We start from the raw sequence: 108,109 nt of genomic DNA on the forward strand, positions 1-108,109 counted from the left end.
TAAAAACGAAATGGCTGTACCCGGATCCTACTATTAACGTAGTCAAAGTCAGTAAAGGCGTTCAGTTGTATAAACCAGATTTCCAATTAGTTCTTAAAGCTAACAGCTTTCTTCCAATTCACGAGATTCTAACTATCTTAAGCAACGGATCAAAATGATCAGCACTGCTTTGGTTAAAACTATTCAAATGTAATTCCTATCGTGGGAATGAAATCTTAATGCAAAAAGCAGCAGTACTATCTTAGCTTGATTAACTAGTTTTGCTACTTCTTCTTTTAGTCCTTCCTATTCCTCGTCTTTTCCTTTTTTGTCCAAATGGTCTTTTATTTTTGTTATACACTTTGGAATACACCTTTTCAAGGGCCAACCCCCCTTAAACAGATATTTATAAAGCTCCTTTCTTAAATCTACCCTTCTGGACAAAGGAGCTAACTTTAGGGGTGCAAAAGCCATTACCCTTTCCTGGGCACAGAGTTTGCTCAACATTGGCTCCTATGCTTCTGGATTTTCTGTCATAATTACACATCACAGGCTAGATTCTATACTTGGAATGCCCTCCCACAGGAGATGGTGGAGATGAAAATGGTAATGGAATTCAAAGATGCGTGGGATAAACATAAAGGAATCCTGTTCAGAAGGAATGGATCCTCAGAAGCTTAGCCAGATTGGGTGGCAGAGCCAGTGGGGGGAGGTGGGGCTGATGGTTGGGAGGCGGGGCTAGTGCTGGGCAAGACTTCTATCTGTGCCCTGAAAATGGCAGATACAAATCAAGGTAAGGTATACACAAAAAGTAGCACATATCAGTTTATCTTGTTGGGCAGACTGGATGGACCATGCAGGTCTTTTGCTGCTGTCATCTACTATGTTATGTTACTATATATGGAGCCTGAAAATTCAGCATGGAAAAAAAATATGCCTAGGCGTATTCTCTAAAATACACCTATATTTTATAGAATAGGCTTAAATTTCCACACAGTATATAGAATACGCAGAGCGCCTCTCCATCTAACCACATTTAGTCATGGCCATTTACACCAATTTTTACTTAGCATAAATCCCAATGCCTAAATTAGGCGCACAGCGGGTGTATTCTATAACAATGTGTATAAATTTGGCCATGCCCCCTTTTCAACTATGCAACTTAAGCGCACCATGTTACAGAATACGCTTAGCAAGATGTACACATAAATCTTGATTATGCCAATTAGTTTTTATAATTGGTGTTAACATTCAGTTGACAGCGCTGATTGGATAGTTAACCAAATTAAGTTATATGCATTGTTATAGAATACGCTTCAATTTCCACGCAGAAATTAAGGCGCCATATTTAGAATTCAGGGGCACATACCTAAGTGCTATGTTCACATGTGGTTTTGATTATGGTCCCAGTACAATGAGCTGATTTATTTAGTTTCATAATTGGTGGGTATAATTACTAAGGAGGATATGTCAAGAACTTAAACAATTCTCAGGAATTAAATTATTTTTGTCTGTTTAAAGAAGTGCTCTTTCAAACATTTGGATTATGCCAGTCTTTTAAAAGTTATTACTAGGTAGCAGAGGCACAATAAAACTCACCATTTTAACAAGGCTGTCACATAAACAGCTGAAACAGTGTACAAAGCTTTCTAAATTGTCAACCTCTGCCCTCTGGCACTTCTTATGAACAAGAAATAGAAAGATTTTATTCTAACTGTATTCCACTGGATAAATGAAAAACATTTTCTACTAAGAGAGATATAAATTTATGTTTAAAATCTTTTTTTTTTTTTTTAAAGATTCTACAATATACCTTTTTCATAGTTTACATTTTGCAAAATGTATTAGATGGTGGTGTAATAAAAAAACTTGCTAGTTAGAATGGCATCTACCATATAAGATTTGAGCAAAATTATATGAGCACATTTTTATGGCATAGTTTCCTGAATTGATCTGAATGTCTTTTACAGAATAAGAAATATTACTCTGGCCCTAATAACTTGTTAGTTGCATTGCACAGGAATACTGCAGAATATTAAATATCATTTTCTTCTAATGAAAACAAAAGACAGAAACAGACTAACCCAGATTAACACAATTAGGGCTGGATTCAGAAAATTGCACCCAAAGTTAGGCACCATCAAGATCCGCACGAAGCGCCAATTCTATAAATGCCATTTAACGCTAAGCAACCTTCATAGAATAGCGCTTAGCAGAGATTCCCACACCCAACTTTGGGTGCAATGACTTACACCTCCTGCAACCTGGTATAAATGCTGGTGTGCAACTAGTGGCACCTAAGCACATAAATGACCCTATTCTATAAACACAGCGCTTGAATTTTGGGAATGCCCTTAACCCACTCATGCCTTTCCCCTGATAATGCCTTCTTCGAGCTGAATGCAATGTTATGCAAGGATCTGCCTATGCACTATAAGTCCTAATTAGTGCCATTAACAGTGATAATTGATAACAGCTCATTAAGTAGTTTGCATGCAGATCTAAGATCATTGCTCACATTTGGGCAACCTTTATAGAATGGGGGGAGTAGCGAAGGGTTGTTGCAGGATCTGAATTCCACCAGTTGGATTCGTTCCCCGGCTCTTCCTCTTCAGCCGGCCAAATGGAGTCACAGTGGAGGAGGTCCCTGGCTTGGAGAGCTCCAACGGTTGGGGCTGCGGAGGATGACCGTTTGGTCCGCCATCTTGTTTCCTGCTCTGTTGACTCCATCGCAGTGGATGCCTGCCTCCAGCTTCATCCAGCCTCTGCATGCTGTTGCTGGTTCTTCAGTGCTTCATTTGTTCCACCTGGGCCCTGTTGCAGTCCCCGAGTGGGGATCACCTTGCTGGACCTATTCGTGTCAGCCTGGATTTCCGTCATCCCTCTTGGCCCGCCTGGACTTCCGCCGTTCATCTTTGCCTCCCTTACCTTTCCCTTTTTACCTTGTTTCCCGGCCTAAACTACTGAAATGTAACTGTAATGTATTTATTTTAATTAGTTCATTGTAAGCCGCTTTGGGGCTGCAAAACTGCGGCAAAAGGCGGGGGGGGGGGGTATAAATGACCTGAAATAAATAAATAAATATGAAAATATGTTACACAAATGCAGTTTATGTAACAGTTGTTCTCCAAGGACAGCAGGATAGTGTTTCTTACATATGGCTGATGTTATCTTAAAAAGTGTTAGTTGGAGCAGGGACTAAGAACCAAAATCCTCAGAGTATTATGGACAGTGGCATAACTTCCAGTTATGGGTCCACAGAGCAGGGGGATCTATGGGAGCAGCTATAAGTGGGCCCCCTCCTTCCCTGTGCTGCTGCCCCCACCACTCCTCCCCTCACCCCCACTGCACACTACAGGGGCTGCCTGGGTGACAATTTACTCTACTGATGTTGTAATAAAATTCCCACGCTCTTCTGGAGAAATGGATTCATCTGTTGTGATCACTTAGAGCAGGGGTTCTCAACCCAGTTTTCAGAACACACCTAGCCAGATAGGTTTTCAGGATACTCACAACAATTTACATACAATGGAGGTAGTACATGCAAATTTCTCTCGTGCATATTCAGTGTGGATGTCCTGAAACCCTAACTGGCTAGGTGTGTCCTGACTGGGTTGAGAACCCTTGTCTTGGAGAAGAGTTCTTTCAGTAGAAGTTCCTGCTACTTAGAAGAGGCCCATGAGCCTCTCAGTAGGCTATGTGGTGCCATTTTCTAATAGGTGACTTCTGTATCTGTTTTATATTATACTGAGAACCCATGTGTCAGAGCTTGTGTTAATTGAGGAGAGTATTGAAAAGGCATAAACTAGTGTCTAATGGACAATTAACAAAGCTCTATAAAATAAGACTCTAAATGGTACATTTTCAAATCACAAACAACTATATGTACATATACACACCATATTTATTATTTTACTAAAAATAAACTTTCTTCAATGGATAAGTTTAACAATAACACAGAAAAATAAAAAGTATATTCATATTTATTTATTCCCAGCACTTAATATACCACAACCAATCCCTTAGGCGACTATGCAGTTTACAGAAACAGTATTAACATAATTATCATAAAGTTAGTTTATGGTAGGGTTGCTTACCAAAACACACTTAAATCATGTAAAGCCTTTATGTTACAAAAAATAAATCAAGGCAATTTAAGGCACATGGAGGCATATTTTCAAAGTACGTAAGTCCTGATAAACAGTTTCCCCACGCTGTTCTGAACATCACTGTAAAATTAGTGCCAGAACAGTACAGGGAAATAGCAACCAGATCAAAACTAATAGTGTGCAAATTTATGCACACTATTAATTTTGATCATTAGGCTAAAATTGCAGGGTCCTGGGTGGCTAATAAATCTCGAGACGTGATGGCTTGCTTTCATAAATATCTGGACAAAGAAAAAGTTATTTGAGAGAAACGCCACAGTGGTGGGTCCATCATGTGGGAAGACGCTGAAATTGAAATCTACCCGGACATTGCACCTTGGTATGATGAAGGGAGTACCGCGATTGGACTCAACTGTTATGTGACAGGCAGATCCGATATCGATGGCTGTTTCCCATTGGTCTTTCCTTTACCAAGGGAGGTAAAACCTATTCAGCAACTTCCATCTCTGCAGTGAAGGATAACTTGTCAGCAGCGGGGCTTTTGGAACGAGAAGCTTCGGTGGAGGATTGCCTGAATGTGTCACCAAAGAAGGCCCAGCAGGGACCCAGATGGCAGCGAGTATCTAAATCTGGACGTGTAAAATGAAGTATACAGTTTGCAATCCCAGTTTCTACTTCAAATGTAGCCATAGGAGCCAACATTTCAAAATTATTGGGGTGTTAAGCCCAATGAAAATAACCCCTCCACGGACACATACAAGGAATTTTCTCAATATTGGGGGTGCTCAAGCACCCACAGAGTTGGCTCCAATGAATGTAGCCAATCTAGGATTGATTTGGGATTAATATCTTTGGTATTTAGAGTTGCGCTTATGGCACCAACGACAGGCTCTGTTAGAAGTTAAACCTGTCCTTCCTCTGTAATGAGCCCTCTTATTCTTGTTGTAGGCTTCTTTACCATGGAAAGTAAGGGGGGAGGGTGGGTTGGGGGTGTATAAAAAAAAGGGTTACAAAGGTTTGTGAGTGGGAGAATGTTGTTTTTTCCTTTTGTTTTTTGATTTCAGTTACATGTTGTTTTTAAACAGAAGCAAGAGTGTTTGGAGAATGGTTGCTACAGCCTACTGGAAATTGTTGAACAATTATTAGCCTGCTTATTTTCGAATGAGAAGGCAGGCCATTTTCCCGACACAAATCGGGAGATGGACGGCCAACTCCTAAACCTGGCCAAATCGGTATAATCGAAAGCCGATTTTGGCCGGCTTCAACTGCTTTCTGTCGCAGGGCCGGCCAAACTTCAAGGGGGCGTTTCGGCAGGGTACGGAAGGCGGGACGGGGCGTGGTTACGAGATGGCCGGCTTCGACCAATAATGGAAAAAAGAAGGCCGGCTCTGATGAGCACTTCGCCGGCTTCACTTGGTCCATTTATTTTTAGGACCAAGCCTCCAAAAAGTGCCCCAACTGAGCAGATGACCACCGGAGGGAATCGGGGATGACCTCCCCTTACTCCCCCAGTGGTCACTAACCCCCTCCCACCCAAAAAAAATAAAAAATAATTTTTTTGACAGCCTCTATGCCAGCCTGAAATGTCATACCCAGGCTCCATGACAGCAGTATGCCGGTCCCTGGAGCTGTTTTTAGTAGGTGCAGGGCACTTCAGACAGGTGGACCCAGGCCCATCCCCCCCCTACCTGTTACACTTATGGTGGTAAATGTGAGCCCTCCATCCCCCCTCCAAAACCCACTGTACCCACATTAGGTGCCCCCCTTCACCCCTTAGGGCTATGGTAGTGGTGTACAGTTGTGGGGAGTGGGTTTGGGGGGGGGGGGTTTGGGGGGGCTCAGCACACAAGATAAGGGAGGTATGCACCTGGGAGCAATTTTTGAAGTCCACTGCAGTGCCCCCTAGGGTGCCTGGTTGGTGTCCTGGGATGTGAGGGGGACCAGTGCAGTACAAATGCTGGCTCCTCCCATGACCAAATGCCTTGGATTTGGCCGGGTTTCAGATGGCCGCCATTAGTTTCCATTATCGCTGAAAACCAATGCCAGCCATCTCTAAAGCCGGCCCAAATGTTGAGATTTGGTCAGCTCTGACCGTATTATCAAAACAAAAGATGGCCGGCCATCTTGTTTCGATAATACGGTCGGGATGCCGCTTTACGGGGCCGGCCTTGAAGATGGCCGGCCCCGTTCGATTATGCCCCTCTATATGTATGAATAGTGGGTAGAGATACATGCCTGGCCCCTACTACAGTTTGAATATCATGGCTAAGAAATTTTTTGATCTATAATGTGAATGGCCTAAATTCCCCGCGAAAGAGGCAGTTATTATTTAGGGAGGTTTGCGGGACAAAAATGGATGTGGGATTTGTCCAGGAAACTCATTTAATGCCCAAGCATGCTTCTCTTATCTCATCCGCAGTATCCGGCGGTCTATCAGGCAACAAATAGGGTTCACAAAAAAACTAATGGGGTGGCTATCATGATACATAAAAATGATAAGTGGGCCTTTCGGGAAATGCTGGCTGACCTGGAAGATATCTTTTGGTGAAGGTGGAGATAGATGGTCAACTGTATACTTTGGTTAATATTTATGCCCCTAATACTGAGCAAAGAACTTATTTTGCTACATGGGAATCTAAAATTCTGGCTTTTAGGGAGGGCACCTTGATGGTGGGAGGAGATTTTAATCTAACCATTCAACCACAGCTTGATAATTCTTCTGGCAAGATTAGATACACCAAGAGTGCAACTGTGCCAGTTTATAGCCAGGATGGTCTTAGAAGAGATAAGGAGATTGTATCACCCAGGAGAACGAGATTACTCTTTTTACTCTGCACTTCATGCTTCCTATACGAGGATTAATTTATGGTTAGTTGAGCGGGGCCAATACCCAAGGGTACTGAAGGTGACTATAGAGCCTAGGGTGTGGTCTGATCATGCTCCAGTACTGTTGGTTCTCCGACAGTCCCTACCAAAGTCAGGCAGGCGCTATTGGCGTATAGATGAGCGTGTGTTATTGGATGTCGGTTTACAGGAGCAATTGAGCAAAGATTTCCAAGAATATTTTGAATTCAATGATAATGGTACAGTTAGTCCAGTTGTTCTCTGGGAAGGGTTTAAGGCCTTCGCTAGGGGACATTGCATTTCTCGCAGTGCTCATAATGTCCGAACATGTAATGCTCGGAGAACGCAGCTGCTATCACAACTGAGCAGGTTGGAGCGACTCCATTGCGATCGGCTGTCCCATGCTGCCACAACTAGGCAACTGGCGGATTACTGGAGAGAGATACGGGAGTTAGATCTGGAGGACATAGCGAATTCATTGCATCAAATGAGACAGGAGTATTTTGAAAAAGGTAACAAGACAGGTCGCTTGCTGACAGCAAATCTTCGCAAGAGGCGGGATCAGAATATGATAATGCAGATCAAGGCTCCGGGTAGAGAGGTAGTATCAGGGGACTCTAGAATTGGCTTGACTTTTGTGAGATACTATTCTCAGCTCTATGGGGTGGGGGTTGGGATTTCTGATCGGGAGGTAGAGACATACCTGGTATCTGTCACATAAGTACATAAGTAATGCCATACTGGGAAAAGACCAAGGGTCCATCGAGCCCAGCATCCTGTCCACGACAGCGGCCAATCCAGGCCAAGGGCACCTGGCAAGCTTCCCAAACGTACAAACATTCTATACATGTTATTCCTGGAATTTTGGATTTTTCCAAGTCCATTTAGTAGCGGTTTATGGACTTGTCCTTTAGGAAACCGTCCAACCACTTTTTAAACTCTGCTAAGCTAACCGCCTTCACCACTTTCTCCGGCAACGAATTCCAGAGTTTAATTACACGTTGGGTGAAGAAAGATTTTCTCCGATTTGTTTTAAATTTACTACACTGTAGTTTCATCGCATGCCCCCTAGTCCTAGTATTTTTGGAAAGCGTGAACAGAAGCTTCACATCCACCTGTTCCACTCCACTCATTATTTTATATACCTCTATCATGTCTCCCCTCAGCCGTCTCTTCTCCAAGCTGTATAGCCCTAGCCTCCTTAGTCTTTCTTCATAGGGAAGTCGTCCCATCCCCGCTATCATTTTAGTCGCCCTTCGCTGCACCTTTTCCAATTCTACTATATCTTTCTTGAGATGCGGCGACCAGAATTGAACACAATACTCAAGGTGCGGTCGCACCATGGAGCGATACAACGGCATTATAACATCTTCACACCTGTTTTCCATACCTTTCCTAATAATACCCAACATTCTATTCGCTTTCTTAGCCGCAGCAGCACACTGAGCAGAAGGTTTCAGTGTGTTATCGACGACGACACCCAGATCCCTTTCTTGGTCCGTAACTCCTAACGTGGAACCTTGCATGACGTAGCTATAATTCGGGTTCTTTTTTCCCACATGCATCACCTTGCACTTGCTCACATTAAACATCATCTGCCATTTAGCCGCCCAGTCTCCCAGTCTCGTAATGTCCTCTTGTAATTTTTCACAATCCTGTCGTGATTTAACGACTTTGAATAACTTTGTGTCATCAGCAAATTTAATTACCTCGCTAGTTACTCCCATCTCTAAATCATTTATAAATATATTAAAAAGCAGCGGTCCTAGCACGGACCCCTGAGGAACCCCACTAACTACCCTTCTCCATTGTGAATACTGCCCATTTAACCCCACTCTCTGTTTCCTATCCTTCAACCAGTTTTTAATCCACAATAGGACATTTCCTCCTATCCCATGACCCTCCAATTTCCTCTGTAGCCTTTCATGAGGTACCTTGTCAAACGCCTTTTGAAAATCCAGATACACAATATCAACCGACTCCCCTTTGTCCACATGTTTGTTCACTCCTTCAAAGAATTGAAGTAAATTGGTCAGGCAAGATTTCCCCACACAAAAGCCATGCTGACTTGGTCTCAGTAATCCATGTCCTTGGATGTGCTCTGTAATTTTGTTTTTAATAATAGCCTCTACCATTTTCCCAGGCACCGACGTCAGACTCACCGGTCTATAATTTCCCGGATCTCCCCTGGAGCCTTTTTTAAAAATGGGCGTTACATTGGCCACCCTCCAATCTTCCGGTACCACGCTCGATTTTAAGGATACTTCTGCAGTTACCTGAATTAGCCGCACAAGAACTATCAGCTCCATTTGCCAGTGAGGAGGTATATATGGTGATAGACCAGCTCCTTTTGGGAAAGGCCCTGGGCTTAGACGGCTTCCCGAACTTGTTTTATAAGAAATTTGCCTCCCTGTTAGCCGACCCACTAGCCTCTTATTCTAATTCTCTATTAATGGAATCACAGGCTGGGGTGGCATTGCTTCTGAAGCCAGGGAAAGATCCCCTTAACTGTAGCTCTTATCATTCTATTTCACTGTTAGGACTCGACTATAAGATCCTCACTAAGATTTTGGCACTAAAACTGCAACGATATCTTCCGGTTCTGATCCATGGTGATCAGTCTGGCTTCATTCAAGGCTGGCAGCCTAAGGATAATATAAGACGCTTGTTGGATTTGGTTTGCTTGGCTAGACGGGATAAGATACAGGCGGTAGTTTTGAGTATTGATGTGGAGAAGGCGTTTGATCAAGTGTTGTGGCCATTTATGATGGAGACGTTACGTCGATGGCTTCTCAGGCAATTTCATGAAGTGGTTAGCCCTTATTTATGATTCTCCAGTGGCAAGTCTTCTTGTCAAAGGGACATATACAGAATTTTTTTCTCAAAATCAAAGAGCACTAGGCAGGGATGTCCATTGTCCCCACTGATTTTTGCGTTAACAATACAGCCATTGGCCCAAGTGGTAAGGGATTGTGATGACATCGAGGGGATTCGAGTAGGTGGTCAGGAACACAAAATTATGCTCTATGCAGATGATATACTTTTTATCCTGAGCCTCTTCAATCTCTCGTAGCTGTTCAAGATACATTGAGGCAGTATGGACATGTATCAGGATTTACTGTTAATGTTTCAAAATCGGAGCTGCTTAATCTCACAGTGGTTGAACCTCAGTTGTCAGAATTGCGCACCCGCTTTCATTATAAATGGGCACACTAATCTATTCGTTACCTAGGGGTTCATATTCCATCTGAGTTGGATCAGCTATATGAATTAAACTATCCACCTTTGCTCTCTAAAGTAATGGATGACCTCAACCACTGGGAGGGTCAGGGAGTATCGTGGTTGGGCCGCATTAGTGCTGTGAAAATGAACGTCCTCCTGAGATTTTTATATCCTTTTGCTTGCCTCCCACTGCGCACTCCTAAAGGATTCTTACTTAAGCTTCAGTGTAAGGTATTTCATTATATCTGGCAACATAAACCCCCGTGAGTATGTAGGGCCCGCATGCATGCTAGCAGTGGCGTAGCAAGGGCGGGGCGGTGAGGGCGGTCCGCCCCGGGTGTCAGCAAGTGGGGGATGCTCCGCTCCCGCTGCTCCCACCCTCCTTTAAAAATATTTTGTGAAGCGGAGTTGCAGGCAGCGCCTCACATCTGCCCTGCTTGTGAAAGAAGTAAATCTCTTCTCCTCCTCGTCATCGGGCTTCACTGTATCCCGCCCTCCCTCTGAGGTAACTTCCTATTTCCGCGAGGGTGGGACACAGTGAGGCCCGACAACGAGGAGGAGAAGAGATTTACTTCTTTTACAAGCAGGGCAGACGCGAGGTGCTGCCTGCAACTCCGCTTCACAAAATTTTTTTTAAAGGTAGGGTGGTGGTGGCAAGGTTGGAAAGGGAGGCGCAAGACCGGGAGGGGAGGGAGGGAGGGGAGGGAGAGGGGAGACAGGTTCGTTTTTAGTGATGATCGAAGTATCTAATCTACAAGACGGGGGGGAAAGGATGGGGGAGATAAAACTTAACATGCAGTTGATGTTGAAGGGCATTGTTGGAAGTTTAGAGGGAGGGGGGAAGGGGGGATAAGGGGAGGGGGGGAATTATTTTTCAAAAAGTTATTAAGATGTTATGTATGATGTTTGCATACAGCATGGTATGTTTGTGGAACTTTGCAGTGTATTGTTGACATAGTTGTAACGTGCTGAAGTTGTAATAAAAACCGCTTAAACATAAAGGTAGGGTGTTGGCAGGAGAAGAGGGCTGTCATTGGGGTGGGGAGGGGGTTCTCAGATGGGAGAGGGGTGTTGAGGGGGTTGTCAGATGGGGAGGGGGAATTCTCATATGGGAGAAGGGGGTGGGGAGGGGGCCATGAGGGAAAATGGGGCATGCCTGGGTCAGGTGGGAGAATAGGTCGGGCTGAAAAGAGGGGCCCTAATGCAAGGCATGTGGATGAAGGGGGCTGGAACTGGGGGCTGAAAAGGAGAGTAGGTGGGATAAGGGGGCTACTGAAACCTGGATCCACGACCTTAAAGATCCCATAATCTTAGATTTATGCCCACCAGGATACAAAATTACCCACTGGGCAAGAAACGGGAAAAGAGGAGGTGTAATAGCCATAATATACAAATCCGAGTTCACTATCACAACCACAGCTGAATCCATCCTACCTACAGGAACAACTTAACGCAACCCTACTTTACAGGCCGCCAGGCAACTGGCAGGACTCCCAAACAAACCTCATGGACTTCATCTCGAACACATGTGTGTCTACTTCAAACCTTATCATAATAGGCGATATTAACCTGCACCTGGAAGATCTTACCTTAACAAGCACCCAAGAATGCGAAGAATTCCCACAATTATGGGATCTTCACGTACCAAACGCACAACCAACACACACTAAAGGACACACACTAGACATTATCACATATAAATTCGATCCAGACTTAAACCTTATACTAGCAGACACAAAATGGATACCCACACCGTGGTCAGACCACTACAAAGCATACATCTCCCTCCAATGGCGAACGAAAACCACAATTAAAAAACAAGAACAAACAACCTACACCATGAGAGGAAAAATAGACCCGGTAATATTCTGGCAACAAATCTACTATAACGGATGGACAACAAAGGCAGACAACCCAATTCCTCCTAGACTGGGACGATAGATGCAGAACAATATTAGACAACATTGCCCCAACTCAAACCAGAACCTCGCACAGAAAGAACTCAATACCGTGGTTCAACAAGGAATTGAAAAAACTCAAAACACAAGTTAGGAAATTAGAACGTGCATGGAATAAAAAGAAAGACGATCCCACACTTAACGCTTGGAAACAACTCCAAAGAAAATATAAATACACCATAAGACAATACTACAAAATTGAAATTGGACCAAACTACAAGGACATACACAAACTTTTCCAACTTGTGAATAAACTACTAGACACCACACCAGTCACGAACAACAGCAAAGACACACCAGGAGCTGACAACCTCGCAAAGTACTTCAAAGAGAAAAATCGTACAACTGCGACTTAAAATACCTGTCAGCCCCATCGAATACGCTACACTCCTAGACTGTCTAGACCCAGACCCTGGAGTATACTCACCAGATAGTATCTGGACTGAATTCGAGATACTATCGGAAGATCTCATCTCCCAAACACTTAAAAGATTCGCCAAATCTCATTGCAAACTAGATATATGCCCGAATAACCTTATGAAATCGGCCCCTCAACAATTTATAACAGACCTAACGATACACGTGAATTTTATGCTACAACATGGACTCTTCCCAAAGGAGAAAGGAAACATTCTACTCACCCCATACCCAAAGATGCAAAGGAAAATGCGAGTGAATTAACCAACTACAGACCAGTAGCATCCATTCCCTTAATAACCAAAATAACAGAAGGGATGGTGACCAAACAACTCACAATCTAAACAAGTTCTCACTACTACACGACTCCCAGTCAGGATTTCGTTCTAATCACAGTACTGAAACAGTACTAGTTACGCTCATGACTAAATTCAAACAAATGATTGCAACCGGCAAGAACATACTACTTCTACAATTTGACATGTCAAGCGCTTTCGACATGGTTGATCATGGAATTCTACTACACATCCTTGAATACTTTGGTATCGGAGGCAACATTCTTAATTGGTTTAAGGGATTCCTAACCACACGCTCATATCAAGTGACATCAAATTCGATTACATCAGCCACATGGACACCTGAATGTGGAGTTCCACAGGGATCCCCCCTCTCACCGATCATATTCAACCTAATGATGATACCCTTGGCCAAACTACTATCAAACCAAAACCTCAACCCATACATATACACTGATGATGTAACGATCTACATCCCATTCAAACAAGACCGAAAAGAATTTTCCAATGACATCAACCAAAGTCTACATATCATGCACTCCTGGGCAGATGCATTTCAGTTGAAACTTAATGCAGAAAAAACCCAATGCCTAATACTCACCTCTCAACACAATACGAACAAATTTACCACCATCAACACACCAAAACTAAATCTACCAATTTCGGAAACCATAAAAATTCTTGGAGTTACCATTGATCGGCACCTAACACTTGAGAATCACGCGAAAAACACAACCAAAAAGATGTTCCACTCAATGTGGAAATTAAAAAGAGTAAGACCATTCTTCCCAAGGACCGTCTTCTGTAATCTAGTACAATCATTAGTACTCAGTCATCTAGACTACTGCAACTCACTCTACACTGGCTGCAAAGAGCAAATACTCAAAAAACTCCAAACAGCCCAGAACACAACAGCCAGACTCATGTTCGGAAAATCAAAATATGAAAGTGCAAAACCCCTACGAGAGAAGCTACACTGGCTCCCACTCAAATAACGCATCACGTTCAAAGTATGTACCCTAGTTCACAAAATCATCCATGGTGATGCCCCAGTCTACATAATAGACCTGATAGACCTACCACCAAGGAATGCTAAAAAATCATCTCGCACATTCCTTAATCTTCATTTCCCCAACTGTAAAGGTCTAAAATACAAATTAATGCATGCATCAACCTTTTCTTATATGAGCACGCAATTCTGGAACGCGCTGCCACGCAACCTAAAAGCGATCTATGAACTGACCAACTTCTGCAAACTACTGAAGACCCATCTCTTTGACAAGATATACTACAAAGATCAACACATGTGAAACTCCCCACATATATCCAGAAATGTTTAATAATGCCTTCTGTTATATTACTATCATGTATTCCATTACCATGCAACCCAAAATCCTTCTGTAATACCAAATGTCTATTCCCTTATTATTTCCACTATCCATGATGTATTGTAAGCCACACTGAGCCTGCAAAGAGGTGGGAAAATGTGGGATACAAATGCAATAAATAAATAAATAAATAAAAATAAACAAATACTACTGGGACTGGGGGCTGAAAAGGAGACAGAGAGAAGTGGCTGGGGCTGAATCTCGGGACTGGTGAGAGAAAAGGGCTGGGGTTGAAACTGGGGGTGAAAAGGGGACAGGGAGAAGTGGCTGGGGGCTGAAGCTCGGGACTGGTGGGAGAAAAGGGCTGGGGCTGAAACTGGGGGCTGAAAAAAAGGGGCAGAGAGAGGGGACAGATCCTGGATGGAAGGGGGAGTGAGAGGATGGGACAGGGAGGGCAAATGGTGGATTGAAGGGGCAGAGAGAAAGGGCAGACAGTGGATGGAAAGGATAGAAAGGGCAGACAGTGAATGGAAGGGGGAGAGAGGGCCGACAGGGGCAGATGGTGGATGGAAGGGGCAGAGATAGAGGGCAGACATTGGATGGAGGGGACAGCAGAGAGGGCAGACACTGAATGGCAGAGAGAGAACAAAGACAGGTGCTGGATGGAAGGAAGACAGTGAAAAGAAGATGAGGAAAGCAGAAACCAGAGACAAACTGTAAATAAAATATATATTTTTATTTTTTTTACTTTAGGATAAAGGGTAGATCACGTGATGTGCTGAGGAGAGCAGAGGCAGGAAAGCTCACCTCTTAGGCCGAATCCCCCATCCCGCCGACAAAATAGCAGCCTAGCACTCCATTAAACCAACATTCGCTGAGGTAGGGGTCACGCAAGTGAATGGACCCTTTTATTAAGCGAATGGAATAAAAAATGCCTCAGAAATCGATAAAAAAAGAAGCGGAAAGGCCCCGTGCCGCAGATCCCAAAATGGCGATGAGCCCACAGCCTGAGGCGCCGACCTCGATGTTCTCCCCGCCACAGCTTCAACAAATCACCGACGCAGTAAAGCTAGCTCTGGAACCGCAATTATAACAGCTTTCTAGGCAGATGAAAGCGGTGGAAAGTTTGCTGGCTGATACGACCCGACGAACGGGAGAATTAGAACAGAGAGTATCATCTGCTGAGGACGAGCGGGCTGACATGACAACGGAACTTGAAGATCTAAGGCAAACGGTGAAAAAACAATCGCAGCAACTTGACGATCTTGAGAATAGATCTAGAAGGGGAAACCTTCAAATTATAGGAATACCAGAAACAGTCTCGGATCGTTCCCTGCCCTCTGTACTAGAAAAATGGCTCCAAACGGAGTTCGCCCTGTCTGACAGTATTGGCACGCTTTGCCTCGAACGAGCACACCGTATGGGCCACAAGACAGACAGCAACCAAAGATCTAGAATGGTAATGATAAAATACATAATTTTATCCACAAAGCAGAAATTCTTAGAGGAGCACGAGAGAAACACAGCACACTGGCTTTTGAGGGTTCACCAGTTAAAATCTTTCAAGATTATTCTCCTGCGTTACAAGAGCGACGGCGAGCTTATGGGCCTATTTGCCAAACCCTTGTGGATGCTAATCAAAAATTCATGTTAATATATCCTGCCCCACTGCGAATCAATTTCCAAGGCACCTGGCGAACATTCTTAACCCCAAAAGATGCGCAGGAATGGCTGGCAGCGAACCTCAATGTCAAAGAAAGTAAGATTCACCTTACATGAAGCATGGAGCCAGACAGGTCTGGAGAATGCAACTGTAAAACAAGAGAGCGATCCTGTAAATTATGGAGGTACTGGGCAAGATTGCAAATCAAAAGAAAAAAAGCAGATCAAAAAAGACAAAAAAATAGAACAGGAGGGTAACAGAAGAAGTGGTTTATTACAAGTTACCCGATGTGGCCACGTTTCGCCCTCAGGCTGCGTCAGGGGTAAAAAAAACTACAAAATAAAAATACATAATGAGTAAAACATAAATGTCACAATTGTATATTTGATAATAAAACATATCTAAAAACACTATCACATCATATAAAATAAAAACAGATCAAATCTAAAAACATAATACAATAAAATATAATATCAAATCAATATCAGTTAAAAACATTCAGATTAAATATGCATGCAATAAAATAATAATTTTAATACAAGACATGATATCAACACAAAATATAATAATATCAACACTAAATGTATATCAATAGAACTGCATAGGACAGATAGGTGGAGATATACAACACTAAAATAACTGAATGACCATACATACTAAATATCACCTACCTAATAGGGGTAAAAAGCAAAGTGAACCCCTAAAAGTAGTCATACAACCACCTAAAAATACAAAATAAAATAAATAAATAAAATCTCACAATGCTTGGCCTCAATTGCCGTCTTTTATGCACATTCAATGATCTAAAAATATTGAAATTAATATTCACTTTGTTAAAAAGTGAGAATCAGTGGGTTTCCATGTTCTAATAGATAGCAACTCAAATCAATAGAAATTGATACAAAGTACCTAAAAACATCATACTGTTCTATGACAATCACATGTATCCTGATGATGATATCATTCAAAAAAACTCCACAGTGGCCATGAAAAAAACGGATTACAACTCACAGGCAATCCAGCACTCATTGCTGTTGTTTGAATGTACAAACATCAATTGAAATTGTGCTGTTGCAACGCACCAAACGTACTTACCCTGATACTTGTGTCATTAGAAAAAAACTTTGTAATGGATGTAGCAATACTGATTCAGAGGCGCTCAGCCAAACTCACAGGCAATCCAGTGCTTTATGCTGCTATTTAAATGGGTGGATATTCGTACATAAACCCTAATGATTTTATCATTAGAAAGAATTTAGCAATCCCACTCAGCACAACTGGCATGTAAAATGCAGTGCTCTTTACTGATACTTGAATAGGTAGATATACAATCATCTGTTTCAATCATAACTGTGGCAACATCCTAAACCCCCTCTAAGTATTGAAGCTAACAGCACTAAGCTGATCAGATTACACAAACTTCAATCAAACAGACATGGAGCAACAAGCAACTGGCTTAGAAAAAATAACTGACTTAGAATTTGCACTGACAAAACATATTTAAAGCAAGCCAAGCTGTTTAAACAATACACACCACCATCTAAATTCCATATGGAGTATCTTATATCTTACCTTACATAAGTGCTTCCCAAGCTTACTCAGCAAACTTCACAATGCTATGTTGACTGGCAGCATTATAAGAAACACTAATTAGTCCTTTAAATATCCCCTTTGAGAGTTCAAAGGTCAAAGAAAATTCTAGAACAAGAACCCACTAATCCAAATAAAAGTGTATATAAGAACCCACTCTCTCTGTAAATGGACAGCATGACAATGATAGCAAAAATGAAGATAAAGATACAAATGATGACTTAGACAGCATTACTTCTAATGCAGATGATAATGATGATAAAGTATGTTCAGCTGCTGGATTGACCTTTTTTACCCTTTCCCCCGTGCATTTTACCCTTCCCTAAGCCCCCCCTTTCTCCCTCCTTTGTAAAGTCTGCTCTTTACGTGCCATAATTTTCTTTTCTTTCAACCATTGTAGTTATTTTCATTACTCTAGAATCACTGTAAATTGTTTTTAGACTGTGCACTGCCTTGGTCTACCAGTTGGCAAAGGCTGTATTGCAAATAAATGAAATTAATTCTTTGCTACAAAGAAGTGTTAGGGGAGGAGCTTGGCTAGCATCCCATGAACACGCATGACGTGAGTGCTCCTCTTTTTGGGAGGAAATTTAGCCTGTAAATCAGTTCTACTTCTACCAGACACAAAGTGACTGTATATTGAAGTTTCATCTTCTCATCTATGGTGACTGCTAAAAATGTTAAAGCTGACCAGCTAGCCCTATCATCTCTGAGTAGCAAAAGGCCTAAACTGGAGTCGAGCATGCCAGAGAAGATGGCGTCAAAGTCTGATGCTCGGCTAGATCTCCTTGTTGAAGAAATTAGGTCCTTCAAAATTATCATGACAAAGCAAGTGGAAGCCACAAAAGCTGTGCGGTCTGAGATTAAAGCCTTCAGTACTCAAATTGCTGAAATACATAAGCGTATTTGAAATGATGGAAATATCATGCTCTTTTGCTGATAAGCTTTCGCTATTAGAGAAACACAACAGAGACATTCGCACTTTGCAAAAAGACTTATCTAAATCGGAATCGACACTGTAACATCAGGATTCTGGGCCTCGCTGAAATGACTGAAGGCCCCAACGTCATTGCTTTTGATCCCGAAACTGCTACAATTTAAATTGTCAACCCCGCTGGAATCTGAAAGAGCACACAGAGTTCCATAGAGGCCTGTAACCTCAGCAAAGTATCCTAGGCCAGTAATTGCCAAACTCCTCAGATACCAACGGCTAAATTTCACCCTCAGCTACTTTATCAAGGTAACAAAAAAAAAAAGACTTCATAATGTTCCAGATTTGGCCGAAACCACATAGTGACCAAAGAAAATAATTTCTACAGCTTCATCAATCATTAAAAGATATTGGAGTAAAAATTGGTCTTCTGTACACTGCCAGGATGCGTGTAACCTATAAAAAAATTGCATGCATACTTACTTAGAACCCATGGAACTTAAACTGTTTTTGGAATCTATACATATGCAATGAAAGGTGGTTCCTTCTCCAATTTGACTCTAATGCAGCTCAAGAGAAGCAGAATATTCTCACTGAAATACTTGAAGCTCAAGAGAAGCAGAATATTGTCACTCTTCATCTATATTGCATCTCTGCTTTGGAAGTAATTTCTCATATTGTTGTCAATTTATGTCCTGACAGATGACACTCCTTCACAGTGATCTCTCAGATCTTAAACCATTCTCACCCTTGACAATCCTACAGTTTACCTCTTACGTTAGTTTTTTCTATTATTAAGCACACTTTTTACAGATTTATAGAGAGCATGGTAATTTACTATCCTGCTTATAATCGAACGAAAAAAACGCCCAAGAGTCGACCTAAATCGGGAGATGGACGTTAATCTCACAAAAACGAGTAAATCCATATAATTGAAAGCAATGTTTCAGTGCGTCCGTGTCGCTCGTACGTGGACGTAAAAACGTCCAAATAAGAGGCGTGTTGGGGGCGTGTTAGGGGCGGTGATACGACGTGGACGGGTACAACGTATAACGAATAGCGAAAGGGCTCTGGTTGGGCGGGAAGATGGGCGTAATATGATGGACCCGAAATAAAAGCGACCAGAGCAAGGAGGAAATCGTCTTTAGACCCATTAGCGATTGTGTGTAGTTGGAGAGTGGCGATATTGTTGGTGGAAGAGCTGAAGTGGTGGTTGCAGAGAGAAAGCCGAGCATGTTGAGTACCTGTGACGGTCGTCTGTGTGCCCTGCCTCTTTTTGTGTCTTACCCTTTCACCGTTCCTTACTCCTACTCCTTTGCTCCATCGCCCCCTTCCCCTCCCCCTATCCCTCCCCATTCACTCTTCCCACGTGTATACTCTATTCCCTGACCTCCGTTTGTCTCTGTGTGCCTGTACTGTTTGGCGAGTGAGTGGCCAGAGGGCGTGGTGGCTGGAAGTGACAGATCTGTGTGTGTTGCTGTTTGTTTGACTACTAGTCCTAATACTTGCACTGGTGGTGGGGATATGGATGCACTTAATGCACTTGTGGCATGCATGCTACACGAAGAGGCCACCCACCGCAGGAGGTATTCACGGCCCCGAGTGTTTAGGCCCCGCACCACCTTCCTACAACTCACTGACCAGCAGTGTCTAACAAGGTTCAGGTTTGATAGGGCCACCATTCGTCAGCTGTGTGAGCAGCTGAACCCCCTCCTTCAGCCCCAGACACGTAGGAGTAACCCCATCCCTGCCCACCTCAAAATCACTTCCGCTCTCTCTGTCCTGGCCACTGGCAGTTTTCAATCCGTATTAGCTGCTAACACAGGCCTCACCCAGGCTTCTATTTCACACTGTCTCACCCAGTTCCTGGATGCCTTCATAACTCACACCTCACACTACATCACTTTCCCCACCACCCCCCAGGCCCTGCACAACAACATGGCCGCCTTCTATGCTGTTGCTAGATTCCCCTCGGTCATCGGTGTGATAGACTGCACACACGTAGCCCTCAGACCCCCCCGGGCACACGAAGCCACCTACAGAAATAGGAAGGCATTTCATTCTATGAACATGCAAGTTGTATGTGATGCCCAGGGGGAGATATTAGACGTGTGTGCCAGGTACCCCGGCTCCAGCCACGATGCCTACATCCTACAGCACTCGGGCATCTTCCGCAGGTTCCAGCGAGGGGAGTTCATTGGTGGATGGCTACTAGGTAAGTGCAACATGCATGTACCACCCATACTAGACCTCCTCCACTGGGCAACCCTCCGCCCTGGCTTCCTCCACCACAACCCACTATCCAAATCCCCCCGCCCCCCCCCCTGTACCTGCTCCAAGCGATACACACTCATCTATCTCATTCTGCTTTTCCGCAAAGGTGACCGAGGCTACCCGCAGAGGACATGGCTTATGACCCCCCTGATCCACCCACAACCAGGGCCAGAAGAAACCTACAACAGGAAACATCGCAGCACCCGGGGGATCATTGAGCGCACCTTTGGTTTATTGAAAAACCGCTTCCGCTGTCTGGACCGGTCTGGAGGAGAGCTGCTCTACAGTCCAGAAAAGGTGGCCAAGATCTTTGTGGCGTGCTGTATGTTACACAATTTGGCCCAGCGCAGAGGACAGCCTCTCCCAGAGGAGCCACAGCCACCACCAGAAGAGGCCCCAGATGAGCTGGAAGAGGAGCCCCCTCCACCCCCAGCCCACAGAGCAGAGCTCAATGCCTACCAGCTTGGCGTAAGAGCAAGACAAAGACTCATTGAAACAAGTTTTAGGTGAATGTAAGTGAACATTTATTTTGTACATACAGTGCATATGTGTTTGGTCAACCCCACCACCACCACCACCACCACCACCCCCCTCCCACACCCACCCCCCTTCCACCAACCCTCACCCTACAGCATGTCCCATCATTTTCCCCTTCCCTTCCCCCGTCCCCTCCTACCCCTCCCACGCCCTTCCTTTGCAGCTGGTGCTGCATGGGAAGTCTCTTCTGAGCTGCTGCTCCCAGTGTCCTCCTCCGTATCCCCACGGCAGCCTGCGGCTTCGGCTGCACCGTGGAAATCGGGCCACCTTCTTGCTTCTAGTGGTCTGGCCACAGGACCCAGAATGGGAGCAGATTTCGCGGGTGCTGCAGGAGTGGGTGCGGAGGCTGAGGAGCGCAATGCCCACCTCTTAGCTGGTGGTTGCTGGTGGTCAGTGGAGGAGGATGTTGATGGCAGGGGCTGCTCCAGCAGCACGGGGGCTGGAGTAGGCGCGGTGCCCTGAGGGCGCAGGTGTTGGATGCTCTGCTCCAGCCGTCTCAGTTGCTGGAGCACCTCCTGGTGGCCTTCACGGTGCGCCTGGAGGAGTTCCTGGTGTGCTCGCTGCTGTGCCTCCAGTGCTTGGCGCTGCAGCTCCAGTTTCTGCTGCCGGTACTCCTCCAAGCGCACGTTGTGGCGGAGTAGCTCCGTGGCCAGCCGCAGGAGTTGCCTCCTTTGGCCAGATGGCCTCTGGCGGGGAGCTGGGCCCTCCTCCTCCTCCTCAACAAAGTCCTCTGGTGCTGGAGGTGCGGCCTCTGCTGGTGCAGGTGGTGGTGGTGGTGGCAGAGGCTGGACAGCTGGTGCAGGTGGTGGTGGTGGCTGGACAGCTGGTGCAGGTGGTGGTGGTGGTGGCAGAGGCTGGACAGCTGGTGCAGGTGGTGGTGGTGGCTGGACAGCTGGTGCAGGTGGTGGTGGTGGTGGCAGAGGCTGGACAGCTGGTGCAGGTGGTGGTGGCAGAGGCTGGACAGCTGGTGCAGGTGGTGGTGGACGCAGAGGATGCATAGCTGGTGCAGGTGGTGGAGGCTGGACTGCTGGTGCTGCAGGCTGTGGAGGTTGAGGCTGGACGGATGGTGTAGGGCGTTGGCCTTGCAGGCCACTAGGGCCGGCCTCCTCCGAGTCTTCACCTGTATAGCACAAGAGTGAGGAATAGTGTTGGTGCAAATAACCCACTTTTGTCTTTCAGCATTCATATACATTGGTATGTCCCCCAACCTGATGACCCAGCAAAGAGATGGTGAGGAGGAATGGAATTGACACGGGTACGAAAGAGAGAGCCCCGCAGGCAGCTGGGTAGAGGTGGTGGATGAGCAGCCAAGAGAAGGACACCACTCACAACGTTGTGCTCAAGCTGTTAGTTGTATAAATGTTAAATTGAACAACATTGCAGCATGTGTTGTGTTACTACTGACTTGCTAAACTGCATAGAACTGCTTTATGACCCCCATTACAGGCTCCTTCAGTTGAATGCATGTGGCCCACACTCAGTAGAGCACAGAGGTCACAGGAGGAACTAGGCACAGGTTGGTAATGGGAAAATAGAGGAGTAGTAGGGAAGGACGGCCCCCAAAGTTCTGCCACAGTAGTAACCTACACACACCCATAGGAGCCAACTGGAAAGTAGTATTGGGGGTGCTAAGCCCAGTGACCAACCCTCCTCCCTGCACAGCTACATGATCTTTCCTCATTATTGGGGGTGCTCACACACACACACACAGCACCCACCCTGTCCACCCTGTCTGCTTGCTCCTATAACACACATGACCACTACCACTACTCAAATAGAGCTTACAATTAATTCAATAAATATGGGCACACAGGACAGGTAAGAGGAAACCCAATGACAACGGTTGGGATAGGGAGTAAGGGTAGAGAGCTAGGGAGTAGGGGTTACCAGGTCACAACAGCATCATAAAGGTGGGCTGTTAATATACATAAAGACAGCCAGAGATACTCCCCACCCCCCCCCCCACACCTACCTCCCTCCTCCTGCCCCCCACTCCTCACCTCCCTCCCCCTGACCCCAACACAAGTGTAGTGCAGCACAACAGATACCCCAACTGCATAATGAAACACCTACCTGAGTCCTCAGCCTGGCCCGAGGTGTCCATGGAGCCAATCCCGTGGATGCCCTCCTGGGGTAGGAGGGAGTACACCATCAGCTCCATTGGTGTAAGGTTGGCAGTGTCATTGCCTGGGGGATTGGCCCCCGCCTTCCTCCGAACATCCCTCCTCAGCTTCCGCCACTTCCTCTTGCAGTCCTCCACGTCTCTCCCAGCATGGAAGACAGCATTCAGGCTGTCCCGTACTGCCTCCCATTCCCGCTGCTTTACTGTTGCTGCCAGCCTCTGCCCTGTGGGAGCAAACAGACTCCGGTGCCGCTGTACAATTTCTTGCACCAGGAGCTCCACCTCTGCCTCGAGAAAATTACCCTTCCGGGTCGGCGGCATGCGTGGTGGCATTGTACCAATGGGGTTTTCGAAAATACGGAGTGGGCGTTTATATAGGCGCCAAGAACGCCCATTGAGACGGGGGAATAGGCGTTTCTGATTTGGGCGCTACTTTTTCAATTATACACATAATTCCTAAGCGTGCCCAGCTGAGATAGCGATTAGGAACACATGCTTTCGATTATGAGTAGATAAGTATGGGCGTCTCCACCTGCCTTCCCTTTCTTCATTGCCATTTTACCTGCCATTTCCTGCACTTAGACCTTGCCCGATGTTCGTAATAATCAGTTACAGGGTTTTACCTTTACTTATATGAAGGTATGTGTTTAGCAATGTATGCTTGGGTACACCTGTGTATTTAGGGGGGGGGGGGGGGAAATTATTGTTGGCCCTCAGCCACCACGCCTTCCGTTTCCTGTCTTCCACATCCCCTGATGCTCCCTTTCTTTCTCCCATTCTCTCTGCCTAGTTGTAGCAGGCAGTGTGTGGGGGCCACGAATTTAGTACAGTCGGCCCAAATCAAACACCCCTCGGTGAGGGTCATTTCAATCAGGGAGATGTGCAGCTAATGTTCCAGAAGATAAAAGGCGCACTACACAGTCTTGAAACAGACGTTCATGGTAAGCTGTCATTTGTCTGCCACCTCTTCTCTTTGTGCTCATAGTCAAGGAGTGTGCATTCACTGTATGTATGTAGTCTGGAGTCAGATGTTAGGTAGCTCTCTTTTCACCAGGTTCCTGTGCACTGTACTGTGGGGTTGGCAGGTCCTCAGTGGTGTGGGCCAGCTGTTGGAGGTGCTGTATTGGTTCCCGGTAGCTTCCATCTTCCTTGTTTATGTGGTGTACCCCAGTCCCCATTTATGAAGTGGCCACCCATTCTCAAGGTCCATAGGCGGGGGAGGGGAGAATGATTAATGCAATGGATGTGTATAGCACATTATGGAACACCTTCCTAAATTGCTCCATAGGTAGTAGGGTAGGGAACATGCACATTACATTGTTTTTAATCAGTAGCCTGGACAAAATGATCGAGGTGGCTACAGGTAGTGCCACTGAGGCCTATGACGTGGTGGTGAGGGAGAGGGGTGTGTGTACAGGTACCAACCCAAAGTAACTGGTGGTGGCTAAAACCTGGTGGCTGCTGTGGCCTAGTGGTTAGAGCACCAGCCTTATAATCATAAGGTTGCTGGTTCAAATCCCACCTAAGGCAAGTCACTTCAGAGACAAAGTTTGACACAAACCCAGAATACTTGAATGTAACACACCTTGATCGACTACTGGAGAAAGTGTCATCACAGCTGCAAATAATGAGCACCATTTTTTTGTGCCCTTCCCTAACACAAGTATTACATTGCAACTGTGATGAAGTAACCATCCATCTATTGGGTTTCCCATTGTTTCCCTTTTGCTCCTCAGCATTATATACCATAGCTGATGTATTCAATGTGAAAATATGAGCCAGCTGTTTGTAGGTCCTTCTTGGGCCCCCCCCCCCACCAATGTGGCTTGTGGGTACGGATATGTGTCCATCAGACAGCAAACACTGTGTATGTGGTACCTGGAGTTATGTGGAAGTGTGTACCTGGCAGATCACACCTGGTACACTATTAATCTCTTATTGATGGCACTCTGTATTGTGGGTCAGTATGGTGGAGGGGAGGGAGGAAGGGAGAGAGAGATGCTGGCTGGCCATTTTTATTCATGAACACAAATATCCATCCAGCCTCCCTGGCCCAACCCCCCTGCACATATGGCCATGCAGGTTGGAATGAACAGGTGGCGTTCTGTCTGGCCAACATTCTCAGACATACATCACCTTCTCATTCACACAGCACATTTAATGCTATGCATATTGCTGCCTCCTTCCTCTCAACTCAACAGCACCATTTGGTGATATGTAATGCACAAGGGAGACAAACACACACACACACCCTGATAGTTATATTATAACAGAAACATTTATTTCCCCCCCACCCCCACCCCTACAAAATAAGCCCCAACAATGCCCTCCTCCCCCCCACAACTCCCCACACACCCCAACAATTCCCTCCCCCACCCCCCACAGAACCCCCAACATTTCCCTCCCCCCACACACACAACCCCAACATTTCCCTCCCCCCACACACACAACCCCAACATTTCCCTCCCCCCACACACACAACCCCAACATTTCCCTCCCCCCACACGCACAACCCCAACAATTCCCTCCCCCCACACGCACAACCCCAACAGGCCCCCCCCTATTTAAATTAAGGGCGGCCACGCCCTCTTAGTAAGGCCCTCTGTAGCAGGGCAATGAGCAGCCCCAGCAGTACCCTTAGTGGGCCCTGGAGCTGCTCATTGCCCTGCCGTAGGGCTGTCACCTCCTGCAGCAGCTGGTGCTGGCCAACTAGAAGTTGCTGCTGGCCATCTACCAGCTGCTGCAGGAGGCGCACCACAGTGGCAGGCCCAAAGGCTGGAGGTGGGCCAGGGGACACGGAAGAAGATGGCCCAGGGGATGGAGGTGGGCCAGGGGACACGGAAGCTGGCCCAGGAGATGGAGGTGGGCCAGGGGACACGGAAGCTGGCCCAGGGGATGGAGGTGGGCCAGGCGATGGCGCTGCAGGTGGGGAGGGGTCCTCATGAATGTCCTCCTCATCTATGATGAGGACTCCCTCCTCCGAGTCCTCCGAGTCCTCCTGGTGGGCCGCCTCCTGGCCTGGCTGCTGCTGCTCCTCCTCCTCCTCCTGGTGCCCCTTCTCCTGCTCCTCCTCCTCCTGCTCCTCCTGCTCCTCCTCCTCCTCCTCCTGGAGGTGGTGGCCCTCCTCATCCTCCCGCTCAGCTTCCTGCTGGTGGAGCCCTGTGTATGTAAAAGGAGTGTGATTGAGATCAGTGCATACACCATGGCTTGCATAGTGCAGTAGCTGGGTGGCGTGAGGCAGGGGATGGGGCAGGGTGTGGTAAGGCGTAGCCTATGCCCATGGGGAATGAGCTGCATCAGATGACATGAAACAGAACCCTGGACCCTCCTCTGACACACACCACGCAGGACATGTTGCCATACCAAATTCATTGCTGACCAGCATGTTTGCATTGTGAGATGCAACGAGGGGTTGATGGGCAGTTGTTGTAGGAGTTATTGGGGGGGGGGCAGTGGGAAGGGTGTTGAGCACAATTCTTTTATGTGATTTAGGCCATAACATGCAGTAAAAGTAGGGCCTCAGGCAGCTGTACCAGGACACAGTAATCAGCCACCACAATAAGGGGAATAGTAAAGTGTGGCATATCATCTCATTCATCTCGGGGGGGATGGTCGGACGTTGCAAGCACGCTCATGGGAGAACCCCTGCAACCTGCATCCTTGATCTGGGACAGATATGGTATTACTAGGTGGCTATTAGGCACATGGGAAGTGATATTGTACAACACATTTGCTTTATTCATGAAATGTATGTAGTAATCTGTATACAGGTGTCCTGTTTTTGAATACTTACGGCGAGCCCTGAGGTGCCTTCGCACCGCCCGGATGACGTCGGGCCTCTCCCGCCTCACCCTGCGGAACCGCCTCCGCAGGGACTCGAGGTCCCGGTGGACTCCAAAGCGTCTGTAAGATATAAGTTTGGAGAGCAGGGGTCAGGGGTGTTGGTCCTTTTTGTCCTCTGCACACATTCATTTGCTATTCACATACCAGAGAGAGAGGGTCTACAGTGTTGGGGGGGGGGGGGGCACCTCCATTGGTAGTGAATCATAGGAGCCACCTTTTTTCCATTTTGGGGGGTGGAACCCCCAGTGGAGATGGCCCCTCCCTCCATATTTGATATTGGGGGTGGGGTGGTGAAGCACCCACAGCAGCCACCGAGTTGGTTCCTATGCAGATGATGCCAGAGAGGTGGGCATGAGGCCAGACAGTACCGTTTGTATACATTATAATGTATGCTTGTTAAACTACTTTATATGTGTTATCATGACCATGTTATAAAGTATGGTATAGGTTTCATTGGTCTCATGCTTCCACTATTCGGAGGCTCCAAAGAGGGGTTGGAAAATGTGGCCTTCACACAACACTAATAGCAAATGTCACATACCTAACCTAACGAAATACATTCTTGTAGGGATGTGGGAATGGTGGTCGTTTCAATAACATACAGATTATTAGTGATTGTGCATGTTCCTATATTACTCATGATCCTTGCATGGACACTCCAGTTACTGCTGGTAACATTGATGACGGAGCTGTTATATGTGTAGGTACAGGAGGGGAGGGGGGTTGGGCCATAACCTTACCTCTCTAACCTTTCGCGGATGCGGGACCAGGCTCGCATGGCCTGCAGCCTGGGGGGCAGGTGATGGTGCTGAATGAAGAGCCTGTGCCGGTGCCTTACACACAGCCGCACCAGCATCAGGCTCTCCTCCTGCCCGAAGTTGGGTTCCCTTCGTTGTGCCATTTTTCCACGTGTTGGAAAAGAAGTGCCTTATATAGACGACCTTGCGTGAGGGACGTCGTTTCACGCACAGCTCCATATATGGATGACCATTCCATATATGGCCCCTATCAGCACGTGGACGCCCTCGTAAGCATAGACGTCTTTGACGTGCACATGCCTGCAGGAGTGTGAAACGTGGCTTCTATAGATGAGTATGACGCACCCCACCCGACCCTTTTCACATATACACAATATACATTTACTGCATGTTCAGTAGGTGTACAGTGCATGCAGATCCGCACATTCAGATGGGCACATATGATGAATGTATGGGTGGAGCAGCATGATATGTCTGTAGTTGACACATATATGCGTTCGTCATATATTTCCGTACCTGGATGGCCTGAACAACATGTACTGTACTTGCGATACACCTATGTACATTATTTTACACACCACGTGATTTGGTCGTTTGCACCTGCAATAGTCGACCGTGTTAGGGCGCCCAATTTAGTCACGCTTATGCGCTCGTCATTTGATTGTTTTCTTACAGGGATAATCGATTATCGAAAAACGACCACACTATTTTTCCATTATACAGATCTATTTTTGGACGTTATCGTAAGAACGCCCTAATTCGTACTTGGACGATCTTTCCATTTTGCCCCTCTATGTGTATTTTTTAATAATCCTACTTATTTCATATATTCACTACTATCTAGAAGTTGGTCATGGGGCTCGCTGTTATTATACTTTAAAGCTATATGACTAGTTTGCACATTATTACATACAATGTCAACGGATTAAATCACCCGGTTAAAAAGAAGAAAATTTCAAACTACCTCAAATCTTTACACCCTGATATTATCTTCTTGCAGAAGACTCATTTGAACATTTCCGAATGTAATATATTTTCTCTTCCAGGTTACTCACATACCTTTCATTCCCCTGCTCTTAACAAAAAATGAGTTTTAAACAACTTTATTTCATTCTACACTTAATACCCAGATTATACAATCGCTTTCTGACTCTGAAGGCAGATGGTCCATTTGTGCTAGTATCAACTCACAATCATATATGTTTCTGAATCTTTATGTACCTTGTATCTGACCTGAATTTATCTATTTACCTAACTCTACTTCAGTACCAATTGGGATCTTTAATAATTGCATGAGATTTTAACCAACCTTTAGATTATTGTTTAGACAGAACCTCAACGTGTAGACCTGCTCAGTCTAGAATGTTACCCGAGTTGAAAAATTTGATTCATAATACCAATTTAATAAATGCATGGAGAATACTACATCCCACCAATAAGGATTACTCTCATTTCTCTCCTCCACATAACACCTATGCCAGATTAGACTATTTTCTTATTTCAGATAATGTATCCTCTTCATTAGCAAAATCTGTCATACATCCCATACACTTATCTGATCATGCTGCTGTATCACTCCATTTAAATGTACAATCATTTAATAAACCAAAAAATTCCCAGAGATGTAATAATTCTATCTTGCATAAAGAAAATCTTATTAAAAAACTTGCCCAATTCCACACAGAGCTTTTTGATAGTAATTCATCATCTGATATATCCCCACCCACTTTGAGAGAGGACTTCAAAGTTACCCTTATAACTCAGTATGATGGCATGGCACAGAAAACAAACTACATTATTAGAAAGTAAACTTGAACAAGATATTAAAACATTGGAATCTACATTTTTTATTTTTATTTACTGCATTTGTATCCCACATTTTCCCACCTATTTGCAGGCTCAATGTGGCTTACATTATATTACAACGACAATCACATTAATGGAATAAGAATTTCAGAATATTGCTACAGATAATATGCATAAGAATACCATGGCAATCATATTAACATAAATACCTCTGATCCAAAAACACTACATGACCTTCTTAAAGAAAAATATTAGTATAATGCTATTCTATCTGCCATAGCAAGATCTGACCTGTTCATCCAATCTTCTGGTCATTATTCAGGAGATAATAAAATAGGTAGGCTTCTTGCTCAATATCTAAAAGGCAAAAAAAAAAATAAACGCTAGAGAACATACTGTGTCTTTACATACTGATCAGGGTCAAATATTAATAGAGACTAATTTGAAAAATTCTACTTAAACATTTTTAAATCAGAATCAAAAGGATCTGTTCAGGATACGGATAATTTCTGAGCTTCCATCTCTCACCCATCCTTATCTCTAGATACTAAAGATGTTATAGATTATCCAATTACTCTTAAAGAAATATTTGATGCTATCACATCTCTCGCCTCTAATAAGGCTCCAGGGACCTGATTGTCTCACAGCTGAATTCTATAAAACGTTTAATGTTATTCTCTAGCACCTCATATCCTAGAATACTTTACATTAGAACATCCAGAACAACAACAACAATGTAGATTCACAGAACAACAATTATACTTATTCCAAAGCCTGATAGAGATCCTTGTAAGGTCCAGAACTATAGGCCCATCTCCCTACTAAACATCGGTTACAAAATCTTGGCTAAAATTATAACTGAATGTCCAAATAAATCTATCACATATCTAGTCCATAGTGATCAAGTGGGATTCATGAAAAATAAATACTTTGGTGATAATTTGAGATTATTCCATATCATCAATTTTATGGCCAAAAAAGCTATGGAACCAGTGATTGGTACTGCATTAGATAGCGAGAAGGCTTTCGACCGCATCGAATAGCCTTTTCTCCTGCAGGTCTTGAAATGGTATGGCTTTGGTGAGATCTTCATCTCCTGCATCCAGGCTGTCTATTAGAATCCTATTTCTAGAGTATCTGTGAATGGCACCCTCTCTAATGACATACCTTTAAAGCGTGGCACTCAACAAAGTTGCCCACTATCCCCACTTCTCTTCAATTTGGCCCTTGAACCATTACTATCTGCTGTTCATCAATCACATTCCATTCATGGTATTACAACCAAAAAACGCCAAATTAAATAAGCCGCATATGCTGATAATGTTTTACTCTTCTTTACCAAACCTCATGAACTTGTACCAGAATTCACTAAGTTAGTTTCTATTTACTCCCAATTTTCAGGATATAAAGTTAAATGGTACAAATATGAAATTATCCCACTTAATCATTTGTCCTCCCCTTTAGATTTTCACCATACACAATTTGTTTGGGCACACAAAGCTACTAAATACTTAGGCATTCTTATTCATAAAGATCCTGAACAGATTCTTACTCTACATTGTGCTAAAATTAAAGAAAATTGTCAATAAGGCTATTTTTTCCTTGTCACCTTTTAATTTATCTTGGTTAGGAAGTATATCCTCTATCAAAATGACCTGGGCACCAAAATTTACTTATATCCTCTCTATGCTTCTGTCCACAATCCTTTTATTAATTGCTTGATCGTAATTGTAATACCTTTATTTGGATGATGAATTAAAAAAAAAAACTCACAAATTGCCCTCAGAAAACTGAAAGCTTCCAAACCTTTTGGTGGCATGAATATTCCAGATTTTTAAAAATATCATGTAACTTCATTAGCAAAATATGGAGCACACTAGTTACTCTAGTTTTAGCTCATCTATTCTACCCTGGTTGGAAGCTGAAGAAATATGTTACCCATTTCCATTGAATATATTTGGCGCTATGCGATTACCTTCTTCTCTCAAGAAATTTGGTTTACTATCAGTCACCCAAACTGCAATACAATTATTGGACAAAATTTCTGATATTTCCTTATTTTCTGAAAAACGTATGTCCATTTGGAATAATCCTAAAATTATGCATACAAAAGAGACACCTTTTTTGGAAATTCTAGCAAAAGCAAAATATATGATCTTTTGATCAGCTTTGTGATAATAGTAGACTGCTTACCTTTCCAGAATTGTTAAATATACTTCACTAGCTTCTCATAAAAATCAATGATTATGTATATCTAATGCCATTATATCAGATACATCTTCTATTTGCACTTGGTGTGATTTAATCCAAACTGAAGGCAAAGCTGTCTCCACCTTCTATCAAATATTTAAGATACAAATCCTTTGATGAACCAATACTTGCTAATAACTGTTTTTTCAACTTGAAGACTCTTCTCTTAAGCCTAATTACCGCTCTTTTTTGGTCAAAAGTTAACAGACCGTTATCTGCTAGAATGATGCAATTTTTATTTTTTCATAAATAATGCTTAGTGGACTCCTAGGAAAATATGAAGAGCCAAGCTTAATCAAGATGGATCTTTGCTGGCAGTGCCAGATATCTCCTGGCTCAATGAGACATATGTTATTCGATTGCACACTAATCTATACCTTTTGGTCTCAAATGTGTCAAACAAACTTATTACTCAATGTACAGTTAATTTTACATTTAACGTTGAGATACTCAGATCCTTACATCCTTATTTTCATTCTACTACCCGTAAACTTAAGTTGATTAATATTCTTATAGTAACTGGTATTCAACATATTTGATAAGATGCTAATTTCTTAAATCATACTTTTTGGTGGAATTCAGTTTGCCTATATAAACAATACAAGCTTAAAGTCTCTGAAAAACGTTCTTCTACAACAGCTGTTTGTCAGCTCTGGTCCCCAGTTGACAGTTATTTACAACCAATCTGATTGATATGCTCTTGTCTATTAAGCTTGTCTGTATCATGCTTATTTTATATCTGAACCCATCGCCTCTACTGTACTGTAATTGAAAGTATATAATGTCTAATATTTTTCTATTTCATTATGTTTTTATTTTCATTTGCTTTTGTATAATGGATAACAGCTTAAGATTGTCCATATATTATTTCAACCTCCCTTCCTAATTTTCCTTTCTCTATTGTATTTTTGTTACATTTAAAATTTTCAATAAAAATATTTAACTTAAAAAAAAAAGGAAGTCAAGTGTTTCAGACAGAGATTCCTTGATTAATACCTACAGATTCCGTCAAAAGACATCAGTAATATTTCAGCCTGGCCTGATTTGAAGGAACTCTTTAATCAGATTGAACACTTATTGCTACTGCAGTTGTTGAGCACCTTTTTAGTTACGGGAATTAATGACTCACAAGCGCACTTGCACGAGTGTCAGTCATTTTCAAAATTTAGTTTTACTAAAAGCAAGGTGGATTAATTGTAGAACAACAAAAGCTGTTGGGATAAAAAAAAATAGTTGCATCCATTGCATTTGCACTACTTTTACTTTTTACTCAAAAAGTATTATATTAGGCAATAACTTTTTTACTCTCACTTAAATACAATTTTTAATGTGTAATATTTTCACTGTACTTTTAAGTATTAAAATATACATTTATTTTACTTTTACCTACAGTGGGGGAAATAAGTATTTGATCCCTTGCTGATTTTGTAAGTTTGCCCACTGACAAAGACATGAGCAGCCCATAATTGAAGGGTAGGTTATTGGTAACAGTGAGAGATAGCACATCACAAATTAAATCCAGAAAATCACATTGTGGAAAGTATATGAATTTATTTGCATTCTGCAGAGGGAAATAAGTATTTGATCCCCCACCAACCAGTAAGAGATCTGGCCCCTACAGACCAGGTAGATGCTCCAAATCAACTCGTTACCTGCATGACAGACAGCTGTCGGCAATGGTCACCTGTATGAAAGACACCTGTCCACAGACTCAGTGAATCAGTCAGACTCTAACCTCTACAAAATGGCCAAGAGCAAGGAGCTGTCTAAGGATGTCAGGGACAAGATCATACACCTGCACAAGGCTGGAATGGGCTACAAAACCATCAGTAAAACGCTGGGCGAGAAGGAGACAACTGTTGGTGCCATAGTAAGAAAATGGAAGAAGTACAAAATGACTGTCAATCGACAAAGATCTGGGGCTCCACGCAAAATCTCACCTCGTGGGGTATCCTTGATCATGAGGAAGGTTAGAAATCAGCCTACAACTACAAGGGGGGAACTTGTCAATGATCTCAAGGCAGCTGGGACCACTGTCACCACGAAAACCATTGGTAACACATTACGACATAACGGATTGCAATCCTGCAGTGCCCGCAAGGTCCCCCTGCTCCGGAAGGCACATGTGACGGCCCGTCTGAAGTTTGCCAGTGAACACCTGGATGATGCCGAGAGTGATTGGGAGAAGGTGCTGTGGTCAGATGAGACAAAAATTGAGCTCTTTGGCATGAACTCAACTCGCCGTGTTTGGAGGAAGAGAAATGCTGTCTATGACCCAAAGAACACCGTCCCCACTGTCAAGCATGGAGGTGGAAATGTTATGTTTTGGGGGTGTTTCTCTGCTAAGGGCACAGGACTACTTCACCGCATCAATGGGAGAATGGATGGGGCCATGTACCGTACAATTCTGAGTGACAACCTCCTTCCCTCCGCCAGGGCCTTAAAAATGGGTCGTGGCTGGGTCTTCCAGCACGACAATGACCCAAAACATACAGCCAAGGCAACAAAGGAGTGGCTCAGGAAGAAGCACATTAGGGTCATGGAGTGGCCTAGCCAGTCACCAGACCTTAATCCCATTGAAAACTTATGGAGGGAGCTGAAGCTGCGAGTTGCCAAGCGACAGCCCAGAACTCTTAATGATTTAGAGATGATCTGCAAAAAGGGGTGGACCAAAATTCCTCCTGACATGTGTGCAAACCTCATCATCAACTACAGAAGACGTCTGACCGCTGTGCTTGCCAACAAGGGTTTTGCCACCAAGTATTAGGTCTTGTTTGCCAGAGGGATCAAATACTTATTTCCCTCTGCAGAATGCAAATAAATTCATATACTTTCCACAATGTGATTTTCCGGATTTAATTTGTGATGTGCTATCTCTCACTGTTACCAATAACCTACCCTTCAATTATGGGCTGCTCATGTCTTTGTCAGTGGGCAAACTTACAAAATCAGCAAGGGATCAAATACTTATTTCCCCCACTGTATGTACTTTGTCCTAGTACTTTAAACAACATTAGCTGGAATCTGCAGAGCCTCACTGACAGAGTCAGTGAGATGGGCAAGCTCCTCCTGGCAAAACCTTATGTCCGGGAAATCATCATCCTCTTCCACTCTATGGAGGTGCTGGGCAAAATGGCTGAGTATTATAAAGAACAAAATTACAGAGCATATACATAAGCATGGATTAACGAAATAAAGCCAACATGGATTTAGTCAAGGGAAATCTTGCCTCACCAATCTAGTATATTTCTTTGAAGGGGTGAATAAACATGTGGATAAAGGCAAGCAAGTCTATATTGTATATCTGGATTTTGAAAAAGTATTTGACAAAGTACCTCATGAAAGACTCCTGAAGAAATTGGGATAGGAACTAATATCCTATTGAGGATTAAAAGCTGGTCAAAAAAATAAAACAGATAGTATGGTTAAATTGTCAGTATTCTTATTGGATAGTGGGGTTCCCCAGGGGTCTGTGCTGGGATTACTGCTTTTTAACATATTTATATATGATCTAGAAATGGGAATTAAATTTGCTGCTGACACAAAGTTATTAAAAGTTGTTAAATCTCAAGAGGATTGTGAAAAATTGCAAGAGGAATTTACGAGACTGGGAATCCAAATGGCAGATGACGTTTAATGTGAGCAGGTGCATCCAAATGGCAGATGACATTTAATGTGAGCAAGTGAAAAAGTGATGCATATGGGAAAGAGGAACCCAAACTATAGCTACATGTTGCAAGGTTCCATAATAGGAGTCACCACCAAGGAAAAAGGATCTAAGGTGTCATCGTTAATGATATGTTGAAACTCTGCTCAGTGTGCAGTGGTGGCTAAGAAAGCAAATAGAATGTTAGGAATATAAGGAAAGGAAATAAAAAATTAGAGAATGTTATAATGCCTTTGTATCACTCCATGGTGCAACCACACCTTGAATACTGTGTGCAATTCTGGTCACAGCATCTCAAAAAGGATATAGTGCAATTAGAAAAGTTACAAAGAAGGGCAACGAAAATGATAAAAGGGATGGAATTACTTCCCTATGAGGAAAGGCTAAAGAGGCTAGGGCTATTCACCTTGGAGAATAGACAGCTGCGGGGGGGGGGGGGGGGGTGGAGAGATGACGACAGATGTTTATAAAATACTAAATGGATTACAATAAGTGAATCACTTGTTTACTCTTTCCAAAAATACTAGGACTAGGGGGCATGAAATGAAGCTACTATGTAGCACTGTAAATTTAAAACCAGAGAAAATATGTCTCCACTCAACATGTAGTTAAACTCTGGAATTCATTGCCAGGTAATGTGGTAAAAGCAGATAGCTTAGCAGGGTTTTAAAAAGGTTTGGATAATTTCCTAAAAGAAAAGTCCATAAGCCATTATTAAAATGGACTTGGGAAAATCCAATGCTTATTTATAGGTTAGCAAAAATATGCAGGAGAATATCTTAAGCAACACTTGTGAATTATAAATGAGGTAAAGTCTCATATCATTAGACACAATTACTATTCACATCACTCCCGTGGTGAATATATGTTTATTTGTCAAGATATAATCGTTGACTTATGCCGCCTCCATTCTTTAATTTCTTAATTAACTACGTATAAAAGACACTCCTGCATATTTTTGCTATTCATATGGCGAACTAAGGAAGAAATAGAAGCCACATAGAAGTTTTTGACAAGTATTTATAGGTTAAGCAGCATAAAATCTGTTTTATTGTTCTGGGATCTTGCTAGGGACCTGTGACCTGGTTGGCTACAGTTAGAAAGAGGATACTGGGCTTGATGGTCTGTCCCAGTATGGCAATGCTTATGTTCAAGCCTTTTCCCTCCCATGGAAGAGACTTTGTCATCTCCCACTATTTGCTCTTCTGACTCCATGAAGGGAAGGGGGAATTTCAGACAGGAGATCCCCATATCTCCTACACATATCTAAGGATGTAGCCCTGATGTCCCCTGCATGTGTAGGCCCTGCACATAGTCCCCAAGCCCCTGCAGGAGTTGTCAGCTCACCAGACAGGTGCTCCCTCAGATACTTGACCAGGGCTTGGAGCTATTCCTACACCAGGGATCTGGCCACTCCTGGGTACATGACCACAGGGTTAGCAGGTTCTGTCAAGCCCCTCGCCCCCAAAACAAATGGGTGGAAAAGATGGCTTCTCTTGTGAGGGAAATGGAGGAACAGCAGCAAGATGGCTTCTGTTCCCACCAAACCAATGGGTACTGCGAGTGTCAGAGCAATAACAGGATCTGGATCAGGAACACATGCACAGCCCCCTCCCTCCCCAGATTCACCTCCAGGGACTCCCCATGTTCTACTCCCCGGACTATGAATGTGGCTGCAGGTAAGCCCAAGAAACCATACCATGAGGGGGCAAGAGAAAATATCCTTAGTCCCCACTGGTAAGGGTCTCACAGGGACCTGACTTGGAGCAATACCAAGCTAAAGCCCATGGGATATAGCCTGGGGCTACAGAGGGATGAAGCACTTCCTGGCTTGATGCAAAGTCCATAGACCAGGCCCCAGGAGATGGGGCCTTAGGCTCAACCACAGGAGTGCAGCCCATGGGCTGCACTCTGGGGAGCTAGACTGAGGACCTACTGCACTAGCCCAGACAACCTTACCACCTGCTGGAGGTAAACACTGGAGAATTCCAGGGTGAAGCAACCCTTATACTAGTGATGCCACTGAAAGAATTCAGAATCCCTACCTCCTTCTACTACATAAGAACATAAGAATAGCCATACTGGGTCAGACCAATGGTCTATCTAGCCTAGTATCCTGTTTCCAACAGTGTCCAATCCACGTCACAAACTCCTGGCAGAATCCCAATTAGTAGGAACAATCAGTGCTAAAGCAGTGGCTGCCTCCACGTCCTTCTCAATAAGAAACTAGTAGGAATGAGTCACAACCCACTTGTATAGGCTGATCTAGCAGGTATAGTAAAGAATTTACTATTATTAGGAAGGGGGGCCCAAAGAGATCACGTGATGCACTGAGGGGAAGAGACGTGTTCTCTGCTTCTCTGGAGTCCCCATGATTTCTCTGCCCTCGTACACCGTCATAATTACTTTGTTTTAATGCAGCTGTGCGCCCCACTCGTTTCTTCTTGGCTTATAGACAAAATATATCATGAAATTGGGTGGTTAAAAAGATCTACCTTGGCCTAGTGATCTCAAGGTGATGATATAGCCTTTGCCGGATATAGCTGTCTTCACTGATGTGCAGCTCCAACAACTTACTATGGCAGTGGAACGGGCACAGGGACAGATGGAGCAACTGGATCAGCTTCAGTCTTATAACAGATACTACTAACTGCTTGGGCGAGATCATGACTCAGCTTGCAAAGGAGTTTGCTTTGTCCAACAACAAGGGGCCTTTCATTATCAAGAGAGTGCATCGGCTTGGCCGTGTCCAGGAGGGCAGGTGGTGGCCTCACGATGTAATCATTAAAGTGCACCATTATCTTCATGTGGTTCAACATAAAATCATGTTTTCTGGAATTTCAAAATAACAGGACACTGGAAAAGTGGAGATGTGTGTGTAAGAACATCGGAGTACATCTCAGTGCACTCTCACCCTACTGGAAGTTTGACAACTAATAAAGATGATAGAGACATTGAAGAGTAGTAAGATTTGGTGAACATCAAATGATGCTTTGCCGATTAGTTAAGTACCAAGTATAAATGGAAAATATTGCTTAAGCACAGAACATTTCCTTGCTGCCTCTAAGGAGTCCTCAATTGGACATGGCAGGTCCAAGAAGGCAAAATGGAGTTGAACGGGTAGAAGTAAAGCATCTGTTCACACTTTCCAAAAATACTAGGACTAGGGGGCATGCGATGAAGCTACAAGGTAGTAAATTTAAAACAAATCGGAGAAAACTTTTTCTTCACTCAACGTGTAATTAAACTCTGGAATTCGTTGCCAGAGAATGCGGTAAAGGCGGTTAGTTTAGCGGAGTTTTAAAAAGGTTTGGACGGCTTCCTAAAGGAAAAGTCCATAGACCGTTATTAAATGGACTTGGGGGAAATCCACTATTTCTGGGATAAGCAGTATACAATATTTTGCACATTTTGGGGATCTTGCCAGGTATTTGTAACCTGGATTGGCCACTGTTGGAAACAGGATGCTGGGCTCAATGGACCTTTGGTCTTTCCCAGTATGGCAATACTTATGTACTTATGCTTCACTTCCATATCATAAGAGCCAGGGACTTGAAATGAAACAAAAAAGGGCACCACATCCTTTATTATTAAGGCTGGAAAGAATTGGAGCCTGCACAGCAGAAGAATTTATGGTATTTTAAGAAAAGAAAACAAGTTCTGTCAAGGCCAGTATAGTGCTACGAGAATCAGTGTGCTTTGGAAGTTGTGCACTATTTTGGCTTTTTCATAAGGATAGGTGGACAAGCATAGAGGAGGGTCCAGTTCCAGCCTGTGGCTAGAACATCCTGTGCTGGCTGAGTTGAAGATATGTAAACTGAACAGTAGAGTAGCAGCTTTGTATTTTTTTTCTGCTCACATGTCTATGTGAGGAATACTATCCCAGTTTCAAAATATGCTTCAAAGAGTTTCAGGATCCTGATACTGAAGTTTTGATTCTCCAGTATTTAAGCATCTTGAACAGCTACACTACTGTAGATTACTATTGCAGATTGCAAAGTCCCAAATTTATGCTGCCTCTCAGCATAGTGGAAGGAAAAGGCATTCCTTGTTAACTTGATTGTCCATCTGAATTACATCTGATTGATCCTTGAGAAGATGGGTTAAGATACAAGGATGTAAAATACTGCTCTTAATTCAAGTAAACTAATGAAGAGCAACTTCTCAGCTTTTGACCAGGCATCTTGACTGAAACAAGTGCAGATAAAAGCATCTGTTGTAAGCTTGCAAGGATGTACCTGGGAAGCAAAGGGAAATCCTTAAAGTTTGGTTTCTATAGTTTAGCAGTGTAATACAGCTTTTAGTGAGGTGGACAGATGAATTCTGTAATGTAAAGACTGGGTTTGTCAATTACACTAAAACTAGAAGCCGCAATGGGACCTTCTCATTCAAAGACAAGAAATCATGTGCCCTAAAGATGTTTGGTCACATATGAGGCATATTTTCAAAGCACTTAGACTTACAAAGTTCCATAGTAACCTATGGAGCTTTATAAGTCTAAGTGCTTTGAAAATGAACCCCATGGCATCTTCAAATAGAGGGTGACAAGGACTATTTATCTATCTAAACTGACTACATTAACTTTTGCAGTCTGTCCTGTATAAAGTAATCTTTTGCTTGTTCTGGGCCTAGAAGTCTCCCTTTAAGGAAGACCTTCTTTGTAAGCTGATGGGTTGATTTGTTAAAACTGAAGGGCTATTTTCCAGCTAACAGCAGATTGTTGGACCAGAGAATATTTTGGAAGAGCAAGAGAAACATGCTACGCTGGCCCTAGAAAAAAAACTAATACAATTTTAGCAAAGATCCTGTCACAGAAATACTAATATTTATGTAGTATCAAAGAATAAAGCTCAAATGGTTATAGTGCCCCTGCTTTCAAATGCCTACGATATGAGCCACACAGGAAAATTAAGTGACTTAGTCCCCAAGGTGCCTATTAAATGTTTGCTTCCATATTTTGTCCATGGGAAAATGCTTAATAAGCACTGCATTAAAAAAAAAACATATGTTGAACTGACACAAGGGATCCAGACTTCACCTTCAGTGCTTTAATCCACATATCGTGCTACTAGGGCCAGCCAAGCCATGATCAGACAACTTACACAGTCACTTAGGGCAGCAGCCAGAAGTCTCCTAAGGCAACAGTCAGAAGCTACCATCAAAACAAAACAGGTCCCGGAAATCATACTAACTCAAAGAAACATCAGTATGTACTTTTACCCACAAATGGATGAGCAGTTTTCAAATTGTTCTTTCGCTTGGTTAAATAGGTATTTATATAGATAAGTGGAATTTGAAAATAAATGGTATATATAAATATACATAAAACAAAAACGTTGTTGAATATTCAAAAGTAAGATATTCTAATTATGAATATTTAGAGTACAGGTATAAGAACGGTATTGAGGTAATAATGATCGTGGAACTTAATTAAAGCAGGGCCGTGCACAAGGAGCCTGAAAGTTGACCGAGAGGAAGCTCAAGGCAGAAGGTTCGCCTAGGGGGGTTTAGTACTCTTGTCTTTGCTCAAGTGCCACAGGCTACCAGACAAAACTGGCCATATTCAGGTATTTAGTCAATTGCTGAGATTGCTACATTGCATTTTTTTTTACGCCCGACCTTCCTTGAGTGTTAGAACAGCCAGCCCCTTAGTAAGCTTGCTAGTTCGATGGTGTCTTTTTCAATGAGCAGAAGACGAAGCATTTTTTTTTTTTTAAATTTGACAACAAAATAAGAAAAAACCTTTAGTACATGCTAGGTACTATGAGAGCCGTTTCATAGCACAAAGGGAAAATGTCACAACGTCAAGTAACTATATCTTTTTGACATGGACACAAAGCTCATATAACACAACGTACAACAATGAAAGTAGCAAATGCTGGCAATATATCCTTTTCCTTATCCCTACAACATTCAAATGCAGCTATCACCCCTTACCATTTCTTCATAGGGTACTCATGAAAACTAACACTCCTTACTGTTCCTACCCCAGGACTGCCTCACCACCCACTCCAAAGACTTATTCACGTCTTTAACTCCTCTTACCTGCCCGAACCCAGTGATATGATAGCAAACTAGTGTTGTGGTTCTTTAAAAAAAAAAAAAGAGCAGGCAGCTATCATCCCTGGTCTGAAGAAGCGCCTCACCCCAAAATGAAACGCTAGTACTTAGAAAAAAAAAAAAAAAAAGAAGAAGAAACAGCTCCAGTTAAATAATAAAATACTCCACTTTTATCTGTGAACTCCGTTTACGAAACCTGACAATCAGAAAACGCCCACGACTCTTCTTCCCTCCCTCCAAATGAAAAAAGCGTGATAAAGCATAAACTCCTGTTTCACGTTGCTTCGAAGTTTCTCGTTTACCTGTTTCCAGCCCGTCTCCACTAGGGACGTGAAGTCCCGTTGGAGGGTTGGATGACAGCGTTTGTTGTGTCTGAGTTGCCCGGACTACATGTCCCATGCGCCCCGCGACGCTTCTGATAGTGCGTCAAGACGTCCCGTGCGTCTCACCCTGTCTCCTGACCTGTGGATCGCCCAGCAGCGAGCCTAGGTCTAGACTAGACGAGCGGTGACTGTAGTAAGGTGACGCGGTACGCAAGCGAAAAGCGACCATCTGGTTTACTCAGGCACGCAGTCAGCAATAGCAGTGGAGCTCATGGGGAATAGTCCTGGTAACGACTGTAGACCTAGTTCCTCCCCACGACTCTCGACTCCGGCAGAGGCTTAGAGGTGTGAGGATACTTGAGCTTTTTATCTCGTTCTTTCTGAGAACAAGCAGCTTGATGGCTGAAGCCTGTCAGCCTGAGACGCGCTTAAGGCCTGCATTCTTGTGAGCTATACAGGCCTCTCCTTCCACCTGCAGATCGTCTTGGTTTATTTTATTTTTTTTGTTTAGTCATTTTGGGATTGTTAGTTTTTTTTCAGTCGCCATGTCGGATCAGAGTGGCACGTCAGCCCAGCAGGTGCAAGACAGGTGAGTGGGTGTGCTAAAAGATTGTATGCTGAAGTGATCTGTCATCTGTGTACGGTATGCTTCCACGCCGCTTTATGGGAAGGGAAGGAGGTACGGTGGGCGGCGGGAAAGACTTGCAAAGGCAGGCAAAACACTGCTGTTAAGGTGGTAGTTAAAAGATCCGTACAATCTGTGTTTTACCTGGGCCCTCCCGGGTGCTTTCCTGATACAGGTCTGTGAACCAGATGTTCCTGTTACACCAAAGTTGCTTTTGTGTATCGAACGTTTTGGGAAGACGGCTTATTCCTCTGGTTCTAGATTGTGTTCGAATTGTAGGACCTAATATAAGCTTTTGAGACGTGTATTCTATTTTATTCCGATAACAATAGATCTAAGTAACGCAAATAGTTGTTGTGCCATAGATACATAGATGTAGTATGGTCTCAAAGATAGAAGCGTTTGGATTGCAATTAATAAATTGCACACTAGTGGTTAGGCAGTGGTCAAAACAAGATGATGATCTTGCGCTTTTGAAAAAGTTTTCTGAACAAGGGATCACTTCAGTCTGAAAAAAAAAATCATATATAGCAATATCTTTAAATAACTTCTAAATTGGTCTTGTGAAAAATGGCACAGCTACAGAGAATCTAGGCATTTTATTCCAAATATGCTTGAACTGTTAAACATAGTTGGACAAAATGGGAAAGAGGCCTCTGAATGAAAATCAAGAGTGCTTAAACACCATTTCTCAATCATGTTGGTTTTGGTAAGTAAAAAACACAAAGGGCAAAACAAATTGGAATAATTTCTGCCTTTAGAGAGCCAGCATAAATTTAGAGTAGTGCAGTTGAGTGAGGGTTGGTATTGTGTCATACAGAAGTCCAAATAAGTTTGTAGTAACATGAGCGAAAGCTGGAGCCATTGAAGTTTTCATTGTTGAGGGCTTTCTCATTCAGTGTCAACAGGAAAAAAAAATAAGAGGGGCGGTTCTTATGGTGGTAAAAGTAAACTTTGAAACCTTTATGGTTGGCGCTGGGCGTACAAATAGTTTAAAAAGGGCTGTGATCTTTGTAAGATGTCCTTTTCCTTTACAACTTCAAATGAATTGGATTACAGTTATGACGAACAGCTGAGTGAAAACAAAATGTAGATTCAATAGAGATCAGGCTTTTATTTTAAGTTCTAGCCCACTTAGTAAATTATATAAAGTAAGATAATTGAGAGAGATCTTGATATATTTGAAGGGAGTTCCCTCCTGTGGTGGTCACCATTGTAGACAGAACATTTTTAGTAGACCTATAAGTGATTTCAGATTTTTTTTAAACATTTTTTTCCATTGATGCTTTTAACTGAATAAGCTGTATGACTACACTGAAATGGGCTATTGGGAAGAGGAAGCATATGCATGTTTGTTTTAGAAACATTCTGGAAAATAGATGGACTATCCTAGTCAACTGGATAGAATTTGATGAAAAATATAGGCTAACTGTTTTGTAGCAGTGTAAACAGTGGTTTTGGAACTGAGTGGAGGACCAGCATAGAGTGAGCTACAGTATTCTAAGTGGGTGATGACCAAGGCCAGTAGAAGAGTACGAATCAGGCATGGAGACAAAAAAGTGGACAGAATGGATTTGGTGCATTGCAGAGAAAGCACAGTGGACAATTTTGTCGATTTGAGTCGTGAAAGTCAATGTTGTGTCAAAGATAACTCCTCAGATCCTCACTGTGTTGGTGAGTGGAAGCGATTGACCGTAGATTGAGGGGCAGGAAGGGATGGGAGCACAAGGATTAGGAAATGTAATGGATTCACATTTGGTGAAGTTGAGAATCAGTAGATTGTCCTTTAATCAATTAGCAGCTAATTAAGCAATTGTTTCACATGTAACTGACACTATTAACTTGCACACGCAACTTTGTGTACTAAAGATAAAATTACACGTGCAAGATTATAAAGTTAGGGGGTTACTGTTTTGGATGAGTATATAAGGTAGCGAAATGGATAGAAACCATTTTTCAGCGTTACATGTTTATCATTTGCCCGATGGTGCACATGCACTTTTTTTTCTCTAAAATATTCTCAAAACCTAATGGTGATATAAAACAGCTTCAAGCAATTATTAAAAAGAAATGTTGACACTCTTGACATTTTATAATGTTAAAAAGAAGAAGCGTCATGTTTTGTATGCTGTTCAAAGAAAAAATCCAGAAAATTTTTAATAGCATATGAATGGGTTCTGAAGTGTTCTTCACTCTTTAAGCATAGCAGTAAGCTAGTTGTTGATCATTGAAAGAATAAAATTTTGCTTCAAACTGAGTGGAGAGCTAGCTTAATGATTATTTACTTATTTATTAGGATTTGTTTACCAAGCCTTTCTGAAAAAGTGACAGTCAAAGCCAGCAGGATGCACATGAGGTCAGAGAGATGGTTAAATATTATCTCAGCTAGGGTAGAAGTGGATAAACATGTCCTGCTGCAGTATGTGCACAGGTGTCACTCCTTGTGTACAAGTATGTGAGTGAGACTAGCAAGTTAGTTACTTCTTCCATTAAAGGCCTGCTTGAAGAGCCAAGCTTTCACCTGCTTCCTGAAGTAGAGATAGTCTTATGTTAAGCGGAGCCTTTCAGGAAGTGCATTACAGAGTGTGGGGGCTCCAACAGAGAAGGCTCGCTTACGGTTATCACATCGTGTAATGTCTTTTGCAGAGGGTGTGGTTAGTGATAGTCCTTCAGAGGACCTTAGTGTCCTTGACGGTGTGTAGAGGATCATCCTATTCTTGGCCATTTCCTTTGAGGACCTTGCTGATCAGACATAGTTTTAAATTTAGCCCTGTATTGTATTGGTAGCCAATGAAGTTTTTGCAAAAACGGTGTGATGTGGACATGTCACTTGCAACCTTTTATGAATCTTGCTGCTGCATTCTGAATCAACTGGAGCTGGTGCAGGCCCTTTGTAGTCAGACCATTATATAGTGCATTGCAGTAATCCAGTCTTGATGATATTATGGCATGCACAACTGGGATAAGATTTACCTTCTCAATGTAAGGAGAGAGGCAGCGTAGCTGTCGCAAATAGTAGAAGCAGCGTTTGAGGGTTTCTTGGATTTGGGGAATCAGAGTAAGTGTTGAATCTAACTGCATTCCAAGGGTCCTGACTTGTGATTTGAGGGGGAGTTCATACTTCCCAAAAGAGATTTTGATGTCAGGTATGTATCCACTTGTGTTAGGGGCCAAGAGAATTTTGGTTTTACTTGGGTTCAGGCAAAGTTTGTTGTGTTTAGCCCATTCTTGAATTGATGTTAGACAGGTAATCAGTTTATTCAAGGCTGTAGGTAAGTCAGGTTCAGTGGGTATGAATAGTTGCACTGAGTGTCCATTGACCGAATCAGCTCAGCTAGTAGCTTGAGGTAGATATTGAACAGAATAGGTGACAGTATCGATCCTTGTGGTACCCCACAGGACAGTGCCCATGGTGGTCATGGGTTGCTGCCAAACATTATGGATTGTTGCCTGTCTGATAGGATTTGTATTTTTTGTTACATTTGTACCCCGCGCTTTCCCACTCATAGCAGGCTCAATGCGGCTTACATGGGGCAATGGAGGGTTAAGTGACTTGCCCAGAGTCACAAGGAGCTGCTTGTGCCTGAAGTGGGAATCAAACTCAGTTCTTCAGTTCCCCAGGACCAAAGTCCACCATCCTAACCACTAGGCCACTCCTCCACTCCAGGCAAGCACTGTTCCACTGATACCTGTTTGTCAGTTGTGCTAACATGATATCATGCTTACCAAGGCGAATCCCCTTTCTCAGTTTCTGTGAAGATCAACTGGTTGGGATACGAGGACTGTTACTATTCCATAGCTGGGTCTGAATCCAGGTTGACATGGATCTAGCCAGTTTCTCTCTTCTAGCCAGTCATTAAGTTGAACACAGATTGTTCTATGTTTCCCTAGAAATGTTATGTTGGATACTGGATGGTAACTTTCAAGTTCACAATTTATATACTACTAGTAAAAAAGGCCCGTTTCTGACACAAATGAAACGGGCGCTAGCAAGGTTTTCCTCGGAGTGTGTATGTTTGGGAGAGTGTATGTGAGAGTGACTGTGTGAGAGACAGAGTGAAAGTGTGAGTGTGTGTGTGTGAGAGAGAGAGTGAGTCTGGGTATGAGTGTGTTTGTGAGAGAGTGTGTGTGTGAGAATGAGAGTGTGTGCAAGTGTGTATGTGAGACACAGTGTGAGAGAGAGTGTGTGTGTGAGTGAGAGAGAGAGTGTGTGTGTGAGTGAGAGAGAGAGTGTGTGTGAGACACAGATTCTCTGTGAGAGTGAGTGTATGAGACCAAGCGAGTGTGTGAGTGACTGTGGGGCTCATTTTCAAAGCACTTAGCCTTCCAAAGTTCCATAGAAACCTATGGAACTTTGGGAGGCTAAGTGCTTTGAAAATATGCCTCTGTGTGGCACATAGAGAGTGAATGTGATACAGTGTGAGACATAGTGTGTGAGAGTGAGAGTCAGAAAGACATTGTATATGAGAGAGAGAGTGTGAGCCCTGCCCTCCCAATCCATGCCCATCTGTCCCCTGCCCCCTCCATTCATCCTTTTCCAGCAATTCCCCTCTCTCCCTGAGCCCTGCCCTGCAATCCATATCCATCCATGCCCATCTGTCCCCTCCATTCATCCCTTTCCAGCAATTCCCCTCTCTCCCTGAGCCCTACCCTCCCAATCCATGCCCATCCATGCTCCTCTGTCACCTGCCCCCTCCATTCATCCCTATCCAGCAATTCCCCTCTCTCCCTGAGCCCTGCCCTGCAATCCATATCCATCCATGCCCATCTGTCCCCTCCATTCATCCCTATCCAGCAATTCCCCTCTCTCCCTGAGCCCTGCCCTCCCAATCCATGCCCATCCATGCTCCTCTGTCCCCTGCCCCCTCCATTCATCCCTTTCCAGCAATTCCCCTCTCTCCCTGAGCCCTGCCCTCCCAATCCATGCCCATCCATGCTCCTCTGCCCCCTGCCCCCTCCATTCATCCCTTTCCAGCAATTCCCCTCTCTCCCTGAGCCCTGCCCTCCCAATCCATGCCCATCCATGCTCCTCTGTCCCCTGCCCCCTCCATTCATCCTTTTCCAGCAATTCCCCTCTCTCCCTTCCATGACCCCCCCTCGCATCCATGCTCCACTCTCTCCCATGTCCCAGCCTGGCCCGCCCTCTTCTCCCCCCCCCCTTCGCATCCATGCCCCCCCCTTCGCATCCATGCTGTCGTTTCTCCCCTGCCCTCCTGCTCCCATTGTTCAACTTTACTGCCCACCCTCTTCTCTCCCCCCAACATCCCTTTTCTTTTGTTTTTCTTTTTAAATTTACCTCCGTGGTGGCGGTTCCGGCAGCGTCAGGGAAGGAGGCGGCGCTCCCAACGTCTAGCCTTCCCTTCGCTTTGTTCCGCCTTCTTCTGACGTCATCCTTGACGTCAGAAGAAGGCGGAACACTGCGAAGGGAAGGCTAGAGACGTCGGGAGCGCCGCCTCCTTCCTGACGCGCTGCCGGAACCGCCACCACGGAGGTAAATCTAATATAATAAAACGTACCGTGCGTGGGTGCGATCCATTTGTTTTTTTTTTTTCCCGCCCTCGACGTCATGACGTTTGACGCGAGGGCGTGGCAGAGACGGCTGGCTGGCTTCACACCATGAATCCACGAACCCTTCAGGGGAGTGTTTGAGTGACTTCAGAACGTTGTCTTCAGAACGTTCACGGTGCGTTTTATTATATTATATAAACTAAACATTCTGGAAAGCTGGCATCTCTTTGGGTACCCTTCAGATCATGAATTCTAGATGGGGCTTTTTCATTTCACTTGCTCATAAGCCATTCGTCAAGTTCTGGTGTTCTTTGCCTCTATGGTTTTGAGATGAAGAATTTATCAGCATGGGGGGGGGGTCTCAGCTGACGGTGTTTGTAGAATATGCACCGCGTCGGAGAAGGAGCTTTCAGCGGTTTCAGTGACTTTGGGGGTGAGCAGTCTTGATGGTGCCTCCAGTTTGGCGGTTTCATCTGTGCTGATAAACAGATCCAGCTGGCAACTGTTAGGAGTGCAGGGAGGGCCCCCGGAGGGGAGTTCCCCCCCCCCCCCCCCCCAGACTTCATTTTGGCAATATATAAAGCATATTTATTGTGCCAGTCTTCTCAATCATCTTTGCAGGCCAAACCCTGTTAGGGGCTCAGTTTCTGGCACTAAAAGATCTTGTGTTTCCTGGGAAGACCAGGAGATTGAGGAAGGTATGGATTTGTAATCCCTAGGTGCTTGATTCACAAGATTATGAGAAAGGAAGAAGATCCCTTCTCAGGGGCAGAAGCTCTGCCACTGAGGAGGATCCCTTAGTGACCTGGATTTTTCATAAAGAAGACTTGCAAGAATTGATTTCTCTGGTGGCAAGTACCTTAAAGTTTGAAGAGGATCAAGAACTGGGTGCATGGCGCATGGTGGACCCTATGTATCAAGATATCAGGGACATAGAGCAAGCACAGTGGGATGTCCCTGATGCTCCCTTTAGGCTGGCTCGGTCTATGGTTCGCCTATACCCAGTTCCTGAACAAGATAAGGATTGGCTCAAACCTCCAGTAGTGGATGCAGTGGTATCTGCAATGACTAAGAAGAACACGGTCCTGGTGGATGGGGGTACGGACCTGCAGGATAGAAACACTTTTTGAAGCATGCCTTTGATGTTTCAGCCTTGGCAGTTCTCGGGAGCTCTCGTGGCTTGGGCGTCTTTCCGGTGGTCGGAAAGGGTGTTTGATAGAGAGGCGAATGATTTCTGTCTTATTGATCAGGAGGTTTTGAAGATTGAAATGGGCTCAGCCGTTCTGTCTGATGCCCTCTATGATTTGCTTCTGGCGTTGGCAAAATCCATGGCTTTAGGCGTTTCGGCTCACAGAACTCAAAAGTCTAAACTGAGTAGGTTTCCCTTTGGCAGTCTCTTCTGTTTGGAGAAGATTTGGATAAGCTAGTCAAACATTTAGGAGCTACTAAGGTGCTTCAACTTCTGGAGCACTGTCCTGGGGTGGTTGGCTGGGGGTTTTCTTCGTTATGAGGCTGGGGACTTGAGGTTAGGCATTTTCATGCTGGCAGAGGGGGACCCTTTTTCAAAGGTCCTGTTCAGCGCAATCAGTCCATTCGAAGTGGTTGGCGGGAGGCAGGGACAGTCTCCTTCCTTCCCAGGCTTCCGGTCATGCGGCACAATGAAGGTTTGCAGGTCCAGACTCCAGTACCGGTAGGTGGTCGTTGGGGGGAGCTTGAGCTAGGCCCAAGTTACTTCATATCAATGGGTTCTCAGAATTATTCGAGACAGTTACACTCTCAAGTTCGCTAAATAATTGTGGGATGTTTCTCTGGAATCTCTTTGTTGTCGGGTGAAGGCTGTAGCAGTAAGAGACACTCTGGCTAGATTGATCACGTTACGGGCAGTTTATCTGGTGCTGGTTCAGGAGCAATGCAGGGGCAGATATTTCACCTGTTTTGTGGTCCCGAAGAAGGAAGGTTCGTTTCGTCCTATTCTGGATCTCAAAAGAGTAAAAATGGCTCTTCGAGTGGCACTGTTTCAAATGGAGACCCTCAGGTCAGTCATTTTGGCCATTCACTTGGGAGAGTTCCTCATGGAAGCTTATTTCCACATTCCAGTTCGCCAGTCACATCAGCAAGTCCTCCAATTCGCTGTGTTAGGCTGCTGTTTTCAAGTTTCTGCAATACTGTTTGGTCTAGCCACTCACTGCTCCTTGGTTTTTCTCCAAGGTGATGGTGGTAGTTGCGGCGGCTCTGCGCCAGAAATGCATTTTGGTACATCCCTACCTGTAGGTTTGGTTGATCCGGGCAAAATTGTTTCAGGAAAGTTGTCGGGTTACAGTGCAGGTAGTCCAATTCCGAGAATCTCTAGGTTGGGTGATCAATCCACTCAAGAGCTGTTTGGTGCCATCACAGACTTTGGATTATCTAGGAGTGACATTCGACACGCTTCAGGGAAACGTGTTTCTTCCGGAGATGTGCATTCTCAAGATACAGCAGCAGGTGTCAGATCTCCACAGTCAGCAGAGTCCTCTGGCTCTGCTTTATCTTCAGGTTTTAGGGTCTATCGAAGCGGTACAGTGGACCAGAGCTCACATGAGGAGTCTTCAGAATTCACTGCTGTCCAGGTGGTCTCCCCAGAGAGATTCGTTGGAGGTCAGATTGCCTTTACCATGGGCGGTTTGGCTTGATCTCCACTGATGGCTGTGGTCGTCCAATTTGGCAGCGGGATGGCTGCTGGACTCTCCCCAATGGATAGAGGCTGGGGAGCTCTGTGCTTAGGTCAGCCAACACAAGGGATGTGGTCAGAAGAGGAAACCAGTTGCTCCATCAATCTATTGGAGACGGGGTGATTCGACTTGCACTGGTGCACTTTCAGGAGCTCATCAAGGGCAAGTCAGTGCGAGTATTGTCAGACAAAGCAACGGCAGTGGCATACCTCAACCTGCAAGCAAGTACGAGGAGTCCCAGACTAGTGCAGGAGACCTGGGGAAATTATGCAGTGGGCAGAAAAGCATCTCCTGGATCTGTCAGCCTCTCATGTGGTGGGAGTCCTCAATGTGCAGGCGGATTTCCTCAGCAATCTCTACATCTGGGGAATGGTATCTCAGTGCAGAGGCGTTCGACTCAGAAGTTCAGAGGTGGGGCTGCCTGGTGATAAACTTGATGGTGACTCGACAGAATGCCAAGGTTCCACATTTCTTCAGTCGCAGAAAGAAACAGACCTCTGAGGGATTAGACATGTTACTTCGTCGATGACGGCCAGGTCTTCTGTATGTGTTTCCACCCTGGCTGTTACTCAGCAGAGTCATTTAAAGGGTAGAAAGACATACAGGCCTGGTGATTTTGGTAGCTCCCAATTGATCGAGACGGCCTTGATATGCCGATCTAAAGCAACTTGTCATAGAGTCCGGGCTTCGGTTTCCAGAGATGGCCAGACTGTTGTCCCAAGGGTTGGTATTCTTGCCAAATCCGGCAAGATTTTGTCTTATGGATTGACTCTTGAAAGGGCTAGGTTGTGGAAGTGCAGCAAGTTGCAAGCTTAGACCAATATATGTGGGAAATACATGGTTAGAGTAATGTTGCGTTGGTTGCAACAGCTACCAAATTCCCTGGAGTGGCTTGGCTGACTGGAAATCCTCTCAGTCTCCTGGAGCTTCCAGTGCCGCCAGAGCTTCACAGTGATGTGAGGCTGGTCCACTCTTCTCTTCCTCTGGTGGGAGGACGTCTTCAGGAGTTTTGGGAGGAGTCAGCCAAAATCACGTTAGACCAATGGGTTCTGGATATTCTTACAAGGTTACAAGGAATTCATCGGCCTAGTTGCTCCTGCGTTCTTACAGTCTCTTTTTTGAAAGGGAACCAAGGCAGTCGAGAATCAGGCCACTGAAGATTCCTCGCTAGTGCTCCTAGCCATTGTTCAGTTCCCCAGGCCAAACTGAAGCAAGACAGATAGATACTCCATCTACTTCATTGTTCCAAAGAAGGAAGGCATCTTTCTTCCGATCTTAGATCTCAAAAGTCTAAACTGCTACCTCCAAGTGTCCCGTTTTCACATGGAAAATAACAGCACTCATTGCCTCAGTTCAAGAGGGAGAATTTCTCACTTCCCTCAATCTCAAGGAGGCATATTTGCATATGACCATATGGCTGCCGCATCAGAGGTTTCTACATTTTCCAGTGCTGGGCCATCACTTCCAGTTCAATGCTTTGCCCTTCGGTCTAACCATGGCTCAGAGAACGTTTACCAAGGTTATGGTGATGGTGGCATCCTTCCTTCAGCACCAGGGATTCAGAGTTCACTGGTTTCTCAACAACTGGCTCATTCGTGCTTCATCCAATTCGGTTGAGTTATCAATTTTGAGAAGAGTAGACTAACTCCATTGCAGATGCTGGATTATGTGGGCATTGTATTCAACACAGCACTGGAGAGGATCTTCCTCACGGAGCACAGGAGATCAAAGCTGGTTCAACAAGTTTTCCTTGTTAAGGCAGGCCCAGAGTCTAGAACTATGTCCAGGTTCTGTGGTCAGTGACACTGGTTGCCAGATGGAGTATGCAGTGGTGATTGTTGCCCAGGAATTTGACTATCAGAGTTCCCTTTCCAATAACAGTGGAATGTGGTGTCAACGGATGCCAGCAATTCAGGTTGAAGAGTGCATTACATGTGGCACAGGGCACCTGGACAGAACAGGAGTCTTAATGGTCAATAAATCACTTGGAGCTCAGGGCAGTGTGAAATGCCTTACATGACTTCGCTCCCTTTCTGGCAGGGGCCCTGGTCTGACAATGCAACAGCAGTGACTTATATCAACAAACAAGGTGGGACCTGCAGTCGTCTGATGGTGGCGGAGGCAGCCTCCTTCGTGATTTGGGTGGAGAAAAATCTTTTCTGCTTGTCGGCAGCTTATATCGCAGGATCTTTGAATGTGAAGGCTGTCTTTCTGTGTAGCAACTCCTTGGACCCGGGAGAATGGGAACTATCCAGCCTAGGGGTTTCAGCTGTTAGTGGACTGATGGGATTCTCCGCTTCTGGTCTTGATGATGAAAAGAGATGCCAAAGTGCCCTAGTTCTTCAGTTGTCTGAAAGAACCCGGCTCGATGGGGATTGATGTGTGTCTGGCCAGGGATGCAGTGAAGCATCCACTGTATGTCTTTCCTCCTCAGCCCTTGGTGGGTCGTGTGTTTGAAAAGGATCGCATTGCAATGGGGTCAAATATTTCTCGTAGCCCCGGATTGGCCTCGGGGGCCATGGTATGTGGGCCTGATTCGACTGCTGGGCTTGGGTTCTTTTCATCTTCCACAGGTACGTGGCCTACAGAAACAAGGTCCGGTGCTCATGGAGGATCCATACCCCTTTGGTCTTATGGCTTGGCCGTTGAAAGGGCTTGGTTGAGATGAAAAGGTTATTCTGATTCAGTTATTACTGCCTTGCTTCAGGCTCGGAAATGTTGTACATCCATGGCGTACGTGAGGGTATGGAGGACTTTCAGATGGCTGGTCTTATGAATGCGGACTTCCCTCCTTCTCTGCTCAGATCGCACACATCCTAGCATTTCTCCTAGGTGAGTTCTCCTTTCTGTATGAATTAGGAAGTCTGTCTGCCCTCTGTTTTGAATTGGGATACATACTTGAGAACCAAGAAACTCCATAAATTGAATGTCCACAGAGTTCTGCTGTAATTTGCAGGAGATGATTGCCTTCCATATCTCTAATCATTTGTTCGTTGTTTTCTGTGGCTACATAAGGACCAAGCTGTGTCAAAGGTTTCCATTGCATCTTGGATGAAGGCAGCCATTGAAACCATCTATATTTGCAAGAACAAGCAGGTCGTTTCAGGCCTAAGAGCACACTCAACTCATGCCCAATATGCATCTTGAGCAGAGGCTAGATCTGTCCCACCTGAGGATATCCACAGTGGCAATCTGGTCATTGCTCCATTCTTTTGTGAAACATTAGAAGGTGGCTATGCTGTCCAGAGCAGTCATTCAGGGGGCCTTGTCTTCCCCCACCCAGTGAGATTCTGCTTGTGTACATCACATTTGTGCAGACTGGTGCAGCTGAATACTAAGGAAGGTGAAATTTAGTCATACCTGTTAATTTCTTTTCCTGTAGTCCTGCTGCACCAGTTTGCATCCCACTCCGGAAGACCAGTTCAAGACTCTATTTCTCTGCTTCTCTCATGTTCTTTTAATTTTTTGTTTGAAAAAAAAAAGAACAAATAAAAATGTAGTGCTGCAGTGGTTAGATGGGGCATGGGAGTGGCATTTGGTAACTTCCGCTGCATTGGCAGAGACATACGGGAGTTTTCCAGAGAGGACCAGCCTTTATACCAGTGAGGTCACTAGAAGAAATCCGTTTGTCTACCACCATCTTCTCGTAGGAAGGGGATACAACCCAATTGTGCAAAATGCTGCAGCAGGATTAAAAAAGAAAATGAACAGGTATGACTAAATTTAACCTTACCTCGCTCGCTCATATCCATCTGTGCACTCATTCGGGTTTTCTGATGCTCATAATACTCCCATGCACTCATTCACTCATGGCCCGATGATCAAAACTTCACCGCACAGAACAGTGCCAGAGTTTACTGCCACAGTGGCGCCCTAAACTAACTCCCTCTTGATCGAAGCTAATGGTATGCAAAAGATATGCACTCTATTAGCTTTCATCATGAAGGAGTAAGTGGACAGATGGCACCTAGAACATGCAATCGAAAGTTGTGTGTTAAGCACAACTTTTGAACGTATGCCCAGGACGCGGGCTGTCTGTTTCAGCTCTGGGAGTCCAATAGACCCTCGGAACCCCGCACACAAGTACAAAAATCTAACCTGGTGGTCCAGTGAGACCACTGTCCTCAGTCCCCTCCCCCTGGCTGCTGCCATGGGTCCAATGTGATCTGCAATACAAGGTTCGACCTGACCCTCCCTCCCTCCCTGAAAGCTTTCCCTAGTGAGCTAGTGGTGGAGGGGTCCCCCCCAACCCCCTCTCCATTACCTTGTAAGGTGAAGGAGCAGGGGCAGGCGCCACCTCAAAATGGCAGCACCCTGCCCTCCCCAGTGCATCCTGAGATGCATGGGGTGGAGTTTAACTTCACGGGCTGCCTTGTTAGGGTTAAGGGGAGAGCCCCCCCCCCCTGCTCTAACACCAGCATTGAGCTGCATAGGGTTAAGGCAGTAGGAGAGCAGGAGCAGTTCTCTTTTCATGAGGGGTGAATACCAATTAGCTCATTTAAATGAGCTCTGCAGTATTCCCTGGTGCGATCATTTTTTTGCACGCCATAGTCCTCTGATCACTGTGTGCAGGTAAATTTGGGTGCTAGTGGCCTCTAGCTCCTACATTTACCTTTTAATCATCTCCCTGTCAGTCCTCTGATGATTACAGCTCCCATCCACTCAGCTGTCAATTAACAGGTCCCCTCCTCCCCTAAATCCACACAGAAACTCAAAAATACAGTACCACAGTTATGCAGTTATGCAGGCATGCCTTTGTGCCATGGGTAGAGCATGCAGTTTTCAGCTCATTTAATCTCACTTAAAGTTTGTTGGCTTTAGTTGTGTGTAGTTCAGCTTTGTTCTGTAAGCTTTCAAAATGCTGGTTCAGCTGCCACGTGTATGTATGAAACAAGATGCCATTCATGTTAGCAAATGAAATGTGGTCTTATTGTCTGAAACAAAAATGTTTATGGTTTATTGCTTTGTGCCGCATTTTATAAAATTGAACTCTAGCAGCTTGTAGGGCTAATAAAACGTTTTGGCTGAAAATTCCAGAATTGTCATTACTTGATTTATTTTTTTATTTTTTGTTACATTTGTACCCCGCGCTTTCCCACTCATGGCAGGCTCAATGCGGCTTACATATTGTATACAGGTACTTATTTGTACCTGGGGCAATGAAGGGTTAAGTGACTTGCCCAGAGTCACAAGGAGCTGCCTGTGCCTGAAGTGGGAATCGAACTCAGTTCCTCAGTTCCCCAGGACCAAAGTCCACCACCCTAACCACTAGGCCACTTAATTCTTCATATGGTCAGGATTTCATTGTGTCACCTAGCCAGCCTTCACTATTATGTGAGTACTGGCCTCATTCTGTACTGCGTTCAAGCTCATGTTTCATTTAGTGGAAGAAAATGGAAAGTCTGGCATGAACTAGGATACTTACGTTGAAATGGTTTTATTTAGCTCTTCCTGCTACATTCCCTGTCCCCTGCTATTGAAAGAGAAGAGTGATGGTTGAATACAAGAGATTTGCTATTCATTATTCATAACTTTCTAGAGCTTTAATTATACAAAAGGTATCATATGATTCTTTGTGTAGGTCTTCCACGGTTTGGAACAGTATACTTGTAATATATGGGTCAAAATACTTATAACCAGAAGGAATGAGGATTTGTGAAACCAATAAGATAGGAAGGTGGGTTATGATCTTAAAAATATTGAAAATTATTCTTAAAAGTTTCAGTATAATGCTTGGATGGAACATATAGAAAAGCATTTAGGTAACTAAATGCTGCAAATTTTAGATCATGAATAACAGGGCATCAGTAGTACACTGCTGAAGCAGCAATTCAGTCACAGAGAAATATCAGACAAACTTTGTATGTATGCCTGTGCTTTTTAGTGAAAGTATTTTAGTCCACTTATATGACATCTGACTCTTCATATTCCACCGAGGTATAACCTTCATTGAATACAGTCTTAGATTAAAAATATAGGGCTCTCATTTCATGCCTGGCAGTTTGGACTCCCACTTGATGATCAGTGGCCAAATGTCTAGTTTACCTCCTGTTGTAAAAGGAGATAATCAGATGTTGTTTTGCTGTTGTGAAATACTCAGCTCAGAGATTTATTTAAAATAATCAGAAAAGAAATTTAGAGAATGCTGGAAACAGAATCCACATATACTGTTCATGATCAGGCTTTTTTTTTTTACTTCAGGCCCCACCCCGAAGGGTTATTTATTTAACTTAGATTCATGATTTTTATCTGCTGCACTGCTCAGACCAGGAATAAGTTTGGGTGGCTTCTTGGGCTTATTCTTTCAGGTTGGAATAAACATGTATTCTCTTTTAAAATGTGTTTTTCCTTATAATGAAAAATGAAATTTTAGAAAGAACAGTAGCCAGATTTTGTGCTCTTTCTGATTCTGCTGGCTTGGAATTGGAAAGTCTCTGTAAAGAGCTGAAGAAAATCTTATTTTAAAGAGACCTGTCATAATTAGTTCAACACCTCCAGGCATGTCTGTTGGGGATGTCAAAGCTGCTTTCTTACGTGCTTGGCAAACATCCCATCACATATATATCCCCTTTCACCCGCAGCTCATATGTCATTTTCATGTACATATTTACATACTTACAGAGCAAGTATTTATCAAACCTATACAGTAATGCATAGGATGCACAGACAAGGTTGTATAATGTTTTCTACTGATTTTTTTGATTTCTAGGAAGAGAGGCAGTTGAATGGATTAGCCTTTGGCACAGAACATCTGGGTTTAGATAATGCAGTGCTACAAAATTAAATATTTACTTCAGAAAATGCCTCAATAAGGTTTTTTTGTTTGTTTGTTTGTTTTTTGTTTGTTTTGTTTAACTAGTGAATTTTTTTTTGTTTAATTTGTAGGAGTTGCTGGGTATGTTTTGCTACTGATGAAGATGATCGGACAGCAGAATGGGTGAGGCCTTGCAGATGCAGAGGTTCTACGAAATGGGTTCACCAGGCTTGTCTACAGCGTTGGGTGGACGAGAAACAGAGGGGAAACAGTACAGCTAGAGTTGCATGTCCCCAGTGCAATGCAGAATATTTAATAGTGTTTCCAAAGTTGGGTAAGATGACAAATAGTACAGTTTTTGTCAAATTTGTTGAAATAGAATCCCATGAAATAAATGAAGGTGTTTTTCTAAAATGTCATACATCCCTATTTTTGATATAAGTGCGAGCCTTGTTAATCAGATTTGAAAGCTCGCATTGTTTATAACAAAGGTCTTTATCAAGACCAATGTACTGATTCAATTGAAAAAGCTTCACATCTGGAGATTTTGAGATCCTTTTGTCGATAGGATTTCTGATGCAAGCCGTTAGGCCGAAACACAGCATTGTGTTGAGTCTTTGATCAATAAATCTTCTCAAGCATTAAGATTGTCCTCCTTGTGTCTGGAGTCCGTGGTCTGTTTCCCACTTTCTTCCCTTCTATTTGTTCACTCCCGTGGGACCATAGAGTTCTCCACCCAGGTGGATTTCTGCTGGAACATCTTTCCCAACCTGTACACCATGGCATACTGTTGTTCTTTCAGGTCTGATCAGATTTTTTTGTAATCATTCCATTAATAAATGAAATGCCCTAATTTCATACTTCTCTTGTTTGTTTGTTTGTCTGTCTGTCTTGAAGATTGTAAGCACTGGCGAGTAGGAACGCAGCACAGCATACATGTAGTAGCACTACAGAAATAAATAGTAGTAGATATGTCATGGAAAAAAGTCACCTCTGCCTGATGCTTGGATCCAGGACAGCACATGGGCTGTGCTCTCAGCACCTTGCAGCAACCAGAGACAACATTAGTGGTTCTTAAACGAGTAGCTGCTTCTTTCTGAGCACACATACAGTCACACATGCCTGTCTCTGTCCTAGACACAGCAAGAGTCCTGGAAAGTGAGATGTAAAGGCAGCATGTGGGGCATGGATAGCAGGAACCTGCTGTGGGCAGCATGCATTTTACATGCAACATCTCCTCATCTTCCTTCTCCTAAGTTGCATTTTTTTAGTTCTTATAGTCTCTACTAGGACTGTCAGGGCATCCCCTATCTTGTCTTTTGGCATCCTCTCCCAAGGTTGGTCTGCTGCACAACATATTGGAACATGTAGGGGTGCCTTAAGCTTTCAAAACACTGATCTATATAATAGCTGAACAATGTAATATGTTTTATGACTTAACAGTGAATCATTCTTTCTTTCTGTCTGTCTTTGTGTCTTCCTTTCCTTCCTTCATTCCTTCCTTCTGTCAAGTTTGAACATGACATAATTGTTTAAAAAATCCAAAATAATTGTAACATCAGAGGTATCAAGTGCATGTTATTTTACATTTGTGGATACATGTTTAATCTGTGCAAATTGAAGAAAAATGAGCTTGGAATTGAAGTACCTATTGCTAGAATTACTTGTATCTACAAGGCTAAAAATTCAGGGGTTTTCAATATTCAGTCATAGCAAAATGTCACTGTGCAAAGCCAATATAGATTAATTTACCAACGGTATTTCTCCATCAGCAAGCGAGTGTTGAATCGGGATCGCACTGAGACAGAATAATGCTTCTAGAGCTCAGACCAAAGATCTGGGATTTTGTCATAATCACATCCAAACACAAGCAACTTTTCCCCACCACTACTAGTTCTGGTTGGTACAAATTCAGAGGCCATGAACCACTCCCTCCTTTCCACAGAAAATTAGTCCTGTACAGTTGGTTTGACGGGGTAGACCCCATATTGTTGCAAGCTGCTATGTTCTGGCTGTACTCCTTCACAGCAGCACTTGGGAGTCTTTTCAGTACAGTGCTGCATATGTTTAGTAGAGCTATAGATATTATAAGTAGTAATAGTTGAACAATACTCAAGGGAACTTCCATTTGCCCTGAGTGTAGATTTCAGGGGCAGTGTTAGGTGTTGTTATGGTGAGCCGTGGGATTTTGGGCTCAAGTGCTGTGAATCTGCCTGTTCTTGAGGTCTCAGATCCTATATAGATACACAGAAGGGGCTGTCACCAGATATTTCTCATATTTGCAATCATGGATATCTCACTGACGGCTTCCGGTTCTCTTCTCACGACTCCATTTTCCTCTCTGGTAAAGGGTAGTAAATTGAGTCCGCACAGAAAAAATTGGCTGTAATAGGATACTGCAGATGTGTATCCCCTGTGCTGTTGATTATCCTGAAGAATAAATAAATATCCTTATTTATACCTCCACTTACACCTAAGCAGATTACAAATATATATAAAATTCAACACAACTACTTACACTAATACAGACTTTCAGGTAGTCGGCCTAAAAAAAATCACATAATCAGATCTCGGCAAAGGCTTAATTTCTGAAGCATGAGGGAACTCTTTTTTTAAGAACAATGGTCTTGTTGCTTTTGACTTCAAGAGTTCAAGACTTCACTACCAGTGTTCAGATCTGTCTGTTCTTCCTTTTCCCCGAGGATAAGCTTTTCTGCAGGCTCTAGGCTTCAAGGCAGTGGATCTATATGTTGTACCTTGGGCTCAGTCCCACATGTGCTTCTCCCAGTTCAGACTCCTTTCAGGGAAACTTCCGTTAGCTTAGTGTCATAAGATTTCTGTCTCTCAGGAGGCTGAAAGGGATCAGTTGTTGCTGGCAGTAAATTAATTGAGAGTCTTTTTCATGGTTATTTTGCACCATGTAGATGAGTCTGCTAAGCTCAGCAGTGAATTGTGGTCTTGGGCACCTGACATGGTTGACAGTGGTCCTGATGGAGAGTTAGCAGGTCCAAATCTAGGCCAAGGGCCAGAGCCAACCATCTAACATTCCAGCAATCTCGTCCTCTATCTTGGGAGAAGACAGTACAGTTAATGGCAGGCAAAATAGTGTTATTCACTAATAGAAACAAGCTGAGGGTAACTAGTAGCCTTCATGCGTCCTGGTAAGGTGCTTAGATTTGGTCTAGGATGGAGTTAACCTGCAGGACTTTGCAGCAGCTCAGATGACTGACACCGTTATCATTCAGAAGAATTGTTTGAACCGACAACTTTTGGACTGTAAAGCATAAGGGCTGGAAGAAGCAGCTGTGGCTCCACTAGGGGTCAGATGGGACACCTCTATTAGTTGACCTCATATCAGCTGGGTGAAACTGCAAAACAAGCAAGTTCTTCAGCCAGAGAAAGAAAAACAGGGGGCTTGATATACTTTTAGAGCTAGGACTGACACCCAGTCTCCTACACTTTATTTTATTTTTTGCTGGAAGCCTGCCACCCATATGCATGTGTTGTGTGTATATGGGTGACAGACAGATTGCAGGGTGGTGGGGCAGTTGTGGGAGGGATAATTTTTTAGAGGTGAGGATAATTTGTGAGGTAGTGGAGAGTTGCAGGGTGCAGCTTTTGGGGTGGGTTAGTTTGAGAGGGTGGTGGGCTAATTGCAGGCGTTAGGTGTTTTTTTTAGGTAGAAGCAGTATACAAGGTGATGGGGCACTTGCAATAGTTTTTTTGAGAGGGGGCAGTTTGTAGGATGGTGGTGCAGTTGCAAGGGCTAGTTGTTCAGGGAGTGATATTTTTAGGTATTGAGGGCAGTTTCTTGGGGGGGGGGGGGTGGAGCATTAGTGGAAGGTATCTTTAGAGGTGTGGCAATTGTGGGGGGTTATTTTTGGTGTTGCTTCATGTTTCTCACAGTACTGTTTTCTACTCTTGCACATAATTCTTAGATTTTATTTTGTACAGAATTCCCCCAGGAGTAAATTTCAGCCTCCAGTGTTACAGCAGAATCCGGTTTTCATTTCAGCTCCTACTGGGACACCAGCTCTAGCTATTTTAAAGAGTTAAGATCTAATTTCTACAAGACAGGACTGACCCATAATATTTGTATTATTTGTATTTATCAATAAATTATTCACTGCCAGCCACTACTGCAAACTTCAAACGTCTTTGACCAATTGATAGAATACTTTGGCTAAATTTTTTTTGTAGGCTAGAAAAGGCTGATCATCATGCCCTTTTATTAATGCAAGGTTCCACGTTAGGAGTTACGGACCAAGAAAGGGATCTGGGTGTCGTCGTCGATAACACACTGAAACCTTCTGCTCAGTGTGCTGCTGCGGCTAAGAAAGCAAATAGAATGTTGGGTATTATTAGGAAAGGTATGGAAAACAGGTGTGAGGATGTTATAATGCCGTTGTATCGCTCCATGGTGCGACCGCACCTTGAGTATTGTGTTCAATTCTGGTCGCCGCATCTCAAGAAAGATATAGTAGAATTGGAAAAGGTGCAGCGAAGGGCGACTAAAATGATAGCGGGGATGGGACGACTTCCCTATGAAGAAAGACTAAGGAGGCTAGGGCTATACAGCTTGGAGAAGAGAAGGCTGAGGGGAGACATGATAGAGGTATATAAAATAATGAGTGGAGTGGAACAGGTGGATGTGAAGCGTCTGTTCACGCTTTCCAAAAATACTAGGACTAGGGGGCATGCGTTGAAACTACAGTGTAGTAAATTTAAAACAAATCGGAGAAAATTTTTCTTCACCCAACGTGTATTTAAACTCTGGAATTCGTTGCCGGAGAAAGTGGTGAAGGCGGTTAGCTTAGCAGAGTTTAAAAAGGGGTTGGACGGATTCCTAAAGGACAAGTCCATAAACCGCTACTAAACGGACTTGGAAAAATCCAAAATTCCAGGAATAACATGTATAGAATGTTTGTACGTTTGGGAAGCTTGCCAGGTGCCCTTGGCCTGGATTGGCCGCTGTCGTGGACAGGATGCTGGGCTCGATGGACCCTTGGTCTTTTCCCAGTATGGCATTACTTATGTACTTATAAACCCACAGCACTTGCTGTTCATCACTGACTGCATGTCCACATTAAAAACTGGTGATGATTGGGACACTTGCAGCACTTACCATAGGAGCTTCTAAATATCTGTCTGCCGTTCATGTTGTGTGACTATATCCATCAAAAGAATGGAAACCATGCCTGCGCTGAATCCCTGCACTCTGGAGCAAATCCCTGCACTCTGGAGCAAATCCAGTAGCAACTTATGATAATAATGGAAGATGAAAGGTCCAGCAGAATCAGAAAATCTGATGATCTGTGATCCGTTGCCCTCTTCATCTCATCCAACAATGCTGTCAATACTGAATCCAGCACAGAAACTAGGTTGTTAGGGATCAAGGCTCTCCTGCTTCAGATACACCCATAACTGAGGTGTGTCACAAGATTAAATAAACATAGTTAGTTCTGGCAGCTTGAAAAAGTGGTTGTTCATTTCCTGTTTGTTCTGGCTACTAGATATCTCTCTTCTAGAGTGTTTTGTTTTGTTTTTTACTTTATCATTTTTCTTTTATTAATGAATGCACAAGTTGAACAGTTTCATACCAATCAGTACACCTCTGATAAAATCAATTCAAACCTGTACTAATACAACTGAACGTCATCAACATTTTGTTTTTTTTTCCTTATTTCCCCCCCCCCCCCATTCTCCCTTCCCCTCACCCCCCTTCTCTCCCCCTACCTTCTTACTACTATGTTTCGTAACATTGTCATGTATATAGAGAAGTTCCGTACATAACCATTGTCAAGAAACCTATATATGAACTTCTAAAATGTATCAAATAGCAACCTATGTACTGTGCAACAAAATTTGAAATAAAATCTAAATTACTGACAACAGTCTGTGGTCATTATTTGCTGTTGCATTGCGTTACTGATCTTCATGTCTTCCCCGCCCTATACTGTTCAACAATATTCGCCCACAAAGCAGGAGAAACACATCGCATCTTTGTAGTGCCATTATCCCTTTTCTACCCCACAGTCTCCCCCCCCCATGCTGTACCCACCCTCTCTTCCCTCCCCTCCCTGCCAACCCCCACTAAGGTATCTTCCAGAGATGAACCCACCTGCAGTCTATGCCCACCTCCCTCAAAATCAAAGGGAATTTAATAGACTTCTACCTCTTGTATGAAGTGATTGGATGTATGGGCCCCAAATGTCTATGAAAGTCTTCCTCCTCCTAGAGGAGCCTCTTATTCCCGATGCTCACAAAGCATCAGCTCATGAAATCTATTTCTCCAGTGCCAGAAATCCGGGAGAGTACTGCCCACCCACTGACAGAGTAGCAACCTTTTACCAACCAAACAGACCTTGCAGACCAGGTGCCTCCCGGATGTGCTCTGTAAGACAAAGATCTCATGTTTATCTAGCAGTACACCCATCAGAGAGCAGACAATTTTAGAGCCCAGCAAAAAGGACAAATACTGCAAGACAGCAGTCCAAAAATGCTGTACCTGGAAACACTCTCACAAACAGTGGAATAGAGATCCTGGCAATCTCCCACATTTTTCACATAAAGGGTCTTCCACCCCTCCCATCTGAAAAAGCTGGGTTTTTGTGAGGTATGCTCTGTGAAGAATTCGGTATAGACATTACCGGTTATCTCCGGAATCCGAGAAGTCAATATATCAAAGTCCAATGACAGTCCCGGCCTAGCTAAGTCTCAAGCCCAACGCATTCCTATTAACTCTCTGTCCTTCATAAGTGGCAGTTTCCCCAATAACTTATACAACTTCGAGACTGAAAGCCGATCCATTCCCTCTCCTTCCAAAAATTGTCTCATCCGATGACAATGTCTGGATCTCAAAGCCTCCGAAACTAAGGACCTCACATAGTGTGTTATTTGATGATAGGCAAAAATGTTGTTCATATCATAACCAATACCTAAAGCTCCCAAATTTAACAGCATCCCTTGCTTATTTAAAAGATGCTCCAGACGACTAATGCCTAAGTGCCCCCAAACCTGAAATGTCCTATTATCCATCCCAGGCTTAAAAAGTAAGTTTCCGCAAATGGGTAACATATCCGACGTGTTTTTTGGTAAGCCCCAAATGCCCATCAGATCTTTCCAAAGAGACTGCAAAGATGTCAGCAACAAGCTATTCCGCAGATGTTCCGGAATGCTGGCTCTAGGCGCCTGTAGTAGAAAATAAAAATGGCAAGGGGCAAAGAACTGACCCTCTATTCTTCGGGGTGTATAGTCTTCACGGTCAAAAAACCAGTCACCAAAGTGCCTCAATAGACATGCCCTATTATACCGTTTCAAGTCTGGTAAGCCCAGTCCTCCCTCCATCCAGTGGCCCATCAACAGAGGTAATGGTAGTTTGGCCCCCCCCCCCCCCCCAACAATACCGTCTAAGCAGGCGATATAACACTTCAAAATCTCGGTGATATATAAGGACGGGCAATAACCTTAAACAATAAAGCCACCTGGGGAATTTCACCATCCGAAACAACTGAATGCGCCCATGGAGCGGGAGGGGCAAGGTCACCCAGCTCTTCACCCGTGTCTCCGTAGCACTTAGGAGTCTATTCACATTCAATCGATATATATCAACTGAGTTCGTGGACAGCCAAACACCCAGATAATAAAACGACCCCTGCGCCCACCAGAGCGGAAAAATCTGCCCCCACTCCCCCTTCTGCACCTCTGAGGAGGCCAGTGCCAAAGATTTCATGTAGTTAAGCTTGAACCCTGCATAATCGCCAAATTCTTGAAAGAGTTCTAACAAAGCCGGGAGTGACTGGGAAGGTTGTGTCAAGTGCACCAGTAAGTCATCCGCAAAGGCCAACAGCAAGAACTGCGAGACACCTATCGGCACTCCTTTAATCTCTGGATGGGTTTGTATCGCTCTAACCAGTGGATCTAAGGACAACACAAACAGTAGAGGAGAGAGCGGGCACCCCTGCACCTCGAAAGATGTTAAATGAGCGGAAGTGGGCCCCTTTTACCCAGACATATGCCAAAGGCTCCAGATACAACACCTGAATCGCGTCTAGAAAAAACCCCTGGATACCATATTGCTCCAAAGTGTCATACAAATAGGGCCATCTCACCCTGTCAAAAGCTTTCTCTGCATCAAAACTGATTAACAGAGAAGCCAGACGCTTATGTTTCACCGTCTCTAAGGATGCCAGTATAGCACAGAGGTTCCGAACTGCTGTCCTCCCTTTCATGAACCCCACTTGAGCCTCTTCTACCAAATCTGGGAGTACCCGAGCTAACCGATTTGCTAATATCTTAGCGTACAATTTGGCATCCACGTTGAGAAGGGAAATTGGTCTATACGATCCGGGGTCTGCTATATCCGTACCAGCCTTCGGGATGACTACAATCTGAGCTACCTTCATCGTTTCCGGCACAGTCCGCTCCTCTACCATGGAATTAAACAAAGCCAAAAGCGGTCTCTTAAGATTTTCATAGAACTGCTTGTAAAACTCCATACGATAGCCATCCGGACCCAGCGTTTTATGAGAAGCACTTTGCTGCAATGCCAGCATAAGGTCTCCCTCCACAATGGGGCTATTTAACCTCTGCAACTGTCGAGGGGACAGTTTGGGTAATTCTACAGAATCTAAAAACATGTCAGCACTCAGCCCCTCATCTTCCAGTCTAGCGTATAGGGCCTCGTAAAACTGGCCAAAACGGTCTGCGATACTCTGATCTGTTCTCAATAACTGCCCATTTAAAGCCTTCAGTTGTAGAACTCTGGAGGCTCCACTTTTACTCCGCACCATGTTCGCCAACAATTTCCCTGCCTTGTTGCCATATTGGAATAGTTTATATTTATAATAAAACTGGGACTTTACAGCTCTCTGATGCAGCAATTTGTTGAGTTCTTTCTGCGTGACCAAAAGCAGTGACTTATTCTCAGCAGTAGCATTCCGACCATGTAGCTTCCTATATTTGCGAACCTGCAACTCTAAACGCAAAATCTCCTTGTCTCGAAGCCTCCGAGTTCTAGCACAATAAGAAATAATATCCCCTCACAATACAGCTTTCTCTGCTTCCCAAAAAAGGGTTGGCTGTTGTCTGTGAATATCATTATGAAATTCATAATCCACCATCCTCTCTGTTAGAAATGTCTGAAATTTCTGATCTACTACTAACTCTAAGGGATATCTCCAAAGGTGCATTCCACCCCACTTCATGGGTCCCATCCATCTCAGCCATATCAAGACATGGTCTGAGACCGCATAAGGACCAATCTCTGCCTGCACCATCTGCGAGAAGAGAGGGCTCGAAACAAACAAGTAATCTATGTGAGATTGGGACGCATGGGCTCTGGAGAGATGAGTAAAATCTCTATCCGATGGGTGTAAAATACGCCACACATCCACAAGATCCAATGCATCACAAAGCAGGGATAAGGCCCGAGCACCCTCTCCCGAACTCCCAGCACCAGAGCCAGATCTATCAAGCAGGGGGTCGACCACTAAGTTGAAATCTCCTCCCATGATAATATTCCCCCCTTTAAACTTGGTTAATTTGGAAATCAACCCCTGAAAAAACTTATTGAACACATTTGGGGCATATATATTACAGAGCACCAGTTTCTGGCCCCCCGATTTCCATCTGTGCCACAATATATCGTCCCTCCAAACTCATTATTGTGGAAGTGATCTTATCCACATTTGTAAACCTTTTCTAAAGAGAATTAGTACCCCAGCCTTCCTCCCCACCGCTGGGGCCTCTAACAAAGATCCTACCCAGCCTGTCTTAAACTTTAAATGCTCTTTTGATGACAGATACGTCTCCTGCAAAAGGGCTATATCCGCTTGTTGTCGTTTCAGTGCCTGGAGCACTTTTGTCTGCTTTATGGGGGACGAAACTCTCCCAATATTCCAAGAGATAATTTTAAGTGACCCCAGTGTACTAGAAATCGAATATTAACACAAGAAAGATTAGACATTTGAACAAAATGAGAGAAATCCCCCCAGCCCATGGGGCTCCCTTCTCCAATCCCCTTTGTCTTTGTCCCTGAAATCGAGTTGGACTCCACCCTGTCGGATACCTCCTACCCACCCCTATCCCCCCTCCTCCTTGCCTCCCCCTAGAAACTCCCCACAGTATTACCGTGGTCTCGGATCACGTGAACTCCCTGCCCCCCCTGAACCCCCCTCCACCCTCCTCCAATTATGTTACACTCTCTCCTACAGCCCAATATAACCTGGAACATATCCAACTGTTGGTCTTGTACTCCCAATAGAGCCAACACTTCCAGGGCAAGCTCCCACAGGAATATTTAACACAAGCCATCTCCACCTCGTAACCTTAAACCAGTCCAATCCATCCGGACACAAAATTGTATAGTAAATCTAAACCCTTGTCAATGGGGTGCATATGTGCATAACATAATATAAACAGTTTAAATAGTGTTAACAAGCAAATTTTGAACCCTCTCACCAATTCCCCCAGTTCCTTAGGATGCTACAGCTCTCCGAGCCATTGGTTATACAAGTCTCTGTCCAAAAAAACCTCCTAGTGGCCTCGCTCCACTGCAGCCCCCAGGAACAGCCATACTCAGCGCTCCGCCATCAGCCCATCATACGCCAACTCACGCTGGTCCTTCAGCCGCCAAATTTCGATTCACGAATTGCAGTGCCTCTGCCGCCGAGGAGAACATGGTCTGCTTCCCATCGTGCCACATCTTTAAACGGGCCGGGTATAACAAAGCAAATTGTATTTTTCCTGGCAAATAACAGTTGACACACCTCTCGAAAAGCTTGCCGCTGCATGGATACCCCAGCCGAAAAGTCCTGGAAGCAACGCACCGTAGCGTACTCATATTGTACAGTCCCAGCTTTCCGAAAGGCTCTGAAAATTTCTTGCTTGTGAGCAAAATTGAGAACTTTAAAAATAACAACTCTGGGGCACGGGTCTTTCGGGTTCCCAGGCCCCAGCTGTTGAGCGCGCTCCACCCTTTAAGGGCCCAGCCAGCGATTGCAGCTTTAAAGTTTTAGGGAGCCAGCTTTCCAAAAAGTCTCTCAATTCTGCATCTTTAATCTTTTCAAGCAGACCTACCATTCTGATGTTACTTCTGCAGGCCCTATTTTCCAGGTCTTCTAATTTGCTCTCCAATCTTTCCACTTTGCCGTTCAAGTCCTGTTGTGTGGTCTCATGCTGCTGGACTCGGTCCTCCACATCAGAGAGCCGCTGTTTACATTGGGAGAACTCCGATTGTATGTTCTCCAGCTTGGCATCGATGCCTCCTAATTGCTCCGTGATCTTCTGCAGCTTGGTGTCCACTGAAGATCCCAGCACAACCAAGACCTCCGTCGCCACCTCCGCCGCCCACGCGGAGCTCACCGATTTCGGGCTCTCTCCCTCTCCATCCGCCATCTTTGTTTCCACAGCGCAACTCAGTGTCCCATCTTTCCTCGCCGGTTTAGTGGCCATCGCTTGCACCTCGGGCTCCGCTATTTCCCCCAGCGATTCACCACGCTATCCGATCTCCCTGGGTTTGCTTTCCGCTTACCAAAGCGGCGAAGGCAAGGTTTTTCGGGCGAAAAAGGGCACGAAGGAGGCTGGAGCTCAGCACGATACCCGCTATCTAGCCGTGCATCACGTGATCTCTCTTCTAGAGTGTTTTAACTTGTTCTATTTTCAGAGATGATGGAAAGACCCACAAACAAAATGAAGAGTGTATTATTTCTAAATAGCCAAGCTGGTTAAAATTACCTCTGCAAAAACAAGATTCATTTATTCATTTCACTATTTATATACCGCTTAGACCTAAGCGGTTTACAGTTTCATTTTATAGGTACTAGGTCTGTTCGTAGTGGGCTCACAATCTTAAGTAGTACATTGTACTACTGTTGTACCTGGGGCAACGGAGGGTTAAGTGACTTTCCTAAGGTCACATGGGGCTGCAGAGGGAATCGAACCTGGTTCCCTAGGATCTCAACCCACTGCTGACCATCAGGCAGCAGTGGGAATCAAATTCAGATCCCCAGGTACGCAACCATTAGGCCACTCCACTTCCTCACCTCTTCTACAGGAAACATATCGGACTTGCCAAGAAATTGATGATATCCCCTTTCCAAGAAAATGCATTCAAATGAGTGAGGTGAAGTCTCTTAACAATTCACCCAACTCATTCCAGAATAGCATTTTCTTAAGGGAACCTGCTCATTCTTAGCAGTCAGGTTGAAGCTGCCCAGATGATATACTAGTTTTGGCAGTGTTCATAAACTCCCAAACAAAAAAAAAAAGCCAATTCCTTTTCCAGAGTTGTTGAATTGCAAAATTCTGTTTATAAAATGTTTGATTCTCCAGCCTAATTTGAATTCATCAGTCCCATATTTCTTCCAATTATGCTCCAGCTGGCGCATCATCCTTTTTCTTAGCTGTATTTTCCTGTGAACTAGATTCATGGTATTGCTTCTTCTTAATCATCTTTTATGTAAGAGAGATTCTAATATAGTGCGCTCCAATATAGCATTCCATACGTCCAGTGTTTGTTAGGACGTTCCATCAGGTGTAGAACCTTGGTATCCAAAACATGTAGAAAGTTTGCTGAATCAATACAGTTTCTTAAGAGAGTAATCTGTTCCTTTTTCTCCTATTCTTTTGGGAAATGATCCTTCTTCCTTCTCAGAAAAGTTACCATATAATCTCAGCAATTTACAGCCACATTATAAAACAGCTTTGTCCCCTCAGAAACTTCAGAGACAAGTAATAAATCAAGAATCAGCCACTTCATATTAGTAGGAAAAGCTATTAGAAGGGTCGGCCCCAAGAGTCATGAATGGATCTAAAGGCTGCTCCTATGGAACTACTTGTATCATCCAAAAGCAGATTATTCTGAGTGTGTCTGTGTATGTAGTGAATACCTTTTTCATATATATATATTTTTTTTAACTGCCTTTTTTTTTTTTTTGTCATTGCAGGTCCGGTAGTTTATGTCTTTGACCTTGCAGACAGGTTGATCTCCAAAGCGTGTCCATTTGCAGCAGCAGGGATTATGGTGGGCTCCATCTACTGGACTGCTGTTACGTATGGAGCTGTAACAGTGATGCAGGTAATCTGTTTTATTGTGTGTGGGGTTTTTGTCTTTTAAATTTGTGCATCAAAAATCATAGTGTTCATTCACTCGGCAAACATTCATGGAAAAAGCAGCAGTTAACTTAAAACATTTTTAAATATAGCTCAACGGCTTCTTTCCGAAGATGGCCACTATTTTACAGCTGTCGACCTCGCTGCTGCATCAGGAGAATATGAAAACCTCTGGAACAAAAACATAATTAATGCAGTGCTTAAAAAAAACCATAGCAACAACAACTTAGAGTGCATACTTTATGTGACATGAACTCTTTGCAGTGATTCACAATGAAAAAACATGGTGATCCAATTTAAAAGCTTTTCTTCAAACCAAGTAGTCGGAGAACACTGACAGCATAATTACTTTAAACTTTCCAATCAGAATCACACTCTCGTCTGAACGACATAAACAAAATATTAAATGTAATATAGAAACTTGTAGAAGAAATTTTAAATCATCAAGTCTTCTAAAGAAAACATTGCCACTTCAAAGCCGTATTTAAACCTGCTAGTGCTTCTGTTCCTAAAGTATATATCCAGTATTGCTCCCACTATTGCTGTCTCTTTACGATCACCTCCCCATTTATTGGGTGGAACCTGATCTATCACAGAGCAGCTTAGCTCTTTAAAAAAGTGCTGAAATTCCACACAATGTTTGACTAAAGGGGCATCTAAATGTTTGTTTTTCACACAGCTCTGAAGTTCATTTATCCACAACCGTAACTGTCTTGACATTTGACAAATATACAGTTTCTTGCAGGGGCAGACAATGCAATATGCCACATGATCAGATTCATATGTGGTATGAAATCTCAATTTGTATTCTTTCCTAGTCTTTGGATCTTGAAACACTTGGAATTCAGATGTTTGTTTTTCATGTTTCACTTCTTAAAATTGTATTTGTTTGCATTTTATTTATGAAAAAAATTAGAGTGCTCAAAATTTTATGTGGCAAATTTTGTTTTTGTTTCTTTTGGGATCCCATATTTTTCTTTTATTTTTGTAATTTCTGTACAATAAAGCAGAAAGATGTGTACAGAAATGGAGCTCCATATTTCAAGAAAATCTAATACATTATGAAAACTAAATTTAAAAAAAACCCTTTCAACTGCTCACTAAGGTCCACAATAAGGATTTCAAGACTGAAGAAAAGAAAAGTAAAACAACCCCTCCCCCCCCCCCCCCAAAAAAAAAAAACATGGCAAAAGGCCATAGCAAACCTACCCTAAAGGCTCAGATCTCAATATAAATTAAAGACTTATTGAGTAGAAACAGGAGTTGACAAATTGGGTGCACATGCTGTTTAAGAAACAGAAACCTAGTATAACACGCCCACTTGCTATATGCATGAAAATACCCTTCATCCTTGAAATTGTCCCGCTTGGGCAGGTGGTAGAGGCCGCCTTATGGGCTTCCCCCCCTCTCTGAAGTCTTTCGAGCGCCAGGGTTTCCTCCTCACCTTGACTGCCTTCCTGCTGTCTGCTGTCCTGTCCGTCCTCTCCCCGCAGCCCTTCTTGTTTTAGTAATCGTTCTAGCGGGCACTCTTACAAGCAACCTTGTGTGTCATCAGGGGCCTTTCATTCTGTGATGCATATGCAGGAAGTTGCATCAGAGAAGGAAAGGCCCCCCCTCCCCCATGACACGCAAGGTTGCCTTTGAGAGTGCCCACTAGAATGGATTACTAAAACAAGAAGGGCTGTGGGGAGAGAAAAGAGAGCAGACTTCAGGAAGGCAGCCAAGGGAAGGAGGAGACACTGGTGCTCAGAGGACTTCGAGGAGGGGGGAGCCTGAAGGCAGTAGTTGTGTGTTTAAAAAAACAGAAAACACCTTTTGTGTATCACGCCTCATGTGCGCAGGGGGAGTGTCACAGTTGGTAAAAACTTACATAAGGTGCACATTATCCCCTGGATTCTATATAGCATGACTTAAGTTGTGCGTACAAATCCAGTCGTATCCTGGATTTGTGTGCGCAGCTTAATTAGTTAAGCCAGTGCTGATAATTGGCAATTAACACTAATTGGCATTAATTATAATTTACACACACTGTCTAAGCGTATTCTTTAACATGATACTCGTAAATTCTGAGTCACATAGTTGAAAAAGGGGCGTGGAATGGGCTGGTCGGAGGCATTTCTAAAATCTATGTGAGCTGTTATTGAATACACCCAGTCTGTGCCTAATTTAGGCGTTTGCATTTACACAAAGATTTATTTGCGTAACTTTCCACGACTAAATTTAGTCATGCAGATAGGCTCTTGGCGTATTCTATAAACCGTGTGGAAATTTAGGCGTATTCTATAAAGTATGCCTAAATTTAAGCATACTTTATAGAATATGTCTAGGTGTATTTTTTTTTTTTGCACCAATATTTTAGGCATTTTATATAGAATATGTCTAGGTGTATTTTTTTTTTTTTTTTGCACCAATATTTTAGGCATTTTATATAGAATCTAGCCCTATATGTGTAAAAGTATGGTAATTTAAAGAAAAGTGCATGAGTATAATCTTAGCTAGGGTAAGAATAGATAAGCAAGTCCTGCTACAGTAAGTGCTAAAGGCGAGTGCTAAATAAATCCACAGTAGCAGACATGGCCCAAAATACCTGTGAGCCCTCTTCAGCCAGCTTGTGTTTTCCACTGTCCACCACTGCCATTCATGATCTTTTTACCATCTTCGGGCACTTTCTTCTATTCAGCTGGCTCAGTTATAATCTCTCACCATCGCGTTCCTTACCTTCCTTTGAGGAGACACTACTTTGCATATGGGGTTGCAGCAGAGGATCTCTGGAATCCAGGCTGAGAGTGACATGAAGCTTCAAAGCAGCATTGGGGGTCTCCTACGTGTCAAACAGTTCCGAATGGGGCATCATCAGATCCAGCTACTTGAGCCCTCGCACAAACAACAAATGTATCAATTGAGTCTGAGGGAGCTGGCATCCCAGTCTGGGAGAAGTATGTCAGGTGTCTACCCTTCTTTTTAACCATACCCAAGATAATCAGACCATGCCATACCAGGTCAGCTTGTGGCCACCATATTGAAATCTGCCTGGATCTGATTTTGTAAAATTATTTTTGCCTTTGTGTTTCTTACTTGTAAATATGCCAAGTTAAAATGTGCTCAAAAATTGTCTTTTAGTTTTAAGTACACATCAGTTCTGTCAGATTTTATATGCATGCCTTTAATTATCTGGCTTCTAGCTCAGAAAAATGTTTTGTTAATTAAAAAAAACTTTTCAAGCTACTAATGAATAATCAGAATAAGAAAAGAAAATGGTATGCTTAAATATCAATGTTAATTAACATCTTTACTAATAGTCACTGATGACTAATTCTCTCTGTTTTCATAGGACTCTGAGCTGTTTCCATACTATAATTAATATAGATGATGGAAAATAAAAGACTAATAAGCCCATCAAGTATACCTAGTAGATATGGACCATATTAAAATCTAGGTTTTAGAAATACTGGGCAAAATTATTCTGAATGAAGATACCCACCATGGATATGGGAGTGTGTCTCTTTGCACCAAAGCGCATACAGTATTTAAGTCTTCATCTGATTTTCTCAGAGGACAAGCAGGATATACAGCCCTCAAATATGGATGTTGTCATCCGACAACCTAGATCAGAGCTATTTATCAACTCAGAACTCTCTGACAGTGTTCCACTGAGTATGAGAGTGGCATTTTCTGTGTTACAGTATGCCGTGGGGCCCCTCACAGTTCTGTTCTTTACCATAGAACCCAATGGTCAATATCTGATGAGTTCTCACCCTTTTTTCCTTAACTTCATTTGAGAGTGTTTTTCTTTAAAAAAAAAATGGTTTTCTGCTGCTTGCAGTCCAGTTTTATTCATCCCTTTCTCTTCAGTCTATTTTTAAGTTTCCTTTATGACTACTGTGTGGTTCCAGTCATCGAGAGCATTAGGTTGCATTTTGATTTTTTATGAAAATTACTTGTTTTCACTACAGCTGTTCCTCATTGAGTGCTCCAAAATATAAGGCCAACGTCTTTAACAAGTGCTTCGCAATGCAGCCACATTTGGCCATTATAGACTCCATGATGTATGTGGAATCTGCCTGGGTGTAAATGCTGCTTCTATGGATGGCAGCACCTGGATATTGAATCTGGCTAGAGCTGATGTAATGATCATTGAGTCAGATAAGTCCAGTTCAGTACCATTGGCATAACATGGAAGGACATAGAAGCTGCACAAGCAGTCAGCATTAGACTTCATTGAAGCTGAGTACTGATAAGGGGCTAAGGCGATAGACCATCCTCTTCCTCTATTCACCTCTGTTCATGCAATTTAGCTGTAACAGCTTTTGCCAACAAAGTTATTCCACTTCAGAAAGACTTGCCAGTTGATGCTCTTGTTGCTATGATTGAGGGAAATGGGGGAACTCTTGAAACCAGGATTCTGACCATGATTCTGCCTGCTATAACCTTTTCTCCCACTCCCTTTCAAAGGCTTCTCTTACTAGCCTGCAGCCCTCTTTTTCCTTCCTTTCTTCCATGACACTCTCCGTACCAATGTTCTATCATTCTTTTCCCTGCTCCAACAGCCCTCAGCATTCTAAAACTATGGGATATTATTATTAGCATTTGTATAGCGCTACTAGATGCACACAGCGCTGGGATATCAGGATGTAGTGTGCGGCAAGAGGTTTTGTACTGTTATATCTTCTAAGCCCACAGGGAACAGATTCTCCTTTCTCCAAGCTTCTGTTCCTCCTCCATCTATAGAGGGGAAGAGATTCCCCAGGCACTGTATTAACTGATTCTACTTGTCTTCCTGATCATGGGGAAAGGATGCCTTAAGCCCCAGTTTCATGCTAGCTTCTCTTTGGGCCCTGTTTACTAAGGCGCGTTAGGGTCATTCCATATCAAGTGGTCTGATTTCAGAGAAGTGCCCTGCTCGACCATTACGGATTTCGATGAAATTTTCTGTGAACGTTCATACATGTCCCCAATGAACACTGGTAAAGTTTTACGTTCGCTGATGCAATACTTGCTGAGATATAGTAATCTGTTTGACCCCATACTGCAGCCTTCTATGGTATGACTCCGAGATTTTGGCAACTTCGAGACACTGTATCTCCGGCAATATTTTGTTGAAACAAAACTTGGCCATCTTGTACAACTTTTTGCGCTCTATTAAACAAAATAATAAAAAAAATCTTCATGAGCGATTTCCATGAAGAAAACTTGGAGCAAACTTGGTCCGAAAAATTTGCGGCACGAAAGAATTGTAACGTTTGGCTTTTTATATCTCTGGAATTAAAGGAAAGCACAGGTTTGCTGTGTATAACAAAAAATTTTTTACACACCTTCCACCTGTTGGGGACACACCTATGTGTCCCAACACACTGGTTGAGAACCACTGCTCTAGATCCTCTTCCCTGCTACTAGTCTATTCCCTATAGTTTTATCCATTATTAACCTTAGCCTCAAGACAGCACTATACCTTCTATCTGGAAAGAGGCAATGCCCATCCTCTTCTAAAGAAACCCTTTCTGGATACAGCCTTACCCTCTAATTATTGTCCCATTTTTAAATCTGTTTTCTTGCAAAGCTAACTGAAAAGGTAGTTTTTTCTCGAGTACTCCCACATTGAACATTGACCTATTCTTCACACCCAACATGCTGAATTTAGACAACATAATAGAACTGAGATTGCGGTTACTTCCCTCGTCAGCGACTTGCACTTCTTGATTGGATCGGAATTTGTTTAGTAGTCTCTCTTGACCTTTCTACAGCCTTTGACTTAGTTGATCACTTTCTTCTTTTATACTGGCTGGTATCTATTGGTTTATCTGGTTTTCTTCTTTTCTACAAAGTCATTCCTTTATAGTCAAATTTTCTGTTGGTAGTTCTGCTTCCCACTCTGTCATGTGTGGTTTTCCACAAGGCTCTATCTATTCACTCTTGTTTAATATTTTCCTTAGCTCTCTAGCAACCCTCATTCAATATTAAATTTTACTTCTATGCTGATGACATCCTAATATGTCCCCGCTCATAATCAATCTTCATAAATTATGGATCTGTCTCAAGACATTCGCCAATTGGGTGTCAGTCGCTTATTGGATAATTGGATCTTTACCACCGCCAAATTCATCACTCTGTATTTGACATTGCCATTCCTTCTTTCCAATGATTTTGCTACTTAGGTGTTAGGATTGACTCTCATCATTTCATGAACATATTTCAGATGTACAAAAATAGGGCTATACTTCCCTACACTGAATAAGGTATCTGTGTAGCATTCTTGATTTTTCATCTCTACATGCCCTTGTTTTTTCCAGACTGGATTATTGTAATTCTGTTTATGCAGGTCTATCATCCTTACAGTTGAAAAGACTCCGAATGTTGCGTAACTCTGCAGCCAGACTACTTTTTAGAGCATATAAGTTTGAGCATGTTAAACACCTGTTGATAGGATTGCATTAGCTCTCCGTTTCATTTCATATTGCTTTCAGAATTCTTGGTCTTGCGCATAAGGTGTACTATTTAGGCTTTCCACCATAGTTGTCATTATTAACCATTCCATATTCACCTACACATTCCTTAAGATCGTTGGACTTGCATCATCTGGTTCTCCCAAGTCCAGAACAGGCTCACTATGAATCTACTTGACAATCTGCTTTCTTTTTCCTAGCTCCAAAGTTGTGGAACAATCTTCCACTCTCCATCCACAGTCAACTGTTGTATAAAATTGAAAACCCTTATGAAAACACTTTTGCTATTGCTTATGGTGAGCTGGCAGGACGCTAGGTGTCCTGTGGGTTGCTGGATTTTTCAGTATGCAGTGTATGGCTCTCCTCAAGCTATGTATGGGTCTCTCCTTTAATCCATCGTACTTCCTTTCTATTTTTTTTCCACTATGTGCACCTCTGTAATCTGTTTGTCAGCCCAGGCTTGTATATTAAGGTTTTAAATAAACATAAACATCCCCCCCCTCTTTGTCTCTCTCACCCATCCCTTTGACTTTGTTCCCTCACAGACTTTCCACCCTCGCCTTTACTCTCCACGTATCCTCCATTTTATCTCTTCTGTCCATCTGACTGTCAGGAAGAGGAGTTAGAGCAGTGGTGCCTTGGACCACATTCTGTTGGTGTGCTGCTCTAGACCAGCCTTTCATTTGAATTATATGGGACCCCTTACTCAGGCTCATTTTCGAAAGAGATGGACGTCCATCTTTTGACATAAATCGGAATATTAACATCCATCTCCCAGGGACGTCCAAATGGGTATAATCGAAACCCGATTTTTGATGTTCCCAACTGCAGTCCATCAGAAGGACGTCCAAATCTCAAGGGGGCGTGCTAGGGGCGTGTTCAAGGCGGGACTTGGGCGTTCCTAAGACATGGACATCTTTCAGCAATAATGGAACAAAACAAAGACGTCCAAGACTAAAACTTAGACATTTTGAGCTAGACCTGTTTTTATAACGAATAGCTGCAGTGGGAATTGAACCCACTTCCCCAGGATCAAAGTCTGCTGCGCTAACCATTAGGCTACTCCTCTACTCCACACAAGAGGTGCCCCAAATGACCAGATGACCACTGGAGGGACTCAAGGATCAACTCCCCTTCCTCCCCGAAATCACCAACATTTTTCCAAACAGCACTTTCAAAAGGAAAAGAAACTTTTTTTTTTTTTCTGTAGAAAATTACCTTTCCTGTTCTGATTTTGGACATTTTACAAAAAACGTCCAAATTCAGGCTTAGATGTCATATTCAAAAATGCCCCTTGTGCATTTGACTTGCCCAAAGTCACAAGGAGCAGCAGTGGGAATTGAACCCATGTTGCCAGGATCAAAGCTCGCTGCACTAACCATTAAACCGACGTCTTGCATTTGGATGTCTTTGCCTTCGAAAATGGACGAAAATCAAAGACGTCCTAATCCAAAGATGTCCATGGTATTTTCGAAAACAAGGATGGACGTCCATTTTTTTTTTTTAATTACCTTTTCCCTGCCTCCAAATTTGAACATTTTACAAAGACATCCAAATCCCAACTTAGACATTTCTTTCGAAAATGCCCCTCACTGTCACGTAGTTGAAAACAAGAGTCTGGCTCTGGTAGGCCGAAGAAGATGATGTGGCCTGAAGCACTGCTGCTAATGCTTCCCCAGCCTGCCCAGTAGTGGCAATTAGGTGTTTGAGGGATAGATAGGGTGGGGAACCTATAGTAGGAGAAAGGAAGTGCCCACCTGGTTCCTATGAGTTTATCGAGACTTGGAGATTCCTTGGTGTCATGGACTTTGCTGCCTTTGCTATGAAATATCATGAAGTGAGATTGACCTATAATTTCTTGGACTCAAGACACTTGAATAGGAGTGGAGGAGTGGCCTAATGATTAGCGCAACAGGTTGTGGCCTAATGATTAGCGCAGCAGGTTGTAGGCTTGGGGAACTGAGTTTGATTCCCACTGCTCCCTGATGGTTGGCAGTGGGTTGAACCAGGTTCAATTCCCTCTGCAGCTCTGTGTTTCCCTGGGCAAGTCACTTAACCCTACATTGGCCCAGATACAGCAGTAGTACAATGTACTACTTTGATTGTGAGCCCACTAGGGACAGACCTAGTACCTGTAAAATGAAACTAAACCTCTTAGGTCTAAGCAGTATATAAATACTGAAATGAATGAATAGTGATTCCATAATATTTATTTATTTATTCACGACACTTACCTACATATATCTTATACATTAACCCGAAATAGACTCAAGTTCAATGTGGCTTACAAACAATAAAGTGAGTAAAACATAATGTACAGAATAGAATACAAATTACAATAACTTCAAGAAGCAAATTAATACATTTGCAGTAAGTAACCAGGGATTTAGACTATCTCAAGGACAAACAAGTAGTTACGGGTGGATAGGTGAGAGCAAAATTAGGCAGGACTAGAAGGGAAATGAGATTAAGAAAAGGGTGTGGCTAAAATTCAAATAATAATCTTATCAGTGTGGTAAGCCTAGCTGGTATGTAATGCCAGGCTCCCTCATACTCTCCCTGTTTACCTGTCTTCAGTCCTTTGAATAATTGGTGACATAAAATAAAACAGTGCAGAAAAGCAAATGATACCCTGTTTGTGACCATTTTCTTAACGTAGTGCTGTGTTCTGAAAAATAGTTTTTATTTGTATTCTGTTGTATAGGTTGTTGGTCATAAAGAAGGTCTTGATGTTATGGAGAGAGCTGATCCTTTATTCCTCTTGATCGGATTGCCTACCATCCCAGTTATGCTGATTCTAGGCAAGATGATTCGCTGGGAGGATTATGTGCTAAGGTTATGGCGCAAATATTCAAACAAGTTACAGATTTTGAATAGTATATTTCCAGGTAATGCAATACATTTTCTTCTCCCATAGGCAGTTTTGTACGTTTAAGAGAAAGTGTGATCTGCTTATTTTTTTGTACAAGTAGACAAAAAGATATATGTAGACCTAACCCATACAAACAACCACCAATTTCCACAAACAGTATTTATATTAATTTATAAATATAAATAGGACAGTACACACTGTCAAATAGGGGATCAATCTCTTGCTTGACAGTACAGGGAATAAACTAAGTGCCAGTAAGCTCTAGTAGCTAGAAGGAGGAGGAAAGTCGCAATTATCCTTCCAAATGGTTTGGGACATTCAGGGGTAGATTTATTTTGCAATTCTATTGAGTTGAGAGAACTTAGCAGCCCCACATTTCTTTTTGAGATGGGTAGAAGAGGAATTACGTTGAGCACTGGTTGCCAGTACCTGGGATCTAAGTTTAGGCACCCTCATGCTAGATTAAACTTTGACTGCTTGGACAAGCTTGGACAGAAGCAGATATGCAATTTGCAAGCAGTTCCGAATGCTGCAGCAAAATTGGTTGTAAGCAGGAGACCCCTATCTGATCCGGTTGTATTGGTTACCTGTAAGGGCTAGACTTGAGCTTAAGATTTTGATTTTTGTTTTAAAAATTCTTTTTTTGTATTTAACCCTAGCTATCTGAGTTTAAGTTTTATTCCCCTTCATGAACTCTGCATTCTGTGGCAGAAATAAGATACCAATCCAATGTTCTTTGTAAATTGAAAACCACAGAACAACGAACATTGGTAGTTAAAGGAACAAAACTTTGGACTCTTCTTCTATCTTCTATTTGTAATATTAGGAATGATATATTAGTACTTATTTCTATAGCGCTACTAGACATACGCAGCACTGTGCACGTGAACATGTAAGAGACATTCCCTGCTTGACAGAACTTACAATCTAATCAGGACAGACAAACTGGATAAATAAGGGAATTACTTAAGGTGGGAATGATACAACAGACATGGGTACTAAAAAAGTGATTAGGGGTTAGGAGTTAAAAGCAGCTTTAAAAAAATGGACTTTTAGACTGGATTTGAAGATGGCCAGAGATAGGGCTTGATTTACTGACTCAGGAAGTCTATTCCAGGCGTATGGCGCAGCAAGATAAAAGGAACGAAGTCTGGAGTTGGCAGTGGAGGAGAAGGGTACAGTTGAGAGAGATTTACCCAATGAACGGAGTTTTCGGGCAGGAGTGTAGGAAGAGATACGAGTGGAGAGGTACTGAGGAGCTGCAGAGTAAATTAAGTCAGTAAGAAGAGTTCAATCTGTATGCAGAAACAGATAGGGAGCCAATGAAGTGACTTGAGGAGACAGCAAATATGAGCATAGTAACACTGGCAAAATATAAGTGGTGCAGCAGACGTTTGAACAGACTGAAGGGGAGAGAGATGGCTTAGTAGGAGACCAGTGAGAAGCAAGTTGCAGTACTCAAAGTGAGAGGTGATAAGGGTTTTGGTAATATTCTCAGAAAGGAAGGGATGAATTTTGGTGGTATTATAGAGAAAAAAAATGACAGGTTTTAGCAGTCTGTTGGATATGTGTAGAGAAAGACAGAGAGGAGTCAAAGGTTATGGAGCTGATGAGACAAGGAGGATGAGAGTGCTATCTACAGAGATAGAGAATAGGGGAAGGGGAGAGGTGGGTTTAGGGGGAAAGATAAGAAGCTCAGTCTTGGTCATGTTTAGTTTCAGATGGCGGCAGTGGTGTGCTGGAGCCCCGGTTGTTGCTGTAATCAGCTGGGGCAGGAGCGATCCTCATATGCTCCTACCCATGCAGTTCCATTCTCCTCCATACTGAAAGTTACTGCTGACATTTTCAATAGTATGGACTATGGAGGAGAGTGGAGACTGCATGGGCAGGAGCATATGAGGATCACTTCTGCCCCTGCTGACTACTGGACCACCAGGGCTGTGAAAGGTGGGAGCAGGTTTGAAAAACATGCTGCATGAGGGAGAGGACCAGCAGCGTGGATGAGAGGGAGAGAGAAGAGGACAAGCTGCGTGGATGAGAGGGAGGGAAGAGGACAAGCTGCGTGGATGAGAGGGAGGGAAGAGGACAAGCTGTGTGGATGAGAGGGAGGGAGGGATGAGGACAAGCTGTGTGGATGAGAGGGAGCGCGGGAAGAGGACAAGCTGCGTGGATGAGAGGGAGGGAGGGAAGAGGACAAGCTGCGTGGATGAGAGGGAGGGAGGGAAGAGGACAAGCTGCGTGGATGAGAGGGAGCGAGGGAAGAGGATAAGCTGCGTGGATGAGAGGGAGGGAGGGAAGAGGACAAGCTGCGTGGATGAGAAGGAGGGAGGGAAGAGGACAAGCTGCATGGATGAGAAGGAGGAAGGGAAGAGGACAAGCTGTGTGGATGAGAGGGAGAGAAAAGAAGACAAGCTGCGTGGATGAGAGGGAGAGAAAAGAGGACAAGTTTTGTGGATGAGATGCAGAGAGAAGAGGACAAGCTGCATGAAGAGAATAGTATTATAGGAAGAGAAAGCCTTATTAACAGTCTTGGATAACATAATGGTTGAGAAGAAGATTGAAACACTGGTGGAGAGAGTGCAAGAGTCATTAGCCTGAAGATTCCGAAATGTATTGGTCGGGACTGGGGAGGATGTTTAAGTGTGAAAGTTATCAGATGATGATCAGAGAATGGACGAACTGAGTTGCAGAAACTGGAGAGTGAGCAGTTGGAAAAGAAGACAAGATCAAGTCAGTAGTCATTCTGGTGAGTAGGGGTAGTGGAGCACAGTTGAAGATTGAAAGAGGACGTTAAAGTAAGAAACTGAAAAGCATGAGTCAGAGGGATCATTAGCATGAATGTTAAAATCTCCCAAAATGATGGAAAGAGATGAAGGTTCAAGAAAGAAGGAAAGCCGGGAGTCAAAGTTGGTGAGAAAGGAAGAAAGGGACTTATTAGGGTGTTGATAAATAACTGCTACTCGAAGAATAGACGGATGGAGTGGATTTCGAAGGAAGAAAAGCAGTGAGACTGAGGTGGAAGAAGAGGTTGAAATCTACAAGAGGACGAGAGTAGTAGTCCAACACCACCTCTGTGGCCAACCGGGCGAGGAGCATGGGAGAAAAGGTAACCTCCATGACACAGGACAGCAACTGGAGCAGTGTCTTCAGGGCAAAGCCAAGTCTCAGGTAGGGCAAGCAAATGGAGATTACGAGAGATAGAGGTCATGGATATAAGAAAGTTTGTTGGAGACAGAGCTGGTATTCCACAGAGCACATGAGAAAGGTAGAGAAGAAGGGGAGAGGAGAGAAATTAGATTGGAGCCATCATGGTGTGACCTGCACAAATAGGATGAGAGCTGATGTGGAGAACCAAGATTAGGTTGATATCCCCAGTGGAGAGCAGGAAAAGGAGCAAGAGAGTACAGAGAAGAGTAGGAGTGGCATGGCAACAGCGACGAAGATGAGATGCACTCAGACAGAATGGAGCTGGTTGAATGAAAGGAAAAAAATGTTGAAGCCTGAGAGCTGAGAAGAAGGGAGAAGACAAAAGAGATGGTGAGATGATGAAAGCAGAAGATGGGCAATGTGTTTCTGAGGTATATACTGGTTTCAGATGGAGAAAGAGATTAGGAAGGGACAGTACCAAGAAGAGAAATTGTACTGGAGTCATTGAGAATATCAGAGAGAAAATACAAACTGAAGAGAGAAATATTTTGCACGCCGTTAGGCATGTGGCACCTGGGTCAGAGGCCCTGGGAGTCACCTCGGAAAAAACTTTGAACACATGCAGATGGGCTGCAAGTCCTCCACTGCATCTGGAAGGCAGCTGGTAGGAATGCTGGGCACCTGGAGTGGAGGCCCTGGGTGGATTGCAGTGGTCCTGGGAGTCATCCTAGAGAAGGGTGTGAGGATTTGCAGCTGTGATATTCCGGCATAATTTGGTGTTCTGGTTATTTAACAAATATTTGTTTGGCTCCATCTAACCATTAGTTTTTATTTGTTGAAAATGCTATCCTATATAATAATTCTCATCTTCAACATTCTGAGGCTGCCTGGAACCGTGGTTTCCGGCCAGAGTTAGATGGAATAATAAGTGACGTTAGGGAGAGGGGAAGAGCCGTGAAGCAGGGAGCAGCGAATCGGCTGCAGCGAGTGTACAATGGCAGGGGGAGGAGTAGGGAAACACGTGTGTTTCCCTACTCCTCCCCCTGCCTAGGAATCGCTCGACACTGCCTGCTAACCACCCGCGCTGTGACCCTCCCCTCCCCCTGCCCCCTTCCAGCCACCCATGTCCAGCGACACTCCCCTCCCCTCCTGCCCCCCCCCCCCCCCACACATCACCCAAGGCCCTCTGTAACGACGGATCACCAAGCCCCTAACCCCCACCTCGGCATATCACCCTCCCTCCTCCCACATCACCAAGCCCCTCCCCCCTGCCCACATCAACCCCCTCAGCCCCCTTAGCCGCAAATATTAACTCTGTCCGGCCGCTGCTGCTGCTCCTGTTGAGCAGCAGCAGCCCGTTCATAACGAAAAAAAAAAAAAAAAAATCTTACAACTAAAACGCACCTCTGTAGACAGCCATCTCACATTGGCTGACGTCTCTGCAGCCGCTCCTCCTCTCCCCTCTGATGTCGCTGCGCTCCTCCCCAGGGGCAGTGACGTAGAGGGGAGAGGAGGAGCAGCTGCAGAGACGTCAGCCAATGTGAGATGGCTGTCTACGGAGGTGCATTTTAGTTGTAAGATTTTTTTTTCCTTTTTTTCGTTATGTACAGGCTGCTGCTGCTCAACAGGAGCAGCAGCAGCGGCCGGACAGAGTTAGTATTTGCGGCTAAGGGGGCTGAGGGGGTTGATGTGGGCGGGGGGGAGGGGCTTGGTGATGCGCCAGGGGGCGGGTGATACGCCGAGGGGGGGGTAGGGGCTTGGTGATGCGCCGTTACAACATACCCAAACAATGCCCTCTTGCCACCTATGGGGTTCCACACTCCTCCTCTCCCTGTGAAAGCCGGAAGCACCTGGTTCCTGGGAGTATTCCATGTGAAAAACAAACCATCCACACTGTCACTGTTTGCCGACCAAGGCCCCCCACCCAACTAACAAGATTCCTCCACCTCTCATAAAAACACACTGCAGCAAACCCCTCCAAGTTCACCAGACAACCCCCTCCCTGTTATATTGTTACACACACACAATATAAACTCCACACACACACACAATTCCTCAACCCCACACACCAACTTTGACACACTCTATCACTTCCACACACACAAACACCGCCACCCCCCCTGAAAACCCCAGCAAAAAACACTCAAACACTGATGCAGAACATGGAGAGATGCACAATTTTTTTTTTATTTTTGTTACATTTGTACCCCGTGCTTTCCCACTCATGGCAGGCTCAATGCGGCTTACATATTGTATACAGGTACTTATCACCCCTGCAACAATAACCATCCTCAAAGACCCCCTCCACTTTGCCAGCATGGCACACCCCCCCCCACCCGAACCAAAAAAAACACACACAAGAAAGCACCACACTAATACCAGACAGCAACAACACAGCCAACCCCCCCTCCAAGCCCCCTGCCACACCCTCTCAGTTCACCACCACACACTCACTCACTCTGTCTCTCACATACACTCTCCCTGACACACTCACTGTCTATCACACTCTCTCTGTCACACAAACACAGTCTCTATCTCTTTGTCCCTCTCTCTCACACAGAGTCTCACTCACACACACACTCTCTCTGTCACACAAACACACTCTCTCTCTCTCACATTCTCTCTCTGACAGACACACTCCATCTCTCACACACACTCTTTCTGAAACATACACTCTGAGGAAAACCTTGCTAGCGCCCGTTTCATTTCAAACAGAAACAGGCCTTTTTTACTAGTATTTCATAATAGTCTCTGAAAGGGTTTTATTTGCTCCTCATGTCTAATGTTGGTTGTATATTGTATTTTATGGATTTTTTTTTTCCTTTTTATTTATATTGAAACCTTTCTTTTCTGTAATTTGCTCTTAACTGGTTGGTTGGGTGGAATATAAATGCATTAAATTACCTTTTTAGCCTGAAATCTAGGTGGCTAGATTCAGATGAAAATCAGCTTTACTTAGGTGGCCAAAATGTTAGATCTTGTTTCTTCCATTACCTCTCTATGCAACCATATTACTGCAAGCAATTCACTATCTCATACTTCCTCATGTATGCTCACTGTCTAATCTCTTTGGGACAAAGACTTGCACCTATATCTAGAAATGACTACCAATGATTAGGAAAGATATTTTTCTCAATGTAAAATTCTTCCTCTATTACAGGAAGCTGAAGTGATATTTGTCCTGTTTCTCTAGGCATTGGGTGCCCTGTTCCACGTATTCCAGCAGAAGCCAATCCTCTAGCAGATCACGTGTCTGCTACCCGCATATTATGTGGAGCTCTTGTCTTCCCCACTATTGCCACTATAGTTGGTAAATTGATGTTCAGCAGTGTTAATTCAAACCTACAAAGGACTATTTTGGTAAGATCATATTCATTTTTTACATCTTTACACACACGAGCCTACAGTTAAAAATATATTTTTCCCTACATTTTTTAAAATCTATAATGAGACAAGGCCTTGATGGAAATAATTGATACAGTACAATACGCTTAGTTTTAGCAGCAGAGTGTACAGATGATAATAAATCCAAGTTGTGGGCTTTTAGACTTTGTTCTTAGGCATATAATGTTGGAGGGAACATCTGTTATAAAATCCATATTGTCATTTTAACTGATCACAAAACTTGTCTACATTTGCAATATATATATGAATCATTTGGAATCTCATTTGCCTCATATATTGGTAATTTTCAATATTTGAGACATTAAATTTGACATTAATACACCATTTCTTTTGTTGTGTACAGAGGCATAGCTACTATTTAATGAGCCCATCAAAAAGCCTAGGGCCACTCACTGGTAGGAGTTGCCACCTGCTGCACTGAAATGCCCTATTCCATCCATTAGCACCTGACTCCCTGCTCTTCATGATCTGGTATTTCTCTCCCTCCTCTCCACCCTACCCTCACTCCCGTTTGGCATCTATACATACACCACCATATCTCCTACCCCCAGTTCTTCAAACTTACAGTGGGTCACCAGCAACAGAAACACTGAAGACAGGCCCCCTTGGACTGGCTCCGGGACCTTCCCTCCTGTGTCCCACCAACAAGAAGTTGCATCAAGATGTGGCAGAGGGATGGCCCTGGGGTCTGCCTTCAGTTCTACCTCTACCTCTGTGAGAAACCCAGCACTTCCACTGCTACTGAACCTAAAGTGAAGGACTGTAGAAGGCAGGATGGAAGAAACACCAGCCCCATGGTGGAGAGGGGGGAGGGGAGAGAGATGCTGGCCCTGCGGTGGGGAGGGGGGAAGGGAAGAGAGAGATGCTGGTGTGGGGGGGAGGGAAAAGAGAGATGCCAGCCCTGCAGTGTTTGGGGGGGGGGGGAGGGAAGAGAGAGATGCCAGCCCTGCAGTGTTTGGGGGGGGGGGAGGGAAGAGAGAGATGCTGGCCCTGCGGTGTGGGGGGGAGGGAAGAAAAAGATGCCCTGCAGTGGGGGAGGGGGGAAGAGAGAGATGCTGGCCCTGCAGTGGGGGGGGGGGGGAGAAAGGAAGAGAGAGATGCTGGCCCTGGGGTGTGGGGGGAAGAGAGAGATGCTGGCCCTGGGGTGTGGGGGGGGGGGAGGGAAGAGAGACGCTGACCCTGCAGTGGGGGGTGGGGTAGGGAGAAGAAACATGAGAAACAATGTGAAAGGGACAGGGACACAGGTCAGTTGCTGGACATAGGGGGAGGGGGGGTAAAACACAGTGAAGGCATTATGTAGCACAGAGGAAGCTCTCTTCCACTGTTGCTACCTTTGGCTTTCCTGTTCAGCGCTATTGAAATCTGCTAAATCATAAAAGCATTGCAGGGGTATATTTTTTGAATTAAGTGGCAGAACACTCATTTATTTATGGGGAAACATGATTCCAAAAATGGGGGGAGAGCATTTTTTAAATACATACTGACTTGCCATGCCAGCAGTTCTTAATATTTTGTACCTTGCTAAGCCATTTCAATTCTTTTTATTTGCTTCATGCTCTTTAACAAGTCATTTTACATGTGTACTGATTATTCCTTCAGCAGATCTCGGGCCATGTAGTGGCCCAGTTTTACCTGCAGGTTTATAACGGGATTTCTCTCCCCCCCCCCCCCCCCCCCCCCCAAAAAAAAAGAAAACTAACATTGAGGAGGAAGAAAGGGGATGGGACGTGATATACCACCTTTCCTTTCTGTGGGTTACAATTAAAGCGGTTTACATGTTATATACAGGCACTTATGTACCTGGGGCAGTGGAGGGTTAAAGACTTGCCCAGATTAACAAGGAGCTACAGTGGGAACCAAGCCCGGTTCCCCAGGTTATCAGGCCACTGTACTAACCACTAGGTGGCTACTCCACTCCAAGAGATGGAGATGCAGTGGGCCTTAAGGTGCACGGTGATGAAGGGCCACCACCACCTCAAAGCTGATGGCACTTTCCTGAGCAGCAAGAGCTAAAATGCAGCCATGTAACACAATATTGCTGAACATCAGTAAATGCTGTATGAACCTCTGAAGAAGCTATAATGAAACAGTGGCCTCCATCGAGTTTTTCAAATAATTATTCCATGTGCTTAAATCTATAAAGTTTGGGTTTGTTTGTTTTTTAACTGAAATTTTTGATCATACATGTACACATGCCAAAGGGGGGGGGGGGGGAGTCCACATCAATATGACATTTGAAAAAAATGAAATCAATCTAAATAATCAAAGCAAGAAAACATCCTGCTACCTCAACATCTATACAGTTAAACCTATTGTATTCTTATTGCTGTACCTAACTGATAATTACAAACAAATCACTTAGCCTCTTTAGCTATAAGAAAATGTTCTGACTGATAAGAATCAAATAAAATATAACTTAAATCTGAAACCTTTATTGTGCACTTGCAGGGGAATTAAAAAAGAAAAAAAAGTTGCCCCTATAAGCAAGCACATAGGACTTTAATTGAAGGAATTTTTTCATATATCATTTGTGTGGCCTGAACAACATCAAGAAATATTTGAAGTTTACCTCCACAAAACAAGTAATCTTTCTTCTTTAAATAAGACTTCAATATCAATGATTTGTCCTTTTCAGATATGAAAGAAACCAAGAGGGTAGCTTGCTGTGTGAAATTATCCTGAGAAGTTTCAAGAAACTAAGTTAAACTGAAAGGTTCCACTGGACCTGTGACATCAGGGTCACCATCCTTGGCACTCTGTTTCATATTAGAGGAAATATAAAGGCACAAGGAAATTTAAAATATTATCAGATTCTGGTATTACCAAGACTTCCTTGAGATATTTCCAGAACAGAATTTCAGAAGAAAGCAATGGACAAATAGGAAAATTTAATATTCTCAGGTTCCTATTTCTAGTCTGATTCTCCATGGCCTCAAGCTGTCAGTGAAGAAAAAGACTACCCTTAATGCTAGAGGAACCATTATTTTATAAAGTCCCACATTTAGTCTCTATAGAAGACAAACAGTCTTCCATTCCAGCAGATTTCTTGTCCATAGCATGCACTGTTGTGACCACTTGAGAACAAAAATCACATAACTGAGAAACTGGACCAGAAAGGAGATTTTCTAAACCCCGTACAACCCTCCACTTCCTCTTGAGGAGTAATCTCCTCTCCACAGTACTGGCGGCAAGGAAATGGAGGGTTCATTTGGTAGTGAGATTGGAAGAGCATCAGGGGAAGAGTATTTATCCCTCAGAGAATCAGGGCAACAAGGTAAGGTATCCCTAACAGCCTCTGGACTTAAAGAAGCCATAGGTGGGGGAAGGGTAGGACTCTCCCCACTACTTAGTGAAACTCCTGATGGGGGGAGTAGAGGAGGAGACAACAGAAGACTCAAACAGGCCCACCTTCACATGCTTGTCCGTAGGATCAGATGGTTTAACACCAGACTTTGCAAGGGGCCTCCAGCAGCCTTTCCTCTTCCCCATAATCAACAGAATGGAAAACATTCTCCCAGCTCCCTTGGCTTCTCTTGGTCTTCAAAGGGGTATACTCCTTTGGTCATGCCCCTTCACGCCACACACCTGTGGCTGTGCTTTAAACTTCCTTGTCATCTCAAAAGATGACGTCACAGGGCAGATCACGCTGCTCCACCAAGTTTCCTCGGGCTGGTTCTTCCACCTTGGATAGATTCTCTGGACTACAAAAGCAATGGAAGAAAAATGTATAAATGGACTTACACATTTTATTCCCATGCACAAAACACATACACTAGGATAGATGCAATATGGTGCAGCCGGTCACTGTGGGGGGCTATAAAAGAAACTGAAATTGAAAGTATACATGCTTCTGATCATGCGCCTGTGTGGGTAATAGTGGGAAAATTGGGAAAGGAGCGTGGAGGTTGAATGATACTTTGATTGCGGAGGAAAAAGATTGTCAGGATGTACGCAATATAATACAAGATTATCTTCAAATCAATGACAATGGGGAGGTGTCAGAAGGGATTCTATGGGATGCCCTCAAGGCAGTAGTTAGGGGGCATCTTATACAAAGGGGTGCGCAAAAAAAGACGGACCGGGAAGCACTTGAGCTGCATACACGAAAGACACTGGCACAATTAGAGGTTAAACACCATGCTACTGGGGACCCGCATACATTTAACAAATTAGTAGATTGTAGAGCAGAATTGCAAAAAATACAATTGAGAAAGATGGAATATACCAGAAAATTGATGAAACAAAAGTTTTTTGAATTTAGCAATAAAGCGGGTACTATGCTAGCGAGAAGCTTGAGACAAAGACAGGTGAAAAATACGATTACAAAAAAATTAAAGGTGCTCGGGATGAAATATTGCACCAAGATAAGGACATAAGCAGACAATTTGTTCATTTTTACACAAAACTATACTCTAAAGGGGAGGTGGTGTCCCAAGGAAAGATGCGAGAATATTTACAAGAGCTAGATATACCACAAATTACAGGACTGCAAAAGGCTGAGCTCGAGGCTGAAATTACAACGCAAGAGGTCCTCAGGGTCATTAAAGGGTTAAAACCGGGAAAGGCCCCTGGCCTCGATGGATATACAGGGCAATATTACAAGGTATTTGGGAAGGAACTGGCACCATTATTAGGATGGGCAATGCAAATTTTGGGGGCCATGGAGTTCCTCCCAGTATGAGGGAAGCGGGGATATCGGTCCTTTTAAAACCAGGGAGAGATCCAGCAGTGTGTGGATCATATAGACCGATATCTCTGCTGAATATCGATGTAAAAATTTTAGCCAAAGTTTTGGCAGATCGTTTGGGGAGAGTGCTGCCTCACATAATTCACGAGGATCAATCAGGGTTCATAGCACACAGACATTTGGCAGACAATATTCGCCACACTTTGAATATTACATGGGGGGCACAGAGGAGGGGAGATTCACTGACACTGCTGGCGGTGGATGCGGAAAAAGCATTTGACAGGGTGGAGTGGGAATACCTGTGGGAAGTGATGAGGGCTATGGGAATGGGGGCCGCATTTCTAGAATGGGTAAAAGGTATGTATACATTCCCAGTGGCGCGTATAAAAGTGAATGGAGGGTACTCAGAGTATTTCCCAATAGCAAGAGGAACGAGACAAGGTTGCCCATTATCTCCCCTATTATTTGCTATATCCATTGAACCCCTGGCTTTGAGAATACGGACTCTCAGAGACATTAGAGGAGTTAAATTGGGGGGGGTCATGAGCACAAAATTGCCCTGTTTGCAGACGACATCCTCTTTTATGTATCCCAACCATTACTGACACTGCCTATTATAATAAGGGAACTGGAACTATACAGTAAAGTGGCGGTTTTTTTAGTGAATTATAATAAATCTGAGATGATGGGAATTACTAGCACAGAGGCAGAGCTGGAGCAGCTGAAACAGGCATTCCCTTTTAAAATGACGGACCATAGTTTTAGATATTTGGGAATTATAATACCAAAAGATCTAGATAACCTCTTCTTGTTAAATTATACGCCTTTGCTCAGGGATGTGAGACGGGACTTGAATAAATGGAAGAATAATTGGTTGTCATGGTGGGGGAGAATACCCAGACTGTTTTTTCTATTTCAGACACTGCCAATATTAGTACCTAGAAGGGACAATTTAAAACTACAGTCAGATATAGGGACCTTTGTGTGGGCGGGTAGGCCGGCTAGGCTGTCAAAAAAAATCTTGTGGGGGAAGGTGGAAGGGGGGGGAGAGAGGGATGCCAAATGTGCAGTGGTACTACTGGGCAGCCCAATTAAAACAGATAGGGGAGTGGAGTAAAGTAGATTTATCTCCAATTACTAGGCTAGAGCAAATTTTTGTTAGGGAAGGACAGCTAGATGGTCTGCTGTGGGCCTCAGTCCCGGAGCAGACATATAAGGGCCTTGCGCTGAATCCTTTTGTATCTCATCTCTTCACGGTGTGGGGGAGACTGAAAAGGAAGGTAAGAGGGACAGGGAATAGATCTACATATGCATGGCTCACACAGGAACCCGGGTTTCCGGGGGGAAGGGAAAATAAGGTATTCCAAAATTGGTTTCAAAAAGGGCTCCATACGGTTTTATGAGTGCCTAGATGAGGGTCGAATATGCACATTTGAAGAACTACAGGAAATGTATGGGTTAGTAGAGTCCGATTTATATGCGTACATGCAGGTCAAACACTTTATTAGTACAGAGAAATGGGCCAGGGAGGAATTCAAAGACCAAGAGGGATTTGAAAAAGTATGGGGGGATATGGATAAGTGGGGGAAAGGAATTTCACGGATATATGGACACCTCAGGGGGCAGAGTTTTATGAAAATGACCTATATGGAGGCATGGGAAAAGGACTTGAATCAGGATGTTTCAGAGGCAGAATGGAGGAGGGTATATGCGTATAAAGTGCTGAGCAGATGGTATTATACACCTGATAGAATTACAAGAATGTTCCCTGAGGCTTCTGATAGCTGTTGGAGATGTGGAAGGGAGACGGGAACTTTTTTTCATATTTGGTGGGGGTGCAGTTTGATTCAACCTTATTGGAAAGATATAACGGATAGGTTGTCTAAAGTTCTAGAAGGTACTTTTCCATGTGATCCTAAATGGTGCCTCCTGGGGTGGGGGAACCAGAGGGGAAAGAGATGGCAACAGAGATTCAAGAGAATGGGGTTAGCTGCCGCAAAAACCACTATTGCAATGCATTGGAAAAAGTCCGCTGGGCCAACTGTAGGTAATTGGGCTGAGAAATTTAAAACAATTATAGAGTTGGAAAAATTGACTGATAAGCGTAAGGGGAGATATAATCCAGAGGCACCTGAATGGATTCATCTAACAGATATTGAAGGAGTTTAGGGGGGTTTGGGCTGTTGGGGGAATCAGTTGTTGAGGGGTTAGTGGGGGGGGAGGGGGGAAGGGGGGAAGGGTGGGGGGAATAGGGGGGGGGATAAAAGGGTTATAAGCATAATGTTAAAATAAAAATTAAATTGTTGCATTGTCATGTGCTGGAGCCAATGGCTCGTTGTTATGTTTGAGATGTTATTTCAATAAAAATTCAAAGTAAAAAAATAAAAATAAAAATGTATAATTGAAGTAAGCAATAAGAAGAAATACTACAGTATATGGTGTACATTTTTGACCAATGTAAGATATGCTTTAAGATCAGTTTGATAGCAGACTACTAACTGGTGATTCAGAAACACAACAGGATACGCTGTTTGTGCTGGGTTTTTTTTTTAATTTTCTTATTTCCTTGTCCTGATATGCAATTTGTAATTGTTCTTATTCATAAAGATACAGATTAGCCCCTGACGCAGCCCTTCTTTGGGCGAAACCTGGCCTGTGTCGGGCAACTGTCTTTAATAAAATATTTTGAATATTATACTGATCTGCTGGCTCATTTTCCACGTTGGATTTTGCAGATCGTTTGCCTTGCTGTTTTCTGAGATATGCTTTAAGGCCTGCTGGTGCTGTTTTTATAGCTAACAAATGGTTAATTACGTAGTGCTGGGATATAAATTTATAGCTTTGCTCATTTGTGGAATTTATGGACATAGTTTTTTTTAGAACAAAGTTTGAAGTAATGGGCTCACTTTCCCAAGCAGAGGTCAGATGCAAGAATGGTCTGGTTAACCTGTGTTTTACAGTCCTCTTGTCACTGGCTCACGTACTGCTGCATCTTGCTGACTGTGCTACTGGCATAGCATTCCTAGGCAGCTACTGTGCCTAGTGAGTAGTATTGCAAAGGGTATTTAAATGAAGCAGGGTTGTGACTGAACCACTGCCAAATGTTTTTTTGTTTCTTGTCTTTAGCTGCACAGACATCAGTCCCTGATTCTGCTCCATGCAGTCCGCCCAATTCATGTTGCTGGTCTCATCAGATTGACTTCATGTCCGGAAAGGGACGATGCAGCTCAGGCTACTTTGCCTGAATGCAACTTGCCTTGAGCTTCTATTGAGAAGACATGAGTTAATTTTTTTGAAGTGCTGATTATCAACCTACTTGCTGTTAATAGGGCATTTTTAAACTTGTGCCTTTTATCACAGCCCATTTTGCTGGCCTCTAAATGGATGACATAGATGACTGAATCATTTAGTTATTTTTTTATGGCACTGCTTTAGCCCCTAGAACTAGTCTTGTTAGTAGGGGAGCTACAGACTACCTGAGGCTCACTGGACCTATTACAAAATTCACCACATGTACTGTGTGAAACAAGTTGGTCCTGCTGACACTGTATTACTGAGCGTGACCTTCATGAGGCATTAAGAGAACATACAGTGGAGCTATCTCAATGAAAATCTAGTGTTTTTCATAGTAAAAATTGTGATTTTGAGTAGAGTTATGCTCCACATTTTGAAATATTGAGCACTATGCAGAGCATATGACTTGTCTTTTAATTCAGTTGTCCTGGTGGATCCATTGAAGGGTATCTTATAAGTCCTAATATTTTTTTCTGTGATTTTATTGTAGGGTGGAATTGCTTTTGTGGCCATAAAAGGGGCTTTCAAGGTATACTTCAAACAGCAGCAATATTTGCGCCAAGCTCACCGCAAAATTCTGAATTACCCCGAGCAAGAAGAAGCATGAAGCTGGGCTTTTCAGCCACTGTGCCATCTCATCTACCGGATTCTATTATGTTGCATTGATTTTATCATTATTATTGCATTGTAGGCTAGCAATTTGTGCTAAACTACTCCTGTCATTTTTTTGCAACCATATTACAACACTGTCTTGTGGCAGGATTAAAGGCTCTTAATCACGGAACCTACAAATGCAATTTGTTTTTCATGCCTTCTCTGCACTTCCTCTTCAGCAGTTAAGTCATCTGAACCTTTTTTTTTTTTTGGCATGATGTATTCAGATTTTTTTTTTTTCAGAATACAAAGTGTGTTTGAAAAACAAAACATTTTTCAGTTAAAGAATGTATGAACTAAAATTTTGTTTTTCTACATCTAATACATGTACAATAATTTTATGCACAACAACACTAATGCTGGAAAGCAGGAATTATTTTAAACCTTTAGTATTCAATGTTCCCATCAATCTGTTCCCATATGGCTTATTACGGGAACATTGGACACTAAAGGGTTAATCAGCTTTTTGTTGAACATGTTCTTGCCAAGTGGAAATGTACGAAATTAGTGTTTTTGATAGTTTGCACATAAACCATAGCAGTACAGAACCACAAAAATAAAACCCAGATGTCATTTGTTTGATCGTTATGACTAGAAACAAACTGTGCCCATCAAATGACATTTATTGATTCATGTAAAATGTTTCTTAGTGTTAGTTATTTCATTTTCTGTTGAATAAAACATTTGTGTGACTTGAAGACACATTGAAGTATCCTAAAATGTAAATTATTTGGAGGGGGAGGGGTTTTTCTTGTTGAAAATGTTCTTAATGCATAAGGTCTGTGAAGACTTTCCTTGCTGGGACACCGGTAAGTGTTGCATTTTAGCAGAAACAAATAACCATAGCGTGGACTTAATTCCTAATTGCAATAATGTGGCTTACTTTTAGTGAACACATTAAAATATATGGTATAGTACCTTTTTGTAAAGTAAATTTTACATACCAAAATGTAATATTTTAGAAATATGTGAATATACAGTGTATATATTGGGCCAACTAGTATTCCAATCAAACATTAAACATTTATTTAATGACACAAATTCTGAACGTTTATTGAAAATTTGCTAATGTAAAGAGCTGATTACATTGTATTTCTTCAGTTGACATCTTTCCAAATCACATTTTTCTTTTAATGTTTGTGTATAATTTTGGTCATTTAACTAATGGCTTTACAGAGCAAAAATAATATTGGTTCTTAATTGTGTTTCCTGCATTGTGTTTATAGAAAATCACTGAAAAGCTTGTGTGTGATTACAGTCTGATTTTTTTAAAGTACTAGTACATTGCTGTGCTGTTAAAAAAAAAAATCTTGTTCTCAATACTGCACATTATAGTGAGATTGCATTTGATGAGGTTTATTTAAATAAATGATTTTTTTAAAAATTAACTGTACTTTTTCTATTGAAGAAACATGCTTAAACTATACAGAATCCATGTGCAACTGAACATCAGTGGGAGGTTTGGGGGGTAGAATCTCCAAAAGGACTTATTTAGACATACCACCTAGCCAGAATGAACCTGAGTCATACCAGCATGTGAAGAGTATATCATCACCTTACGTTTACTGCGCTTGCTTTTTGTAATATTTGCATTTTGCCATAGGATTTTGAGTGCAGTCCTTTCATGCCCTTTTGGCTGAGATCAGGAGATTTAATGGCCTGCCACTCAAACCCATTGGGTAGTTTGTAGTTTATTAAAACTTACTATACCACTCAAAACTGGCAAAGCAGAGCAAGGCGGTATACAGACTAAAATCAAATGAAGGAAAATGGGTAATTCATTTGATATACCACTTTTCTGTGATACGGTTCTAGGTCAGGTCAGTTCCCACTCACCAATTCCTAGGACAATTACCACCTAACCAATGCCCACCCTTAACAATCATGAAGCATCACAGTCAGAAATGTATCTCCTTCCCTTTCCCCTTCCAGATCATTTGGGGGGGGGGGGGGGCAGTGCCTCCTCATACCCCCCCCTCCCCCCCAAACACACACACACAAAAATTACCTTTAACACACCACACCACACCAAAACATTTTGAAATAAACCAAAATCCAAATTAATAGAGAGCATTTATATATATATATATCTTGCACAAAATATTACCAATACATTCACGCCATGCAACGACACTTCTCATAAAAAATACGATGCATACAAAAAAAACCCTCAACATCAACACAAGAAAAAAACAATGAAAACTACATGCCAGTAAAAAATAGGGGGGCAGTCCTAGGAGGGAATTGTCCAGGCAGGAATTGATGAGTGGGAATTGTCTGGTGGCAACTAACCTGCTACATGTGATACAACCAAAGTGGTTTACATATTATATAACTTAGACCAGTTCCTCATATCTTGTTTAACTGTACAAAAATTTTGGCTTGAGCTTAACCACCCATTTATTTATCCCAGTTGACTCTGTACCACTCATCTTGTCCCCATCTTATATCTGTACTTAGCCCATCAGCTTCATAGAAAAGCATTAGCTTCATGCTATGTGAATATTTTATTGCTAGCTTATTAGGTGCTTCATTGGTATTATGCCAACATTGTATTATGTGTATGTTGTTTGAATATTCTTCCATGCTGTCTATTATGGCATTGTTTGTATTGTACTGACATATTTCCAAATTTAACACATTTAGGGGCCCTTTTACTAAGCCGCCCAACGTGCATCAGTTTTGAGTTACTGCCCAGCTACCACGTGGCCCTTGCGGTAATTTCATTTTTGACGCGTGTCCGCTACGCGCACCAGAAAATAGTTTTACTGCGGGGGGGGGGGGGGGGTAATCGGGCGGTAATTGGCATTTTATGCATGTTGACCAGTACCACCCGGTTACTGCATGAGACCTTACCACTAGGTCGATGGCTGGCAGTAAGGTCTCAGACCTAAAATGGACACAAGGCAATTTTCATTTTGCCGCATGTCCATTTTCGGCAAAACTTTTTTAAATGCATTTTTTTTTTTACAGGTGCACTGAAAAATGATTCTGCATGCACCCAAAACACGCGTCTACACTACCGCAGGCCATTTTTAGCACACCTTTGTAAAAGGGTCCCTTATTGTATTTGTTTATATTTGGTAATTTTTACTATTATTATGTTAAAATTGTAAGGGTTATGTTAAACTGGACCTACTGTACCCAGGAATAGAAACTTTTGCAATGTATAGTAAGTAAACTACAACACTTGGAGGTGAATTAAAAAGTCCCTAGTGTGCTCACAATCTTAACTTTTTGTATCTGGAGCAGTGAAGGTGAACGCCCTAATTCTATATATGGCAGTCAAAATTGCGCATGCAAATTTGGGTGTGTGCAATTTGTCAATTAGCACTGATAATTAGGTGCTAATTAGCACTAATTGGCATAACTTTAAATTTTTATGTCAACATTTTTTATTGATGATTCCACCTGGTAACACATCCATTAGATTACATACGTAACAAATTGTAAAGCTATCGTTCTTATGTACATTAATCTTAAGTTACTATCATCAGTTTTTGTTTTTATAACAGTACCCTATTTTATCCCCCTCCCCCCTTACTACATTCACTTTTGCCCTGTACACTGAAAGAAACCATAGTCAGCTTGTTACATTAAACTCAAACCGTAATTCCAATAGTAACACCTTACATTATTCCGTGATTGAACCCCTTGTTACTATTATTCCCCCCTCCCCTCCCCCCCATCTTTTTAAATACTCCATGTTCATTCGTAATCCGTTCATGGTCTAGTCATAGCCATCCTCTTCATTTTCCTATATTTAATGTGTTGGTAAAGGTTCACTGCCTTACTGGTGCTTCTTAAAGCTCTATATGCCATTATCCTCTCTGTGTATTGTATTCCTTGTCCAGACTCCCCCCCCCCCCCCCCCCCCCCCAAAGATACCCAGAGACGCCCTCTCCCTCATGACTCTTCCTTCTCCTTAATGTGTAGAAAATTTATTTAACCCTGCACTTCTCGCTTTATGGGAAATACTTTACAAATATTTATTCCAAATAGAAACAAATCGCTTTCTTTTCTTTGGAGAATCCTGAGCTTCCCTGGCCTCCCATAACATCAGCTCATGAAATTTATTCCTCCAATACCAAAAAGAGGGCGATTCCTCCTGCATCCAGTGCCTGAGTATACATTTCTTTCCCACAGCATGTGCTTTGCATAATAATAGTTCCAAATTCCTATCGGAGATCCCATAAGCTGCCCTTCTATTTAAAAGTACTCCTCTCCAAGATGAGATTATTCTTTGATCAGTAATGTTTTCAAAATATTTATGCACCGCCTTCCAAAATATTTTCATTCTATCACAGCTCCAAAATGCATGCATAAAGGTATTCCGTCCCCTGTTACATTTAGGACATTGAGCGTCAGGTGTCCACCCTGCCGTTGCTGCTTGTGTTTGTGTCATGTATCCCCTGTGTATTGGCATTACTTTAAATTTATGCATGCATCTTTAGGCACTGGGATCTTTAAACAAGGATCAGAAAAGGGGGTTTGGTCATGGGAGGGGATCAGGTGCGTTCCTGGAATTTGTGTGCAGTGTTAGAGTAAGAGAGATCCATACCTAATTTAGGTTCAAGAATTTACACTAGGTTTCAACTGGTGTAAATCCTCGTGTCCAAAATTGGGCACTGATCCCAGCGCAAAACGGTATTCTATAAAATGCACCCAATTCTGAGCACTGTTTATAGAATAGCATTTAGCACTCATTTTTATCGATGCTGATTTTTCAGTGCCATATACAGAATTTAGTCCTAAGTGACTTGTCCAGGATCATAAGGAACCTCAGTGAGAATTGAACCCAGTTCCCCTAGTTCTCAGCCTAGTGCCCTAACCGGTAAGCAACTCATCTATTTCACTGGTGACAAATGGTGTATGACGATAGGTATGACGGGGAGAGGGATCTTGGGGTGATAGTATCTGAGGATCTGAAGGCGACGGAACAGTGTGACAAGGCGGTGGCCGTAAGTAGAAGGTTGCTAGGCTGTATAGAGAGGGGAGTGACCAGCAGAAGAGGTTTTAATGCCCCTGTATAAGTCGTTGGTGAGGGCTACCTGGAGTACTGTGTTCAGTTCTGGAGGCCGTATCTTGCTAAGAATGTAAAAAGAATTGAAGCGGTGCAAAGAAAAGCAACGAGAATGGTACGGGATTTGCGTTACAAGACATATGAGGAGAGACTTGCTGACCTGAACATGTATACCTTGGAGGAAAGGAGAAACAGGGGTGATATGATACAGACGTTCAAATATCTGAAAGGTATTAATCCGCAAACGAACCTTTTCCGGAGATGGGAAGATGGTAGAACTAGAGGGCACGATACGAGATTGAAGGGGGGCAGACTCAAGAAAAATGTCAGGAAGTATTTTTTCACGGAGAAAGTGGTGGATGCTTGGAATGCTCTCCCACGGGAGGTGGTGGAGAGGGAAACAGTAACGGAATTCAAACATGCGTGGGATAAACATAAAGGAATCCTGTTCCAAGGGGATGGATCCTCAGAAGCTTAGCTGAGATTAGGTGGCAGAGCTGGTGGTGGGAGGCGGGGCTGGTGGTTTGGAGGCGAGGATATTGCTGGGCAGACTTATACGGTCTGTGCCAGAGGAGGCAGGGATAGTGCTGGGCAGATTTGTACAGTCTGTGCCCTGAAAATGACAGATACAAATCAAGGTAAGGTATACACAACAAGTAGCACGTATGAGTTTATCTTGTTGGGCAGACTGGATGGACCGTGCAGGTCTTTTTCTGCTGTCATCTACTATGTTACTATGTTATTATTTGAGTTATATCTATCTAATCTGTATCTATATAAATATGTAGATATAGATAACTAGGGGCATGAGAAATTTGGTTAAGCTAGTCTGGTTTTTCAGGATATCTGTAATGAGTAAGCCTGAGAGATTTGCAAATATAGGGTCTCTGTTGTATATTCGTTACAAGTATCTTGGAAACCTGACTTGTCTAACTATATAAATGACAAGTGACCGACTCACCCACAAATGCGCAGTAAAGACTTCCCTTTCTGTCCTGCCCTCGCGCCAAGATGTGATGACGTCAGAGGGCGAAACAGAGAGGGAAACGGACGCTGCTGCTGGAGCCTGGAGACGAGCAACATTGCCAGTGCACCAACCTCCACCCACCCCCATCCCCGACGTCGCCGCTCCTGCCCCCCTCCGTATTGGGCCCCCTGCACTGACATGACAGCGCCTCTCACCTCCGTGTGGAAGTGCTGCAGGCAGTAGCAGAGTGATCTGCTGCTGCCTGTAGCACTTTCACATGGAGGTGAGAGGCGCTCTCATGTCAGTGCAGGGGGCCCGGCATGGAGGGGGGAGAGAGCAGCGGCAAGGAGGGTAGCTGGACATGAGGGGAGGGAAGGGGGGAGAGAGGAGGGTTGCTGAACATGGGGAGAGAGGAGGGTTGCTGAACATGAGGAGAGAGCAGGGCAGAGAGCAGGGTTGCTGGACATGGGGGGAGGGCAGGGGAGAGAGTAGGGTTGGTGGACGGGGGGAGGAGGCCAAGGGAAAGAGGAGGGTTGCTGGATATGGGGGGAGGGCAGGGGGAGAGAGGAGGGTTGGTGGACGGGGTGAGGCCAGGGGAGAGAGGAGGGCTGCTGGACATGGGGGGGAGGAGAGGGGAGAGAGCAGGGCTGCTGGACATGGGGGGAGGGCACGGGAGAGAGTAGGGTTTGTGGAAGAGAGGGGAGGCCAGGGGACACAGGAGGGCTGCTGGACATGGGGGGGAGGGCAGGGGAGAGCGCAGGGCTGCTGGACATGGATTGGGGGAGGGGGAGGTCAGGGGAGAGAGGAGGTTTGCTGGACATGGATGGATGGAGGTGAGAATTATTACATTTTGCAAAACACAAATCTCGCCCGTTTTAACGGGCTTAACAGCTAGTTTGTGCAGAAAGCATATCTTTCTACAGGACATCACTATCCCTGTTCAAGATGGCTACGAATTGTCTAATGGATTGATAAGTGTCCTCAGAGTGTTGGTAAATCTTTCTAGAATAAAATCCAAGGCCATTAAGTGGATTTGCTTTTGGGGTGGTTTTTGCAATATATAAATAGATTCTATAGCATCAATTTAATAATCTGTTGTAATATTAATGGTGTGCTTCAATTAAACATATCTTTTATGTGTAGACACAGATGATGGTGGCACAAAACATTTGATCCATCCAGTCTACTCATTTCTGCCTTCCTATTAGGTGGTCATAGTTTGAGGTGGTCTACCTCTCAGAGTACATATTTAGCTCTTAATCTGAGTACGACTTGTAGGGCTAGATTCAGTAAATGGTGCTCAAATACAAATCAATGTATGCATCCAGCTTTTCCTATTTAAGTGCACAACTATATATGCTCTCAGTCAGAGAGTACATATTTAGCTCTTAATCTGCATACAACTTGTAGGGCTAGATTCAGTAACTTGCGCTCAAATATCAGCACCAAACAAAATTGGTGCTCAGTGCTGTTCTATAATGGTCACTTATAGATGAGCACCCATTATAGAAGCATTGAGTGCTAATTTCAGTACTCAAATTTGAGTGTTAGGACTTACACCTGCCGAATTTGGGAGCACATCTCCGGTATTCTATAACGTTGCATGCATTCACCTCTCATGGCCATGCCCTCTTTTCGGTTGCGCACTATGGGATTTGGGTGCACATCATTATGGAATAGTGCGTAGCGAGATATGCATGCAAATTCAAATTGCTACCAATTAATGCCGGTTTGCACCCATGTATTGGCACTAAATGGCTTGTTAGCCAGTTTAGTTGGGTGCATATCTTGGACTGGCACCCAAATTTTAGGCACCATATGTAGAATCTGTGGGGTAACGTGGAGTAGAAAACCACAGCCCACAAGAATAGAAACTTTCCAATGTTTATTAAGTAAACTACAACACTTGGAGGTGAATTAAAAAGTCAAAAGCCAACATGGCCATGTTTCATCCAAATGACTGCATCAGGGGTAACAAAACAAGCAGGTGAAATATTGCTAAAATAATAAAATAGAGGAATGCTCCAGTTCATTCTGCCAGGAAGCATTCTTCAGAGAACAAAAATCTAGGTCACTAGTAGAGATCCTCCAACTAGCTCTTCTCTTTTCTTATGGCTGTGTCCTTGTTACAGAGTAGGTAAAATGTTTTTCTATTATTTAAAAAAACACAGAGGAAGAAATGTTCCACTACTAAAGGATTACAAGAAGACTGCTGGGGTAACCCTATTCAAGTAGCTTTGCTACTGAAGTTTGGTGAGGAAGATGAGAAGGAAAGTTTGGCGGAGCAAGCAGTAAGGAAGATAAAGAGCAGGACAGAAGTGGAGTGAAGGGAGACGATGGAAAATTAAAAATGAGGGAGAACTGTTAAGGAAAATTGAGAGAGAGAGAGAGAGAGAGAGAGAGAGAGAGAGAGAGGATAGATAAAAAGAAGATTTGGAAGGAGAGGGAGGCAAAAGAGTAAAGGTGGAGAAGAAATATGAGAGAAGGGGGGAAGTATTGTGTGTGAGAGGGGGAACACATGAGCCATGTGTGAAGAAGGGAAAGAAATACATAAAAAGAAAAAAGTGTTGCAAAGTGTATGAGAGAGTTGGTAAAGGATGTACATGTGAGGAGGAGGGAGAGAAGGAAGAGTATGATAAATAATCATAAATTAAGGTAAACAAAAACACAGAAAACAGAATGAAGGACAAGACATATCAAGAAGAATGAAAACAGAGAATGTTAAAGGAGAAAATGAGAGGAGAACTGCAGAAAAATAGAAAATAAGGAAAGAAAAAAGTATAAATGAAAGAATGAAGAAAACAAGAAATGTGGTGGAATACAGGAAAAAGGAACAAAACATGTAAAGGATGAGAGGAATAGAAAGGTTTGAAATATTTTACTGAAATCTATGCTCCATTACAAGCAATGTAGTACTGTAGGCATGCCACAGTTGGAAAGTGCTTATCTTGCTTTCTCTGCTTAAGTATATGTGAATTGGGGATTTTTATTTTTGTGTGTAATTATATTTATTTTACTATTTTTAATTTTACTGTATCCGTTTATTTTTCTTTCTCATGGTTATTAGTTTTGTTTATCATCATATATATGGTTCCTACAGGGTGAGGGCACACTTTTTCACTGAGCCATAGCTTGACAGTTTGGCATGTATGGCTTTTCTATTCATTAAGGGCCAGATTCTATATATGGCGCCTAACAAAATCTGCACGGTAAAGATTTGCGCCTAAGTGTATTCTATAAGCAGCGCCTAGATTTAGGTGCAATATACAGAATATGCTTAAGTGGAAATCCTAGTGCCTAAAACAACTCATCTATTTAGGCCAACAAAAATGTGGCCTAAATCCCTGTGTGTAGATTTACACGCACTGGGTCATATTCTATAACTGCATGTATACATTTTGGAATGCCCACTTCCCCGCCCATAGCCATGCCTCTTTTGAACTATGTGCAATAGAATTTAGGCGTAGTTCATTACAGAATACGCTTAGCGAGTTGTGCACATAAATTCTAATTATTGCCATTTAGTGCTCATTATTGCTTATTAAGTGCTGTTATCAATGCTGATTATGCATGTTATAGAATTCATCTAGATTTTGGTGTGGATCTCTAGGTGTACTATGTAGAATCCAGGGGGTAAGCTTTTTCTTATGGACACAGAATGGAAGAAAACCTTTAGTACAGCCAAACCTACAATGAGATTTTAAGTTAAAGATTGTCATTCACTGCAATTATGTAAAGAAAAGTATTTAACTGTGACAATGGTTAAAGCAGTACAGTTAATGAAAATATTCTAAATTTTAATTTGAAACGGAGCAGTACCTCATTTTTCTATGTACGTCCTACTTTTAATTCCTGAATAGCTAAAGCTGTTTTAAAGATTTTAAATAATCCTACCATTCTGCCACTTAACATTTCTTACCAAGTAAGTCTAGATACCACTGTGCTGATAATTATTAGCAGTAGCTGATGCAGGGATTACACCATGTGGAAGATATAAATATAATTTGAGCACACTTTGAAGGGGCTCTGGCAACATTATGAACAACCTACTAAGTTGTTTTAAAAGGGGCCAATATTCAGTGTGATTTATGCAGACAGGCTGCTGATATTCGGTCAACACAGTTCACTCCCACTGCTAAATGGATTATTGAAAACCTCAGTGGTGCAACTTGCCAGCGAGTTCACAATGTTGCAAGACTTGACTGCACCCACCTCATCATCGGTTCTCAAAAATGTTTAATGCAATCTTCCACACTTCTTAAATACACTCCTCCACTAAAAAAAAAGGGTGGAAGATTGCATTAAACATTCTTGAGAAGCGATGATGAGGTGGGCAAGTTGCACCACTGAGGTTTTCGATAATCCATTTAGCAGTGGGAGTGTCGTTCTATTATTGTATCCCCATTGAGAAAGTCTGTGCGAGGAGAGATTGTGCTGATTTTCAATGGCACTTAACTGGGCAATGCCAGTGAATATCGGCATTAACTAGCCACTTTGAAAATGGGAAGGAGAGGGGCATTACAAAGGGAAGAGTCAGGAAAGAGCTGGGAATTAGGCGGTGCCAGCAATATTCAGTGCCAGTGCCCACATAGCTAACCAGGCATGTACGACCACATAAAAAGCTGTCCTAACTTTGCCCAGTCAGCTAAGAGGCTGCTGGTGATAAATATTGACTGGCACCTGCATTATCTTAGATTCAGAATTATCTTTTGCTCAACATATTTCTTCTGTTCTGACGTTGAGTTTTTGTTTCCTTTGCTTCATTCTCTTTGCTTCTTCACATACTCTAGTCTAGTGCATGCTTGTACTATTTATAAATTAAAGTATTGTAATTCTATTTTTGCAGGTCTTCCTAATTCTCAATTAAAAAGACTTGAGACGTTTCATAACTCTGCTGCTCGATTTCTCTGTAAAGCTAAGCATTTCGATCGTGTCACTCCTTTTTTTTTTTCATCTCAACAAATAGTTATGCTCTGGAACTCTTTGCCGGAGGATGTGGTAAGAGTGGTTAGCGTATTTGGGTTTAAAAAAGGTTTGGACAAATTCCTGGAAAGTCCATTGAGACAGACATGGCAATCAATTACATGCCCTGGGATTTGTAGTATGGAGTGTTGCCATGACTTGGGTTTCTTCCAGGTACTTGTGACCTGGCTTGCCACTGTTTAGAAAACAGGGTACTGGGTTAGATGGACCATGGGTCTGACCCAGTACAACTACTCTTATGTTCTTATGGATGTTTGCCCTATAAAAACGTACATTTAGGGATATTCAATGTAGATGGTTCAGCTGTGGGCACTTAGATGTTTTGGGAATACATTTTTTTAAATATAATGACCTATACATGACAATGGTTTAGGGACAATGATGTCTAAATCAAGCGATTTAATTTAGAAGCCATTTTTGACCCTCAATGTTACTAAGGGGGAGGTGGCTTATCAGCCTGGAATCTTCAACACCTAGGAAACTAACTAATTTGCTCTCCATTCTGTCTTCCCAGTGTCAAGCAGCTGAACCGTAGAAGCCATGAGCCAGCTGGAGTCTCCATTTGCCACTGTCTCCAGGTAAGCAGAGACCTCAGAACCCACTCTTTCCCTTCTGGTAGGGAGAAGACCTGAAACGTAGTCTGCCTTATGTTTCTGCTACAGGGCCAGCTCAAGAGAAACTGGCACCCCACCCCCCTGGTTCAGTCTCTTTTTTTTCCTCTCACCTGTCCCTTTCCTGCGAGTCCAGTAGTGCTCCCTCATCTCTCTCCCTCCCCCTTCCCCATGGTCCTGTAAAGTCTAAGCTGTTTGCTGGCAGTAGCAGAAGCATGACAAGTTGCCTTCAACCAGCCCCTCGGTCTTCCCTCTGCAGCATCTCCCTCACAGAAAATTGGATCAGAGGTGGAAGGACATGGCAGAGGGAAGACCCAGAGGCTGGCTGAAGGCAGCCTGTCTTGCTGCTGTCACTGCCAGTAACCAATGTAGACTTTACAGGACCACGGGGTAGGGAGAGAGGTGAGGGAGCACTTCTGGACCTGGGGGTAGAGGAAGAAAAAGCTTAAGCAACAGACCAGGTGAGGTCAGAGGCTGGGTCTTTTGGCGCCCTTATTTGCCGGCACCCTGGATCAGAGCCTCACCTGATCCAATGGTTAAGCCAGCCCTGTTCTGCTAACAAAGAACTCCTTGCTTTTGGCAGGACCTGGCTGCTGGACAAGACAGAGCACAGCACTGATCAGTAGGAACACAAGGGATAGTAGTGGACTTCGAAGCACACTGTTTTAGGCAACTGATGTATTTATTGTTTTAATGCTGAAACAATGGAACTGTGGAGTCTGAGCAGGTTCTCCTACCCTGGAGACACCTATTTGTGGCAGCTTGAGTGCCTGCCTGCTGCCTGTGAAGCTGGGGGAGGGGGATGGAGTTCCTGGGAATGAGTCTGTGCACCATGTGATCCACAAGGCTAAGGTTCATAGGGTCCACATCCTGGGGCTTGTCTCCAGCTTTGAGCTTCACATCCCTCTTCAGCTGACTCCCTTGTTATTTTTTGCCAATCCTCCACATCTCCATCTGTGTGGTAGATCACACTTTGCTTGGGGCATGTGGCCACCGATTCCCAGGCTTGATAAATTGACAGTGTCCAGCATCCTGTATTTTAATCCCTTTCCTGGCCCTCATGTTCAGTAGATCCTGTGACTGGTCCCCCTGAACTAGCTATTGGATTTCATCCAGCTGCTGTTGGTATTGGCAGTCACTTCTGGGGGCCTCACCATTTCCAGTGGGAGGGTCATGTACCTGCTGTGGGGATAGTATGTTGGACAAGGCTTCAGTGTCCCTTATGGCCCAGCTGTAGCTCCTCATCTTGCTCCGTTTCCTCTACAAGGGGCATCTTACAAATCTGGCAGGGGGGTGAATTCCACCAGTAACAAACTGTTCCTGTTCTTCCTCCCCTGCAGG

The 108,109-nt window shown here is 43.4% G+C and overlaps 1 protein-coding gene across 1 annotated transcript; it reads left to right on the forward strand.

Annotated features, from left to right (window-relative positions):
• Window positions 1-42,127: 42,127 nt before the first annotated feature.
• On the forward strand, window positions 42,128-96,561 carry MARCHF5 (membrane associated ring-CH-type finger 5). Its single transcript, XM_030203003.1, has 6 exons — window positions 42,128-42,566; window positions 57,704-57,906; window positions 70,520-70,650; window positions 79,830-80,013; window positions 86,338-86,504; window positions 95,021-96,561. Exons 1-6 carry the CDS (start codon window positions 42,523-42,525, stop codon window positions 95,135-95,137), a joined length of 846 nt encoding a protein of 281 aa, XP_030058863.1. The 5' UTR covers window positions 42,128-42,522; the 3' UTR covers window positions 95,138-96,561.
• The last annotated feature ends 11,548 nt before the right edge of the window (window positions 96,562-108,109 follow it).

This window comes from Microcaecilia unicolor, chromosome 5 (assembly GCF_901765095.1).
Source record: "Microcaecilia unicolor chromosome 5, aMicUni1.1, whole genome shotgun sequence".
Lineage (NCBI taxonomy): Eukaryota > Metazoa > Chordata > Amphibia > Gymnophiona > Siphonopidae > Microcaecilia > Microcaecilia unicolor.

Coding starts and splice junctions, on each gene's coding strand:
- MARCHF5 (XM_030203003.1), top strand. CDS start 42,523: ATGTCGGATCAGAGTGGCACGTCAGCCCAGCAGGTGCAAGACAG. Junction 42,567..57,703: donor GCCCAGCAGGTGCAAGACAG/GTGAGTGGGTGT, acceptor TTTAATTTGTAG/GAGTTGCTGGGTATGTTTTG. Junction 57,907..70,519: donor AATAGTGTTTCCAAAGTTGG/GTAAGATGACAA, acceptor TTGTCATTGCAG/GTCCGGTAGTTTATGTCTTT.